We start from the raw sequence: 144,179 nt of genomic DNA, 5'->3' as shown, positions 1-144,179 counted from the left end.
TAGAGATTGGTCAGACAACAACAGCGGTATAACTCTTGCTAACCCCACAAGAGCACTAGTTCTTGTCATGGATGCCGAAACAGTGTCCTCAGCTACCTCCACCGTGTGTTTAAACCTGGAGGAGAGTCAGAATATCGGCATCTAACGATGACATGGAAACGGGTGGGCCATTGCAGCGCGACACGTCATCTTCAAGCACTGCTCCGGCTTGGAATGAAACCATGCCCCTTGAGGTCGAAACTGATCCCCTCACCCATCTGCATTTTCAATTTTATGCAGACCCAGATTTAGAAGGGAGCAATGGAATGATGACTCCCTTAAATTGGCAAAAAATGCAGTAGTTTCAATAGATGGCCAACGCACACTACATCCCAGGCCACAGGGTCCCCACTTTGTGTTAAATAATGACCTTTTGTATTGGGTGGCAAAACACAAGAGGGAGGTTTGGTTCCTCTTGTTTGTTACATGGCCTTACCGGTGACAAGTGAATTGGCTCATACCCACCTCCTGGGACCCCATTTGGGCCCAGAAAAAACACTAGAGCGGATTAAGCTCTAATTCTGGCCTGGGATTAATGAGGAGGTCTGCTGCTTTTGTATGTCCTGTCCAGAATGTCAAATGTGGCAGATTCCTAGGAAGGAATGCTCCTTTAGTCCCATTACCCTTAACTGACGTCCTCTTTGAGAGAATAGGGGTCAACCTGGTGGGACCCTTAGAGCCCTCTGCCAGGGGTCATATATATATATATATATATATATATATATATATATATATATATATATATATATATATATATATATATATATATATATATATATATAATGGTCCTGGTAGATTATTCTACCCGATATCCCGATGCTGTTCCCTTGCATTCAGTGACTTCAAAGGTTATCGCACGGTACTTGATAGGGGTCTTTGTGAGAGTCGGCATCCCTAAAGAAATCTTGACGGATCAAGGGACACCTTTTACCTTAGAGACGTTCAGGGAGACTGCTAAATTACTAAAAGTAAAACATTTAAAGACCTTGGTATATCATTCTCAAACCGATGGAATAGTCGAGAGGTTTAATCAAACCCTCAAACAGATGCTATGTAAGGCTTTCAATGAGAATGGAAGGAACTGGGATCAGCTCCTCCCCCTTGTCCTTTCTGCATATACGGAAGTCCCACAAGCCTCCACGGGGTTCTCACCCTTTGAGTTATTATATGGACGACAACCCCAAGATATACTGGATATATTAAAGGAGGGTTGGGAGGAAGAGACACTCCCCTCTACAAATATACTTGAATATATCACGCAATTACATGATAGATTTGCAAAAATTAGACCTATATTAAAGTCGCACATGGAGAAGGCACAAGCAGCCCAGAACTGTTGTTATAACCGTGGTATGTCCCTTTGGGAGTTCCACCGGGGGAACAAGTCATGGTATTAGTTCCTTACCTTGCACTCCAAACTACTGGCACATTGGCAAGGCCCATATGAAGTTAAGGAGAGGAAGGGGCTGGTCGATTATTTCGTTAAACAATAAACGTTATTATTTTCTAGATATTACTCACCATTACACTAACAAATTTCCCTGAAGAATTAAGCTTCTTTATCGCTGACAGATCAACACTAGTCACGAGGAAAATTATGTCAGGTAAAGAGGCATGCCTGGTGGGTTGTCGCTGTGTGCTGCGCACAGAATGTTTCCTGACTGTGTGGCATTGTGGATGTAGCACTGTGTATATAAAATAGCAAATTTCAAGGAAAGGCTGGTGGAAGATGTAATCCTACCAGGCGGGTGCCATAATGATGAAGGAAGGACTGAATGTGACATAATAGGCCATCTAATAATAATAATACATTTTATTTATATAGCGCCTTTCCCATGCTCAAGGCATTTATAAAATATAAGAAAGAACGGCAGGGTATACAGTATATAGCATTGTACAAACCAAATAAATAAATAAAGAAGATTAAGACAGTGAATTCAGAGAAAAAATACCTAACAGACAACATAATTTATGGTCTCATACACACACACACACACAGATTACATGAGCATCTTGACAGAGAGGTAAACTGAGAGAAGGGGAATAAAGTCAGGTAGAGCTAAAAGCCTTCCTGAACAGATGAGTTTTGAGTTGTTTTTAAAAAGAATTCATGGAGTCAGCTGACCTGATTAATTTCAACAGGTCATTCCAGAGTTTGGGCGCTATACAGCTGAAGACCCTGCTGTCACCCATGGAGTGTAGATTAGTGTGGGGCACAGCAGGATTACCAGAATCGGAGGACCTTAGTGGGTGGACAGGCACATAGTGATGGAGAAGGTCACTGATGTAGTTTGGCGCAAGGCCGTTTAAGGCTTTGTAGGTTATTAGTAGGATTTTATATTCGATTCTGTAAGACACAGGGAGCCAGTGAAGGTGAAGCAGGATGGGTGTTATGTGCATGCAGCTGCTGGTCCATGTTAGGACTCTTGCAGCCACGTTTTGAATCAACTGGAGCTGTGATATAAGATTAGAAGGGGCACCTGCCAATAGGGAATCACAATATCGATGCGGGATGTGATAAAAGCATGGGCAAGTTTCTCAGCGTTAGAAAAGGAGAGGAAGGAATGAACACGTGATATGTTACGGGGGTGAAAGTAAGAATGTTTCTTAATGTGATTTATGTGGGCGCAATAAGAAAGGGAGGATTCAAAAATGACACCAAGATTCTTTGCAGTAGAGGCAGGTCTGATGAGATCACTGCCAAGATGGACTGGGAAGGTGCTCATTTTATTAAGTTGCACTTTAGTCCCAATTTGCAGGAGTTCAGTTTTGTTGCAATTTAATTTTAAAGAGTTCTGCTCCATCCAGGTTTTAATTTCACTGAGGCAAGTTGTGAGCTGAGAAAGCTCTGATGAAGTTCCACTTTTAACATTGAAGTAGAGTTTAGTATCATCTGCATAAAAATGATATCCCAGTAACTATGAATAATATGGCCAAGGGGAAGCATATAAATACAAGAAAGTAGAGGGCCGAGGACAGAGTCCTGAGGAACTCCTTGTATGACTGGCGCTGTGCTGGACCTGCTGTTGCCAAGACTAACAAACTCTTGCCTATCAGTCAGATAGAACTTGAACCACTGGAGGGAAGTGCCAGAGATACCCAGCATGTTCTCCATTCTGGACAGTAGAATGTCATGTCTGACAGTGTCAAATGCTGCACTGAGGTCTAACAGAATTAATATGTTGGTTTGTCCAGAGTCTGCTGCCATAAGCAAATCATTGGTTACCCGTAGCAGAGAAGTTTCACAGCTATACTGTGCTCTGAAACCAGACTGAAAGGGTTCCATCAAATTATTAGAAGTAGTTGGTGAGTTAGGAAGCTACAACATGCTAAAGAACTTTTGACAGAAAAGGTAAGTGGGAAATAGGCAGAAAATTGTTAAGACTGTCAGCATCAAGACCAGACTTTTTTAACATTGGGGTTACAGAAGCGATTTTAAAAGTGAGTGGCACAAAGCCAGTGTCAAGGGATGAGTTTATTATTGTTGTAATAGTCGGGATTATGGCATGAAGGCAGGATTTAAGTAGTGTGCTGGGGATGGGGTCCAGTACACAAGTAGTCAGCCTCATCTTACAAAGCAGGTCATTAACAAAAGCAGATGTGACTGGTGAGAACACAGACAAGGATCTGGATGGAGTGGAAAAACAGGGAAAGAGAGAAAGAGTATTTATGTTAGTTGAATTATTTAGATCTTTAATTTTGTTACAGAAAAAGTGGAGGAATTTATCATAGACTTCAGTAGAAGAGGTAGTTGGGCCAGTTGCAGGTTGCAGTAGTTTATTAATTCTACAGAGAACAAAACCCTTGGGTTATCGTGGCAACTTTCTATTATTCTGCCATAATGGGCATTCTTAGCAGCAGTTAGTGCTTCACTGTAAGCTCTTTAGTTGTCAGAGAAAGCCTGGATGTGCACGGTGAGGCCAGACCTACATGACATTCTCTCAACGTGTCAGCCAGCTGCTTTCATAGATAGCAATTCTGAATTATGCCAAGGAGCTGAACGTGTTTTAAAGGAGCTGTTTTATCTAATGGTGAATGAAGGGCTGAGTTATTGTGGTCAACAAGACTATCTAGTGCTGATGGAATAGGTGTAGACAGTAAAAGATCAGAAATGGATCCAGAAAGGATAGAGGGACAGATATTTTTAAGGTTTCTGTAAGAAATTTGTCATTTACAGATGAGAGGAGGTAAAGGCAGTGAGACAGTGAAAAATACTGCTTTATGGTCAGAGAGTCCCAAATCAGTGCTGTAAATACTGGCAACAGATAGTCCAGAAGTGCAGATCAGATCCAGTATATGACCACCAGAGTGGGTGGGAAAATCGACATGTTGTGTCAGGTCAAAACAGTCCAGTAAGGATAGGAATTCATTTCTCATGAATGCAGTAGTAGATGCAGTAGTGTCAATATGGATGTTGAAATCACCGAGAAGGATAATTCTCTGAGAGTAAGAGCTTAGGTGGGTTAAAAGTTCAATCAGATCAGATAAGAAGGATGCATTGTATTTTGGGGGACGATAAAGAACAATGAGTGAGACAGGACCTGATTCCGTTATTAGTTTAAGAGCCAGGCACTCACAAGACAGCGGACAGTCAATTGGGATTCGTTTGCTATTTAAGTCTGCTCTGATAATTACCGCTAGCCCGCCTCCTTGTCTAGAGCTGCGAGGTTCTGTATGGAAAGTGAAACCAGGTGGAGTCGCCTCCATGAGAGGCATCAATTCGTTCGTTTTTTGCCAAGTAAATACAAGGCAGACGTGCAAAAAATATCGAATGTGCATCTTTTCATCATGTATGCTACCCACTCAAAAGAATATTATATTTGTGCTCCCTTTGCCGCTTTTGGTTAATGGCTCAGACGCTCTTACCTTTTTTATATTATAAAGTCAGTAATATGAGGACCTGTGAAACAAGGATAAGTATGGCAGATTTTAACAAAATCAGTTCACTCGGAGCCGAGTTGTTTCATGCAGACAAAGAGACAGCGAGACAGTGAGTACCTCCCTGATGTATGTGGATCAAAACCATAAAATACATAAAGGGAGTGGGACATGGGGCTTTTAGAGGCGCCTGATGCAGAAAGCTCTCCTTTCATTTACCTTTGTACCCGCATCATGTGACTGCTTAGTGTTAGACAGCATCAGCCAATCATAGGAGGCGTCACAACCAATATGCGATCAAAAGGAGTGTTCAATGGTCCTTCAACTTTTTAGATTGTAAACCTGAGGCACTTGTGGGTGTTTACTGTACAATTCAATATTAATATAAATGGTCAGATGCATTAAGAAGACACAAACGATGCTTCATTTTTAAAACATTGTTTTCCACAGACTGCTGACACACCCAACTTTTCACTTCACATCCGTGTGTTTTATTCTTCATATTTTCCTACACCGTATTGAAAACAAGTGCTTTCAAAAATGCATATGATGTGAAATGCAATAAATGTTGGGATTTTCTGTCCTCCAGTGGCCTCTTTGTGCGTAGCAGACAGTCTTTTAGAGAACACAAGTCAGAGCTCCTGCTGTACTTCATCTTCACAAAGGCTTGGCCAAGCTAAGAAGAAAAGGCAGGGCTCAGTGATGTATAATCACCGTCGAAAAACGAATCGAACCAAATAAAGTCAAAGTGATAAAGTGCTGGGCTGGACGGCGAGCCGTTAAGACAAAGCCTGGGAATGGTTTTCTGTCTGGGCTGATAATTTCTGCATTAACTGCTGCAAATGATGGCGGCCTCTCTAATAAAGTACAATTAAACATTACTCATTATTAACAGAGTATGCATAAATGAGAACTGTAAACGTTTACAGGGGCAAGAGCACCACTAGAATGGCACAACGCAGGTGTTTGGGCAGAATATTACTGATGAATTCATTAATTACAAAGGTTAAATTATTTATCAGCTTTCTGTTTATGTTTTAAGTTATCGCAAACACCGGTTTGTTTCCTGTTATCCATGAAATGATTACAACCATTTTGTTTTGTGTTTGAGATCCTCTGCCATCTTATTTATGGTTTCTCTTGTTTTGCACACGATCAGACATCATCATAACGTACATCATATATGGGCATCTCACAGTGTCCGAGTGTTTGGACGATAAAAAAGAATTGTTGATGGAACTTTGCTTTAAATGTGTTTAATTAAAAGACTTCTACTACATTAGGTCCTTCACTCTTTGTCACATTTTAAACTTAACTTCTTTGTTTCGTGTTTGCTTTATCACCAGTCAATTTGTCTTCCACCTTTGTTTTATACAACTCTCCATTCGGTTTGACTCTCATCTATTCATAATAGTAAGCTTTATTTAGATAGTGCCTTTCTCAAACCCATAGTTTTATTAAGATTATAAGAAGACACTGAACCAAAGATAAAGAATAATAAAAGAAAAAGAAAGATACTAAAATAGAGCCGACAACACAACTATCACGAATGTTGTATCAGGAACTAAGAGATAAGACAAGAACCATACTGACAAACAGAAGGATTTGAGTTCAGCTTTGAAGGACAGCAGGTACCCTGGTTCATCTGATCCTGGTGTGGTGGGTAAAGGCTTTGGACTTCAAGCCATGAAGTTGTGGGTTCAAATCCCACTGCTGACACTGGGTGACAATGTGGTCCAGTCACTTCACCTCTCTGTGCTCCAATTGGAAAAACAAAAGAAATGTACCCAACTGTATCAGACATGTTGCAAGTCACCTCGGATAAAGGCGTCAACCAAACTTGTATGAGTTTGTACATAGATGGTTCCCACCTTTGGGAGGCAAGAAGACAACCAAACAAAAGCCCTTGGGGTGGCACGGGCAGCAATGGAAGTCCCACATGCTCAGGCTGCCAGGATGGGTCACCCAAGACTACAGATAAGACTACTTGCACTCTGCCTCTGCTCTCATCTCTCCTAAAATGAATTAATAATTCAACAATACTTACAAAATGAATTTCACGTCAAAGGTAGGGCAAGTGGGAAAACTGCACTTAAGATCTCATTTGGCCTTTGTGGGTATGTGGACAATCCATTTGGGCTTGCCAGTTCTCCAGCTGTACTTATTTATATAATTATATATTATTTATAGTAGATTTAGAAAGTATTCAGACCCCTTCACTTTCTGCACACTTTATTATATTGTAGATTTAATTTCAAATGGATACATTTGTCATTTTGCCCATCAAAAACCCATAATGACAAAGTGAAAACATGTCTTCCAAAAGATCTGCAACTTTATTAAAAATCAAACCCCTCAATCTCTCATTCATAGAAACATTCAAAGCTTTTGCTGTGGCATACCAAATTATGGTCAGGTACCTCCTGTGAGCTTTAGTTACCCTTCCTCGAACTTGACTGGAGTCCTCCTGTGTCAAACTAAATTGATTATGCTTGTCAGATTTTGTTGAGGCATAGATCAGGGCAAGGGCATAACGCCATTTGTAAAGGTTTGAGTGAAGCCGGGAGCACAGCGGCCTCAAAAAGCTGCAAAGTGGAAGAAGTTTGTAGAGATGCCCATCCAGCCAAACTGAATTACTAGACAAAAAGGAACTTGATTAGAGAGGTGACAGAAAATCCAACAGTCACTCTAACAGGACTTCATGAAGACCCCTGCTGAGAAACTCAAAAGGACAACCATCTCAGCAGCACTTAAGGTACAGTAGCTAGATGGAAGCTATTCTTGAGTGAAAGGCAACATCAGGGAAGAGATTGTCAGCTCTGATGACAAAAAAAAAGGAAAAAACTCCACTTCAAGCGCTATGTCCCATGAAGACCAGGCACTGCTCATCACCTGCCTAATACTGTCCCTAAGGTGACACATGATGGTGGCAGCCCACAGACTCTTCCCATCCAATCAAATGGCCTGACAGGCTCTACCTTGAAAAAAGGGATCAACTGCACACATCCAGTAAGTGCACAAAGGTTGGAGAGACCTCCCCAAGGAGACTGCTGCCAAAGGGACTTCTACAAAGTACCGAATTAAGGGTCTAAATACTTCTATGAATGAGGGATTTTAGTTTTTTGATTTTTAATAAATTTGCACACCTTTCTGAAAACATGTTTTTTCTTTGTCATTATAGGTTATTGAGTGCAGATTAATGGGCAAAAATGGCAAACATATGCATTTGAAATTAAATCTACCACATGACGAAGTGAGCAGAAAGTGAAGGGGCTGAAGTACTGCTGAGTATCTGAATCAATTGTATTTCAAGATGTTCTCATCTAGCTTGTCTTGGTTTTTATCAATTATAAAACTGGTAATATTCCTGGGTACTTTCTCATTGAATCATTTATGTCATAATAGAGAATTGCATGCTCCACCAGTTCTCAGTTCTACTTTTATTTTGTTGTCCCTTACTAGGACTAAGTAAGGTCTCTAGCAAGATTCTGACTTGTCAACATTGGCCACTACTTAATTCTGAGAAGTGTAATGTTTGCTGGTTTTGCAAACATTGAATTTTAGCACCTTTATGCTGTATCACCAGTTATAAATGAAGCTAAAATAAAATTCTATGAAAAAAAGCAGCTGAAAACGTCTTCAGTTAACTGGAAGGTTTTTTTTCCCCTCATCAATTATTTATTGAAAAAGACAAAAACCCATAACCTCAAACCAGCCCTGCACAGTAACACAAAACAACAGCGCAAGTGTGGCGATAAGGGAGGCTCAGCAGTAAATAATCCCTGTCAAGGACTTTAAAAAAGACAAAGCAAATGATAAAGGTTAGGACTGCAGCAAAGACTAAGGGGCATCCATGCACAGACTAAATATATAAACTGGGACCAATTATTAATGGAAGTGACCAGAAGCTCCATTGACCCTCTCTAATTTTAATGAGCAGTGAGATGCCTTTCTTAGCACTGAATAAAATGGTGCGACTTGTTTATGACAGGAAGATAGTGACTTGATCTCCAAATTCACCAGATCTCATTCTAATCAGGCATCAGTGGGATGTGCTAGTCTGACCCATGGAGACACCACCTCACAACTTACAGGCCTTGAAGGAATTGCTGCTAACGTCTTGGTGCCAGATACCACAGGACACTGCCAGACCTCTTGTGGACTCCATACCTTGTTTAGACATCCATCCATTATCCAACCCACTGTATCCTAGCTACAGGGTCACAGGGGGTCTACTGGAGCCAATCCCAGCGAACACAGGGCGCAAGGCAGGAACCAAACCCCGGGAAAGGGTGCCAGCCCACCGCAGTACACCTTAGACAGGTTATTTTAATGCTATGGATGATCGGTGTATTCTCTGTCTTATACATGGGTTAATTATCATCTATATATGTAATTCACTAAGCCGCCAACAAGTGAGACACCTATGGCGCACACAGGAAGTAGCCACGCCCACCAACTCCAAGACCATTGGATACGACGACAACTCGCAGGGCCACGCCCACCAACTCGGACGCGATGACACAGAAAAAATGGCGTCATTTATGTTCGTCTGTCGTAGAGGCCACATGCAGTGCAGGTCAGGTTAATGCCATGTACCTCCGAGCTACGTTGACTGTTCATAGAGGCATGTTTCTCGTGGAGGCGAGTCGCCATATGCAGCGTGTGAAATGGTTTGCGAGGGGTATCCCATGGGATCCTTAAAACAATCCTTTAAAACTGAGGTTAAAGCACAATGAAGGAAGCAGTCTTTAAAAACCAATAAGCCCTGTGCCTCTGTTTCATTACCGTCTCACCTGCTTCACCAATGCAGGCCCTGCAACAGTCGAGACGCTCTGTCAGCAGCTGACCTTCTCTGTGCCTGACCGGTTCACACAGAGGCAGCACAAGAGACAGACAGAGGCACACACACAGGCAGCTGGTGGGCGGCTCTCCGTGAGTTTCTCTTGCGAGCGGACACATGAGCAGGCAGTGTGTATGCTTCGAGTGCGAGGGTGGACGCGACAGGACCATCTAGGAAAAATCATGTCGCGGATGTGATTCGCTGTTTGCAGTGTGTAAAACAGTTTGTTTGTCGCAGATGTGAATCGCTGTATGCGGCGTGTAGAACAGTTTGAGAGGGTGTCCCTGTGTCTTTCCAGAAGTGTTCAACCATCAATAAATAATTATGCAGCGTTTGTTATGCCGCGGGTTCACTATTGTGTTATATTTTGCTCTCTCCAGAGTTCCATCTTTTCATTCACTTACTGTTGTATTCTCACACTAACCTGTTTTAGACAACCGTGTCTTTCCAGAAGTGTTTACCATTCAATAAATAATTATGCATGAAATTGAGCGTGTGTCTACCCGGCGTGGGTAAGCCGTTGAACCCCATTCAGGCTGCAAACCGTGGAATTGCCACTAAGTGCGACTCATACGCTCCCACTGTTTTCGTCCCTACCCTTTGTGCACACCCCCCTCCCACACGTTGACTGTGAATTTCCCCTTGGGATTAATAAAGTATCTATCTATCTATCTATTTATCTATCTAATAGTCGCACTATCTAATAGACGCATGTTTCTCGTGGAGGTGAATCGCCATATGCAGCGTGTAAAACTGTTTGCGAGGGGTATCCCATGGGATCATTAAAACATTCCTTTACAACTGAGGTTAAAACACAATGAAGTGAGCAGTCTTTAAAAAACGAGTTTTCGGTTACGACGCACAACCGCGTGCAGCATAGCAAAGTGTTGTACACGCTACATACACAATTGCATCCGCGACAAACATGCGTCTTCTTAGATGCTCCTGCACTTTGTACACACCCCTCCCACCTCCTCGCCCGCACGGACGATTGTGTGTTGGTTCGTTCCGTGCATTGTTACAATGTTGCTTTTCTTGCTGATTTATTATATTGCAGATTTTGCAAATGTTACATTTTCTCCCTGTACTTAAAAATTATTAAAAAACCGGCCTGATTATGCGGCGTATGGTACACAGCGGGTTGGCTAGTCAATTATATTTTATGATTCCATATCATTTTTGTTATGTTTATTTATAATGTGATATTTGGGTTCTGTGCCTTTAAATGTGCAGTCATTGTGTTTTGCAAGAAAACACCCAAAAGCCAAGACCACCTCGGCCCATTAAAAGCAGGCTACGAGGTGAGTTTTTTGTGGTTCATTGAGTGACGTTTTTAAGATGACTGAGACTTTTGTTTTGTTTATTGGATTTACTGGTTTTGCTGACTTTTGGCTCAGTTTGTTGGATTCTTCTTCTGGGTTGTGTTTTGGGACTTATTTTACTTCGATTGCCTTTTAGGCAACTCATTTTTGGTAACTTTGAGCATTTTGTTACATTTGTTCATTTTTTTGAAAAAGTATTCTTTTTTATAAAGACTCTCATCTTCTATACAACCCTTAGTTTTTAAAGTTTCTGGGGGATTTTTGAGACTTTCTTTGTATTTTGACTTTTAGAAGCCTGTGTCCTGTTTTGGGGATCTGCTCAGGCTGCAAGACTCCTAGATGGCTAGGATCAGGTTTGCTTGGATGAGGCCTTTATTGGGACAGGCCAGTTGAGAGTTTTGGCCCTTTTGAAGGCCTCACCCATTTTTGATAGTTTCGACCATGAGCACTGCTACAAAACAATCAAGAACCTAGAAACAAACTATATTTGCCACGGCAGACATGATGACAATATGCAATACACATATATGATGAAGGTCACTCAAACAGTTGAAGAAATATTAGACTGTACTGTTGATTTCCAGAAAATTCTGATTGGATTATTCAAACACAGGTCATATTATACAGTGCATATCTCTCTCTATAAAATATACACACACATACACATAGATATAGATACACATCGTGCACGGCTGCCAGTGGCACTGGGACACTAGTGTTTATTGATGATGTGACACAGGACAGAAGCAGCCGAATGAATTCTGAGGTGTTCAGAGACATACTGTCTGCTCAGATCACCTGATCTTAACCCAATTGAGCAGGCATTTCACTTTTTGAAGACTAAACTTCGGACAGAAAGGCCCACAAACAAACAGCAACTGAAAGCCGCTGCAGTAAAGGCTTGGCAGAGCATTAAAAAGGAGGAAACCCAGCATCTGGTGATGTCCATGAGTTCAAGTCTTCAGGCTGTCATTGCCGGTAAAGGGTTTCAACCAAGTATTATAAATGAACATTTTATTTCCAGTTATTTAATTTGTCCAATTACTTTTGAGCCCCTGAAAGAAAAAGGAATTGTGTTAAAAAAATGCTTTAGTTGCCTCACATTTTATATTTTTGTTCAACCCACTGAATTAAAGCTGAAAGTCTGCACTTCAACTGCATCTGAGTTGTTTCATTTAAAATTCATTGTGGTAATGTACAGAACCAAAATTAGAAAAAAGTTGTCTCTGTCCAAATATTTATGGACCTAACTGTATATATAAACAATGAAACCCCTCTGAAGACTGAGTGCTTGGTGTTGTTGGTTAGCCTGTATGCCTCAGGGAGTGTTAGAGCCATGTTATCTGAAGATGGGTGCTCTTGATAGGGTTACCCACAAAGAACATTCCAGAATTTACCAATCCGAGTTTACTGATTAAAACCTTGTCTGGAACGTTGATACCAAGGCTGACCCTGAAGCCAGGACTGGGAGTGGAGCTCACTGGTGAGCACCTGGGGCCTCATGTATAAGGCCGTGCGTAGAACTCGCACTATAACATGGCGTAAGCACAAAAGCCGAAATGTGCTTACGCACAGAAAAATCCAGATGCAGGAATCTGTGCGTACTCCAAATTCCACGTTCTTCCGCTACATAAATCCCGATCAGCGTGAAAACTAACGCTCGTGCACGCGCATTATGTAACGCCCAAATCCTCCCAGAATTACGCCTCTTTGAATATGCAAATCAATATAAATCGCCCTTAAGCGCAGCCTTCTGTGAAAAGACAATGGGAAAAGCACGGGGAAAATATAAGAATTTCAGCGAATACCAAGTGGACGCAAAGGAAAAACATACTATTTGTTCAAATAAACCGTGGTATAATCAACAAATGGAAGTTGATCGAGTGACATAGCGTGTTGGAGAAACTTGAAAGCTCACATTCACAAAATCGCACAGTGCCGGAAATAAAAAGAAGTCACATATCAAAGTCGCGTGAAAAGCGAGTTGTAGCCCACTGTCGAGTGTCATATGAAAGTTTATTAGGGTACAGAGAAAAAAAGCCACACGGTGGGGAAAAAGCACGAAATGTCAACTTCAATCTCGACATTTCCACTTTAATCACGTAGTTTATTTTGTCATTAAAGTAGAACATTATAAACTTCATCTTAAAATTGTTGAATTAACCAGTTTCTCAAATCACATCGTCATTAAAGTAGCACGTTAAATGCTTTGGTTTGTATTTGATCTTCTATGTGCTCTATATGTGTGAATCACTACTTGCTTCTTAAACCGGCTCTCTTCCTCCAACTGGACACAGAATCCATTACATTCGTGATATTACAGCTCTCTGAATAACTAAAATACTGAGATGTATACGTGATGTCATTTTCATGATGACAGGAGTTAAAGCACGTTATTAAACATGTGTTTCACTTGATGAAATAATTTATTGCAGCAGTACTCAGGGGCGGCTCTAGGCTTGTGGTGGCACTGGGCAGAGGAAGAATCGGTGGCTCCTTCGCCCGCCGTCAGTAAGGTAGCTTATGCACAGTGGATGGCCACGTCCGTTGCACTGCATAGCCGCCTCGTGCTCATGACACAAGCATTTAACTTTTGCCGAAATTTGTGCTGTGTTTTTAGCTGTGTTGTTATTTTCTCTTTCTGTTTTATATTCAATATATATTGGCGTAGCCGCCACTGCAGTCAGTGCTTTTCTTTCCCCAAGTAACCGATCGCCACACAATCAGCTCTGTAATAGAAGTTAAGCCATCTGTAAGCTTAGCGCCGATTCTTCAAAACGTTTAAAGAACATTGAAATATCTTCGTAGTACATGTTTAATTATTCTATCCTTCACGACACTCCCAGTGAAGAATATAGATTATTTAAATGAAGTTAAAGTTTTATCTGTATAATTTAACAAACATATTTTGCTGCATTTCACCTTAAAAATGATATCGTCATCATATGTAAATACGCGCTTTATAAAGTGGCTCAGGTTGTGCAATATTATAACTATAGTGCAAGTTTACAGTGGGGTGATTGTACTTATAAGTACAAACCGTTCTACAAGAAGCACTTGATTGAGTGCCTTTATAGTTCTTGGGATTAAACTGTTTTGAACCGCGAGGTCTGTACAGGAAAGGCTTTAAAACGTTTTGCAGTGGCTGAGACAGCGTGTCCTTGAAGCTGTATATCGATAATTCTCTTTCCGATCAGCTGCTGCTGTGATTCACACTCAGATACAGTGATATAAATACTCTGAGTGGTGCAGTGAGAGTAATATGGAAAAAGATGATCCGCTGTGGCAACTCCTAACGGGAGGAGCTGAAAGAAGAAGAAGAAGAAGAGAGAGTAACAACGCTAAAGCAGTTTTGGCATTTGGAATACTATGGCTGTTCCCTCTACCATTATATTGTTACGAGTTAATTACAATCAGATGCATTACACTAATAAACTGTGTATTTATAAAGCCGCGTCATGAAAATAATGAGTAACCACACAAGAACAGTAGCACTGCTTTGACGCTGGGTGCTACCAGTTTGCAAAACCGAGCAGAGAACTTGCGTGCGACAAGACATGAGGTACCGTGGAAAAGTGCGTGGCTTTACGCCAAGTGTAGGTTTTATACATCGCGATTTGAACGTGGAAAAGTTCTTACGCAACATTTCTGTGCGTACGCACCGTTTATACATGAGGCCCCTGGTGGCCTGTTGACTTTTGTAAACTGGTGGGGCTCACCACTCTCAAGGCCAAGGGTGCTTTGCCAGTTTACTTTATCCCTGCCAGGCTCAATCAGCAGAGAGAAGAGAAAAAATTAGCATATACTGAGGGAACGAATTGAAAGCAATTAACAAAACCAAAAGAATAGATGGAAAGAAAACAATTAACTAACAAAAAGGAACAACTAAAAAAATAATTAACGAATATAAACAAGGGGATGGGCACCTGACACATGTAAATCAATTTATAAATATAAAAAATGCCTGAAAGATACAAAATGATGAAAAATGTACCAAGGGTAATGGTTTCAAAGGGTCATTACACTGTATTGTCAAATGTACAAAGTACAGTGAAATGTGAAAGTATCCAGCCCTGTTAGATTTTTCCATATTTTACTGTTACAGCGTGGAAACTTGTATTTACCATACGTACCGTATACGCACTTAGCAGTTCTAACTATGACATTTCCCTAATTACAGGCTATTGGAGCATTAATTAGGCGTTGTGGTATCATAGGTATGACTGTTTAGCAACCATAGGTAAAACAGGCTAGTCTGGAAAAAAATAAAGAAAAAGCAACCACCATTGCTCTTGTTCCTAAATGTTGTTCTCAGATGACAGTGGCTTCCTGTCTTGGGAGGTATTTAACTCTTTCAGGGCTGATGTCGACTTTTGTCAAAATTCAGGAGTAGAGGACGGTAATCAGATGTAAACTGCAACGAAACTCACCCTTACGTTTTAGTTCAACTCTCTTTGCTAGAAGGAAAATTACACAGCTTTGTTGATTGAACCTCAATTCCCTACACGTGCCTGAGTAGCGAAGAACAAACAACCTCTAAAATGGCGCCGACATCTGGCGAGAGATCAAAGCAAATGTGCAAAGCAAAATACTCCATGGATGTTTTACATAATTTCAGTGAACAAGACTCTGACTTGTCGGACTCCGAGTTTGATACAAGTGACCTGGGGCCTCATGTATAACGCCATGCGTAGAACTCGCACTATAACATGACGTAAGCACAAAAGCCGAAATGTGCTTATGCACAGAAAAATCCAGATGCAGGAATCTGTGCGGACTCAAACTTCCACGTCCTTCCGCTACATAAATCCCGATCAGCGTGAAAACTAACGCTCGTGCACGCGCTTTATGTAACGCCCCAACTCCTCCCAGAATTACGCCTCTTTGAATATGCAAATGAATATAAATCGCCCTTAAGCTCAGCCTTCTGTGAAAAGACAATTGGAAAAGCACGTGGAAAATATAAGAATTTCAGCGAATACCAAGTGGAGGCAAAGGAAAAACATACTATTTGTTCAAATAAACCGTGGTATAATCAACAAAAGGAAGTTGATCGAGTGACATAGCGTGTTGGAGAAACTTGAAAGCTCACATTCACAAAATCGCACAGTGCCGGAAATAAAAAAGAAGTCGCATATCAAAGTCGCCGTGAAAAGGCGAGTTGTAGCCCACTGTCTGAGTGTCATATGAAAGCTTATTAGGGTACAGAGAAAAAAGCCACACGGTGGGGAAAAAGCACGAAATGTCAACTTCAATCTCGACATTTCCACTTTAATCACGTAGTTTATTTTGTCATTAAAGTAGAACATCATAAACTTCATCTTAAAATCGTTTAATTAACCAGTTTCTCAAATCACATCGTAATTAAAGTAGCACGTTAAATGCTTTGTTTTGTATTTGATCTTCTACTGTATGTGATCTCTGTGTGTGAATCACTACTTGCTTCTTAAACCGGCTCTCTTCCTCCAACTGGACACAGAATCAATTACATTCGTGATATTACAGCTCTCTGAATAACTAAAATACTGAGATGTATACGTGATATCATTTTCATGATGATAGGAGTTAAAGCACGTTATTAAACATGAGTTTCACTTCGATGAAATAATTTATTGCAGCAGTACAATCAGGGGCGGCTCTAAGCTTGTGGTGGCACTGGGCAGAGGAAGAATCGGTGCCTCCTTCGCCCGCCAATGTCAGTATAGTAGCTTATGCACGGCGGATGGCCATGTCTGTTGCAGACACTGCATAGCCGCCTCGTGCTCATGACACAAGCATTTAACTTTTGCAGAAATTTGTCGCTGCGTTTTTAGCTGTGTTGTTATTTTCTCCTTCTGTTTTATATTCAACTAGCAAAATACCCGCGCTTCGCAGCGAAGAAGTAATGTGTTAAAGAAGCAATTAAAAGAAAAGGAAACATTTTGAAAATAACGTAACCTGATTGTCAATGTAATTGTTTTGTCACTGTTGTGAGTGATGAGTGTTGTTGTCATATATATATATATATATATATATATATATATATATTTACACACACACTCAAACATATATATATATATATACATATCTATACATATACACATATATACATACATATATATCTACATATATACATACATACACACACATATATACACACAAATACATATACATACATATCTACATATATACACACACAGCTATTTCGTATCAGTGCAATACGCTGTTTGTTAAAACGGTTGACTCCCGCTCTTACGTGCAATAACAAATCAAATCATTCAGTTGTCTTTGCTCATATGTCATTTTAGAGCTGGACGCCTGGCATCTTTTTGGCCACAAGTTCGTTTCTGTTTGGTGTGAGGTTCTGTGTTGTGGAGATTCTCAGGATGGATTGCAGGTGCTCATCAGTGAGGCGACTCCTGTGTGCTGTTTTGTTAGTCTTTATCACTGAGAAGAGCTTCTCACACAGATATGTGCTACCAAACATATACAAGGTTCGAGCCGCATGTAGACAGACTTTTTTTGTTCTTCAAAGTCACCAAAGCGCTGTGCAAACTCAGTGCGCAATAACTCTAGCTTCAGCGAAGCGCTGCATTATGGGATCTGTAGTTTATTGTGTTACCAGCGCTTCATATACCCGGCTTTAATAACAATAATACAGTATATAAAATGATCTCGGGCGGATATAATTACACGCCGGTCCGGATGTGGCCCTGCGGACCTTGAGTTTGAGACATATGGACTAAATAGAACTTGAAAAGATATATTTTTCAAATGTGATTACGCAATTCAGATAGAGTTGACGCGCACTACAGCCTGCATGCCTCAATAAGTCATCCTCCCCTCGCTCTTACTTTTTTACCGTTCATCTAATGAATACACTGAGTATGGCTTTACCAAAACAATCATTGATGGCGAATAAAGTATCCATTATTCGAGTATGTAGATCGGGTTATATATATACATATATATATACCCGCGTGATCAGCGAGAAGTAGTGTGTTAAAAAGCTAGAAAAGAAAAGGGAACATTTTAAAAATAACGTAACATGACTGTCAATATACAGTATTTGTTTTGTGAGTGTTACTGGGTGTTGCTGTCATCAAGGATTTGATTATCATTATTTCGTTCAATCAGGTTCATATTTGTAGGATGTGTTGTGTTCAAGTTACATTCCGTGTTTGTCAATCGTTGTAAAGATGACAGGTTTCATTCATCGATTCGTTTCTTACTGCATCAATAAACAGCTCGTCTTCTTCTTTATCTGAGACCTGACACACTGCATGCACGGGTTTTTTACACTGTCTTCCTTTAGCGGGACATTGACTTTTTCCACCGTGTGCTTTGTTTCCACAGTAGCTGCATTTATGAATATGCTTATCAGGCGCTTCATATTTTTGCTGCCTTTTCAATTGTGTAATTCGGTTTTGTTCAGCTCTTTGGAACTGTTGCTTTTATCTGTGCACCGCGCCAGTTCACGTGAGCCGCTCGGTGTACATGCATCGAAGGTTCCCAGCTGTGCTGGTGCCATCTCGTGCTATGTCCATAGCTTTATTTAATGTTACCTTAGTCCTGGCACTTAAAACTTTCTCTCGCAGTTTCGCTGAGTTTGTGTCAAACACCACCCTGACCATCTCATCTTCCTCTCCATAAGCACAGTCCTTCACCCGTGAATATTTACCCGTGGCAGTTTGCTATTGGATTGCCGCTGACGGATGGCCTTATATGGGCAGGGACTAAATTACAAACGCCAGCGGCAGCCTGTCTATGAACTTAATTTAAAGTGTAGGTTTACATCGTGCTTTGTTTCAGTAGCAGAACTCATGAATATGGTTGTATATGTCACTCGCTTCTTATTGTTTCGCTGCCTTCTCAATTATATAATGCATGTTTTCTTCAGTGCTTTTTGAGGTCTTCCTGGTTTTCTATGTACTGCGTGATTACGTGGGAGGCGTGATGATGTCACACGAAACTCCGCCCCCACGGCGTTGAAGCTCATCTCCATTACAGTAAATGGAGAAAAACTGCTTCCAGTTATGACCATTACGCGTAGAATTTCGATATAAAACCTGCCCAACTTTTGTAAGGAAGCTGTAAGGAATGAACCTGCCAAATTTCAGCCTTCCACCCACACGGGAAGTTGGAGAATTAGTGATGAGTCAGTGAGTGAGTGAGTCAGTGAGTGAGTGAGGGCTTTGCCTTTTATTAGTATAGATATATATTGGCGTAGCCGCCACTGCAGTCAGTGCTTTTCTTTCCCCAAATACCCAATCAGAATTGGGGAGCGACGATTCTTCAAAACGTTTAAGGAACATTGAAATGTCTTCGTAGTACATGTTTAATTATTCCATCCTTTACGACACTCCCAGTGAAGAATATAGATTATTTAAATGAAGTTAAAGTTTTATCTGTATAATATAATAAACATATTTTGCTGCATTTCATCTTAAAAATATCATCATCATATGTAAATACGTGCTTTATAAAGTGGCTCAGGTTGTGTGATATTATAACTGTAGTGCAAGTTTACAGTGAGGTGATCTATACTAATAAAAGGCAAAGCCCTCACTCACTCACTCATCACTAATTCTCCAACTTCCCGTGTAGGTAGAAGGCTGAAATTTGGCAGGCGTATTCCTTACAGCTTACTTCCAAAAGTTAAGCAGGTTTCATTTCGAAATTCTACACGTAACGGTCATAACGGTTGACAACGTCCACCATGTTGAACTTTCTTATTTATGGCCCCATCTTCACGAAATTTGGTAGGCGGCTTCCCTGAGCTAACCGAAACCGATGTACATACTTATTTCGATGGTATGACGGCACTGTCAGCCGCCATATTGAACTTTCCAGCGTCACTACTTTTCCAACTTCCCGTGTAGGTAGAAGGCTGACCACATCTTCACGAAATTTGGTAGGTGGCTTCCCTGCGCTAACCAAAACCGATGTACGTACTTATTTCGGTGGTATAATGCCACTGTTGGTTGCCATATTGAATTTTCCAACGTCACTAATTCTCCAACTTCCAGTGTAGGTAGAAGGCTGAAATTTGGCAGGCTCATTCCTTACAGCTTATTTACAAAAGTTAAGTAGGTTTCATTTCAAAATTCTATGCGTAACGGTCAACAACGTCCACCATGTTCAACTTTCTTATTCATGGCACCATCTTCACGAAATTTGTTAGGCGGCTTCCCTGCGCTAACCGAAACCAATGTACGTGCTTATTTCGGTGGTATGATGCCACTGCCATATTGAACTTTCCAACGGTCTTTGTTACTTATGGGCCCATCTTCAAGAAATTTGGTACGCGGGTTCCCAACGCTAACTGAATCCTACTTACGTACATATATACGCCCATAGCCTGCAGCTCGGTCACCGTGTGAGGCGGCATTGGGTCCCCCATCCCAACGCCTCCCACATTGTTGGCTGGCTGCCTGCCTATATAAGGCTGTCCATCGCTCCAGTCTCTACATTCCCTTCCTTGCTTCGCCACGGGATTCACGTCTTCCTGCTGATAACTACAGCCTTTTTATTTAATCCATGGCTTCTCCACTGTTTTATTGTTCATTTATTACAATTATAGTTATTGTGTAGGTATTTTAGACTTACTTTACATTGTTCAGGTACCCATTTCCTTTATCATTCCAACCGTACCCCATTAACATGTCTATCGAGGTGATCACCATTGATCAAAGAACTGTCACTTACCGAGTGGTTTCCATGCCCGGAGATGGCACCTGCCTTTTCCATTCTCTTTGTTACATATTGCACGGCCATATCAGGCTCACTCTTGATATCCGGAGGAACATTGTGTCTTATGTATTGAATGACTAGGACAGGTTCAAGGTGTGGACTGATGACGGTACAGGAGATAATTATACTACACAGGAGCACTAGAAGAGTGAAATGCTTAAGCTCTTCACCTATGCATCTGCATGTCAATTGTTGGCTGCCGCTGAATTGTTCGGTTGTCGCTTTCAAGTGTACCGAAATGGCCAAATATTTTACACCTTTCGACAACCGCCAATGCCTCTTAAACATCTTAGATTGACAGGTGATGATTTCAGTAGTGGACACTTTGATGTTTATGAATGTTTAAACTCTCAAAAGCTGTATGTGATTTTATCGATGAAACCGGTTATATACTTACAACGCTTGACAGATGCCGAATGTCTCTTCAACACAAGTCCTACAAATACTGTTATAATTGACAGAAACAATGAAACTCAAACTGATTATGACAGCAGCAATCCAAGCTGTGAGATTTGAGACAAGATTACTTTTCACATGGCCAACTGTACGTAGCATGCTTAAGAGTAAGCTCAGCGCACAGCTTGGTCATATTACAACCGGAGGGCCGAACTGACAATGTGGTATACAAAGAGATCCTTAACAAATAATTATTGGTATATTTTCCCTCAGTTTAAAAACGTTTAATTTTCTTCTTAATAAAAATTTTAAGGCAGTACTTCACCGCTGCGAATCGCGGGTATTTTGCTAGTTGTACTTATAAGTACAAACAGTTCTACAAGGAGCAATTGATTGAGTGCGTTTATAGTTCTTGGGATGAAACTGTTTCTGAACCGCGAGGTCCGTACAGGAAAGGCTTTAAAACATTTTGCAGTGGCTGAGACAGCGTGTCCTTGAAGCTGTATACCGATAATTCCCTTTCCGATCAGCTGCTGCTGTAATTCACACTCAGATACAGTGATATAAATACTCTGAGTGGTGCAGTGAGAGAAATATTGAAAAAGATGATCCGCTGTGGCAACTCCTAACAAGAGGAGCTGAAAGAAGAAGGTGCAGTGAGAGTAACAACGCTAAAGCAGTTATGGTATTTGATAAACTATGGCTGTTCCCTGGATCATTATATCGTTACAAGTTAATTACAATCAGATGCGTTACACTAATAAACAATATGCGGTTAGTTTCAGTGTATTTATAAAGCCGCATCAGGAAAATAATGAGTAACCACACAGGAACAGTAGCACTGCTTTGACGCTGGGTGCCGCCAGTCTGCAAAACCGAGCGGAGAACTTGCATATGACAAGGTATGAGGTACTGTGGAAAAGTGCGTGGCTTTATGCCAAGTGTAGGTTTTATACATCGCAATTTGAACATGGAAAAGTTCTTTGCAACATTTCTGTGCGTACGCACCGTTTATACATGAGGCCCCCGGAGATGGTTATCAAAAACGATAGTGAGGTACCAGCATCATCTGATCATGGTGCTGAACACTTTTGTGTAGCTGATGCGCCTACAAGAGCGTTTGCCTGGGAGGACCACCACTTATGATGACAACAGGTACAAACCAGATTGCGTCACACTGAGACCACCACCACCCATCTGCTGTGTGAAAGCCAGGCAGCTGGCCCACCGTGCATTCCTGCTGACCATCGAGGTGCCCCCACGCAGCCACTGCCACCAGAAATGCCGAACATGCGCCCACTGCACATAGAAACAGATGTTTTATGTTGGCTTATGTGTGAAACCATTGCTTTGTGTGCTTTTCAGAAAACTGAGTTTTTTTGGAAAAAATATTCAGCCCTCAAAGAGTTAAAGTGATGGAATGAAATAGGCAGGGCCAGAGGCAACACCACTGGTCTTCATCTTCGGCTCTGTGGGCAGAAGAAGAAAAGAACTGGACAAGTGGGCATGTTATATCTAAATCCTTCGCCCATGTACTGTTCAAATGAGGCCTTGAAAGAGATGTACTATAACCACTTACTTATATGACGCCAGATAATCTAATTTAGCAATAGAGAAGGTTCATCTTAGAATGGTGTCTTTAACTGCATTCACAGAAGGGGGCTCGGCTCTATCAATGACTTTTTAATATTACATAGACTCACCCAAGCAACCAAACGTGTATGCGTTTGGGATGTAGGAGGAAACCAAGTCACCCCGAGAAGCTCAACCTGCCAGGGAAAGGACTGTCAAATTTAAACACTCTCCGTACTATTTTTTTTTATACCGATGTCATAAATTGTATATTCAAGAGTAAAATGTAATCTCTCCATTCTTTTTATGTTGTTTTAAATGTGTACTACTGTGAGTATTAGTATAATCTGCACACATTCCATTTCATTCCAAGGACATTCGCCCAATAATGACGGCATTTCTTTTATTTAACCAGAATCAAATAAAGATAAAATTCTAAGTAACACATTTCATAGCTCACTCAATAATTCCATCTTTCCATCCATTCCATGTGAACTTGCTTATCCAAGGCAGGCACAGTCCCTGGACAGTGCGCCAGTCCATCACTGGGTGAACACACACACACACACACAGCCCACACACGTCAGGGCCAATTTAGCATTGCCAATCCAGCTAACTTACATGTTTTTGCAGTGGACTATGAGAGGTTAACGCACATTAATGGTAAAACAGTTCAAACAATTTTTAAACAAACGTCTAGTTCTTTTATTTCATATATATGTTTTTGTTATCCATTTTATACTGATTTTGAGACTAGAGTCTATTAAATGTTGGCCTGCTCTATGTTCCTAAACTAAGCAAGATGCAAACCGGAGGAGCAGCATTTTGTGTTGAAGTTCCTAAGGGCTGAACCATTTAATGAAGAGAGTGATGTGAACACAGAGCAAATTTTAGGCAGGTAGTGTGGTGCAGTGGTTAAGGCTTTGAACTTCAGCACCTGTAGTTGTGGGTTCAAACCCCACTACTGACATTGAGTGACCCTAAGCTAGTCACTTGACCTGCCTGTGCTCCAAAAACCAAAGGTATCATAAATAATGTGTTGCATTGGATAAAGATATCAAGCAAATGTAAGTTGTATACACTTTTTATTTAGGAATGTTGATCAATCCTATAAGTCGGTCACAACATGCAAGGGCCCCTGGTTCCTACTTTGCTTGTACAGCTTGCTGCTGAGATAGGCTTCAGTCCTGGCACCTGTGCAAATGGATGAATGTAAAATCTGTATGTAATGTGACGAATTAACCAGTCCACCTGACTAAATGGCCCTTCAGGTTTCCTTTTTCTTTAGTATTAAACGCTGGCGTTCACAGTCTTAAATGATCATCACTTAAGTTTCTCCCTGGCATCATGCCATTGTACTGCAACAAATACGGTGACGTAAAAGACAGGCGGACAGACGACACACAGCGAGACACCAGGCAGGTGTGAGCCTTCAGATAGTCGGGCACAGAACAAAAAACGGGCACATTGTTCAATTCTACAGTGCCAAAGTTCCCCGCTGTTAGGGACCACAGGGAACACCGCCGAAAAACAACAAATAGGGTGGTAAACACCAAGACAAGTCGCGCCTCACCTCGGGATGATCGTCAGCCGTTCTCCGGTCGTGCATCTGCCACTTCTTTAGGAGGCCTTTCTCCACACGTGAATCGTCAAGGCCCCCGACGCCTCGTCCGCCACAATTCAGGCCCCTCACTCTGACCACTCAACATCGTTAACTCCGAGCGCTTGACCCTTATTGGGTTCCTGTTTACGTACCTTATGCTACGGGGCTCCTGGCCCCTGGATAGCGCTCCGTATGAAGCCGATGAAGACACCACGGGGGGCTCCTAGAGAGTTTGCTGTCAGTCAGGCGGCTCCGCTTCGTGTCTGTGCTGTTCCCCCCACAGTAATAGTGCACGTACAGTACTTGACCCTGGGCGATTTGAAAGTGCTGCGTGCTACTGAACATTTCGCGCTTCTGCCACCTGGAAAAAAAATCTCACAAAGGTTATAAAAAACTTTGCCATTATGGATAGTAACATTTGCTCTTTAACAAAATTACTTTGCGAAACATGGTATCCAATTGGCCCAATGTGCCTACTTGGGCTGTGGTCCACTAAACGTCGACTTTTTCCAAGAACTTTGAAAACTTTCGAGTGCCTCTCCAGTGCCACATTTTAAATCGTAAGTTAGTTTAGCTAAATTTATTTCTGTGAGAAAATGTCAATGGAATTGTGTTTTTGTCATTTGCTTGCACCGAGTGCTCGAGTAAGTGAAGTGTTACCGTGCAAATATCAAGGCTGCTGGCTCATTCTGCTACCTCTCACTGCAAACCGTATAACCAGCTTGCGCCCCAGTTGTGAAAAATATAAATGATTACTCAAAAGCTAGCCCGGTAAGAAGGTGCTGCAAAAATGATCTGATGTGCGCATTAATTGTAATGGTTAAGAGGACCACATTTTTCAATTAATTCATTTTCCAGTTTTATTATTATTTTCCTTTTATTCGATTTGTTTACTTGTGTAAATTTATATTGGCCTGCCTTTACTGTATGAAATGTGACGCACTAAGGAATTCTTAATAAATAAAAAGAACATTTCAGCTGAGGGACCACCCTCAGGCGTGTCACAGTCGCCCCTACTTATCTGAAGTCCGTGGTGCGATCGAGAACTACAAGATCCATGATTCATTGCGACTCGGACCCTGTCGTTGATTGGCTCAACGTCCCAATACGACGTAATACGTAACGACAAGCAGGCAGCCTTGACTAGGTATCATCATTACCTCTAGAAATTCAGCACTGCGGGAGTTTTTCAGTTTATTGCACCTGCTCTTGGAACAAAACTAAGTTTGTGGCCGGATGAGTTTTTCCTTTTTGCTGTTTTATCAATACACAGACGGAGACTGTCCATGCGAAGTCTAACAGTGCTGCTGTGCCCGTGTCTTGTCGCGGTAGTGGTGCATTTCTGGATGGTGATAAACCGGACGGCTTCATTCTTGGATTTCCTTTACGCAGGTACGTTGTTCCCGCGCCGGCACTAGTTGTGGACTCTGCCTCACGGGAGTGTGGCGGACAGTTTGCCTCTCGTTCCTTTAAGATCTGGGCACTGTTGCCCGTCTTCACTTCGACCTTGAGCGCTCATGCCCGTATCGTATTACTTAAAGCCACAGTGACACCAGCGTCTTGAGTAGCGGCGCCTGCTTTCTGGTTTCTCTGGGCACCCGCATTTCATCTGCTCACTGGTTTGTAGAGAATCGGTTACGCTGTTGGAGGAGTTCCGTCCTGGTCTACTTTGACAGTCCTACCTCCCGAATTCGCAGTTCAGCCTTATATAAAGGTGGGAAACCTGAATGGGTTTGCGGGGTTCAGCTGTTAGTAACTTCAGTGACCAGGCAAAATCTAGTAAAACTTCCAAAATCGGTTAATAATATCGCATTCCACTCCCTAAAATAAAAAAAAAAATCAACTTACACTTGAATCATTGTAAATCTTCATTTAATTCATATCCATTAATAAAGTTGTTTTTACTGGTGTTCTTACATTTTGAATAACACATGGTCTGTGTTTACTTTTATTAACAGTAGTAGAATCGCATTTCAAATCTGTTCATTAGAAGCTCCTTCTTTGCACAGTGCAGGGCAGTGCCTAGAGCTAGCTACATGACGCCTTATTTCTAATTCTAAGTTATTTATTATATATTTGTATAATGTTAATATAATACTGTTATTTCACATTGATATTAATAGAGTTGGGTGTTTACTATTTATTTGTCTCTTTATATTCTTTTATTGTAGAGTCTTGAAGTTCAGCAGTTAAACATTTCAATATGTACTGTATTTGAACTTGTTTTATAAGAGAGCTGAGATAATCATCAAATCAAAATGTCACATAGTAACTGTATGTGACACATTAATTTGATAATTATGTCTGCTTTCTTATACAATAAGAGGCATGCATAGAACACAACTTTTTGTTCTAGTGAAGTTTCAAATTCTCCTTGTGTCCAAGAGGGTTTTCCACCACGTTTCATGCCACATCCCTAAGAATGTGCGTGTTATACTGGGCATACATTACAGCAGGGGACCTCAGTTATGATCCTGAATGGCCTTAGTTTTCTCTCCAACAAGTTTCCTAATTAGAAGATAGTCCTTGCTGATAATGAAACATTGTATTTAACTGTATGGTCTCTTAGTGCTTTTATTCATCCAAGACAAATTTTTATTACTCTGTAGAATACCCAAGTGGTTTGTGGGCCAGAACAGATTTTCACTTCATGGTTCTTCCCTTTTCTCTCATTTATTTTTAAACCTTTTATTATCACTGATACTTCATGATGCACATACAGACTATTAAGTGGAACCAATTTAACAGGAGAGTTGATGATTTCTTTTTTATTTGCATCTTGTTACTAACTGTTGGCTGGTTAAGAAAACCAGAAACAATTAAAATAAGATGAAGCAGCAAATAAATGAGTCCTAAGACAGGAATTGGTTGAAGTGAAACCTGCAGCCACTGTTGCTCTCCAGGACTGACTGTGACTGAGAACCCCGGCCTTACAAGGATAACTGGCCCAACTCGGCTCTCATTTGTAAATAAAACGTGCCCTGATTTCAGGCCGCTCTTAAAAGTTATCCTTTAATATGAGGTAACATAGAGATACATCTTAACCGCAGTGATTAAATGACAAGGCAGTAGGAGCCACCGACTTCAAATTGTAAATATTAAAAATCTTCAGTATTTATGACTCCAAGTCCTGTAGTAAGCAGAGAGGGGTTGGGCTCGGATTTAATTTTGTATGCAGTTTGTCTTGAAATTATATGTGAAAAGCTGATCACCATTAAGAGAGGAGCAGAAGACAGGCCTGTGAAGAGAGAGCCTATTTCTGCAGAGCAACATTAACGTTCGTCATTTCAGTTTTACAATACAAAATAACTTGCAAGCTATTGCAGCAAAGTGATCTTGACTGTTGTCTGCCATGTTTGTTTTGAGTGTGCATTTGTTCAGAATGAATTCCATGAGATTCCAGGTTTGAAGAGTTGTAACTGTCCTAATTATGAGTGTAAATCTGTTAATACAAGTTAAAAAAAAATCTACTCCATTCCTTGCTATTGTTGGTTAACTGGCGATTCCAGACTGGCCCTTTGTGAATGGCCGCGTACGCTTGTGAGCCCTTGGGCAGTACACCCTGTCCCACGTTCCTTCCGGCTTTGCCCGTGGTGCTGCAGTGATAGGCTTCTGTCCCACATGAACCCAGGTTATGTAGATTTGAGTATGCTTTACTCCACTGGAACAAGAAGTTCTTACAAACTTTGTTTTGGTTCCTCGTCCTTTCTAATTGTGTTACTTTAAAGCCACATTTCTACCCTTAATTTTGTAACCTATCTACTTCCATCATTCCAGGGCCTTTGTGTTTTCTGAAGCACTGATCATTTTATGAGCTTTTTTATATTTGTTATTCTTGCAAAATACAAGTGTCACTAGAGTTGTTTTTCCACTAGAAACCTCAACCAAAGTCTGGTTCCTGGTTTGCTTCCATTTGTTTTTTTTTTCTCTAAAAGGTTTTGAAACCATATGTGAAATGTCTTGGCACCGTTGATTCTTTTCTGTGTGTGGATCGAGTGCCACCCTGGTAATGTTTCAGCAAAGGAGTGGTCACTCATGGAGATTACAAGCCTGTATAAGCAGTTCACCTCATCGTAAGTTCAGGAAAATCACGGTTATGTTAGAGAATGTTGTCCAACTCCATGAAATGCATTGAAGTCAATGAACAAGAAGGAGCTGAACTAGTTTTGAGGGACTTGTGATAGTGTAATGGTATTTTAAGTGTCGCTGAGGGCTAGGGCAGTGTCTGCCAACTGTGCTGGAGTGATTATTGGGGCTTAAAAATGTAACCTGAACTGTGATGCAGCAATGTTAACCACTGCACCATCATGCAAAAAACAACAACAAAATATGTTGACAGAATTATAACCACAAACAAAATACAACAAATGGCCACAGACTAGCAATAAAAACTAGATTTATCATTGTGCTCACAAACTTGGGCCACACATTTTCTTTGAAGCCAGGGAATTTCCAAATTGACAAGGTTGATTTCTTTTTTCACTAATTTGTCCATCTGGACTTTTCTGTTCATTAACGTACTTTCATACTTTATTAGTTTGTGGATGTTAACAACGGGGACACTCTGTGGCCAAAATGAAAATTACAGGAACTGCAGAATAGTCATGTTGATTTCTCAATTTAAAATTGATGATGCCCTGACAATTGTATCTTTAATCGGCAATATGTATAGAGACAGTTGATCAAACATCTTCTGATCTCAAATCTGGATTGGCTTTGTACTCCAAGCATAAAATCACAAAACAGTTTAAAAATTCCCAAGTGGCTTTTTCTCTTATCATAAGCACATAATTATGTCATTTAATTTTTGTGATCCTGGAAAACGGGTTGTGCCATCATATACAGAAAATGTTTTATTAGTTGTGTTTTATAGTTTTTTGATAAGTATATTGATCACCAAAGCTGTCATGTATGTTGTAGAGCTGTTAGATTTTGCTAACTCCCAAAAGAAGCCACCAGAGTGATGTCCAGGTACAGTCTGGTACAGTACTGCTTTCTCTTTCCATTAATTTATATAAATGCATTGATATGTGAGTAAAAATAAAAAAAACTTTGTGACAGAAATATACCATAAAATCTGTCTTTGTAAGTGTAAATTTAAATTTACATGTAGTTTTGCAGGTGCTTTTAACCAAAGTGGCTGAAATTTGAAGTAATTAGTGTCATAAGCAGGAAGAGCACCATTATAAGTGAGCAGCAGTCAGGCATTGTGATAATTGCATAGAGAAGCAATTAAGTGGAGAAATGAACTCCTATTTAAAAAAAGAAAAAAAAAAGTCGACGTCATTATCTCTTCAACCACAACATGACAGTGGTGCAGATCAGCCAGGTGTCGGGCCTTGTTGCTGACTTGGTCCTCCCTCAGTACAGTCTGAAGTGGTGAACTCTTAAGAGTCTGAGTGACCGGCACCACCTGACCTAATACAAGCCTTGGAGTGTGACTGGCCGGCTCCTTAGCCTCTACGGTGTTTGTCAAGTCGTGGAGCTGTCAGAAAAGGACCCTGTTGCTCATGGTATGACATCCTGGTCTGCCAATGTCGGTTCTTCTCATGTTGCAGCTGGGTGAAGGCGTTCTACAAATTCTTTCCTAAAGTTCTAATCGTAATTGTCTCTCTGGTTACACCAGTATGATTATTTTTATCTATATCATTTGGTAGAGTATGATCCCTGTAATAATGACTATAATCATATTTTTTCTCTTCTAAATTATGATATGATGACTCCAGCATTATTTTCACAGGTTTAATAACACCACAATGGGTGTGAAAACTCTTGAGTATGCCTCATTGCAGTTATTTTTCTTTAATTTTTAAGCCATTTAAATTGTTGTTGGAGGTGTAGAAACTTTTGCTAGCTGTCTAAAGTGAGCTTGCTATATTAGATAGAAGCTGTAGATAAAAAAGATGTAATTTAAGCCAAAGGGTATAAAATGATGTGACAAGGCTAAAACTGTCTTTGTACGCCTCACAGGTCTCATGGGTGCTTCACAGTTTAATTCAAATTGTGGCTTAATATTTGTGCTATTTTTGTTTACAGTAATCCCTCCTCGATCGCGGGGGTTGCGTTCCAGACCCCCCCGCGATAGGTGAAAATCCGCGAAGTGGAAACCATATGTTTGTATGGTTATTTTTATATATTTTAAGCCCTTATAAACTCTCCCACACTGTTTATAAATATTCCCCGCAGAGTTATACAGCATAATCCCTTTGTATTCTCTTAGATATTAGGTAAGATTCATTGAAATTATGTATATAAACACACTGTTTATATACAGTAACCCCTAAATATTATTTTAAAGATATTGAGTGTCTCCGATATCACATGTTACATCCATTACGATAGACAGGCCACCAGCAATAAATACGTACACAATGCAACAAAAATAGTATACAGTAAATGTGTGTGTACAGTGACACTAAACGTACGTACATGTACTAAGTACTGTAAGTAGAAAATTAATTATGGTTACTCACCAACAATGACACGATGACTTGTCCGATAACAATGAGTTTTATTTTACTGCACAACAAAGGAGAGCATTACAGCCCTTAAAGGAGCCACTTCAGGCGATTGTGTAGCACTGCCGTTGTTCTTCTTCTGGCAGTCTTCAATGCAAATCCCTAAAGCAGATTCCATCCAGACTACTGCCTTATTACATCCACTTACAACTCGTTTTGCACCCTGGTTAAAAGGACACTGCGGCCGTAGATCTTATATTCCTTTCCTACTTTTTTAAATAAAAAGAATCGTAGCCTTCAACAAATCCAAAACGTTTACCTTTTCGGCAATCGTTAACATCTTCCGTTTGCACTTGGGCACGGCCCCTGAAGCAGTAGCAGATCGTTTTGGAGCCATAATGAAGGGCTTGACTATGCACAAAGATAAACACAAAAGAGCACAAAAGTTAACTCTTTACACAGCGAAACACGTTGATGCTGAATGAGCGAGACGAGACTTCCTGGTTAACACTGTATTCAGCAAGCAGGAACTTAACTGCGTGCTCTGATTGGTTAGCTTCTCAGTGAGGAGAACTTAACTGCGTGCTCTGATTGGTTAGCTTCTCAGTCATCCGCCAATAGTGTCCCTTGTATGAAATCAACTGGGCAAACCAACTGAGGAAGCATGTACAGGAAGTAAAAAGACACATTGTCCGCAGAACCCGCATAGCAGCGAAAAATCCGCGTTATATATTTAGTTATGCTTTCATATAAAATCCGCGATAGAGCGAAACCGTGAAAGTCGAAGCGCGATATAGCGATGGATTACTGTATTTGTTTAATAAAATTGACATTTTGTGATGAAACTGTTCTTGCTGTGCCATGATAAACAGGAATATAATAAAACTGCAGAACATCATTTTACATGATATAATAGAAAAAATTAAACTAGCTTACGTGATGTACTACTTACTCCTGTTTTTATAGTGCTTTCCTGAAACCTTGTGCAAAATTCCATGAGGAAAAGCTCCAGTATTAATACATTTGCATAAATATTTGCTAAAATCTACATTCTGTTCAATTCCATACAGTAAGGACTTTGCTCTGCTAATCCATGTAACTTGAGGATTTCTGCAAATTTAATAAACAGGTGCTACTCTTAAAATAACCTAATCCACCTTAATAAAAGGACGTGTCTGTGTGTATATCGCCGTTATATGCCATTTGGTATGGGATACGCCATCATTTGGATTAAAAAAAAAAAAAGTAATGCATTTCAGTAATACATATGTTACAAATATATTTCAATAGATATTACACTGAAAATGTTAAAGCTGAATATGCTGAGGTCTATGTTGATTACTTATAGATATTGCAGTGGGTAGTACAGCTAGTTTGAAAATAAATTCTCTTATCAAAGTAAAAATCAAGGGTGAGGTAAATTGTACTCCTTTATGTTTGCAAAATTAAACAAATGTGTTTAATTGTAGGTAGCCGATGTTCTTTGTGGTGATGCTAAGTTTAATAGTGGACATTTGAGTCTGTCAGAAAAGTGACAAACGATAAATAAGAGAAACTACAGTTCTGGAAGCGTGGGTGCATCAGTTTGCCCATCCATCATCAGTGCCCACTTGTTATAGCACAGGAATGAGCTACCCAGCCATTCTCTGACCCCATTTTCATAGTACAAGATCCAATTTTAGAGTGCTACATATTCAATTATATTGAACTAGCCAACCCGCGGCGTACCATACACTGCATAATCAGGCTGGTTTTTTAATGATTTTTAAGCACAGGGAGAAAATTAACATTTGAAAAATCGGAAATGTAATAAATCAGCAAGAAAAGTAACATTGTAACAATGCACGGAACGAACCAACACACAATCGTCTGGGCAGCGCTCAGGCGCGGAGGGTGGAACAGGAGGAGAGGAGAAGGACGTCCACTCCGCTGCCTCCGTCATGCTAGTCTGCTGTTTTCTCGTCCAGTATGCACTGCCTACTCATGTGCCCACCTCCAACTCGTCACTCGAGGAGTCGTCTGTGCACAATCCAGATGCAACTGTGACTCACATAGACTTTTCATTGCTCTGTGCGGTTTTGGCTGCCTTTCTATATATAATCAACCAAGACACCCGACCATGGTGGTAGCAAGGTGGGAGGGCGGTGTGTACAAAGTGCAGGAGCATCTAAGAAGACGCATGTTTGTCGCGGATGCGAATTGCTGTATGTAGCGTGTAAAACAGTTTGCTATGGTGCACGCGGTTGTGCGTTGTAACCGAAAACTCAGTTTTTAAAGACTGGTTACTTCATTGTGTATATGACTGTAGGTGAATGAAAAGATGTAACTCTGGAGAGGGCAACATACAATACAGCGTTTTACACGCTGCATACAGCGATTTACATCCGCGACAAATATGAATCTTCTTAGATGGTGCTGTCGCGTCCACCCACGCTCTCGAAGCACACACACTGCCTGGTCATGTGCCCGCTCGCAAGAGCAACTAACAGAGACTCGCCCACCAACTGTAAGACCATGGGATACCCCTCGCAAAGTGCTGTTGTACACGCCGCATACAGCGATTCACATCTGCGACAAACAAAACTGTTTTACACACAGCATACAGCGATTCACAGCCGCGACATGATTTTTCTTAGACGGTCCTGTCGCGTCCACCCTCGCACTCGAAGCATACACACTGCCTGGTCATGTGCCCGGTCGCAAGAGCAACTGACAGAGACCCGGCCATCGAGTCGAAGACCATGGGAAACCCCTTGGAAACTGTTTTACACGCTGCATACAATGATTCACATCCGTAACAAACAAACTGTTTTACACGCCGCATACAGCAATTTACATCCGTGACAAACATGCCTCCTCTTAGATAGTCCTGCCACGTCGTGTGGTGCCTCTGTGTGAACCGGTCAGGCACAGAGAAGGTCAGCTGCTGAGAGAGCGTCTCGACTGCTGCAGGGCCTGCATTGGTGAAGCAGGTGAGACGGTAATGAAACAGAGGCACAGGGCTTATTGGTTTTTAAAGACTGCTTCCTTCATTGTGTTTTATCCTCAGTTTTAAAGGATTGTTTTAAGGATCCCATGAGATACCCCTAACAAACTGTTTTACACACTGCATATAGCGATTCACTTCCACGAGAAACATGCCTCTATGAACAGTCAACGTGGCTCAGAGCTGCATGTGGACTCTACAACAAACGAACATAAATGATGTTGTTTTTCCTGTGTCGTCGCGTCCGAGTTGGTGGGCATGGTTCTGCGAGTTGTCGTCGTATCCAATGGTCTTAGAGTTGGTTTGACGTGGCTCCTTCCTGCATGCGCCATGGGTGTCTCACTTGTCGGCGGATTAGTGAATCCACGCCGGCTTTCCATGGTTGTCTTGCCTTAGTGAATTATATATATAGATTTCTCTTTTAGGTGACCCACACACGCAGCTCTATTGTGATTTCTATACTAATGAGTGCCTGTTTGTGGGGTATTGGTCTTAAAACAGTATATTTGAATGTACATTGTTTCAGTGCATCTGCAGCTCACTCTTTGGTAGTTTGACTGATCCTGAAAAGAGAATATCAACTGATAAACTGCTTGAGCTTGAAGCACTAAACCTCTTTATAAACAAATCTGTTTAACTTCATCCATTGTTAATGGCTAATAGTCCATTAAGCAGAGAAGGATAACCGCAATATAATTATGTGACTGACATCAGTTAGACAAGATTTGCAGGGTTAGGAAAAGAAAACCAAACGTGAAAAGCATTCCAGCTTATAGAGCAAAGTGGCTTTCAGTGAAGACACCGGGCAAGCATTTTGTATTTTTGGCTGATATGACTCCAGGGTGATGCATAAGATATTATTTATATTGATTTTCAGAAAGCTTTTGATAAGGTGCTTCATGAAGTTAAAAGCAGTGTCCTTTGGGGCTCAGTGCTGGGGCTGCTCCACTTTTTAGCATACGTATATAATCTTGATAACATTTTTAAAATGTGCACAGAAGGAAGAATAAAGGTTACAAATGGTTTTCTGAACATTCACAATAATAAATAAATAAATAAATAAATGTTGTAGTTGACAGTAGCAGTTTGGGATTTTAAAACTTGACTTGATGTCATTTGGGAATAATTAGACAAATAGGATTGACCGAGTGGCCTGTTGTTTTCAGTACTGTTCAGATGTTCTTTGTATGTAAATTGCTTTTGGTTTTTAAATTAATTTCTGTTATTTTTAATTAAAAATGAATAAAATTAATATAATTGGACCATTTAATTTGTGCCCTAATATTAATCTTGTGAACACTCTAAATTAGATTGTGTGTTGTCATGTGTGAATATAATGTTTAAAAAGCTGTTCTGGTTTTATTCCACCAGTTAAAGAACAAGAGTTGCACTCCTATGAAGTACTTGTGGGAATCCTCTCAGCTCGACATCATTATGAGCTCCGAGATGCAATAAGGAGCACATGGCTTGGACACCTGAGGCAGGATCCCCACTGGCAACATCGGTCTGTAATAAGTCTTTATTGATCACTTCTAGGCTGGTGAATGTATTGTGGTACTGCAAGTTTGTGGACATTTCAGTCCATTATAACTAGCAGCCAGGAATTTTGTTGAAGTCTAAGTCATTTGTAATAATGAAATGTTGCTTGAACAAGTAGTTTACTGACAACAAATGACTAATGTAAGATGACCCTTTTGCGTGATATGAAATGAATTTACATATTTAGTATAAATCTGAGAATTCAACCCATTCTTGAATGTTTTGTGATAAAATTGATTATTTTTATAGGAAAATTTCCAAAGGTTTCATTTAGTTTTTTCAGTATCTGTGTATTTATAGTTAAATACTCATGCTCATCATTCTTCAGTTTTTTTAAATATTCTAATAGTAGTCATGAAGCTATAAATAAGCATTCCTACTATAGTCCCGTGTCTGCTGGTTACTTAATACAGTGTGATTATAACAAATTTTCATTTCCTTTTTAATAATACTTCATCTTTGCTTCATTTCATGAAGCAGTAAGGGCATTCAGTAATGCAGTGATGGTAAAGCAATTAAGATAAATAATACCCAGAGTACAATATTTGTCACTTTAAAAGTAGCTGCAGAGAAGCAGTTGAATGTTGTCATGTGGTCCAGTAGTATGTGCGCCTTTGAGGCCAGAGCTGAATTTGGGTAATTAAGACAGCCCTCCCTGGCCACCTCACTTGACAGCAAATAAAATAAAGTAGTGCAGTGAACAGTGAAGGAAGCTGATCAAGTGTGACAGAAGAACACAAGCATTGTAAGGTATTCAAAGAGGTAAAACATCAGTTGCATGTGTATTTATTTGGATTGAGTCGTGTACCTAGTCAGGCTGTGAGGACCTCCATGTGTTGCCTCAATGGCAGTAATCAACATTTTGAAAAGGCTTATGCTATAAATATTATTTGCTGATCATAGCCCACTAAGTACTTCAGTATTAGGCTGACTCTGCAAGTGCTTTAAACTTGCAATTTTGTAATTTTTTTTAATGTTTACTTGTGATCCTTATACTATTATTATTAGTATTATTACTAGGCTGACTCCTTTGTCCTAGGCATGCTACTACATTAAGATACAATTGGTTGCATTTCTTTTTGTCTTTCCAGCTGAAACGCACGCAGATGAAGCGACTTAACCATAGTCACCTTATACACCATTAGTAGCAGGATTTGAAACCACAACTCATAGTTTTTGAAATCCATACTGCCTGCATATATCATTGACAGACTGCCCCATCATCTTCAAGAGAGTATGTAAAGACATCGGGGAGGCCGCAATGGTGTCGCTGTGTGTCTATGAGTTAATGTTCTACATTTTCTTGAGGAAAGGCCTTCTACACCCCTGACAGATGCATTTCAGGAGCTGTTACAAGTTACACAAAAGTAGCTGCTTCATATTTATTTGAACTTCTGCGCTTCAGTTCCTGTGGAGTCTGTGATGATATTCTAGATGTTCAGCATTTATGTGGTGGACTCTATTGACAGTTGAAATTCATTCTACCTGTGGACAACTAACAATGAAACACTAGCCAGAAATTATAGGGAAACGCATGCTTATGAGAAAAATACAATTATGCTTCTTCTGCATGTTTGTTGTTTTCTGGGAAAGAACAGTTGTCAATGTTTACCCATTTTGAAGAGGGTATAATTAAAAAATGGTATTAAGGAATGGCAACACTTTGAATGTTTTCTTATTGAAATGTTAAAGAAAACTGTGTGGCACACACCGAGTCACTGTAGTTAATGGAGTTAGCCACAGTAACATTTTCCAAACTACTGTAGTGAAATTGAGCTACTTGATATATAAACACGTGCCCTATTGGTAATTTTGCATAATATACATATTCTGGTCTTCATTTGCAGGGTGCTTGTAAAGTTTATTATTGGAATACATGGCTGTGATGTCCCTTTGGAGGACAGAGAAGACCCCTATTCATGCAAACTCCTTAATCTTACTGCTCCAGGTAACCATTTTGGGATATTGAGAGGGGCCATTAAAACTACTGTCCGCAATAATAGTGGTTTATTATTATTTTCTTAGATTTTTATTTATTTCAATTAGTGACAGATAACATACCATACAGTCAAGTCGAATTTAACGAATCAAAGCAAATTCAACTCCCACCCAAAAGAAAAAGAGAGGAGACAGCAACCAAAGTTACTCTATAAAAGGAGCAAGAAAAGAAAGGTATGCTTTTCCCCGAAATGGAAGCATATTCTAAAATGTTATTGATTATATCCTACCATATTTTAAAGTTTTGAACATATTCTCTAAGTGAGAATCTGATTTTTCCAATTTCAACTCGTATAGAACATCAGTTACCCACTGACTTAAGAGTGGTGGGATGGGATTCTTTTATTTGAGCAAGATAAGTCTGTGTCCTAGTTTGTTTCTCCTTCTCCACTTTAAGCCCAACTGGATGTACGCCAAACACGGCTGGTAATGGATTAGGAGGGATTGTGACACCAAGGCTGTCTGATAGGCATACAAAGATTTTTGTCCAAACAGTTGTTAATTTGGTGCACACCCAGAACAAGTGGCCCAATGAGGCTGGAGCTAGATTGCAACATATATAGGTTGACTCTTGCTCTGGAAACATTTTGGACAATGTTAAACAAGATAAATGCACTCTATTTTAAGTTTAATAACTGAATGCTTTGCACATATGGAGCTCAAGTGTATTCTGTGCATGGCTGCCCTCTACTTCTTTTCCCATTATACTCTACGGTCTTTGAAAGGAATAGTCTTTAAAATATTTTATAAATTGTAGAGATGCTATCTGAATCTTCAAGACTGATCAATACAAGGTGGAAGGTGAGGAAAATTGGGTAGGTTATGTTTAGCAAAGTCTCTAGCTTGAAGGTAGTGGAGGAATTGAGTTGATGAGAAGTTGTATTTCAAGTGTAATGGTTCATATGATGCAAAGATATTTTCTATGTACAAGTCTGTAAGTGTTTTAATACCAGACATTTACCAGTCATTGAATAGTGCATAATTTTTGAGAGGGGTGAAAATGGTGATTGAAATGTAGAGGTGCAGCAGATAAAAACTTTTCTGTCTTAAAGTGCTAACTACATTGGTTTCATTTTCTGAGAGAATGAAGGGTAATTGGATTATTAGTGTAATGACAGTAGTTTATATTAACTGGGGCATAGAGCAGGGACTATAAAGACATACTGCACAATTTTATTTCTATTGCAGACCAGTCTTGTGGATATTCACCAATTTGTATCAATGTCCAGGTCTTTATAGCTTGTATATTTCGAACCCAGTAATAAAAATGAAAATTGGGTAGTGCCATGCCCCCTTCTGCTTTAGGTCTTTGTAGAGTCGCACTTTGGATGCGGGGATGTTTCGAATTCCAAATAAATAAAGTTATGATTGAGTCTAATATCAAAAAAGTGATGAATAAGAACAGCTTGGGAAGGATGGTCATTTTAACAATGTTGATTCTCCCTGCTAATGCAAGGTGGAGGGTAGACCATCTAGTCACATCTTGTTTAATTTTTTCCATGCAGGCAGCAAAATTTTGTTGAAAAAGAGCTTTAAATTTACTTGTAATATATGCCCCATGATATTTAAACTGATTTGCTAAGATAAATGGGAAGGTGTCTAGTCTGATATTGCATGCTGGAGAATTACTGGAAAAAACATGTTTTATTCAAATTGATTTCAAGTCCAGATGTCTTTTAAAAATCTACTAATATTTTAGGACAGCTGGCACAGAATTTTGTAGATCCAGAATATACAGTAGCATATCCTTTGCATATAGTGATATTTTCTGTTGAAATCCTTTTCTGAAAATCCCCTTTATCTCTTAAGCGTTATGAAAGTGTACAGCCAATGGTTCAATGGTGGTTGTAAAGAGCAAAGGTGATAATGGAGCATCCTTTTCGAGTATCACGTTCTAGTTTAAAGTAACCTGAAATAATGTTGTTAATATGACTTGAGGCATCTGGACTAGTATAAAGTAGTTTGATCCAGGCACATATGTTTGGGCCAAACCTAAATTTGTGCTATATGGTGACTTGGTAGACCCATTCAACCATATCAAATGCTTTTTCTGCATCTAAAGATAATAGGTTCTCTGGGGTGTTAGATATAAATATAATGGGTGAATATACTAAACATCGAAAGTTAGAAGTTAAGTGTCTGACTTTAATAAATCCTGTTTGGTCTTGTGATATTACAGAAGGAGCACTTTTTCAGTCCTTCTGGCTAGAACTTTGAAGAGTATCTTAACATCATTACTCAGAAGAAAGACTTGTCTATATGATGCACATTGTAGTAGGTCCTTGTTCTTCTTAGGCAAGATGGTAATTAATGCTTGGTGAAAAGTTTGAGGTAGATTTTTTTTTGTCTTCTGTAAATGTTGCTAATAATAGTGAAGCTAACTTATTTGAGATTTTTTTTTATAAAATTCCACTGGGTAGCCATCAGGGCCAGCTGCTTTCCCACTTTGAAGTGAGTTTATAGCATCTAGTAATTCTGAAACTGTCAGAGGGTTTATCCAGTTCCACAGCACTGATAATCTAGCTATGGTATCTCTAATGAATCAAGAAACTCATTAGATTGTGTCTTTATCTTCTTTAAACTGAGAAGAGTATAAGGTCTTTATAGTACTCTCTAAATGTGTTAGTTATATTTTTATGGTCAATAAGTTTTTCTCTGTCTGTGTTGTTAATCACTGCCTTATCTGCAATAGTAGTGGTTTAGTTGTTTTTGGGAAAGTCAGTGTAGTAGGTTGTGTAACAATACATTTTATATTTATGGCCCTTCTAAATGTGTGTTTTTTTTCCCCCTTAACCCCTGCAAGTTAAAGGAAACCTAAATGTGATACTGAAATCATTCCTCTTTTTATCCATCCATCCATTCATCCTCTTCGGCTTATCCAAGGTCAGGTCGCAGGGGCAGCAGCTTGAGCAGAGAGGCCCAGACTTCCCTCTCCCAAGCTCTTCCGGGGGAATCCCGAAGCATTCCCAGGCCAGCCGAGAGACATAAGTCTCTCCAGCGTGTCCTGGGTCTTCCCTGGGGCCTCCTCCCGGTTGGACGTGCCCGGAACACCTCACCAGGGAGGTGTCCAGGAGGCATCCTGATCAGATGCTCGAGCCACCTCATTTGACTCCTCTCGATGCGGAGGAGCAGTGGCTCTACTCTGAGCTCCTCCCGGATGACTGAGCTTCTCACCTTATCTTTAAAGGAAAGCCCAGACACCCTGTGGAGGAAACTCATTTCAGCCGCTTGTATTCGCAATCTTGTGCTTTCGGTCACTACCCATAACTCATGACCATAGGTGAGGGTAGGAGCGTAGATCGACTGGTAAATTGAGAGCTTTGGCTTACTTCTCGGCTCCTTTTTCACCACGACAGACCGTTGCAGAGCCTGCATCACTGCGGACGCCGCACCGATCCACCTGTCGATCTCACGCTTCATTCTTCCCTCACTTGTGAACAAGACCCCAAGATACTTGAACTCCTCCACTTGGGGCAAGATCTCGCTCCTAACCCTGAGAGGGCACTCCACCCTTTTCCGGCTGAGGACCAGGTCTCGGATTTGGAGGTGCTGATTCCCATCCCAGCCACTTCACACTCAGCTGCGAACCGATTCAAAGAGAGCTGAAGATCACAGCCTGATTAAGCAAACAGGACAACATCATCTGCAAAAAGCAGTGACCCAATCCTAAGTCCACCAAACAGGGCCCCCTCAACACCCTGGCTGCGCCTAGAAATTCTGTCCATAAAACCCTGGCAGAGTCCAACTCTCACTGGAAACGGGCTCGACTTTCTGCCGGCAATGCGGACCAAGCTCTGACACTGGTTGTACAGGGACCGAACAGCTCTTATCAGGGGGTCCGGTACCCCATACTCCTGGAGCACCCCCCACAGGATTCCCAGAGGGATGCGGTCGAACGCCTTTTCCAAGTCCACAAAACACATGTAGACTGGTTGGGCAAACTCCCATGCACCCTCCAGGACCCTGCTAAGGGTGTAGAGCTGGTCCACTGTTCCGCGACCAGGACGAAAACCACACTGTTCCTCCTGAATCCGAGGTTCGACTATCCGACGGACCCTCCTCTCCAGCACCCCCGAATAGATTTTTCCAGGGAGGCTGAGGATTGTGATCCCTCTGTAGTTGGAACACACCCTCCGGTCCCCCTTCTTAAAGAGGGGGACCACCACCCCGGTCTGCCAATCCAGAGGCACTGTCCCTGATGTCAATGCGATGTTGCATAGATGTGTCAACCAATACAGTCCTACAACATCCAGAGCCTTGAGGAACTCCGGGCGTATCTCATCCATCCCTGGGGCCCTACCACCAAAGAGTTTTTTGACCACCTCGGTGACCTCCGCCCCAGAGATGGGGGAGCCCACCTCCGAGTCCCCAGGCTGTGCTTCCTCATTGGAAGGCATGTTAGTGGGATTGAAGAGGTCTTCAAAGTACTCCCCTCGACCCACACCATCCCAAGTCGAGGTCAGCAGCGCACCATCCCCAGCATATACGGTGTTGACACTGCACTGCTTCCCCCTCCTGAGACGCCGGACGGTGGACCAGAATCTCATTGAAGCCGTCTAAGTCGTTCTCCATGGCCTCTCCAAACTCCTCCCATGCCTGAGTTTTTGCCTCAGCAACCACCAAAGCCGTATTCCGCTTGGCCTATCGGTACCTATTAGCTGCCTCCAGAGTCCCACAGGACAAAAAGTCCTATAGGACTCCTTCTTCAGCTTGACGGCATCCCTCACCGCCGGTGTCCACCAATGGGTTCGGGGATTGCCGCCATGACAGGCACCGACCACCTTACGGCCACAGCTCCGGTCAGCCGCCTCAACAATAGAGGCACGGAACATGGCCCATTCACGCTTAATGTCCCCCACCTCCCTCAGGACGTGGTCGAAGTTCTGCCGGAGGTGAGAGTTGAAGCTACTTCTGACAGGGGACTCTGCCAGCCGTTCCCAGCAGACCCTCACAACACGTTTGAGCCTACCAGGTCTGACCGGCATCTTCCCCCCACCATCGAAGCCAACTCACCAGCAGGTGGTGATCAGTTGACCGCTCTGCCCCTCTCTTCACCCGAGTGTCCAAGACATGTGGCCGCAAGTCGATCATCGAACTGAGGCCTAGGTTTTGTCCTGGTGCCAAGTGCACATATGAACACCCCTATGCTTGAACATGGTGTTCATTATGGACAATCCATGACAAGCACAGAAGTCCAATAACAAAACACCGCTCGGGTTCAGATCGGGGGGGCCATTCCTCCCAATCACACCCTTCCAGGTTCACTGTCATTGCCCACGTGAGCATTGAAGTCTCCCAGCAAAGCGAGGGAGTCCTCAGAAGGTATGCCCTCTAGCACCCCCTCCAGGGACTCCAAAAAGGGTGGATACTCCAAACTGCTGTTTGGCGCATACGCACAAACAACAGTCAGGACCCCTTCCCCACCCGAAGGCGGAGGGAGGCTACCCTCTCGTCCACCGGGGTAAACCCCAATGTACAGGCTCCAAGTTGGGGGGCAATAAGTATGCCCACACCTGCTCGGCACCTCTCACTGGTGGCAACTCCAGAGTGGTAGAGATTCCAGGCCCTCTCAAGGAGATTGGTTCCAGAGTCCAAGCTGTGCGTTGAGGTGAGCCCGACTATATCTAGCTGGAACTTCTCGACCTCGCGCACTAGCTCAGGCTCCTTACTCTTCAGAGAGGTGACATTCCACGTCCCAAGAGCCAGCTTCTGTAGCCGAGGATCGGACCACCAAGGTCCCCGCCTTAGCCACCACCCAACTCACACTGCACCCGACCTCCTTGGCCCCTCCCATAGGTGGAGTGCCCATGGGAAGGGGGACCCACGTTGCCTCTTCGGGCTGTGCCCGGCTGAGCTCCATGGGTGCAGGCCCGGCCACCAGGCGCCCGCCATCGAGCCCCACTTCCAGGCCTGGCTCCAGAGGGGAGCCCCGATGACCCACGTCCAGGTGAGGGAAAACGGCGTCAAAAATTTTTCATTCATCATAGAAGGTCCTCTTTTTAGGTGTATTGTATTTATTTTTTATATTTTAGGTCTTTAGTTGTACAGTGTTAAGAACTACATAATGTAAATGCATGAATGTACTAGAAGGAGATGTTTTATTTTGGTGTCAGCAGAAATATGTAATTCTGTGGTTGACGTATTGAATTTTACTGTCCCAAAATATGTTTGAAAGGCTTATAGGTTCTGATTGCATTAACTAAATGGCCCATTTGGATAGGATGTTTACTTAAATTGGTTAGTGGCTTCTTTTTCAAAATAAGCAGACAATTGATATATATGAACATACTGAATATATGTTATATAGTATATAAATTTTTATAGGTCCAAATCGCAGTCTGATTATTTGGATGGTTACCTACCAGGTGACGTTTGTGGTTGGTAGGACAGTTGTCAAACACCTATCACGTCCTCTCAGTTGTGAGAAGCAGATCATAGATACACGATAGCTAATACCGTCCCTACGGTGAAGCATGGGCATAATCCACAGTCAATATGTAGATAACTAAATGTTATTTACTCCAGTAGGATTTGTGCATAGTTAACCTGCTAGTGTCAAGAGTTACAGATAATAGTGTGGTCCTTAGGGATTAAAAGAAAATTTCTGAGTTTGCCTTGAAGTGGGCCATGTCGTCATCTTTAGTTTTGTTGCAAAAAGGTGGGTGGTAAATGCATAGGTAGCTTTTTCCAGTATGTAATAACTGCCAGACAGAGAATAGAAAGGAAACACCTTTCCTGCATATGAACAGTTGTTGATCCAATGGATGGATCAAGGCTCACATTTCAGGAGTTGCTAACTGTTTGATGCCAAGTGCAAAGGTTCTTGCTTTTTCCCATTCCCTCTTTGATTAAGTAATTGGCCTTGAGTGATCAACCGGTAAGTGAACCTTCTCTATAATCTGTAATTCATAAAATGCACCTGAATTATTCCTGAACCAGAGTTTATTCCGAGATTTTTTTTTCTTTTCTTAATGTGGTTCATTTGCCTTTTTTCCTGTGGGGTTTCTTAATTGCAGTAACTGTGAAAAAGAATGTGTATAAAAAGAATGGCAGTTTACTGTTATTCTCAGAATAGAAAGCATTCAAGATAATGACAAATATGACACATTGTATAAGCAACTAATACAGTGCCAGTAATTACTAGTGCAGTACATGACTGGCATGTTGGCAAATTTCCTATAATATGTTTCAAGTCAAATAATGAAATATTTATACAATAACTGTACACATGATTTAAGAAATAATGTGGTGTCCTTTAAATTTGTTTTCTTTTATTTTACTGCAAAAGTTTGTATTTCTCTATAATTAAAGAATTCAACTATAATAGAATGGTGTGATGTGAAGTGTTTAATAATCCTTATCATAATGTTTCATATCACAAAATTACCTGTGTGTTTGCTCAGTGACAAAATGGTAAAGATTATATCTTTGTCTCAAGAGATCCATGCTGTTCAATTGATTAGTTACATTTAAAGATAAATTGCAAATAAAGGATCCACCTCACACATTTCAAGTCACGTACAGTGGGTATAGAAAAGTATCACCCCCTTCGAAATATTCCCCTTTTTTTTTTGCTTTACAGCCTTAAATGAAAACACACAAATATTTTTTCCAGTTTTACTTACTCAATGCAATCTACAACATCCAAGTGAAAGATATCACAGCTACAGTTCAGAAGAATTTTTAAAAATCAAAAACAAGAACTAGTGAGATGAATAAAGGATCACCCGCCTCCTAAACTCACTCAGGTGTAAGTAAGCACCACTTCCATTGCACAGCATGGTTACTGGCGTCCGTCCACCTGTGATCAACTGTAATCCGTGTGATTAGTGAAGCTGCTCCTGGAGCATTCATTCCACTGCTTGGTAGAGCAACTGACAGCAAACAACTGACAATGGGTGGCAAACCACTTTCAAAAGATCTCAGGGATAGAGTTGTGGACAGACATGAGGCAGGAGATACAAAAAATCTCAAAGGCTTTCTCAATCCCAAGGACCCCAGTAAAGTACATCATAAAGAAGTGGCAAGTGTTTGGTACTACTAGGACCCTCCCTGGATCCGGCCGTCCCTCCAAACTGGATGGAAGAGCAAGGAGGAAACTGATAAGAGAGGCTACCGAGAGGCCAATGGCCACTTTGAAGGAGTTACAGGACTTTATGACAAAGAGTGGTCATGGTGTGCATGTGACAACAATTTCACAAGGGCTCCACAATTGTGGCTTGTTCAGGAGGGTTGCAAGGATAAAGCCTCTTCTCAAGAAAGGCCACATTAAGGCTCATTTGAGCTTTGGCAGAATGCACCTTGAAGATTCTGATGCCAACTGGACAAAAGTCTTATGGTCAAATGAGACCAAAATTGAACTATTTGGTCTCAATACCGACTGGTACACCTGGTGGAAATCCAATGCAGCTCATCATCCACAACACACCATACCTACAGTAAAGCATGGAGGTTGCAGCATCCTGTTGTGGGGGTGTTTCTCTGCTGCAGGGCCTGGGATTCTCGTTAGAGAAGAAAGAAAAATGGATGAGGCAAAATACCATCAAATTCTTGAGGAATACCTGCCACCCTCTGCCAGAAAGTTGAAGATGGGCAGAATGTTCACCTTTCAACACGACAACGACCTGAAACACACAGCAAAATTAACCACACGGTGGCTGAAGGAGGAAAAAGTGAATGTCCTCGTGTGGCCCAGTCAGAGCCCAGACCGAAATCCCATTGAAAATCTGTGGAAAGATTTGAAGATAGCAGACCACCAACGCTCACCATCCAGTTTGACCGAACTTGAACAGTCCTCTAAAGAAGAGTGCGCAAATATTGCTCAATGTAGATGTGCAAAGCTGATAGAGAAGAATCCCAACAGACTCAAGGCTGTCATTAAAGCAAAAGGTGGTGCAACAAAATATTGACATGGGGGTCCTTTATTAATCTCAGTGTGTCTTGTTTTTGATTTTTTTTTTTTTTTTTTATAATTTTGCTGAACTGTAGCTGTGATATCTTTCACTTGGATGTTATAGGTTGCATTGAGTAAGTAAAGCTGGGAAAAATATTAGTGTGTTTTCATTTAAGGCTGTAAAGCAAAAAAAAATGGGAATATTTCAAAGGGGGCGATTCTTTTCTATACCCCTGTATGTGAGCGTATGTTGGATTACGTGTGCAGCAGACCTAAAGGGCTCGGGGAGTTTTAAATGTGTTCAGCTAATTCTTTAGAAAAAGCAGTTTGATCTTAGTTTTGATTTGTGGTCATAAATTATCTTTAGTGTGCATCTTTTGGTTCTTTTTTAAGCATGTTTAAAATGATTTTACTAATATAACAAACTGACTTCCTTCCAGCTTTTTATGTCACTGGTATGTTGACTTTTAAGGACCATTTGCAATGCGTCAGGTTGAATTTCTTCAAGTGGATTTCTTCTCTTTTATAGTGGTTGGACAGGAGATTGAGGCCATAGCTGTGTCGGATACTACCAGCTATTCCCTTTTGGGGGCTCCTCTAGTGAGTGTTGACTTTAAGATCCTTCATGCCATAGTTGTCACCCGACTGGGTGTTTTTCCAGATGGCCATGGTTTGGAGTACCGGGGAAATGTTACAGTCAAGCTTTATCAGCTGGAGCAGGAGGTATGTATGTTGTGAGCCATGTGAATTCTTCTTTTAAATTATGGATTAATTATCCTGTCACTTAAATATTAATAGTATATTAAGTTTGTGACTGGTTTGGTTAAGTGGCTTCCCAGTCACTTTGTGTTATACCCCTCAGTTCTACCTGTGCTCTATGGATTCAAAAAGCTAGTTGGGAATGGGTGGCTATCTGGCTGTTTTACATTTTTGTTTGTTCTGTTAAAAAATTAAGTTGATTCATTATGATCTTTTGTTCAAATTACCATTTTATTATAAAACATTAAAGACTAATGAAAGATTTGGATGTGAATTATAAAAAAGCACTGTAATAACATCTGATGCACATGGAGTTACTGACGTGATATTTTAAAAACCATTTTCAACTGCGATCTTTCAGGAGCCCATTATAACAGCTCGCTTCAGCCCCATCAGCTTTGGAGTCGGCATTAATGGTGTGTGGTACAAACCAGTGGAACAATTTATTTTACCAAAGGTTGGTGCAAAATACATGCATTTATTTATTTATTTTAAAAAAAATGCACAGTAATTTTAATAAGAAAGTGTGCCTTTGATCTCCTTCACTTAAAGTAGTGTAGTATGGCCATTTCTGTTTAGAATTTGGGCATACCAAATTCATATTTGCTAGCATAGTGATCCATGGGTAGGCCTGTTGTCTCACAGACTCTGTGTCACAGGTTCAAATCTTGCACCTCATTGATGTCCTTTTGGGGTTTGCACATTCTCCTTGAGTCTGCATAACCCCAAAGACCTACATTGGCTCTGTGTGGGTGTGTGTGTGTGTGTGAGTGAGTGAGATGGACTGGTGCCTTGTACCCAGAGCTGCTGGGATAGACTCAGTGCCACTGTGACCCTGAGTTGGATTAAGATGGTTTGTGAATGTTCTACAGTATATTCTCCATTTGTCCTACTTACTCATCTATAATAAATGAGCAAATTATTAGGAATGCCTGTACACCTGCTTATCCATACAATTATTTAATTGGCCAATCATGTGACTGTAGCGCAATACATAAAATCATGCAGATACAGGTCAGGAGCTTCAGTTAATGTGCAGTAATTTCAATTGTGGTATGACTGTTGCAAGGCTGGCTGGTTTGAGCTGACAACTTGAGGACCAACTGGGGGAGCAGAAAAGCATCTTGGACTGCGCACGTTTAACCTTGAGGCAGATGGGCTACCACAGCAGAAGACCATGTAGCGTTCCACTCCTGCCAGCCAAGAACAGAAAGATGAGGCTGCAGTGGGCATAGGCTGACCACCAAAAGTGGACAGCTAAAGACTAGAAAATGTAGCCTGGTGAGATCAATCTCTCCCTCTCTCTCTCTCAATAATAATAATAAAATGTAATATTATGCAATTTTTTATAAAAAGGCAAAGAACAAGTAATCCTAAATTAACACGGTAAGACTAGTTGATAAAGAAATGGGTTGTTTTGCTGAAATGTAATTTCACATCTGCTGTTGTAGGAGGCAGGAGCAGAATTTTTTTGGTAGAAGTAAAACTTTCCTTGGAAGTGACTTAAAGTGTATCTTAAGAACTTTTACTAAAATACTTTATTACTTTTTAATGCTAAAACAGCCTGCTATGTTATCAGCAAAATGTACTTTATTTATATTTGCTTTTGTGTTCAGATATTTGATAATGAGTCTAAGTGAACAGTATTGAAGACTTTGCAGAATTTAAGTCCAGAGTTTTAGGAGTGTTGCCGTGTTACTTGGCTGCAAGCTGATAAGACACGAGAACCGGTTCAAATCCAATACATCTACCACAAAACACGGCTCATGGTTTTACAAGGGCTCTTATCTACAAACTTAATGCCACCATAACCCAAACCATTCCCCACCCAAAATCCGCAAATTTCAGTTGTCTAATTTTTGCTCATTAAGATTGAGACCCCGTTTAACCTCGTTTACTCTGCATTTCTGTTAGTCCTTCTTGAATGTGAAAATTGAGTAACTGGGGGAACTGCCATTCCTGATTTTGAAAAAGAACATGGACACTGTAACATGTATGACCACCAGGGGGCGCGGCCACCACCCAAACTTGACACGGACAGACAGACAGACGCTAGCACAAGTTCCAGCACAACACACGTTTATTTTGTAGTGGGAAACACTTCCCAATCATTCCCATCTTCACAGCACAGTGTAACAATAAGCACAGCACAACAAAACTGCACTTTCTATGTCATTTTTCTTTTTGTCTCAATCCTTTCACCTCCACTCTTCCTCCCGACTCTGGCTCCCTGAGTGACGGCAGGCGGCTGCTTTTATGCTGCACCTGGAAGTACTCAGGTGGTCTGGAATCACTCCCAGGTATGGTGGGAGTCCAACAAATTGGGCTCTGCAGCTCGCCCTGGTGGCTCCCATGGAATACCCAACAGCACTGTGCCAGACTCCCAATCCTCATGGAGTCCTGTGGTGATCCGAGGTGCTGCTGTAACACAGGGTAGCTGCCATCTAGCGCTCTGGGGAAGGGAGTGCCATGTATACATCTGCTCCCCTGGTCCTTCTGGTATGGCCCGATGTCAGTCGCACAGTGATTTGAGGACTGCTAGATTGAAAATCACTTAGATATGTCTGTCTGTAACCATTTTAAAAATGATCAGGCCTTACACTGTACATGAAGGATGAATGTGTTAAGTAACACCATCAAAGCTTCATGGTTAGAGAAGTAAGAAATTGCGATATCATGAAAGCCACTTGATGTGTATGCAATCGGAGTCTGCCAATTTATGAAATGAAGCCTTCAAATATTTTAAGATGAATATTTTTTAACATCCAGCTCATCTTACTAAACCTTTTTTTTGTCAGCGCAGCAGTTTTTCCAGGTGAAATATGCTCAATGAAATCTTCAGAGGTGAACAGTCTCCTTTTTATAACACATGAACCGACTAATAAATTCCCAGAAAACCTTCTCTTTGATCATCTAAGGCCTCAGTCCTTATTTTCCTTGTTTAAAAGCTGCTGATGTACACTGAAGATCTTTCATTCAAAGCCTGTAGGAATGGCTTCTGCCCTCCCAGCAGTCCGTGCATTGCTGCAGTAACCTGGTCCCTAGTTGGATTATGGATATGTAGCTTATTGAGTGAGCTTGTCTTTAATCAGGGCGCTATAATTGTGATGTTTTATATCTGCAAGTGGCTGATTTTTTTGTGCATCACGTTAGCTGTTGGTCAGACTCTTTTATATGAGGGCGAAAGCTAGGAAAATGAATGAAATGTGGCTTATTTTGGAAATCTGAATCTAAATCCTTGAACGTTTTATTAGAATATTTTATGGTGTGTGATTTATTCAGCACCTTATCTGCCAACCACGTCTTTTATCTTGGTAAAAAAAGAATGTCTTAAATACTACAGGATATGTAAATTATGATACATAAGGCAGGAAAGCAGACTGAAATGCTGCATTTTTCAGTTATGTAAGCTGATTGTTTTGCATTAATACTTGTTTACCTAAATGTATTGGAGTTTGTCAGTGTTTTGAGCTAAGAGCTCTGAAAATGCATTGTCTTCAAACACTAAGACAGGAGTTGTTTAGAACCTGCAGTTTTCTCCTTATTGGGACTTTGTGTAGGTGTGTGTGAGGACTTGCTGAAAAAAAAGAGCTCTGCTTGAGTAAAATAATGAATGTTGCTATCCTGAGACTTTGATTTCCTTCATAAGGAGTTGGTTTCAAACGTGTTCTTGTAGCTTATAGCCCTGCTAAATTCATAAGCCGTTAGAGTCCTGGGGCCTTACGTATAATACCTTGCTTAGATTCCATGGTAAAATTTTGCTTACACTAAAAAGACAAAACCAGTATACTGTACACATTAAAAAAATCTGATTTTATAAAACCCAATGTACGGCAGTCCAACCCAAAGTTATTCTGTACATCCCAGCTCTACTTAAAAATATGTGCTTATGTTCCTGGTTTTCGCCGCTCCCTGTCACCCTCCGACAGTAACCTTGTATGCCCTTTTTGATGTTCATAACCTAAGCACCATATACATTTGGCCATGCTCCTGAGTGACATGTCTACTTTCCAAATTATGAGAGAAGACATAAGACAATACTTCAGTGAATGTAAGTTTGAGCTATTACTAACACTTGGCAGTGTGTAAGGAATGGCTAGAGGTCATGCTGCCCGCTCCTCAACAAATGTTACTAAAATAATCGCAAATGAAGGATATTTTTTCTCAGTGTTGTAGAAAACAATTAATTTAAAATTTGTCATTCAACAACTTAGGCCCATGGTGACACAGCGTTAGTGCTGCTGCCACATAGTAAAGAGTCTGGGGGTTGAATCCTGGGTACTCCCTGCATGGGGTTTGCATGTTGGTCCCCATTGCTTGCTCCAGTTTCCTCATGCAGTCCAAAGACCAGTGGGTTAGGTGAAATGGCAGTGCTGAATTGTCCCCTCGGGTGTGTGTTTGTGTTTTCACCCTGTGATGAGCTGGTGCTTAGTCCAGGGGTTGTTCCTGCCACGCTAGGATTGGCTGCCCCCTACCCTGGATGAGTGGGGCTAGAGAATGGATGGATCAATGAATGTCCTATCCTGTGCAACTCACTTTTACACATCACCAGTCCTTAAATGAGAGAGAAATACAATGTGCAACTTTAAATTAAGGCTGGTTCACTGCGTCAGATTTGGTATGAGAGAGGCCATTCCAGCTTCAGTATGTTGTATTCAGTATTTTCCTCTTACATGCCAGAAAGACACTGTCAGCAAAACAGATTGTCAGTAGTTAGCAAGAGGGGTTAAACGGTATTACACGTGACTTCAGCCTAAGCCCACCTGTGCAATCGGCATATGGCGGTCTGAGCAAATCTAAATCATGTCGCTTTGTGACAAAATATTTAAAAAAACAAAAATATGATATCTGTCCCTTTGCTGACGCAAATAAATAACAGGAAATGCTCCAACTTTTAAATTGATTAACAAGTCGCACCTGAGTGTTGCACTATGTGTTTATTTTCTAACTTCTTAAAATAAGAGTGCTTATTTTGCCTTAATTATAATACATAGATTATCAAACTAAAAACAGTGTTTTCTTTCATCGAAATATCGTTCTTGATATTTGTTGTCCCTCTTGGAGCCTGCATTACACCGACCATCACACACAAATCAAGTGAGACCCATTCTGTTACAAGTTTAGAACATCTGGGTTTACAGAATGGATGGACATAAGAATGTGACTGAAATGTGCACTGAGCAAGATTTTCTGTTCACTTCATTGTCCTGCCTCCAGAGCTGCTAATACCAAAAAAGTCCTGAAACTAACGCTAAGCCACATAGACACACTGACACTTTTATTAAGGTGGATTAAAAATCACAAAACATTGGAGCTTCATTGGTCAGTTCATTAAGACGTGAATCGCAATGAAAAGCAGAATCCATGTTAAGGTGTCAGGACAAGGACTAAAGAATAGGCTTGCACTTTGTAAATCATTTATTTTTTTTTACAATTTTAGCATTACTTTATTTTGCCTGGAAATTTCTATTGTTAAGTAAAGCATAATTTAGAAAATTGATAAAAGTTTTCAGTGGCAGTCTATGGAATACCAAAATGCATTTGGAACAATCCATGTGAAAAAAGTGACTTGCAAAAATACTCCAATTATCCTTTAACGTTCTCCTGAATTTTGTAGGGTTGTAGACAGTTTAATCCGATTATAAACTACAGAGAGGAGAATCATTGTTTCATTTTGTCTCTTTATATACTTCAGGGGTTTGAAGGCACACTTGTGTGGGAGACCTTAGACTCAGAGGGCCTTATTACAGCAAATGTCACCAGTCTTGCATTTAATTCTGGAGGTGGCATACTGAGAATAAATGCGGTAAGTTGCTCCTTGTTAATACACTTGCATTTGACACTAACAAGTGCTCTGGTCTGTGATGAAAGTAAACGGGCAGGCAGTTGTCAGTGAGTTGTCAGACTAACATTTATCATTTTCTTAGTTTCTTCATTGATGGAGCAGATTTATTAGTATCCGTTATCTTTTTGCTGGTTAGTAAAAATTAAAGCATTATTTCAAATCGTACCAGCATTTGGTAATTTACACTGTAAAACATAGTATAACTTCATTTTATAGCTTTGTCATATATAATATATATATATATATATATATATATATATATATATATATATATATATATATATATATAAAATACCAGCGCTTAGCGGAGATGTAGTGTGTTAAAAGAAGCAATGAAAAGAAAAGGAAACATTTAAAAAATAATGTAACATGATTCTCACATGTAATTGTTTTTTCACTGTTGTGAGTGATGAGTGTTGTTGTCATATATATATATATATATATATATATATATATATATATATATATATATATATATACATATACACACACACACACACACATACATATATATATATATATATATATATACATATACACACACATAAACATATATATATACATATCTATACATATACACATATATACATACATATACATACAGTGGTGTGAAAAACTATTTGCCCCCTTCCTGAATTCTTATTCTTTTGCATGTTTGTCACACAAAATGTTTCTGATCATCAAACACATTTAACCATTAGTCAAATATAACACAAGTAAACACAAAATGCAGTTTTTAAATGATGGTTTTTATTACTTAGGGAGAAAAAAAATCCAAACCTACATGGCCCTGTGTGAAAAGTAATTGCCCCTGAACCTAATAACTGGTTGGGACACTCTTAGCAGCAATAACTGCAATCAAGCGTTTGCGATAACTTGCAATGAGTCTTTTACGGCGCTCTGGAGGAATTTTGGCTCACTCATCTTTGCAGAATTGTTGTAATTCAGCTTTATTTGAGGGATTTCTAGCATGAACCGCCTTTTTAAGGTCATGCCATAGCATCTCAATTGGATTCAGGTCAGGACTTTGACTAGGCCACTCCAAAGTCTTCATTTTGTTTTCTTCAGCCATTCAGAGGTGGATTTGCTGGTGTGTTTTAGGTCATTGTCCTGTTGCAGCACCCAAGATCACTTCAGCTTGAGTTGACGAACAGATGGCGGACATTCTCCTTCAGGATTTTTGATAGACAGTAGAATTCATGGTTCCATCTATCACAGCAAGCCTTCCAGGTCCTGAAGCAGCAAAACAACCCCAGACCATCACACTGCCACCACCATATTTTACTGTTGGTATGATGTTCTTTTTCTGAAATGCTGTGTTCCTTTTACGCCAGATGTAACGGGACATTTGCCTTCCAAAAAGTTCAACTTTTGTCTCATCAGTCCACAAGATATTTTCCCAAAACTCTTGGCAATCATTGAGATGTTTCTTAGCAAAATTGAGATGAGCCCTAATGTTCTTTTTGCTTAACAGTGGTTTGCGTCTTGGAAATCTGCCATGCAGGCCGTTTTTGCCCAGTCTCTTTCTTATGGTGGAGTCGTGAACACTGACCTTAATTGAGGCAAGTGAGGCCTGCAGTTCTTTAGACGTTGTCCTGGGGTCTTTTGTGACCTCTCGGATGAGTCGTCTCTGTGCTCTTGGGGTAATTTTGGTGTGTTGGCCACTCCTGGGAAGGTTCACCACTGTTCCATGTTTTTGCCATTTGTGGATAATGGCTCTCACTGTGGTTCGCTGGAGTCCCAAAGCTTTAGAAATGGCTTTATAACCTTTACCAGACTGATAGATCTCAATTACTTCTGTTCTCATTTGTTCCTGAATTTCTTTGGATCTTGGCATGATGTCTAGCTTTTGAGGTGCTTTTGGTCTACTTCTCTGTGTCAGGCAGCTCCTATTTAAGTGATTTCTTGACTGAAACAGGTGTGGCAGAAATCAGGCCTAGGGGTGGCTACGGAAATTGAACTCAGGTGTGATACACCACAGTTAGGTTATTTTTTAACAAGGGGACAATTACTTTTCACACAGGGCCATGTAAGTTTGGATTTTTTTTCTCCCTAAATAATAAAACCATCATTTAAAAACTGCATTTTGTGTTTACTTGTGTTATATTTGACTAATGGTTAAATGTGTTTGATGATCAGAAACATTTTGTGTGACAAACATGCAAAAGAATAAGAAATCAGGAAGGGGGCAAATAGTTTTTCACACCACTGTACATACACACACATATATACACACAAATATATATATATATATATATATATATATATATATATATATATATATATATATATATACATACATACATACATATATATATATATATATACATATATATATATATACATATATATATATACATATACATACATACACACACATATATAAACATATATATACATATACATACATATCTACATATATACACACACAGCTATTTCGTATCAGTGCAATATGCTGTTTGTTAAAACGGTTGACTCCCGCTCTTACGTGCAATTAGAAATCAAATCATTCAGTTGTCTTTGCTCATATGTCATTTTAGAGCTGGACGCCTGGCATCTTTTTTTGGCCACAAGTTCATTTCTGTTTGGTGTGAGGTTCTGTGTTGTGGAGATTCTCAGGATGGATTGCAGGTGCTCATCAGTGAGGCGACTCCTGTGTGCTGTTTTGTTAGTCTTTATCACTGAGAAGAGCTTCTCACACAGATACAGTGGTGTGAAAAACTATTTGCCCCCTTCCTGATTTCTTATTCTTTTGCATGTTTGTCACACAAAATGTTTCTGATCATCAAACACATTTAACCATTAGTCAAATATAACACAAGTAAATACAAAATGCAGTTTTTAAATGATGGTTTTTATTATTTAGGGAGAAATAAAATCCAAACCTACATGACCCTGTGTGAAAAAGTAATTGTCCCCTTGTTAAAAAATAACCTAACTGTGGTGTATCACACCTGAGTTCAATTTCCGTAGCCACCCCCAGGCCTGATTACTGCCACACCTGTTTCAATCAAGAAATCACTTAAATAGGAGCTTCCTGACACAGAGAAGTAGACCAAAAGCACCTCAAAAGCTAGACATCATGCCAAGATCCAAAGAAATTCAGGAACAAATGAGAACAGAAGTAATTGAGATCTATCAGTTTGGTAAAGGTTATAAAGCCATTTCTAAAGCTTTGGGACTCCAGCGAACCACAGTGAGAGCCATTATCCACAAATGGCAAAAACATGAAACAGTGGTGAACCTTCCCAGGAGTGGCCGGCCGACCAAAATTACCCCAAGAGCGCAGAGACGACTCATCCGAGAGGTCACAAAAGACCACAGGACAACGTCTAAAGAACTGCAGGCCTCACTTGCCTCAATTAAGGTCAGTGTTCACGACTCCACCATAAGAAAGAGACTGGGCAAAAATGGCCTGCATGGCAGATTTCCAAGAGCGCAAACCACTGTTAAGCAAAAAGAACATTAGGGCTTGTCTCAATTTTGCTAAGAAACATCTCAATGATTGCCAAGACTTTTGGGAAAATACCTTGTGGACTGATGAGACAAAAGTTGAACTTTTTGGAAGGCAAATGTCCCATTACATCTGGCGTAAAAGGAACACAGCATTTCAGAAAAAGAACATCATACCAACAGTAAAATATGGTGGTGGTAGTGTGATGGTCTGGGGTTGTTTTGCTGCTTCAGGACATGGAAGACTTGCTGTGATAGATGGAACCATGAATTCTACTGTCTACCAAAAAATCCTGAAGGAGAATGTCCGGCCATCTGTTCGTCAACTCAAGCTGAAGCGATCTTGGGTGCTGCAACAGGACAATGACCCAAAACACACCAGCAAATCCACCTCTGAATGGCTGAAGAAAAACAAAATGAAGACTTTGGAGTGGCCTAGTTAAAGTCCTGACCTGAATCCAATTGAGATGCTATGGCATGACCTTAAAAAGGCGGTTCATGCTAGAAAACCCTCAAAAAAAGCTGAATTACAATTCTGCAAAGATGAGTGGGCCAAAATTCCTCCAAAGTGCTGTAAAAGACTCATTGCAAGTTATCATAAGCGCTTGATTGCAGTTATTGCTGCTAAGGGTGGCCCAACCAGTTATTAAAACCATCATTTAAAAACTGCATTTTGTGTTTACTTGTGTTATATTTGACTAATGGTTAAATGTGTTTGATGATCAAAAAAATATTTTGTGTGACAAAAATGCAAAAGAATAAGAAATCAGGAAGGGGGCAAATAGTTTTTCACACGACTGATATGTGCTACCAAACATGCACAAGGTTCGAGCCGCATGTAGGCGGACTTTTTGTTTTTCAAAGTCACCAAAGTGCGGTGCAAACTCAGTTCGCAATAACTTGCAGCATCCATCATAAGGTAGACTTGATTAACGCATTAAGTGTTCGGCAAGGCAGCTGAAGCGCTGCATTATGGGATCTGTAGTTTATTGTGTTACCAGCGCTTCATATACCCGGGCTTTAATAACAATAATACAGTATATAAAATGATCTCGCGGGCGGATATAATTACGCCGGGCGGATGTGGCCCGCTGACCCTTGAGTTTGACACATATGGACTAAATAGAACTTGAAAAGATATATTTTTCAAATGTGATCGCGCAATTCAGATAGAGTTGGCGCACTACAGCCTGCATGCCTCAATGAGTCATCCTCCCTCGCTCTTACTTTTTACCGTTCATCTAATGAATACACTGAGTATGGCTTTACCAAAACAATCATTGATGGCGAATAAAGTATCCATTATTCGAGTATGTAGGCGGGATATATATATACATATATATATACCCGCGTATCGCAGGAGAAGTGTGTTAAAAAGCTAGAAAAGAAAAGGGAACATTTTAAAAATAACGTAACATGACTGTCAATATACAGTATTTGTTTTGTGAGTGTTACTGAGTGTTGCTGTCATCAAGGATTTGATTATCATTATTTCTTTCAATCAGGTTCGTATTTGTAGGATGTGTTGTGTTCAAGTTACATTCCGTGTTTGTCAATCGTTGTAAAGATGACAGGTTTCATTCATCGATTCGTTTCTTACTGCATCAATAAACAGCTCGTCTTCTTCTTTATCTGAGACCTGACACACTGCATGCACGGGTTTTTACACTGTCTTCCTTTAGCGGGACATTGACTTTTCCACCGTGTGCTTTGTTTCCACAGTAGCTGCATTTATGAATATGCTTATCAGGCGCTTCATATTTTTGCTGCCTTTTCAATTGTGTAATTCGGTTTTGTTCAGCTCTTTGGAACTGTTGCTTTTATCTGTGCACTGCGTCAGTTCACGTGAGCCACTCGGTGTACATGCATCGAAGGTTCCCAGCTGTGCTGGTGCCATCTCGTGCTATGTCCATAGCTTTATTTAATGTTACCTTAGTCCTGGCACTTAAAACTTTCTCTCGCAGTTTCGCTGAGTTTGTGTCAAACACCACCCTGACCATCTCATCTTCCTCTCCATAAGCACACAGTCCTTCACCCGTGAATATTTACCCGTGGCAGTTTGCTATTGGATTGCCGCTGACGGACGGCCTTATATGGGCAGGCACTAAATTACAAACGCCATCGGCAGCCTGTCTATGAACTTAATTTAAAGTGTAGGTTTACATCGTGCTTTGTTTCCGAAGTAGCAGAACTCATGAATATGGTTGTATATGTCACTCGCTCGCTTCTTATTGTTTTGCTGCCTTCTCAATTATATAATGCATGTTTTCTTGAGCGCTTTTTTGAGGTCTTCCTGGTTTTCTATGTACTGCGTGATTACGTGGGAGGCGTGATGATGTCACACGAAACTCCGCCCACGGCGTTGAAGCTCATCTCCATTACAGTAAATGGAGAAAAACTGCTTCCAGTTATGACCATTAAGCGTAGAATTTCGATATAAAACCTGCCCAACTTTTGTAAGGAAGCTGTAAGGAATGAACCTGCCAAATTTCAGCCTTCCACCCACACGGGAAGTTGGAGAATTAGTGATGAGTCAGTGAGTGAGTGAGTCAGTGAGTGAGTCAGTGAGGGCTTTGCCTTTTATTAGTGAAAATCCGCGAAGTAGAAACCATATGTTTCTATGGTTATTTTTATATATTTTAAGCCCTTATAAACCCTCCCACACTGTTTATAAATATTCCCCGCAGAGTTATACAGCATAATCCCTTTGTATTCTCTTAGGTATTAGGTAAGATTCATTGAAATTATGTATGTAAACACACTGTTTATATACAGTAAAACCTAAATATTATTTTAAAGATATTGAGTGTCTCCGATATCACGTTACAGCCATTACGATAGATACGATTGCCACCAGCAATAAATACGTACAATGCAACAAAAATAGTATAAAGTAAATGTGTGTGTACAGTGACACTAAACGTACGTACATGTACTAAGTACTGTAAGTAGAAAATTAATTATGGTTACTCACCAACAATGACACGATGACTTGTCCGATAACAATGAGTTTTATTTTACTGCACAACAAAGGAGAGCGTTACAGCCCTTAAAGGAACCACTTCAGGCGATTGTGTAGCACTGCCGTTGTTCTTCTTTAATCCAAATCCCTAAAGCAGATTCCATCCAGACTACTGCCTTATTACATCCACTTACAACTCGTTTTGCACCCTGGTTAAAAGGACACTGCGGCCGTAGATCTTATATTCCTTTCCTACTTTTTAAATAAAAAGAATCGTAGCCTTCAACAAATCCAAAACGTTTACCTTTTCTGCAATCGTTAACATCTTCCGTTTGCGCTTGGGCACGGCCCCTGAAGCAGTAGCAGATCGTTTTGGAGCCATAATGAAGGGCTTGATTATGCACAAAGATAAACACAAAAGAGCACAACTCTTTACACAGCGAAACACGTTGATGCTGAATGAGCGAGACGAGACTTCCTGGTTAACACTGCATTCAGCAAGCAGGAACTTAACTGCGTGCTCTGATTGGTTAGCTTCTCAGTCAGGATAACTTAACTGCGTGCTCTGATTGGTTAGACAATATGTCTTTTTACTTCCTGTACATGCTTCCTCAGTTGGTTTGCCCAGTTGATTTCATACAAGGGGACACTATTGGCAGATGGCTGAGAAGCTACCCAATCAGAGCACGTATTACATATTAAATAAAACTCCTTAATGATATATGATATGCTTCCCATGCGGTGCTTTGCATACTTGAAAGCCCAAACAGCACGTATTGATTTTTGATTGTTTGCTTTTCTCTCTCTCTCTCTCTCTCTCTGACATTCTCTGCTCCTGATGTGCACTCCTTTGAAGGGGAAGATATGTTTGCATTCTTTTAATTGTGAGACGGAACTGTCATCTGTCTTGTCATGTGGCACAGTTTAAACTTTTGACTAAAGGGTGTTATTTCATGTCTAGAGGGCTCTAATAATGTTAGAAAATGTATTTAGAAGGTCGTAAACAGGTTTTCTATGCTCTAACTGCAAAAATATTACATTTATAAATAAAGAATCCTACTTCACGGAAATTCATTTATCGCGGCAGAGCCTGGAACAGTTAAACGAGGGTTGACTATATATGTATATGTGTGTGTGTTTGTGTTGTATATATATATATATATATATATATATGCTAATAAAAGGCAAAGTCCTCACTGACTGACTCATCACTAATTCTCCAACTTCCCGTATTGGTAGAAGGCTGAAATTTGGCAGGCTCATTCCTTACAGCTTCCTTACAAAAGTTGGACAGGTTTCATTTCAAAATTCATGGTCATAACTGGAAGCTATTTTTCTGCATATACTGTAATAATGGAGTTGAACTCGAAAGCCGTGGAGGGGCGGAGTTTCGTGTGACATCATCACGCCCCCCACGTAATCACGCAGTACGTAGAAAACCAGGAAGAGCTCCAAAAACCGATGAAGAAAACATACATTATATAATTAAGAAGGCAGCGAAACAATTAGAAGCGAGCGAGTGACATATAAAACCATATTCAGCGGCTCACGTGAACTGGACGAAAAGCGCAGACAAAACCAACAGTTCCAAAGAGTGCTGAACAAAAACCGAATTACACTGCTACGCTCAAATAGACAAACCACACGCTGTGGCGCAATAGTAGAGCCTTCGCCTCTAGCGGCGGCGTCCGAAGTTCGATTCCCAAGAGGGGATGTACTGAGTATGTACGTGTGCTTCCCGATTCATTTTAGCCTCACATCCCCTTGGTTTGAGACGTATGAAAAAATATGCGGTTAACGCAGAAAGTTTGAATTGCGCGATCACATTTGAAAAAATATATCTTTTCAACTTCTATTTAGTCAACACTTAGCATATTCATATGTAAGGCTGCTGCGCAACTCACCACGCCTCCCATGTAATTGACTGGCTTCCCATATAAGGCCATTCTTCGCTGCGGTGTCTTTATTCGTTTTCCTTGTTTCAACAAGAAAACGGCTTTCTCACAGCTTCTGCGCAGTTTTATAACCGAACGACATATAAGAAAGTCGTTTTTCTTTGCTTCACCAACGAGGCAACCTTTTTATTTAATCCACGGGTTCTGCGCTGTTTTATTGTTCATTTGTTACAATTATTATACTTATTGTGTACGTATTTTACACTTAGTTTACTTTTCAACTACCCATTTCCTTTATTTAATCCGCGGCTTTTCTGCTGTTGTTTTGTTCATTTATTACAATTATACTTATTTCATTCACTTTCTTTGCCTGACTGCCTGCCCATATTAGGCGCTCCGCAGTTTTTTGGTGACGCAGCTTTCTCACAGCTTCTGCCCTGTTTTATAAACGAACGACATATAAGAAAGTCGTTTTTCTTTGCTTCGCCAACGAGGCAACCTTTTTATTTAATCCACGGGTTCTGCGCTGTTTTATTGTTCATTTGTTACGATTATTATACTTATTGTGTACGTATTTTTACACTTAGTTTACTGTTCAAGTACCCATTTCCTTTATTTAATCCGCGCCTTTTCTGCTGTTGTTTTGTTCGTTTATTACAATTATACTTATTTCATTCACTTTCTTTCAGGCAGTTATTTTTAAAATTTTTCCTTTTCTTTTTCATAACTTCTTTAACACACTACTTCTCGCCAAAGCACGGTATTCTACTATGTATATATATATATATATATATATATATATATATATATATATATATATATATATATATATATATATATATATATATATATATATATATATATATATATATATATATATATATATATATAATATATATAACACACACACACACACAGGGTGGCCCATATTTATGTATATGATGTTCCACAGGCTGTAGCATTTAAACTACTGAGTGAAAAGTATCGTCAATGGCATCACTGCGTTGCCTGAGAATGGAAGTAATGATGTGCTGGACCGGGCAACCCCTGCTGTGTTCGAATACAGAATGGCAGTGAATCGATTCTCACTAGAGCAGCGTGTGCGTTTATACTCCGCAACATACAACTATGTGGTCGTGAAACGGAGGATGGCAGTTGAGTTTGGAGGCAGTCGCCCCAGTAAGCTTACCATCACAAGAATAAACACAAAATTCAACATCAGTGGCACTGTTTTGCAAGCGAAGGGAGCAGGTAGGCCCAGGAATGAGAGTAGCGATGCCAACAAAGCTCTTGTGGTGAATGCCTTTCAAAGTTGGGTTCATCTTCAGGTGTGTATCAATCAGGACAGCGCATTGGTGGACTATGCCATGCAGAACAGGGGATGAAAAGACATTTAAGGTTCTTAATGTTCGTATTCCATTATGTTACTTGATGATAGCATTGGTAGTTTCCTGACAATAACACCTTCTCAATCATACACACATATATATATATATATACACACACACATATATATATACAGTATAAAAAACATGGGCCACCCTGTGTGTGTGTGTATAGGGCTGCAACTAATGATTACTTTGGTAGTCGATTTGGTAATCGTTCAATTTATTTTTCGATTAGTCACGATTACTTCATGCCAGACTATTTTGATGCCTGCGACCTGTGGTTGCACATCCTGTTCTCCGCTCCAGTGCATGTCTTACCTCATCTGCTCATGTCCGTAAACCTGTGAATGTCACCCTGATATGTCTGCATTAACACGATCAAAATTAATAATCAAATTAAAATAGCAACCAGTGAAACATATGCATTTGAAAATAATCAGATGTTCGTGTGACCATCACAATAAAAAAGAAATACATTAAACAATACAAACTAAAGTGCATTTAACTTAACCAAAAAATACATCATTAAAACTAAAATGTTTTTCATATTTTAGTAAAAAATGACAAACTGTAGACATAAACTATATAAATGTGTAAAACCTGAAGTTCAAAGATCAAATAAACACTTTCATAAAAGGTTCAAGGACGATACAATAGCTTCCGTGGTGCAGCAGTAGGAATTGCTGACTTATAATCAAGAGCTCCCCGGTTCGAACCTGACTGCCTCGTATATTTACCGTTTTGAGTAGTGAGTTGCTCTTATTGTTAATATTATACAGTAAATACATACACATATATTTGATTTGTGTCTGTAACAGCCACTGTAAATTTATAGTACTTGTAAAAGTTGCCTTTTCTTTTTTTTTCATTTTTATTCTCTCAGTCATGATCACGATACATACTACCGCCCCCAGGGATCTGACGCTTTAACTTTTTATCCTCAATTGGGAATAACTGTAGATATGAGTGGTGTTTTGAGACAATCGAACTGGAAATTCTCTGATCTGGATGGATAAAAGCTGACACACAAACGCTGGCAAATCTGCCTTATTCGTATCTCATTGTCACTTGATATTTTTTTATTCAATATTATTGAGTGTTACTGCTTACGCTGAATGCGCCTTATGGCCTGTGATGTCAAAGCCGCACTGACAAAAAAACAGGGATATAGGTATATATGATATTTGGAATTATTCATTTTTTTGACCTTATAGTACATTTTGGAAAACATTGTGGCACGGATGCAACATTACTCATATTCATTCGCGTACCTTCTTGCGGTTGTAATCAGTGACCACGTTTCCCACACCATCCAACCCCCACAATCTTGCTATGTCTGCACAGGACTCCAGGACAAGCAGAAGGAAGAATGTTCCTCTGCAAGGTGAGCGATGAATGCTCTTCTTTTCTCATTGGACCCCGTACATGCTGTAACGGTTGTCACATATTATGTTTTTTGTGTACTTTTTAACTGGATCCGCCTCTTGCTTCTTTCAGAGGGGTCCTAGAAAATAACTTACTGGGGATATCTCTTTAAGGGGAGTTGGGGGGCCAAAATGCGCCTGTGGGTCCTTGCCATACGGTACGTTGATGTGACGTAAAGATTAACTTTAAAAAGGCAAGGAGGCGAGTATAAAAAAAAAATAAATAAAAATAAAAAAGCAGAAGGTGAATAAGAGAAAAGGAGATGGGAAGGCGTATAACAAGGAGCTGCAAGCAGTAAAGCAATCAAGACAGACTCTGGAATAAGGACTGTTGGGTGCACGGATAGGTTTTCCTTTCAACCTAAAAGGACCTTCGGAGTTCACGTCTTGTCTTGACTGTAATGAAGCGGGCGTCGGCCATGGACGAACGCTAGCGCGGAGACTCCTGGGTGTGACGGATTTTCATCCCTCCTCAAAAAGAACTGACACTAAGCCGGTTAGATCTCTTCTTGTTATCCGTAAGTTCAGTAAAAAGTATCCGCGGCATCACCTCAGGATTGGTCGCTAGTTCTACTGCAGTTTTCCCTGGCCGAGTGAAGATAAACTTTTAAACAAAGTTAATATAAAAGGGACTAGGGTACATTGCGGGGATTATATGTATGCATCTGTTGGTTATTTATATATAAGTGTAATGTAGATCTATGTAATTGTGAAGATATGTGGTTTGTTTAGAAATAGTATGTTTGTTTTTTCATTTTTTTTCCTTCTTTCCTACTGGCTTTTTTGCTTTCTTTGCTGCTGCGCCGAATTCTGGTTATATATAAGAGTGTTCAAGGGGTTTGTATAGGTATACTGGTTATAGGAATTGTTTATAGGGGTTAATTGTTGTTTAAGATATAATATATATATATTTTTGTGATTGATAAAAAGATTGATTGGGTGATTATTTCCTTAGCATAAATTCACAAAAGTACATTTCATCTGGGAACTCCAAATTGAGGCTTAGGTTCTGTTGGTTGCCGTTCCTTATAAAATTATTTTTTTTTTCCTAAGAGTAGGAGATATTTTGTGTGTGAGGGCTCCTCCTCCAACAAAAAGGGGAGTTCGCTACAATGCCTTGCACAGTACATGTGATTTAATTGCTGCCAGTTCAAGCTTATTATAGCACAAGCAAACGGCCACCTGCATGCTCCTGCTAGCACAGAATAAGCTCACGCCTTCTGGTGTCAGCGCGCAGCACCGGGGAAAAAAAAGAAAGACAAATATATGTGACATTTTGAAGAAATCATTGTATGACCTGAATAGTACCAATCAGAAAACATCATCGCACTAATGCAATATTATTTGAAAACAAACAGATTGGATGTAAATTTGTTACTTGTAAAAGTTAGCTTTTTTCTCTTTTATTTTCAGTCTCGTTCATGCACTCCCTTCCCCCCTGATCTGATCCTAACTAACTAACTAACAGCGCCAGCATAAATTCTTAAGAGTCGCCGCCATCACAGCTCCAGGATGCTTGCGTTTCAGATGCTCATGCATCGCGGTGGTGCTGCCGTGAAAAGAAAGCTCCGCTTTGCATAATCTGCATTCAACTTTTTTTTTTTTCTTCCCCCCCGAGTGTTCCCACACTTTAGAAAATTTCTGTCTCAATTTTTTTCAATCTCCTTCCCCCTCCTCTATCCGACTCGCCATCGTAACCACATTTATTTTCCTCTACATTCTTCTTCTCCTCAGATGTTCTTCTTTGTTGGTAGGACTGTGTGCAGTCTTGACAAACAATAACAAATGATACTGCCCCCAGCCGTTCATGTAGTACACTGCAGTTACAAAAACCAATGTGGTTCTTTGTGACTGGTGCCTCTATTGAAGGTTCTGTTTATGACATGTCGACAATAAAAAATCTATGTCGATGATTTTTTGTAGTCGACTAATTGTTGCAGCCCTAGTGTGTGTGTGTGTATATAATATATATATATGTGTATATATATATATGTGTATATATATATGTGTATATGTATATATATATATATGTGTATATGTATTTATATGTATACATGTGTATATATATTGTCGAGGATGCCAGGGGCCATGACCCGGCCGGGACGCCTTGGAGGACCGGAGGTGGGCGTGTGCCCATCTGGGATCACATGGGGGCCGCCTTCCTGGTTGCTTTGGGGGCCATGGGTTCAGGGCATGAAAGCCTCAGCCTGTAAGGGCCTGTGGTCACCGCCAGGAGGCACCCCAATGCCTTGGGGACCCTGGACCTCAGCACTTCCACCACACCAGGAAGTGCTGGGGGGAAGAGAAGCAGGGACACCCGGAGAGCTTCCGAGGATGCAGCTGGCACTTCCACCACACTAGGGTGTGTCAGCGGGAGATTGCCGGGGAGCACCTGGAGCTCATCTGGGTGCGGATAAAAGGGGCCACCTCCCTTCATTCAGGGCGAGAGTCGGGAGCGGAGAGGACTGAGCTTGCTGGAGGAGGCAAGGAGGTGGCCTGAAGGTGAAGAAGGCATTGTGTGGCCAGGACTTTTGGGGTTTTGTGGTGCACTTGTGTGACTTTATTAGTGTAAATAAACGTGTTGTGGGTGAAATGAACATGTCCGCCTGTCTGTAACTTAACCATATATATATATATAATGTTACCAGGGCAATGGAGTTGGTGTCAAGGAGTCGGAGACAATTTTGGGTACCTGGTGTCGGGGTTGGAATCGGCAAAAATGTATCGACTCAACTTCTAATAAATTAAAATTGTAATGGAAAAAAGAACTACAGCAATTCAAATGTCACGTTTCACAAGCAGTAGTCATAATTAAGTATTTCTCTAATGTAAGAATAAAGCCCAGTACATACTGTAGTTGTGTTACTACTAGTGTGAAGTTCAGCTGAGCTATTATACAACCTGAACTTCACATATTGTAATCTGGATTATGGTACATTACAAAAAGTGTTCATTTTATTTCAGATATCATGTGTTTTAGCAAGTTAAGTTGAGTGTAAACAAGTGTAATGATGTAGGTGGACGTGTGTGGTATGGCCTGATGTGTGTTCAGGGGTTCTTGTCTTTTGTTTAAACTGGCCAATAGGGTAGAGTCTCCTCTTCCTAGCCGGTAGTTCTGTGGTTAAATGACATGTATGTTGCCTTCCTTCAACCAACATGGAAAGTACATTAGCATATTAAATACAGAGGAGTCGGAGTCAGAAGTACCAGAAACTAAGGAGTCAGAGTCGAAGAATTTATCTACCGACTCCGCAGCTCTGTATGTTAAACTATTTAATTTACAATAGTGTCCGAGAAAAATGTTTAATGTTGTGTTTTCAAGCAGAACAGAGAAAACGTTTGACAAAACGCAACTCAATGGTCACCAGTTCTGTTCAAATGCAAATAATGTCCAAAATGTCCTTGGGGGGGGGGAAAAACAAAACCAATCTCCATTTTAATTGTGTCACATAAAACACATGTGAGTTATCCAGTAGCATGCTCAAAAGTGCAAAATGAACGCTTTTCTTTGCTAACATATTTTTAAATAGTTATTTCTGAAATAATCTGTGCATGTCATAAACTGGAAAGCTAAAGTTTCATGGGAGTCACTTTTTGAGTTGAAGTCCCACCTCAATCAGTGATCAAGAGTCCTGATGTTTTTCTTGTGGTTTGTCGTTGTACAGCATTGGTCACTTTTGGCTTCCGTCATGAAAAACATTTTCTCTCTCGCTATTCTGCATGAAAACGTGAGATAAAAATGTTTCTCTGCAGCCACTACAAGCTACATAGGACTGGTAACATAGCATTCCTTTAATCTGACTCTGGGTCCTATCCCTTCTGCACTGGAAATGTCACTTAATGTAACAGACATCACTACAAGGCCTAGAACATTGAGGCTTCAGCCAGACAATGACCAGGCCTGATGTTGGATTTGTGAGACCGCAGCACCCTAACTCGTGCACCACCATGTCAGCCTTGCTCATGTGTTCAGTAGAAGGCAGTTTAGTAATGCAAAGGCTACTGGGTCTCAGATATTTTTACTGAATAACACCAGTATCTATGATATGCATGCAGAAACGCACTGATTTGAACATGGAAATATTCAGAGGTCTTTACTGTTAAAGTTTTCAGCACATTGGAAGGCAGTTACTCCATTCGCTCCTTTTATATAGAACGGCATGAAAAAGTATTTGGCCATGTCTGCTTTTCTACATTGTGCTATTATTGGAAGTGCAGGTTGAGCAGAACTCTTGTCGGTTGGTTTTATTATATCAAGAGAAGGTGACATTAACCATATTTACAGAATGTGCTGAAGTGTCTACAGATTACTAAGATTGATAACCCCTCCTGCCTTAGAAAGACAAACACTTTTGGCGTCCTGGACGGACTCTTCTCTTTATAAAATGGGACCATTCGTGCTCGCTCCACTAGATTTGGGGACCTTTTTTATCCTCTGGATGTAAGGCTACTCAGTGTTTCTTGTGTGTACGATCTGACGTTATTTCTAATGTATGTTGCTGTATTCATTGTCTTGTTGGTAGTGGACGCCTTTTTACAGCAGCACATAGTTTTTCTGGAAGCATGCTGGATTTCCAGTGTTGGGCCATTTTTTAGACTGAAAAAATATTTACTGCCCATTATACCACTTTCTTAAAGGAACAACCACAAAAAAAGTGGCAACATGGCTTTTTGTTTTGGACACATTTTAATAAATTGTGTAGAAGTTTTCCCACAGTTAAATGTAACAAAAGTAGTAAAAACACATTTGTCACAAAGTGAATTGAATGTCATGGGATCGACTTGGATGTGGTCCTTAATTGAGAATATGTCGACTGAAGGACAGAACAGTCCAGCCCTGGTGCAGACACCTTGAAAACAAGTGCACTAAAGGATAGGAACGCAGACCGTTGTTAATTGAGTGGGATTATTCAGGTAATGTTTTTTAAATGTACAAATGCAATTGTAATGTGTCAATGGCAAATGCCAAATACTGTAGCTGACAGACTTGATTTAAAAGCTGTGTTATTACAAAAGCAGCTGTTTCCTTGCCTTTTAATTTGCCATAAATGCTCTGATGTAGGAGAAAGTGTTTGTTAGTATTTTTTGGAGAACAAGCATAGAGAGGCCTGTTTACAATTTAACTTACAAATTATGTCTTCATCCAGTGTCACCTGAAACCTTTTCTTAATCCAGTTAAAAGAATGAACTACATGGTTTATAATTACACTGTAAATTGTTTAATAATTTGAAAGTAAGACAATCATTTAAAAATGTTGGAGTTGTGCTAAATCAAAGTATTCTGAATAATCCTACTGGCTCAAGGGTTTGATATGTGGGTTCTGATTTTTAGCATTGGTTTTTTACACAGACTGAAAAGAAAATATCAATGAATAGATTAAGTACTACATGTGCACTTGTCAGTGCAATTCTCATACTTTATGATCTTGTATCATTCACAATCCCCCCGTGTCTATAGAGTTGTCCCCACTTAGTGTTTCACTGGGAAAACACTTCAGTCAAAGTGAGCCTCAGACCCTGCGGAGTATCCAGTTGCAGCAGTGACTTGCTTCTCATGTTGTACATCTGAGGATGTGTGTATGAACTCGAAGCAAGCATAACATTCACTATTTTGATCCTGTGTTTCTTTTTTGGTTCTTCAGTGGGTAAGGTACGCATGTGTCAGGTGCTACTTATTGAACTTCCCCTTGAGGATTAGTAAAGTATCTGTCGATCTCTCTCTCTCTCTCTCTCTCTCTCTCTCTCTCTATCTGTATATGTTTGGCCCATTAGAATAAAAACAACTTTTGTTGTAATTGTACTAATTAGAATTTCAAATCAAATGTGATTAAACAGTTTAATCAAATGTAACTCTTGATTCCTCTCTGCCAGCTAGAAGAAGGCATTTTACCCCACAGAAGTACACAGGGTGTCCCTGGTCTGGCTGGCGGGTTCACTTACACCATCTATGGTAAGTGGGCAACTCCGGCTCTGTACTGCAAGATACCGTTTTAATGTTAAATGGTTGAGATGACTGCATTTATCATCTGTGGCAGAGGTGTCAAGTGCTATTCAACTTTTTATTTCCTCAAAGTTAAGAATAATCCTTTATGCCAGAGTATGAAATCTGAAGACCATAAAATGCCATTTGTTTAACTAATGCATCGTGTTCAAACACTGTAGGGAGGGGTGTGCTGCCAGGCCATTTATCTTATTCAAATATGTAACAAAAGAGTAAACCGTTAGAATGGTGGTGTGTATTTGAAGGTCCTGTTTTTTGGACTACCAGGAATAACCTGCTGAATATTTATGTGTACATTTAACCAAACACTCCACATCAAACCTCTGAGGCAACAAGGTGTAACACAAAAGTGCAATGGGCCATCCAAAGGTGAGGGATGGAGGTTCTGTGCACATTTTGTCTCCGTTTTGGCTTGAACGGCGATCTCTCTGGAGCTCTCACTAAGGTGGGGTTCCCTTGCCTGTTTCCAGCCATCCAGGGAGATTTCTCTTTGGGACTGGTGCAGATACAGCTGTTGCGCCTTCATCATCTCCCTCTTACTATGTTTAGCTAAGGTCGCTAACCAGGAAGTGTCTTCACCCCCCACCCCTCTAAGGTAGTTTGACTAAAAACGTTGCAACTGGAACAGAGGGCAGCAACTGTCTGATCATCTCATGGAAGAACGTTCTTGACACTGATTTTCAGAGCTTTGGAGGTTGGCAGAATGAGGATACAGCTTCTTAAGTCCTGACTGGCCCATTCAGATAATGGAGAAAATGAGGGCTTGTTTAGAATTGCAGTTCTTGTTACACCATTACTTTATACACCCTAGCTTTATATTTAACATTTTTATAGTTGTTGCTTCATTACATTTTACCAATGTATGGTGCTGTGATTCATGGGGCAGATTTTGCCATTTTTAGTCTGATTTTTACATGAATAAGAGCCGGGTCACCATTGTGAGTCAGTTAAGCGTCTGCAGGTAAAAATGTGGACATATTTGGACTGATGTCATTTTTGGCAAAAGAAACCAAAATGACACTTAGGACTTTGTTCTGGTAGTGCTGATTGTGAGTGTTGGCTGCACATTGAAACCCATGAAAGTTGTATTATACTGTAAAAAGCTTAATGCATTTGAACTGAACTATAAATGAGTTTTGTATTCCGTGTGTAACTGTGAGGTCTCGACTGGCATTGTCTCCACATCTTGCTGCCTTCCTGCACTGTGTACCTGTGGCATTGCTGCTTTGTAGACTGCGCTCACCAGAGGCCTGGCAGTTCCTTTTCCCTGTACACAGTAAGACTGTCACTTTGATGAGCAGGAATGTTTTCATGTATTGTTATATTTTGGCAGGTTAAATCGCTTGCTCAGGGCTGAGGCAGAGGTGGGAACTGAAGTAGCAGTCATGTAGTTTGAAGCCCAGTATTGTCAGCCACTGCAGCGTTAGATTCAAGTTAACAGGCATCCAGTCATTAAACAAAAATTATATTAAAATACAGAAAAGGGTTAGTTAGCGAGGAAAATCCTCTTTGACATCTGGCCATTTCTACTAACTTGCAAGTTCTAGGATACATGGTAGACGGACAGGCCTGGGCCTCAGAAAAAGCTTCGCTGCTGTAGCTCCTGTCTGAGTTAGGCTGTCAGGAGCTTCATGCAAACCCACAACTTACTGATATTTATTCTGACAGATTAATTTTGGATTGTACATTTTTTTAATAAAAAACAATTAATGGACATGATATTAATTTTTGCTCTGTAGGTGCATCATTCTTTTAATTTGCAAAAGGAGCAATGCAGTGGCTGAACGGATTTTCGTTATCTTGGGGCACTAGATAGAATTTTACTTGTCCCCTGGGGGCAATCTGGCTTTTTACAGAAGCTTTTTAAATAAATGCATACATAAATATATAGATAAATCAGTAATCATATGCACTACTCCATATCCAATTCAACATCACCCTCCAGTGCCTTGATTAGTGGGCTTAGTTACCTTGCCACAAAATAGTTTTTCTCCCCTGAAAAAAATCTCAGAAACATATAAATAGACAAATATAGTCTGTCGTTGAAAATTGTTTTAATTATGGAGAAATGTAAAATCCATCAGAAAAAGGTTCAAATGATAAAGTACCAAAAAAGTACCGGTACAAGTGATGTAGCCTCTCCTCCAGGGGCTTGTCTTACTAACAGCAGAGGGTCTTCCCATTGCTGGCTGCAGGATGACATTGATGTGTCCTGGAATGTGGGAAAAACTGAAAAGTAGCCTGGTCAATGTCCGTCTCTAATTTGTTTTGAGTTTGTTTCAATTTGCACTTTTATCATTAAACGTTTAGCATATCATCATCATCATCACATCTCATCTCATTGTCTGTAGCCCTTTTCATTGCAGATCATTTGCCTGCATTTTCTAAATTAATCCAGAGAGAAGCAAATCAAGTTTGAAATATTTTTCAGAAGCTGAATCCCTGGTCCAGATGCTGGCTGGACGTCCAGACAGACTAAAGAGACATTCTGCTGCACAGAGAGAAGCGGACACCCTGCTCATGGAGGAGAGCCAAGCTCACCAGGACATTGTGTTTGTTGATGTGGTGGACACCTACAGAAATGTGCCTTCAAAGCTGCTGCACTTTTACGAGTGGTATTGTATCTCTTTTTATGTATCTTAGTTTTGTCACAAAGTTGTTCAAAAACCTTATTTGTTTCCTCTTTGCCTTTCTTTTTTTCTCCCCATAATAAAGTTCTGTGCCCTGTCCTCTGTGTGCCTCTTTTGCCAGCAGGTAATCATCTTTCTGTCCAGCTGCTTCCTGGTTTTTGGTGCACACCTTTACCCACATGCGCAATTTGCCAGATCAAGATGCATTGACCTTTGTGTTTTTTTTTTATATAAATTTTGACCTAAAATGGGTTACTAAATCTAAAATGCCACAAAGGCACAGTCTCATGAAGTAACAGGCGAGCCCTTCTCCATCTTTCTAACTGGCGGTAGATTCTAATTCTTTGTTCTTGAGTTCACTCATGGAGTTTCTCTAAATGTGGCTTTCTCTGTCCATTAAAGGTCTGTTGAAAATGCAGATTTTGAGCTGCTTCTGAAGACAGACGACGATTGTTATGTAGATATGGATGCAATGTTTGAGAAGATAAGGCGCAAACGTTTGAAGAGGCGAAACTTTTGGTGGGGAAAGTGAGTTCACTTTTTTGTCAACCCAACACTTTTATGTAAAAACCTTTAAACTTTGGGCTTTCTGTCAGAAAGATGTACGCCCTGGTAGCTACTTCATCCAAAAATGACTGCAAAAGTCAAATTTAAAATTGGCAACCAAGACTCGTCCTCCTTAGCCAGTGGTAATTTTGGAGCAGTTGCTTCTACTGTTGACCTGGTAGGTGTCTTTTTTAATCAGTCTTTTGTTTTGGTTTTGTTTTTAGTTTTCGTCAGAGTTGGGCAGTTGATCGTACAGGAAAATGGCAGGAGCTGGAATATGCAAGTCCTGCCTACCCAGCATTCGCATGTGGCTCTGGTTACGTTGCTTCTAAGGACGTCGTTCAGTGGTTAGCAGACAACGCCAAGCGGCTGAAAGCGTACCAGGTATCACAGAGGACCCATTGCATGCAGTGTGTGTACGTTAGTGAGGTGGAATTACTTTTAGTTTGCCTTGAAAAGTCAGAAATGGAGCCTAATAGCTGTGTCAACAGGAAATGTGTACAACTGACCACCATGCTTTAAGTCTGTTTTCAGTGGGAGCAGCCCCCCTTATAATACTGGTAAATGTTCTTCAAAGTAATGTGCAGGGTGGTCTTGGTTACTCTGGCCTTAATCACATTTGTTTTTTAAACGTAGGGAGAAGATGTCAGTATGGGCATATGGCTGGCAGCCGTTGGACCACAAAAATTTCAGGTTGAACTTGAATTTGTTTTTTTTGTCTTGAAGTTTAAGAAGTGTGTGAGTATTCACAGCAATGGTTTATTAATAAATGTAGTATGCAAGATTAAACCAAAAAAAGTTAATTCTATAATTTAGTGTTTGCTGTAGCTGTTCTGGTAGTTGCCTGAAGGTTTAATAGTCAGTCATCGTCCTACACGTTCCCATTCTGATTTTGCTTCCCTTCTCCCCTCTCTCTTTAGGACAGTGGCTGGCTCTGTGAAAAAGAGTGTCGAGCAGACATTCTGTCTTCCCCACAGTATTCAGCCAAGGAGCTGGTGGAGCTGTGGAATCGCAGGGTGTCCTGTGGAAACCCTTGTGGCTGCAAAGATGATCTAGAAGACTGATCCTGTGCTAGCTCAGCAGTGTAGAAAGAGAACCCAAACCTCAAATGGTCTTCAAGGGCGGATTTCTCCATGGAATTCATGAACTTGACAATATTCCTTTCTTAGGGAGGGCCTACGTCAGAGAGTTCAAACTGCATGACTGCACTGATGGTTGGCCGGGTGGTAAGTAGGCAAAGCTCACCATTTAAGGCCGAGAATGCTCTTGTTCTAGACCATTAAAAGACATCCTCAACGGAGAGTAAATATTTAATATCCAAATCAACAAATGCTGGGTTACAAAGATGTTCAAGTGGTGTGGGTCTGAGGCTGTGCTTTTCTCTTTGTTTTTAATAACTTGATTTCTTAAGGGATGCTTTGTGGAGTGCAGACTTTTTTAGGATTTGTCTTCAGCTGGGGAGTCCTGAGTCCTATGACACACCTCAGATACTCCTGATCAGATCACACATGGCTGATGTATGCAGCGTTGTGTTTATGATCTCCCTCCAATGAAAAATGACTTCAATGCTGAGAGCCCTTTGTTTGGCAATTTTTAACATGGTGGTCTGTACAAGATCAGTCACTTTGATGTACAACATTAGTTCCTTGTGCAGTCCAATTGAAAATTTCCATTTACAGTATAAATAAGATTTCCGTCCTTTACTAGGACTTTTTAACTTTTATACCTCACTCAATGTTGAAACAACATGCAGGTTGCTTGTGCCATTTCTGACAATTACACTGCTAAGTCCACGTGTCTCTGAAAGGACAAGTTATTAGAAATTAAACAGGGTGCCTGTATTACTCTACAAAAAACCTGGCAAACCAAAGATATTTAAATACTGCGGGGTGCTGAGAAGAAAGTGTTAAAGGCCCAGAAATTAGAAACCTCGCGTTCCAGATCACTCTTCTGTTTTGTACAGAGCCAAGAAAGCACAAAGAAAAATGCAATAAATACTAAATAGCTAAGTGGTGTGCTGTACTTCTGGGAAATAAGCGATTCAAAAGAACACCTTTTTTAATAAGCCGCGTTGGGGGTCTTATTTGATCCTGGGGCACCAACCCAGCCCCACAAACCCCAAAAGAATCTTTAAAGCCTTTGTCTTCAACACCAAACTGTTACAATTTGTTGTACATTTCACTTGAAAATAAATTTTGCACAAATTTAGACCCCTCCAGTGTGCTAAATATTGACTCACAGGTTTAGTTTTCTGCATGTCAAAGTCTCTGCTGTTTAGTTTTATACGCAATTACTGGAGTCAGTTGAAGCATTTTGAGCTCACCCTGCAGTGATGAACTTCAAATAAGGAGGCTTAGCCATTTCTATCAAAGTTAATGAATGAATGCACTTTTGAGTATTTTGAAAATTTCTACAGTTACCACAAGTTTTATTAAACTGTAAATATTGGGAATTCATTTGATTGCATTTTCTCCACTAAAACAAAAAACGTTTGGGACGAATAACAGGAATTGCTCTATAAGTCAGCTACGTGAGTCTGTTGTGTGTTTTGTAAAAGCCCAGGATATTTTGCCGAGTTGACACTTTTCAGGGTACAAAGGGAAGTGAATTGTCTCTTGCACTTTATTTCTTTCTCTAGTATTGCTAAAAAGACAAATATGCAGTGTAGTGTTTGAAGGACCCCAGGCCACCCCACACTTACACAATCACGGTGGGCACCCAACTCCTGTAGCCTGAATATTCTGACAAACGTGTGGTGGGGGGACGGTAAACCTTACCTATTTATTTGGATACAAATGGCAGTGTGCTGAATGAATGTAGACGTTCGTGAACAGATGACTTTGTGTAAATGTGATATTATCCTTTTGTACAAAAACCAGCACTGTTTTTATTAAACTAAAAACTGTTGCTAATGTGCACAGGTAAACGCTCGTCAGTTTCAATGCACCATCCCAATTATATATGTATAATTTTGTATTCTTTGTGTTGTAGGTGACTGCAGATTTTAAATGGCTGTTCAGGTTTCTATTGAGCATACCATGTAATGTTTTTTATGTACAGCAAGTAGCATATATTTTTGGTTAAATTCAGCCAGCGTGCTCAGTAAGCTTTACATAAGAGGCAAGTGACTGTGTGTGTTTGTAATGAAGCTTTCAAAAAAAGCAAATCCAAGTCTGTCCAAACTGAGCTTCCTCCGTAGACACTGCCCTCTCAATGCAGTCCGACTGCAATTCAGACAAATGAAATCAACGGTGCCTTACATTGTGACTTTGTAAAACAGTGCAAATAAAATCAATCAATCAATCCAGACGTGTTTGCTCTGTGTGCATAGTGCTATCTATCACAACATATATCATCGTAATTATTCTAATATTCTGATGCTACATCTATATTTTTAGAAGATTTTTTGTAATTGTAATGAAATTCTGTAATTTAGTAACACTTATTTCACCAGTACTGTGCTGTATTTCCCTTCTCGCTGGTCCTGTGGTAATGTAGTGCTGGAGTTTGTATGGTGCAGTTGAACAGCCAGCAGGCTCTGCCTAGAAATGCACTTCTGCTGTAGGAGGTCACATTCTCCATCTTCTTTACTAGCCAATCGCTGAGAGGTTAGCGCAGCTCTTTGCATAGACTTTACCTTTTTTTTTTTTAATTATTCCCTAGCTACGGTTTACTTATTTACAATACTTTTCCAAAAATGAGTCACATGTTCACATTAAACTACAAAATGGCTACATTGCTGTAGGAATGTGCAGTTTTAAAACAACTGAGCATATGTTGTCAAAGCCCTGACCGTTTTGAAGGAGTACATAAAGGTAAAGTAAGCTCAGTGGTGACCCTTACAGCTCCACACTGCCTAACATTCCAAAGACTACCAGATGACTTGGCCTGGAATCCATGATATGTTAAGGTGAGTTCACTAAATAAAAAAGGACTGTGCTTTGAATATTCATAAGTAAAACTATCTGAATCACAAACTGATGTTAATTATATTTGTCCATGAATACTTATTAAATAATTCCAAAAAGTCTGTCCACTTCCTTTCATAGCTTTTCCGATGGTTGTGCTGCTTCCAAGTATGTATTTTCGTATTAAAGCATTTAACCAATCACATTTCAGCCATCATTTGTTGCCAGGCAGACAGGCTTTCACAATCCGTTGTGTAGGCACTCGAACACAATAAATGTCGATTAACCTGTTGCTTCAACCAATCAGATTTTGAGTTGGTGTCAGTAGGGCCCTCTAGCAGGCGTACGGCAACGTCACCGTATTCAGACCCATTGATTGGACAGAAGCCGATATGAGGAACTCTACGAGGCCAATGAACGCACCGCAAACGCTCCGAGCAAAAGATCCTCGCGTGCACTATGGCCAACTCCATGGCAGGATTCTGGACAATATTATTTGCCAGACACAGACCAGATTTCAAGACCACTAAAACCTGATGTTTGTCACGCTCCTCGAGCCCCAGAAGTTTCGAGAATACAAGAAAAATTTCACGCATGCAGCCTTCTCTAGTTTAACACAAGAGCCACGGAGCGTTTTTTGATCTGTCTCGGCTAAAAACAGAACTAACTGTAATGTATGCCATGGATGATTTTGCAGGAAAATCTCCCACTGATCTCCTTGACTTCCTTCATCAGAAAAATCTGAATGAGAGCATGGGGCGGCTGTTCACATTGGTATATTTGGCGGTGAGCATTCCCATGTACACTGCTTCTGTCGAGCGGACATTTTTAGCCCTAAAGCGAATTCAAACTTATGCCAAAAATACGACAGGGCAGGTTCGACTTTCAGCATTCGCTTCGATGGCGCTAGAAAGGGACATTTTGAGGGAACTGAAGCGCACGGATAATCCGTACGACAGAGTAATTGAACTGTTTTTGAGGAAAGAGAGGAGGATGGATTTTGTTTACAAATCAAAATTTTTGGTGAGTAAAATGTTGCGATTTTACTAAATATTGCAAGTTTATGAGTTATTATTGATGTTTGTGTGTCGTGGCTGTGGCTGCAGTAGAAAGGAACTTGACAAGAAATAAATGTCACCATATTTATAAAAATTCCATTAAAACACAAAGTGAATTGTTTGCGGTGAGCTGTTGAACTTGCACTGTAGCCATAATGATGGAAATCTTGCATGTTAATGGGTTAAATTTTACTTTACATTTTTTTAATTCAAGAATTTCCAGTACATATTCATGCAAATTAATATATCCACTGTAATATTTATGTCTTACACAATGAAGCCACTACTAGTGTCACTGATTTTTGCTGCATAAACCTGGTGTACAATACTGAATCATCGGGGACTTGTATAAAAACAGTTGCTCATGTGAGACAGTGCAGACAGACTGGGGCCCACCCTGCTGATGCCTCAAGAGACAGCTTCATATTCACCGTCGCAGGCACACAGACGTCAGGAGTCAGGTCCACCGCACAAGCACAGTGTCACCGTCTTCAATGGAGAAGAACTTCAGGGATCTCAAATCATTATCCAAGTCTACCTCCTTGTCTTCTATCTAAGGAAGGTAAAAATGAAGACACCTTGGTCAAGTGATTAAAGGTGCAGTGTTTACCTTCACAAACAGAATGAACCATGGAGTGAGGGACGTTCAGCATTGTTGCATCTTGTGTGTAACATCTGGCACCTGGCTTTGGAAGAGATGCATGCTGTAGCAAATTATTACTATTTTTCTTTTAGCCTACAACTACTAAAATTCAAAACCCAAAAGCCAAAGTTGCTCCACCCATACAATACATGAATCTGCTTGGTTCATTTAAGAGTCGTGGGGACACAAGGGCTGCGCCATTAAACAAATTAACCCAGAGTATCATAATCCCAAATAGTGGTGACTACTCCTTCACCTTTAGTGCTCCTGCTCTTGACTTGACAGAGCTTTCCCAGTTACAAACAGCAAATCAGGGTTGTATCCAATCCTAGACACAAGACGTTGGTGAACAATTGGTACTTGCATCCTTTTCCAGAGTTTGATCCATAACATCTTTTAAAAAGGGTTTATCTCTTGCTCTTGAGTTTTCAGCAGCCACCACAAAAAATAACTATATGTAATGTTGAATCTAAATCCCTGCCAAATTCTAAATGTCTTGCCATCAATGTGGTATGATGTTGTTGTCAATACAGATGACGTTGATCAATAAAAGCACACTGCACTTCTACATTTATAGAGACAGACAGCTACCTTAAACTCGAGCACACATTCCAGTATGTGAATGCAAGCAGCACCAATTCCCAGTACATTTAGGTCCACAATCCAGATAATAGCCTTAAACATTCACATCTGGTGTAATAGCAAGGGCAGAGGAAGGGGCTCATACCAGAACTGTTCCAGAACTAGAGACTGACTTAAGAACTAGCAAATAAAATCTTTAGGAATGTGTCAGGCTAAAGACCAAGAGGACTCTACCTAAATATACGCAGACATCCTTCAGATTTTTGTTGGCAACAAACAAAATAACAGGTCGGGAGAAAAAGGGCCTCACTAGACACAAAGTTAGCAAACGAGCCTAATGATGTTAAACTACTGGTAATCACTTAGTCAGCAGAGAATTCACGCTTCTACTTTTTGGAGACAATGAAGTGCAACTGTTGTTACTGTCAAGATGCAGGACCCATGGCTCATCTTCACCTCACTGTATTTATAACGTCTAGGCTGTTTACAGATTAACAAAACAACATCTTGTCTCTTGGAATGGTCGGGCTCTTTGTCCCAGATAGTCAACAGTGCTGTGAGAATGCAGGGCTTACCTTTGCCCTTGTGTAAGTCAGGTTTAGCTCAGTAGCAGGAACCTTTAACAGACGAGAAAGCAGCCCCTTCACTTTCTGAACAGTCATGGAATCTTAAACGCAAGAACAATAAACATTAAAAGATACTTTTGTAACCTCATATGTGTAAAGTGGGCAAATTACTTAGAAGTACATCACAACTAGGATGGTCCAAAAACAGATTCAGGTTCTCCACAACACTAGTGTTATTCCTTTATCATGTTTAAAACATTACATTTGAATAAACATAACATTACTCCATTTGGCAGTTTTAATGTCATCCGAACTAACGGCAGCCATCTGTTCCACACTTGCACACCTACAACATTAGTGCTGTCATTGATGAAGCTGGCAGAATCTGCAGTGGTTCTGAACCAGTCATTGTCCTCGGTCAGTCTGTCACTGTACTCTGACGTCGTTTTGCAGTTCATTTTCAAACCTGTTTAGGCTTTTTTTTTTGAGCATTTCTCAGGCAGTTGTCATGTTTTTTTCAAGCATTTTTATAGTTTTCAAAGAAGCATTTTTGCAGGGAAAATACGATTGGCATCATTTCTGCTTTGTAGGTTGTGAGGTGCTGTCGTGTTGAAGTGATGGTTTTCTTCTGTGACTTTAGTGCTTGTACATCAGCGTCATGAGTGCAGCCTGTCCTGTGTTAAAGGTAGTCAAGAGGACAATTCTGGATTCTCTGTGAAGCAGGAAACATCCGATGGACAGTAAGTGATATGTGGGGGAAAATGAGGCATCCTATTATTTCACCCAAAACAAAACGCCTGAACTGGTCACCTAGTAACAGCAGGTGAGGAAGGGGTTAACGTGACAAGACATGAACACCCAGCATTTGTTGTATTCCTTTACTTTTAATCCTGTGTGTGTTGAGTGAGGGTTCATTTAATCTGCCCAGTTCAGAGCCAGTGGTTATCACAGCAGTAGTGGGTGGAAGGCAAGAAGCACACATGGTGGACGGTACGGGATTCATAGCCAAGCAGAAAAGAGTGTGCTGCGCACAACTTGGTAACAGAAGCATATTAATAAAGGGTCTGTTTAGTTTTCATCCAGTTACAGTGTTAGCTAAATATATTTTGAAACAGTTTAATCCGGTAGCACAGTGGGCAGTGTTCACCCAGGGGCTCAGATTGTTATTTACTTCACAAAAGATTAATTGTCTTTATGACGTTTCACTGACACATTTTAGTATTATTACTAAGTGTTAACATGTGAGAATTCTCAGTTCAACACCCTTAATATCGCCATTCAATCCAGGAATGCACAGGCACATGCAAATCCCGTATGGCGCTGCGAGGTAGAGCTCTGTGCTAGCACTCTGCCTATTTGTTAAAACATCTGTACAAACTTTAACCAGATTAAAACTTAACATATACGTAGTAACTTTTGTGAATTCTTAGCACTTGCTTGCAAGCCAATCACCATAATTAGCTATCACTAGAAGTGTGTGTGACAACATTGTTGTTTCAATGGCTGCTTGAGCCAGGCAGAGGCAGTCAAAAGCCTCCAAAACACGCCAATGTCTTTCACCAGAGTTTTATGAGCATCACCATGGACTTTAATGGAACAAGCATTTGGCAGAAAATGCTCTCAAACTGCTGAATGAATAAGTTTTGAAAACACTTGTTGAGAATATTGTCATTGCAAATAACAGTGAAGAGCTTTTTGTGTTAGAAAAACCCTGAGGTGGGAAGCGGCCCTTGTTCCTCCTCCAGCTGTGTTGTTCATTGGCATCACGCACACCAACAGTTCACAACAATTGTTGAAGATTGGATCTTTTGTCCACTATTATCATCATTATTAGTTCCTCAAGAAAAAACAGAGACCCTTCTTTGTCGTTCTTTTGTTACTAGGCCCTCCTTCTTCAGCTGTAGAGATTCCTTTGTTAGCTGAAGACGAAGAGGAATGTCTGGTAACATTGGCTGATTGAGGCTTCTTTTACTCCGTGTTCAAAATGGGCTAAACTAAAATGGGCTAAAACTCCTACTTATTATCTGAATGATCTGTTTCTTTATTTGTTTACTTATCACTTAACCAGTTATGAACCCCCACACAAGAGGATACCTGTGTAGTAACAATACAAATAAAATGTTCAGAATGGAGCAACTTGTAAATGTCTCATATTCAGTTTCAAAGGTAAGCAAACGGGCTCAAATGGACAAAAACAAGCCTTGCGAAGAAATGATTCTACAACTATGTGGACCACCCTAGTGCTACGCAGACCCAATTAACTTCTAGACATGAAGAATGCACACAAAAACACAAGTGTTCAGTAAAGGGCTAGGCCTTCCATCTTTGCTGCAGTTAATAGCTAACATTGTCAATCTTTTTCTTTCTAATTTCCTGTTAAATTACTGAGGTCTACTACTGTATAAAGCCCTGTAGTGCAGCTCTGGATTTGGTTGTGAACATTTGTCACCGATGTGTTGAAAGCCCAATGAGAGCTGTGCTCCATGACACTGAGGGGAGCTGCTCCTAGGCAAGAGAAGCCTGAATAATCTGAAAAAAGACTGCTGCTAATGTGACCTGGCAGTGACTTTTCTACATGGTGCCACCTGCTGACTTTATTCAACGTTATTTTGTATACATACTTGGTAGCTTCTTCTCAATAGGTGCATCTGGCCGTCCTGGAAACCTGAAAGTAAGAGCTGGTGGAGGAAGAGAAGACAAAAGTGCATCATAATCTTTCATTCTGAATGTGTAGCATTAATAAAGACGGGTGAACTATGGGAGTCAATGGAAAAAGAGCTTCAAGCACATTTAACCACATTTATAATAAACATTAAGTACAAGTGCCTTTATCTAAGTTAGCAAATAAAATATTAAAATCATACACAATTGATAGTATTCTTGCATCACATGTCCAAGATTTGGGGGCCTTCTTAATAAAATAATGTTTAATGGAAGTGGGAATAGATGTCTGTTGAGACAGAAACCCATGTGTGTCCCTGTGTGAAAGTTCAACAGTGAACTAACAGGCAGACATTGCTGGGCTCCATTTATGCTAACAAATCACTTTGATTCCTGTCTGTTGAAACAAATCAGCACCTTGTACCCATTATGTACCATTTGTAAAATATTATGTCATTTGTAAAAAATTAGTACTTCTACATTACCGAGAAAATACCACAGTGCTCTGTGCCTACACTCAATGAAGGGCTCTACAGAAAAATAAACTGAACCGAATTGAATTATTAGGACAATCAAAGAGGAGCAAATGAAGAACTGTTTAACATAATCACTCAAAGGGCTCATCAAAATTTGAAGTTTTTTGATAGGCCTCGCGATGAAGCGTTCTGTGAAGTAAATGATACGAGGTCCGAGTTCAGTAAAATCAGACTAGTCCAATAGAACCACCCATCCAACTGTAAAAAGATTTCTTTTTAATTAGTCTACCCCTCTGGCCTAACAGCACCTGTGGTTTGGAGGGGGCTTATGTGCAAATTGAAGGGGGGTGCTCTCAGAATATGCAATCTGGGACCCCCCAACGGTTTCACCTTTACAGTCAATGCTATCATCTTAGCTTTATCAGACAGTGTTTTTACACCTGAGAATTAAGAGGTTGAGAAATGACCGAGCATTTAAAAATCTGAGCTCATCACAGCTGCTTCGCAAATGTGCGGGTGACGACAGCAGCAGCAGCAGCTCCAAATGGAAGAGTTGAAGTACCTCTGGCCTGAATTCAGACGTGAGAACAGAAGCATGGCTGAAAGTGAACAGTGGATAAGAGTTGCCAAATGACAACACTTACTCAGAAGTTGATTCTTCAGTGCAAATGGTTGTTGCTGTTTAAGCTCACCTTCTTCAGGTGGACCAAACTCTGGGGAAAAAGGAAAAAAATAAATAAATAAATAAATTGGCGCTGAAAGGGCAAAGGTCCCAGAACTCCGTATGTGGAAGGTGTTTTTTTTTTTTTGAAACATTAATTGTTTTTCTTGATTCTACACAACACAGCCAAAAAGAATACGGCCCATAGAACATCAACCATGGTGATACATGCAATGAGCTTTAATGTACCTGCCATTACCATCTCACATATATTAGGGTGTCCTGAAGACAAAGTGCTGTTATTTCTGTATGGTGGGATCGAAACGTTTGCAAATACCCTTAAAAGAAAGTCTGCAATGTGCATTTATATACTTACATGTGCACTCATTTTAAACTGTAGAGCAGAGGGTTAAATCAAGGAAAATAAATGGGCCTGTGACCCAAACATTATGGAGGCCACCATATAGGCAAATCTGAATTGTGTGTCACTTAACATGCTTGTCTGTTAAGACACTTGATTTGAATCTGGAAAATACCGTAGAATTCATTAATATTGATTTCAGTGACAAAAAAGGTTGACTTTGTACCCAGTGTTATTAGTCTCTCTTTTTTATACCCCCTCCCCTTTCATGGTGAATGCCATCCAGATGAAGGTGATGACCTGCTCAATCAGCATCGTCCAATTGAAACTCTCAGCTGGTAGGCTGCACTGACTACATGGCTTAAAATATTAAATGAGAAAAGAAAAGACAGACTTGAACTAAAAAGCCCTAAGCTAAGAAGTAAAAAAAGAGTAAAGGCCTATTGGGAACACTCACTTTTAATGAGAAATTGGAATCGGGGATGCTGCGCAATGAAAGACTCATTGGGGTGATTCTTGTCCTCATCCCAGTGACCTCCAGCTTCTAGCCACTCCTTGCCAAACAATTTACGATAATCCAGCTCTGCACCTTTTCTCTCATCTGGCAAAACCTATGATGTGAACAGTTTAGGAGAATAAGCAAATCAAAAATGTCAGGACTCCAATGACTGTGACTGTTCTGATACATAGCTCTGGAGAAATGCATGGACTATGACATTGCAATTTCTTTCACCAAGACACATGATTTTTATATCTCTTAGTAGTATAAAGTGGCATATGATGACAACATGTCCCCCACCATTCATTACTGAAACTTCCAATTCATGAAATCAGGCAAACCCTGGTACCTCGGATTTGTTTAAAAACAGTAGTTGGCCTATTTTTGCGATGATAAGCTGCCTGATGGTCTCGGTGCTCTTCTCACTCGTCATCAGGGGATTGTATAAGCATGACAGCTGCTGCAAGCTCTGTAACTTTTCCAGTTCATTCACAAATGACCACTGAGAATTGATAAGACACAGAAATTACTAACATCTTTATAGCATCTGTTCCAGTACAGCCGTGCATGGTAACAAAATGAACAAGTGTACCTGGGAAATGTGATTTTTATCAACAGCTAAAAACTTCAGAGATGTAAACATTGCAGATTTGCAGCCTGAAAAGGAAAAAAGTTATAATTTTCTATTTCACTCTGAACATGTATAGATCTTTTCTTTAAATATTGTGATTCACTAATAATTATTCCCTAATATTATCATGGAGACATTAAAACACAGATACAAAATACCAACATGGCATTGTTACTAAATACCAATTCATGACCACTCAAGGCCATGACCGTGCGTTCTTTACAATAAGGAAAAAGAAGTGGAGTTCTGCTGTGGTTCTCACCTGGCTGGGCATCACTAAAACACACACTGGAGAGCTGGTTGTTTGACAGTATTAGTTTTTCCAATCTGAAATCAGACAGACAAGTGTTAAGACCGTACTGCTAATAATTTCAATATCCCAACACAGACCTACTTGGAGTGCAGGTCACAAGGTATAAAGGAGATTAGCTCGTCCTTTATGAGCGTCCACTGGCGTCTCCTCCACTCCATCATGCTCTGTGACTCACTGTGATTAAGTAAATGTCCACTTCACTCCTGTCCTTTTTCCTGCTCCTTTACATCTAAGCAAGTGACTTTAAAGGTGTAATTGGCCCTCAGATTCCACACTTCTCCTGCGGCAGCAGTCATTAGGTGAACGCTTCCCTGCTCGTGTGCTAGTGGTGACAGAATGCTGTTATTTTAAATGATTATGTTGTTCTGTATACTTAGTGAGAATTTCCTTCAAAGCCTTTTATGAATGGAGAGCTGAATTAGAGCAAAGACTGCAACAAACCGTTTATGATTTTCTTTACAACGTATCATCATTGTAATCTGAGGAAAACCAACTGGATAACCAAAGTAATTGCATGAGCAAACGAACTACTCGCAACAGAACCTTTTGAGAACAAAGAAAAAAAGGATTACGCAGGATTTGTAAAATCTCAGTGTTTGTACTCTGAAATCATTTTACAGGAAGTAGTTAGGTGTTATAAAAGATGCCTCCTGTCTTGGTTTCTGCTAAATGTCTTAGCTGTATTTAATTGTGCTGCTTTTTACTTTAGAGTAGAAATCAAGGGCTGTAATGAAGGGCGTCCCATGATATGTACGGTGCCTGCTCTTACTGTATGAGTTTACTTTCCCACGTACCACTGTAACGTGATGGCTTAGTGCTGTCACACCAATAGCTTTTCATTTGATTTGCTGCGAATCATTTGGTCAGTTACCACTCCTTGTATATAAAAGAGACTGTGCGTCTGTGGCAGTGACAGTGACAGCTCGCCAACAAAAACATTTATTTGAAATTTTGAGTGTTTCCTCGAGATCAAGTATGAGCAGAATGGGCAGATCTGAACAGAACTAAAGAAGAGTCATCGACAGGTGTACAATGTTCTTCACAGTTGTTTGTTAGCATGTGATGGTCGCACAAAGGTTTACACATTTCAATGACAAACAAAACTATTTAGTTTTTATATGTATTTGAGAAGCAATGAATATTTCTAACACAATTTAAAAGGACAAACAATGAAGAAATGCTCCAGTTTTAATCTTTGAAAAACTTCTTTACTGCTTCAGCAGGTATGTTTGGGGTTGCTGTAGGGTTGTCCAACAAGTTTGGAAACATTTGCTTCAACTCGAGCTGATGTGATGCTTCTGTGGACTTTACAACTTATTTTCCTACTGCCAACAACAGCCGCAACATCAATGAAGAGAAGTGTGCCAGGAAAGCAGCCATACAGGCCCTAGTGGCTGCAATGCCCCTGGGTTGGTCTGGGTGTGGGCCTGGTGGCTTAGGGTATGGGGGCGGCCGTCCCCGGATGGGGATATGGGTGGGGCCTTGGGGATTGGGTCCTGGCATGTACGCTGCCGGGAAGAGGGCCGGAACGTGCGGCAGTTCATGTTTCTGTTCATAAAGTCGTCTTCTGCCGATAGTCGTCTCTGACACACACACACATCGGCCCCCTGAAGACTGTGTATGATCTGTCAGACTGGCGTTTGGGACTTTTTCTTGACCATAGCGTGGATTCTTCATCCATCAGCAGTGGAGGTCTCAGTCCCTTTGTGATTCCTGAGCTCACCAGTGTGTTCTCTCTTCTTAATAATGTTCCGCACAGATGATTTTTGGTAATCCTAAAGTCTGGCTGATATCCCTTACTTATTGTTTCATTCTTGTTCTGCATCATAATGGCTTCTTTTACTTTTATTGGCAAAACTCTGGTTCTCATGTTGAAAATTAGCAACAACAGATTCCAAAGGTGATCAAATGTTTACATACAAGACAAGATGCCAAAAGCTCTCTTATTCCTGCACAAATGAAGGATTAAAGTCTCCAGAGCAATCCCAAAAATCCCTGACTAAATGTCAATAAAAGGTGCTCTAAATCTGAGAATATGCGCTTTACTCACACTTGTGGATTACAAATGTAAAACCATGGAGTGTAAGGACACATCAAGAAAAATGTCTTTGTCCCAATAATGATGGAGTGTGCTGTAATTTAGACAGCATTTAACTAAGTCTTTCAAATCATATCTGTTTAATATGGTAGTGGTATTTGTGTGAAACTAAAAGGGGGTGAGACATCTACAAGAAGTAGAGGTAATTCTTAAATTTGAATGGGAAGAATTAAACCCCAAAGACAGCAGTAAATTAAAACTCTCAAAGCACTACAACCCCATGAGCACTATTCCAAAAATCTGTTGGTGTTTGACAGCCTTTTATCAGCTAACATTCTCCTCCTGGCCTCGGCGCCACTTGGGGTCGGACTGCTTTATGCTACACTTTCTTGTCCGGTGGAGATGACAGAAATGAAATACAACAGTTGAACAGAGCAGTCAGAATATTACTGTATCCACATCAGTGACATGCAGTGCGTGTGCTCCACTGGTATTCTGAGACAGCCACATTTCAAATCAAAACAGGGTGTGGCAGTAACCAGGGCAGAAAGGACCACGTACGTGGTGGGCAAGACTAAAAGCAAGCCAGCTCTGGACAGGGTAATGGTCCAACGCAAGGCAGGTTCACTTACAAAGGGCCCACTTGGAATCAGTAAATAACGTGACACACACACGGAGGGAGTGGAAATGAAACACAGAAACGGCATGGACTTCGAGTCTCGATGCTGGATCCATCAGGTGGCAGCAACACAAACCACTGTGCCACCAACTGCTGCCCCCATCATATACTGTATTACTGGCACATTGGTTTCTTTGTAATGATACACCATAATAATTCATCGAGACACTTATGATAATTAAAGCTGCTTGTATTCCAGACTTTTCATTAAATTTTAAAATGCTGCGAAACCTAACTAAAAGAAGAACGCTTATGTTCCAGATTTGAAAACAAATATACTTTATACAGTATATTTTATGCCCAAATCAACAACTAATAAATATAGATTGCAAACAAGTTAAACAATTTATCTTAATTTTATAACTTACTATGGTATTAGTTACACATTTTGCTACATCTTATTATTCACTCCTTGCTGCTAACAGAAATCATACATTTTTAAATGCATGCAGGAATCTGCTGCTGTGCACGCCATGTCACAAGACTATCAATGGCAAGTTTTTATTATAATACCTTGTGATGATAGTCGGAGGCTAATAACTTTAATCTGGAGGTTTCTTAAGGTTTAGTCTAATGATAACATTATCCATCCATATAATTTCAAAAGTGCGTATTTTTTAACCGCAATGTGTGCCTTTAAGAAAATAGGTCACTGAGATAAGAGTCGAAATGGCTTTAGAATTTCAACATACAGGGGACACAAAGGAACGGGCAGAGCTTGGTTTGGGATAGCTTGCTGCATTTAAAAGGATTTCATGTCACCTCCTGTGGCCGGGATTATCATCATCTGAAACTATTCGCTTGCAGTCTGAGCCTGTGAATAGAAGAGAGGCTCACCTCCAACTTTTCGGGTAATTCGGACCAGTGGTGAAAGAAGATGACGGCTCCTGGTACGAATACTTCAGCAGTGTACTGGAATGTGGCCTTCAGAATAAGCACTGTAATTTACTGGAGCTTCTCTTTAAAATGGATTATGCTGACATGTGAAATGAACGGGAGAAGTTACTAGCTGCAGTCGTGGTGGAACTGCCATTTCCTTATTAGGAGTATTGATTGTTTTTTGCTTATGTGTGTGTGTGTGTCTTGTCATTTATACGAGAGAATAGCTCTGCATCATTTTTGTAGTACATTAAGAATACTTTACAATAAAACTGAAAATTCCAGCTCTGGCTTGGTTGTATGTATATATGACAGATGGGAGGGGATTAAGGTTGGTTGATCAGGCTCATGACCTGTGTTTCGTGTGCAATAGTATTCAGTTAACGCTTGATCTGCGACAGGCTTAAATCATGTAGCCAGTAAGCATGTTAAAATTGTACTGTAAAAAAATTTAAAATACATGAAAATTCAGATACAGATTTGGACAGTGTATAAACTCTGCAGACCTCCAAATTACAACCAGATTGGTTTCATTCGGTGAGGGTAGGTGGAGTCGGTCTTTATACTCAAACCTGCAAATTTTAAAATAACTGCAAGTATTCTGGACCCTCTAACAAACACAACTAGGATGGAAGATGGCTTGCATGGATTTCTTTCAAACTAGAAGTATGATTTGTTGCAAGGCTGGTTTTGTATGTGGAAATTTTATTTTATTTTCATGCTACATATAAATCATACAAGCACAGAACAAAATTTGACCCAACAATGCTACAAATGATGTATGATCGTAACGTAGCTTTCATGTAGTCTTGGCAGATGTGTGAATGAAACTGGACACTGACAAAGCCAGAACCTGAAGTGGTCAATTAGCTGTCCTCAGGGAATGTGAGAAGTGACCGCACCGTCATCTCAATGAACAGACACGGCATGCATTAGTGAGGAGAGGAGCAACACAAAATCCATGAGAGGCCACTTTATAAAACATTTGCCCTTGCATGTGATAAGATTTTGTCATGTATATTAATAAAAGAATATTGATGCTCAGTTAAATATTGCTTTTCCTGTAGAAATAACTCTGTATAATTACCACTGGAGTCCGTTTATAAAAAAAAAAAGACATTGGCAGTGCCCTTTTTGTATCACCTTAATGCAGTGTGTAGAACTGCTGCAAATGCCCAGTCACACAAGGCTGTTGCACAGAAACAAATACTAAGTTACTATATAGTAATGTTTTGTTCAGCTTCCCCAAACAGTAAATCAATAGTTTTACATGAGGAGTGTGCGCGGTAAAAAAAAGTCAGCCTGAACAATCTAAATAGGGTTATTCATGCAACTGAACATCTTCAAAACACTGGTGTGATGCTATAACAATATTTAAAGATATCAGCTAATTAACAGCCCACAGCATACCACAGTTATAGAATTAATACATCTCGCATTTTCTTACTGCAGCTTTCAAATCCATTACAAAAGTGACATTTCAAAGAAAATATGACATCATTTGAGTAAAATATATGGACATTACCATGGTCATACTAAAAGTGGAATATTTGCTCACTAATGACATCGTCTTGCTATTGCAGGTAAGTTACTGTGAACTAAACACAATACGCATTCACACTTTACAGGCCGACAGGTAGTGGAACTGCAGACAATTTATTGTGAAATAGCACTGAGCCTCCCAGCAGAAATTATCTGTAATCTAACACCCCAGTGTCTTTTCACACATAACACAACTGTAACCAGACCAATTTCCTCTTAAAATGTCAAGTTTATACATAAGCAGGGAAAAGAAAAAAAATCACATAATGGAGAGCTCAAAGTATCAAAGAAAAATAGAGAAGAAAAATCAGTAATGCCCACCTACTATTCTCTAGTTTTTTCTTAACACTCCCGATCAGTCTTCACCTCTGTCCCTCCACTAGACTAGTGAAGGTAGTTTTAAAGTGCATTTTACAGTCTCCTTTGGACACTAAGACCCTCGGCTAGGAATCCTGCTGCACCTGGAGCCCAACTTAGCCACTCAAAGAGGGGTTTCTTTGGGCTACTGGTCTTAAATAAGCAACCCAAGCCCAGTCAAAATCTGTGTGCCTTGATTTTGTGGGCCTTTTGTAAAGTGCTGGCCTCCTTCCCAAATGTTGGACGTTTTCTGAGATGCTGTTAACCTTAAGCCACTCTTGTCCTCTGGTGTTATACATGCAGTTTTTCCATTCTCTGGCAGCATCTACCTTCCCACACACCAGTGTGTAAAAATTCACTTCTGTTGCCCAGGAAAGGTTTCTCTTCCTCTTTAACCCACTTTGAGTTATTACATTGTTATGTGCCACCTGCACCGGTGGCAATCCTTTAACAAGCAATGACGGGAAAAAAGAAAAAAAACAAAAGGATCTCCCATTTTATTTTTCTGCCAAATATCAGCCATCAGTGTTTTTCATTTTCATACTTATAATTCAAGGATGTCAGAAGGCAAAAAAATACAACAAAAAAAAATTGCAAAAGCACTTCCAATTCGTGGCTCCTGAACAGACAGACATGAACAAAGTGTGAATGGTGAAGAATAAAAAAAAAGAAGTGTGGGGGGCTCAGTGGAGAAGATACCTCTGTCAAGTGAATGGTTTGGCATTTGGGTGGATTTACTATTCAACAAGCAAGTGAAAATATATCAAAAGACTTTGTCACCAGTGAATTTCAAATTCACAGTTGGTAAAACTGCTACCTCGCAGTTAGGAGACCTGGGTTTACTTCCCGGGTCCTCCTTGCGTGAAGTTTGCATGTTCTCCCCGTGTCTGTGTGGGTTTCCTCCGGCTGCTCCTGTTTCCTCCCACAGTCCAAAGACATGCATTGGCGATTCTAAATTGTCCCTAGTGTGTGCTTGGTGGGTGTGTGTGTGCCCTGCGGTGGGCTGGCGCCGTGCCTGGGGTTTGTTTACTGCCTTGGGCCTGTGTTGGCTGGGATTGGCTCCAGCAGAACACCATGACCCTGTAGTTAGGATATAGCGGAATGGATGAATAGATGAATTTCAATCCACAGGTGATGCCCATGTAATCCATGCTTCTAAAAAGACATCTAACTAAAACAAAAACGACATACCCTGAATATAACAACATCATACCTGGGAAGAAATGCAATTTCCAAAAGGTCACCCCCATCTGACAAGCGGTTGTTACCGAGATCAAGCAGCTTCAGGGACTGCAAAACATTTATGGGTCTATAAGAAAAGACATAACATCTCTTTGAATTGCACAAAGTGATACAAAAAAAAAAACCCCAAAATAAGCAAAAAGAGCAATGTTAATGTGAATAATGCAAAGGAAAATGTCGAATTTCATTTCAGTGTTTTTCTGTCAGTCTACTTCTATATCTTTTGAACTTACTTTTGTAAAGTACAGATTTCATTATCCGAAAGATACAACTCTTCAAGGACAGGCCACATGGGTGCGCACTGTAAAACCTGCGGAGATCAGAAACAGGATTAGTGCCCCTAAGACCTGGGGCTTCATGTATAATGCCGTGCGTAAAACTCACACTATAACATGATGTAAGCACAAAAGTGGTGCATATGCACAGAAAAATCCAAATGCAGGAATCTGTGCGTACGTAAACTTCCACGTTCTTCCGCTACATAAATCCCGATCAGTGTGAAAATTAACGCAAGTGCACGCACCTGCTACCCCGCCCCAACTCCTCCCAGAATTACATCTCTTTAAATATGTAAATCAATATAAATAGCACTTAAGCTCAGCAATCTGTGAAAAGACAATGGCAAAACCAAGAGGAAACCATTATATAGGTTACAAGTTAATTACAACCAGATGCATTAAACTAATAAACAATATGTGGTTAATTTCAGTGTATTCATAAAGCACCGTCAGTAATGTGGATCTGAAAAAGAAAGATAAATCACACAGGAACAGTAACATTGCTTTGACGCTGGGTGCCGCCAGTCTGCAAAACCGAGTGGAGAACTTGCGTACGACAGGGTGTGAGCTACTGTGGAAATGTGCGTGGCTTTACGCCAAGTTTAGGTTTTATACATCGCAATTTGAACATGGAAATGTTCGTACGCAACAGTTCTGTGTGTACGCACCGTTTATACATGAGGCCCCTGCTCACTAGAACTTCATTTAAAACATCATTTAATAAATTCACCACCACATAAAAAGGCAGGTTTTACAAGTTTTGTTCTTTGGGGCAGCTTATAGTGTACAAAACATAATAAAAAGTTTCAAGACATTACCAGCACCCAGCTTTAAACATTTAAGTATTATTAAAAATCACATTTAACTTTATTCACAAGAAGAGTGTAATCATTTAATATGTTTCTTACATTGGACCAAGTAATTGAAGCTTTGTTAAGTGCCATTTCTCTCAGACTGGCAAAAGCTTGAGCAAGTGAAGAAGGATTCTCAGGAATGGCCAGTTTGTTCTGACTGAAAAAGAGAAGAAGAATGACACACACCAAATATTGGCCAAATGTATTGCCTTTTGAGGCAACAAATTTAATTTATTTGCATTCCTTCTGTTTATATTTCCTGTCAAGAATGCATATGATACAAAAGGAAAGGAAATCAGATGTATATGAAGTTAAAGAAATATGCTTATAAAGGATACTGGGGAAAATGACATTAACAACTATAAAATACTAAATATAAATACCAGTACAATTAATATTGCATTCATTAAATCATTGTTGTATTAAGTAAAACATATATTAATACAAATAGTTATTTCACCCAATTTACCCTATATACCCTTACGCATTTCAATTTTCTTCTTTTTAGACTCTGTTATTTTATGTCATACCCAGTAACAGCCTGGCACACAGCTGCATTCTATTGGCTTGTATGATGTTGAGTGACTGTTTCCAATCATAATTGACTAAACATTAGCTGCATGTCTACAATGAATAGCTGATTTTAATTTATCTCCAGTTTCTTGTCTTACCAGTGGTTATCAACCATTGCTTTTTCACACATTAAACAATATCCCTCTATATATCCAAACATGATGTTTGAAGCGGTCTCCTTTTGTTCAGCCAGGCACACTGTTGATAGTTCTACTGTCAGACCTGCTGGGTGATGGGGTTGTATTTCCATCACCTGCACATCTTCCTCACATTGCTATGGATTTTCTCCAGATTACTCCCACATTCTAAAGTTATGTATGTTAGTGAGTGTTCTTGTATTTGAAAAGGCTAATCTTCAAAACTGACAAGTAGAATTAAAGAGAAATATGAATTTAGACCAATACTGTCATGTATTAATCAAATTAAAGTAATATTCAAATACATATTTTGTGTCTTATACCTGCTAAAGAAGGTTTTAGCCATGACACATTACACTGTTTTTCCTGCGATTTTCAGTACAGTCTTCATTTATATACGTTTACAAAGTCACTGCATGCATCCATGAATCCTTCCATCATGTAATGTGACATCCTCAGCAACTCAATAAATGCAGGAGCCTGACCCGAGGACATAATCAAATCTAATTTTGTCTTAAGTCACAGGAATGGACAGCCAGTGGGTGCTCTGCTGCATGTACAATGCATAAAATGCAGCCACAATGAAAGGAAAATAGTTGTTTTGAACTATACAAATTGAAGAAAGTATTGTCTGTGCAGTTCTCATGTTTGTCATACCATGACAGAATGGAAACAGGTGGGCTACAACTGTGGCTGAACTCTCCATATGTGCAAAATATTCATACATCTTCTGGCACTGTCAGGCAACATGTTAACCAACTTTCAAAATGGACTGAGCTTGCAATACTTTAGAAATTAGAAGCACGCTGAAAGGTCATGAGAGAGTTGTGTAATCGGTCATATCTTAATATTTTTAGTTGTGTAATCTGACATTACAAGGCAAAACAACACTAACTGGCACACCAACGGGGAAGGTGTCCACGTGGATGGTTGGTGCGAACATATACAACGCCCCTATTGCAAGTGTAGTAGCTGTACCCAGGACAGTTCATCCATAAAGCAGCAGTGTTACCACCGCACTGCCTAATAATAAAGATATTTAAACTATTCTGTTTTGGGATTATTTAAGCAGCACAGTACAGTATGATCAAGTATGAGCTGTAATTGTCAGATATTTTGCAGATGGATTGCTCCTGCCTGGGAGCTGACACTAAATGATTAATCCTTAGTGATTAAAAAAAAAGTATCATTTTAAGAAATACATGCAAAGCAGTATGTGAATTTGATTTGGTAGACAAAACCTGAAACAGGTGATTCTGTTCATTCCATATATATACATTCTGCACTAATTGTGCAAAGGTGCAGAGTTAGTGTGTATTCAAGTCTATGCAAGAAAACAGATGATGAGGTTCTGGTCAAGTGTTATGTAGTGCAGATATTTATTTTGACTGTTGTATACATTGAACAATTATAAACAAGTTTGGGATTGAAAACAATCTGAAAAACTAAGCCAGAAGATGATAAAAGATTACCTGAGAATAAGCACTTTCAATTTTTTGAGCCGACATACTATGTCGGCAACATTTCTCCACGAAGCCAACAAATTTTCAGACAAATCCAGCAATATTACATCTGTAATTACAATGTAAGGCAATAATGGACAACAAACCTGAGAAATTCACCACAATAAAGAAAACTGACATCTGCACAGAGAAGGAGAAAAAAAGACAAGAAAAATCAGGAAGGATACTTGGTACCGTCTGCTGTATATCATCGTCTTTCCCACCACTGCTTACTTCACACCCTCTCAATGAAACTTCTGTAAGATTGTACAACTGTCTGTAGAAAGAACAATTTTAAAAGTATTTTAGAAACAAGAGAAAACATTACAGAGGTTAATGAAGGAATATAACAATGAAATATTAATATACAGTGCAAACGGAAAATATTCACAGCGCATCACTTTTTCCACATTTTGTTATGTTACAGCCTTATTCCAAAATGGATAAAATTAATTTTTTTCCTCAGAATTCTACACACAACACCCCATAACGACAACGCAAAAAAAAGTTTACTTGAGGTTTTTGCAAATTTATTAAAAATAAAAAAACTGAGAAATCACATGTACAATAAAGTATTCACAGCCTTTGCTCAATACTTTGTCGATGCACCAAGTCTTTTTGAATATGATGCCACAAGCTTGGCACACCTATCCTTGGCCAGTTTCGTCCATTCCTCTTTGCAGCACCTCTCAAGCTCCATCAGGTTAGATGGGAAGTGTCGGTGCACAGCCATTTTAAGATCTCTCCAGAGATGTTCAATCGGATTTAAGTCTGGGCTCTGGCTGGGCCACTCAAGGACATTCACAGAGTTGTCCTGAAGCCACTCCTTTGATATCTTGGCTGTGTGCTTAGGGTCGTTGTCCTGCTGAAAGATGAACCGTCGCCCCACTCTGAGGTCAAGAGCGCTCTGGAGCAGGTTTTCATCCAGGATGTCTCTGTACATTGCTGCAGTCATCTTTCCCTTTATCCTGACTAGTCTCTCAGTTCCTGCCACTGAAAAACATCCCCACAGCATGATGCTGCCACCACCATGCTTCACTGTAGGGATGGTATTGGCCTGGTGATGAGCGGTGCCTGTTTTCTTCCAAATGTGATGCCTGGCATTCACACCAAAGAGTTCAATCTTTGTCTCATCAGACCAGAGAATTTTGTTTCTCATGGTCTGAGAGTCCTTCAGGTGCCTTATGGCAAACTCCAGGCAGGCTGCCATGTGCCTTTTACTAAGGAGTGGCTTCCGTCTGGTCACTCTACCATACAGGCCTGATTGGTGGATTGCTGCAGAGATGGTTGTCCTTCTGGAAGGTTCTCCTCTCTCCACAGAGGACCTCTGAAGCTCTGACAGAGAGACCATCGGGTTCTTGGTCACCTCCCTGACAAAGGCCCTTCTTCCCCCAATCGCTCAGTTTAGATGGCTGGCCAGCTCTAGGAAGCGTCCTGGTGGTGTCGAACTTCTTCCACTTACGGATGATGGAGGCCACTGTACTCACTGGGACCTTCAAAGCAGCAGAAATTTTTCTGTAACCTTCCCCAGATTTGTGCCTCGAGACAATCCTGTCTTGGAGGTCTACAGACAATTCCTTTGACTTCATGCTTGGTTTGTGCTCTGACATGAACTGTCAACTGTGGGACCTTTTATAGACAGGTGTGTCATGTCCAATAGGTGTGTGCCTTTCCAAATCATGTCCAATCAACTGAATTTACCACAGGTCGACTCCAATTAAGCTGCAGAAACATCTCAAGGATGATCAGGGGAAACAGGATGCACCTGAGCTTAGTTTTGAGCTTCATGGCAAAGGCTGTATATACTTATGTACAAGTTTTACACCAAATATGTTGCATTCACTTTGTCGCTGAATATTTACCTAGAAAAGTCGCTGTGTGGTATTCATTGGAAAACATTGCTTTCCCAGCGCCCCATGATGGTTTGAAAGGCAAGTGTGACATCAAAGAACTGTATGAGCCATGCACTGAACTTTACTGACTGACCATAATAATAATAATATGAGGTATCAATCAACTTGCATACAGGTTATGTTCTGGCACTGGAAACACAAGTCAATATGGGCATACCACAATTATAGGGAGGAGGTCAAATATGATGTATAGCAGGGGTGCCCATACTTTTTCGGCTTGCGAGCTACTTTTAAAATGACCAGGTCGAAATGATCTACCTACATTAAAAATGTTCTATCTTGGAGTTTGCTAAAAGACCCCATGAAGGACTCTGAGATGGTGAGAAATAAGATTCTCTGGTCCGATGAGACCAAGATAGAACTTTTTGGCCTTAATTCTAAGCGGTATGTGTGGAGACAACAAGGCAGTGGTCATCACCTGTCCAATACAGTCCCCACAGTGAAGCATGGCGGTGGCAGCATCATGCTGTTTTTTGAGGGTGTTTTCAGCTGCAGGGACAGGACGACTGGTTGCAATCGAGGGAAAGATGAATGCGGCTAAGTACAGGGATATCGTGGACAAAAACCTTATCCAGAGTGCTAAAGACCTCAAACTGGGCCGAAGGTTTACCTTACAATAAGACAATGACCCTAAGCACACAGCTAAAATAACGAAGGAGTGGCTTCACAACAACTCTGTGACTGTTCTTGAATGGCCCAGCCAGAGCCCTGACTTAAACCCAATTGAGCATCTTTGGAGAGACCAAAAAATGGCTGTCCACCAACGTTTATCATCCAACCTGACAGAACTGGAGAGGATCTGCAAGGAGAAATGGCAGAGGATCCCTAAATCCAGGTGTGAAAAACTTGTTGCATCTTTCCCAAAACGACTCATGGCTGTATTAGCTCAAAAGGGTGCTTCTACTAAATACTGAGCAAAGGGTCTGAATACTTAGGACCATGTGATATTTCAGTTTTTCTTTTTTAATAAATCTGCAACAATTTCAAAAATTCTTTTTTTTGTCTGTCAATATGGGGTGCTGTGTGTACATTAATGAGGGAAAAAATTAATTTAAATGATTTTAGCAAATGGCTGCAATATAACAAAGAGTGAAAAATTGAAGGGGGTCTGAATATTTTCCATACCCACTGTATATATACACACACACACCCTTTGGGGTGCGAGCAGCTGTTGCTGGGCGTGCCAGTATACATCGAGGAAGAAAACAGAAAAACATTATTTGTACAAATTCTTAATTTATCTATCCATTCCTAAATAATTAAATGGGCAGGCTATTTCGTATCAGTGCAATATGCTGCTTGTTAAAATGGATGACTTCCGCTCTTACGTGCACGTAGTGTTGCGTGGGCATTATGAACTATCGTATCTGTTCAAGTTCTATTTAAATTTTAAATATAAGTAATTTTTATTTAGTTGACAGAAATATCTTTGGTAGGAATGCAAGTTAAATTTAGTCATCACTGCATAAATACATTCCTATCAAAGATATTTCTGTCGACTAAATAGAACCTACTTATATCCAAATAGAACTTGAAAAGATATATTTTTTCGAATCTGAGTGCACATTTTAGATCGACTTACGACTACATCGAGCCCCGTGCTATTGTGCTCTGGCCTGCCTGCCTCAATAAGTCACCATCGCTTCGCTCTTACTTTTTTACCGTTCATTTAATCATGGGGCTCTCTACAGTTTTTTTTATTTTCGGGTTGTAATGTTCATTAAATTTCAAATCATCTGGTCCATTGGCGGAACCGTGCATCTCACACCTAGGCCTTCAGTACTGCTCCGTCTGAATCGAACCGCCCCTCAAAAACTAATTTATGGTTATAAAAACCATCTTAATATGCAGAAATACAGTATAAAGAGCCACTGCATCGCAGATAGAATTGCTACATTTTACTCACCAAAAATCTGGATTATTTGTAAACAAAATCCACCCTCCTCCCTTTCCTCAAAAACAGTTCAATCACTCTGTCGTACAGATTATCCGTGCGCCCCAGTTCCACCAAAAAGTCCCTTTCTATCACCATCGAAGCTAATGCTGAAAATCGAACCTGCGGCTTCTATCCAATCAATGGGTCTGAATACGGTGATGTCGGGATACGCCTACTACAGGGCTGTACTGACACCAACTCAAAATCTGATTGGTTGAAGCAACAGGTTAATCGACATTTATTCTGTGTTAAGAGTGCCTGTACAACGGATTGTAAAGTCCTCTCTGCCTGGCAACAAATGATGGCTGAAATGTGATTGGTTAAATGCTTTAATACGAAAATACATGCCTGGAAGCAGCACAACCATCGGAAAAGCTATGAAAGGAAGCGGACAGACTATTTGGAATTATTTAATAAGTATTCATGGACAAAATATAATTAACATCAGTTTGTGATTCAGATATTTTTACTTTTGAATATGCTAAGCACAGTCTTTCACCCGCAAATATTTACCTTATATGGGCAGGCACTCAATTACGTGATGATGCGACACGCAACTCCGCCTCCCATGGCCATCGAGATGCAGTCTATTACAGTATATGGACGAAAAAATAAGCTCCAGTTTATGACCATTACGCGTAGAATTTCGAAATGAAACCTGCCCAACTTTTGTAAGTAAGCTGTAAGGATTGAGCCTGCCAAATTTCAGCCTTCTACCTACACGGGAAGTTGGAGAATTAGTGATGAGTCAGTGAGTGAGTGAGGGCTTTGCCTTTTATTAGTATAGATTGAGGATTTGTTCTGTTCTATGTATTGTACTGTATTGTATTGACCCCCCTTCTTTTTGACACCCAACGCACGCCCAACCTACTTGGAAGGGGGTCTCTCTTTGAATTGCCTTTCCCAAGGTTTCGTCCATTTTTTCCCTACATGGGTTTTTTTGGGAGTTTTTATTTTGTCTTCTTAGAGAGTCAAGGCTGGGGGGCTGTCAAGAGGCAGGGCCTGTTAAAGCCCATTGCGGCACTTTCTGTGTGATTTTGGGCTATACAAAAAATAAACTGTATTGTATTGTACTTTGATATTTATTATTGCTGTTTTCCAACGTTTGTTGTTCCAAGGATACATTACACTGTTCTGTTTACCGTTTTTCTCCAAATTGCACCTTTATTGAAATGTTTTGTTCTGTGGATATTTCCAGCTAAACCATAAGCTCATATAAAAGGTCTGATTACAGAGTTTTCATGCATTGATGGCAAATGCCAATAGTTGAAAACACAAGTATCCTCACTGTTATATTCTACAGCAGGCTGTGTGGCACAGTTTCTCTGTTCATTAATCATACTGTAGAATTTCTAGCACTTGTTCCAAGGCTGAAATTATAACAAAAAACAGACTTATGGTCTAAAGCACTTAAGTGCCAAATGTCAAATCTGTGGCTTGAAAATGAAAGCTGTACATAAAGAACAACCAACCAAACAGAAAAAACATGCTTTAAAGATATAGAGATTAAAATAAAAAGGTCTTCGTCCTAATTCAAGTAACCAGTTTCCTCTAAGGCCTTTTCAGCAACAGCAGCTGGTAATCACCAAAGCCCTCGCATCTGACAGACAAGGAGAACCAAGAGAAGAAATATATTTTTTCTTATCTTTTATACCTAATGCTCGCAAAGTAAATTTAATGTTAGTGGATGCTGTTAGCAAGATACAATTGGGACAGAGGTTCTTTGTGTTTCTTCTCTCATACTATACTCAAAATAACAGGATGCCTCTACTGTAATGCACTAAGCATACAAAGATTTAATTTCTCATGCCACCTTTGATATAGGAAATGCTTTTTGCCCACCAAATGTAAAAAGATTCTTTATACCTGGTCAAAGAAGAAAAGTGCTTTTGGCAAAATATTTATTTGAATGTCTTATTTTTCTCTAGCCAACTCTGTTTACACAATCAATCTCAGTCATTTGTTGGGGATTAAGAGTTGTTTTTGACTTTTAGCATATAATACACTTTATTTATATAGCGCCTTTCCCATGCTCAAGGCGCTTAATATACATACAATAAAAAGTAAGTGAACAAGTGCAAAAAGTTTTAAGTTTAACGCAAATTTTAACGAAAAGTGTTGATAACAGGGAAGAGTGGCAACAATATGCGTGCGCCAGCATCCCCTCCTCTGCAAGATAATTCATATTTTTCTATAAACTGTAGTCCAATTAAAAATTCCTGTTCGCAGTGGCAATGCTTAAGATGTCACATCTCGACTCAACACCCCGTACCAACAGCTAATGGCCCAAATGTTCATTATCCTACCTCAAGACCTTAATGGGCCAACAACTCAAGTGGCCACTTTATCCTTGTAAAGGAGAGATAAAAACAATTAAGTAGACAGATGAACCGTTTACATTGTATCAGTCAGAAAGTGTCCAAGACAGGTAATCCAGAATATGTAATTTTATTTTTTGTCAATAGATGAGGAGGTCCATATTTTTGCAATATAGAGTAGTAGTTTTGAGAAAGTAATTAAGCACATAATCATAGCAAAACATTCAAAATGATTAATCTTAAGTTTTAAAAAATTTTTGATAAGGTACCTAATGGTATAGTAGGCTTCAAACTAAAAGAAAGAGCAACTGGGGTCACTGGAAGCAGAAGGATAAGAGCTGAATGAAGCATATAACACTGTGTTATGGTATAAAGAATATTTCAGTATTAGTCAAGTGTAAAAGTTGTGCTCTGAGAAGTCAGTTTTGGGTATTCCCCACTTTCAATTCAAATATTGAGATTAAAAATGTTACATTTGCAGAAGGCTGATTAGTAGGCACCTTATGCTCTATAAAATTTGGGAAAAGTATAGAAAGCAGGAGCCAAGGAAAAAACCTGTAACGGCCGACCCCTTATTCCCAGCCGGCAGCTACACCTCCAAGACCTGTGGCCTGGATAATTAACTGAGAACCTTTCCTGCCAAGCCGTACTCTTACACAGATAAACTTTCCCCCCAATCGACGGTTTGAAATGCAAAGACAATAAGCAGAATGTAAAATTAAACAAGAATAAATGTATTAAATGACACAAGACACGCCACAAGACAAATGTACACCCAAATATTCCTCCACCCCAACAATCCCAAAGCAACACTGACAATATATATATACAAATCCCCTCCCTTGTCCACGTAACATATAACACACACCACACAAACGACAAATGGCTAGCAAACAGAATGATTGTGAACTTGAGTCCGATACGTGAATAAATGTCCTGAATACGGTACTGATTAGTGGCGATTGTAATGTTTGTATTTCCGGCGTTTGGAACAACCTCACCGTGATTCCTCGGCGTGTGGCGAATGATGATTCGACCCCGGGGTCTTCAGCGGCAAGCAGGTTGAAAGGCAGTCCGGATGAATGAAAAACAAACTGGATGAAAGCGCAATGGAATGATTCGGCAGGCAAGTTGTGATCGTGAATGCGATATTGTTCTCCTCTTTTTCTCTCTCTCTCTCTCGTGCTAGTTTCTCCTTCGTCTCCTCCTCTTCTCCTTAAATAGTCCGTGACAGTAGTAATTGATTAATTGATATACACAGGTGCTTTCCAGATTAGTGGTTGTGAACTCCTCCCATCATCCATCCTCCTTTACGGGGACAACATTAACTGATACACATACACGCAGTCAATGGGACAATGAAACGAGACACACACACAGCACTGACATTTAAACACTATGTGGCACCGCTACAAACCTAAGTGTTGTGTTATAACTTATGTGAAGACTGTACACATTTTGGTCTCCACATTACAAGCTTGGCTTGACAGTTATACAGAGCTATTAAGTGAATTCCAGAAATGTGTTGTACAAACAATAAGAAAAGACTGCAGGAGCTAAATCTATTAATCTCAAGCAAGCACATATTCAGAAATGGCATGACAGAAGTGCTTAAAATTAAGAAGGAAGTATATGGATGCCAGGTGTTACATTATAACTGTTGTTTTAACAAAAATGTGTTAAGAAGTGGAATATTTTACTATTTAACAATTAACTACTGCTATTTCTAAGTCGTCCTGCGGTGGGTTGGCACCCTGCCCAGGATTGGTTCCTGCCTTGTGCCCTGTGTTGGCTGGGATTAGCTCCAGCAGACCTCCGTGACCCTGTGTTCGGATTCAGCGGGTTGGAAAATGGATGGATGCATATTTCTAAGTTGTGAAATATTAAACCGCACATTTTAATTTCACTTTCTAAAAATGCTCTGGTAGTGTGGTTACATACAATTTAACTGTGTAAATCAATTATAAACAGTATTCAAGTATACCAGCTCAACTCATTTTTCAGAAGCAGCACAACTGTTTTGGAAATTTCTGTCTTTAACACTAGAATCCCTGAAGCCTACGAAAAAAGTCGTAATGCCAGACCACCTTAAATTCCTTCGCACCTCTCCATCAGCGTCTTTGTTTTGCAAATATGTCAAACAGCACAAGCAGCAAGCCTGCCATTCCAACCGCCATCGTCGCAGCTGAAGCAACATGCAAAATTCACAGAGCTCAAGTCTGTTTATCTGGGTGTTAAGAGCCTGGAGTTGCATAGGGTAAATAATACATTATTTCATGTGTCTTCCATTTTTACAATAATCTGGATAAATGTAGCATGACAGGAAATACGAGGTAAGAAAAGTTGAACACATAACTAAAACAAACTTTTTCACGTTATAGTAATATAGTAATATAGTAGTAATGATAAAATGCTGACATGAAATGTATGTGTTAAGACTAAAGTTCAAATATCAAATAAATACTTTCACAAAAGGTATAACAAAACAAGTGCACCTTTATTTGAGAATATCACCAAAGAAAAATAAATTATTCAATTAACATGTTGCTGTCCCTGCATTTTTCATTTTGAGTAGTGAGCTGTTATTATTATTACTATCATATACTGTAATAAAAACAAACATTTGATTTAAGCCTGAAACAGCTGTTGTAAATTTTTGTTATTTGTAAAAGTTAGTGTTTTTTTTTTTTATTTTTATTCTGTTTTATTCTCTCGGTCACCTTCACTTGGTATAGCAAACTTGCCTCTCCCTCTCTGAATTGATGGCATTTATCTCCATTCTTTTCACAAATGCAGCGATGACCACAGTTGGTCTTGTGGTTGATGCCTGGTCAGAACTATTTGTTGTAGCGGCAATCGAAGATAGTGACCACTATCAGACTAATTCGGCATTTGCACTTTGACAACAAAAAGACTCCTGCAGAACGTATGAAAAACAACAGATTTGCATGTACATGTGCAATGCCACTCCTTATTTAGCAAAAGATCCCAGTCGTCCCATGGGAAAAAGATTTTTCAAGACTGTGGTCATAAAGCTGTTTCTGTACAATGGCAGAACCATAACAAACAACTTCTTCAAGTCACTTTCGCTGGTAAATAAACTGCTGCACTGCAACACAACTCTGCTTGGCACCATAAAGTGAGATCGGAACTTCCACCTGCAGCTAAAGTCACTTCAGTATGTGTGCAATTCTCTACGCTAGTATGTAGATCTGGCAGTGCCACACTGATGGTGTATGTGCCCAAAAAGAAGTAGTCTGCCTGCGTTCCCAGTACCATGCACCATAATGCTGAGATGGGGCAAGATTTGGAGGGGGGGTGATGTTCAAATGACATTGCGTTTTCAGACATGGATGTGTCTGTGCGTGCATTAGAGTGGCAGAGACAGATCTGATATCATTCAAGTGGTTACTACAATATAAAATAAACACTTTTGCAAAGGTATAACGCAACAAGTGTACTTTTATCTATACTAATAAAAGGCAAAGCCCTCACTGACTGACTGACTGACTGACTCATCACTAATTCTCCAACTTCCCGTGTAGGTAGAAGGCTGAAATTTGGGAGGCTCATTCCTGACAGCTTACTTACAAAAGTTAAGCAGGTTTCATTTCGAAATTCTAAGCATAACGGTCATAACTGAATCCTACTTACCTACATATATACGGTCATAGCCTGCAGCTCGGTCGCAGTGTGAGGCGGAGTTGCGTCACCCATCACCATGAATCCCAGCAAAAGTGAGAGAGAAACTTAAGTGCCGGGTCTGAGCTAACATTAAATAAAGCCGTGGACATCGCAAGATCGCACGAGATACAAGTTTAATGAGAAGAAGCAGGGTATAAATGAGACTTTTCATCACTTTGTAACAGAGTTAAAATTGCTGGTGAAGGACTGTGCTTATGCAAACGAGGAGGAGATGGTCAGGGACAGAATAGTGTTTGGCACAAACGCAGTGAAAGTGCAACAGAAACTTTTAAGTGCCAGGTCTGAGCTAACATTAAATAAAGCCGTGGACATTGCAAAATCGCACGAAATAGCACAACCACAGCTGAGAACCTTCGATGCATGTATTCCGAGCAGCTCACGTGAACTGACTCTGAACGCAGTACGCAGACAACAAGCGAGAGCTCCAAAGAGAGCTGAACAAAAAACGCATTACACAATTGAGAAGGCTGCAAAAGAATATGAAGCGAGTGACTCATACAAGCATATTCAGAAGTGCAACTACTGCGGAAACAAAGCACACGGTGGAAAAAGTCAATGTCCAGCTAAAGGAAGACAGTGTATAAAATGTAAATTGAACCACTTCGCTAAAGTTTGCAGGACTGGGAAAGGTAAACCCATGCATGCAGTGTGTGATGTCTCAGATAAAGAGGAAGACGAGCTGTTTATTGATGCAGTAAGAAAGGAACAACCCTCTGAAGCTGAACAAGCCTTTGTAGACATATCAATAGGAAAGCAAGGTGTAAAGCTTAAGATTAAATTAAGTTCATAGACACGCTACCGCTAAATATTTGCAGGCAAATCCACAGCTTAATATTGGGAATGCCTGTTAAACATCACGGGTACCAATTTGGGTAGTGAACACTTCGATGAATGAAACCTGTTATCTTTACAACGGTTGACAAACACGGAATGTAACTTGAACACAACACATCCTCCAAATACGAACCTGATTCAAATAAATAATGACAATCAAATCCTTGATGACAGCAACACTCATAACAGTCACAAAACAATTACATTGACAATCATGTTACGTTATTTTTAAAATGTTTCCTTTTCTTTTTCATTATTTCTTTAACACACTACTTGTCCACTGCGAAGCGCAGGTATTTTGCTAGTTCAAGAATAAAACTGAGTAAGAAAAAAATTCAAGATACCAACATGATTCACCAGCATTTGTGTATCTCCTTATATCCCTTCAGCGATATATTTTACAAGTAGCAAAATTTTACATGGGCTATTACAGACTCAAAGCAAATGTATGTTTTTATTATATAATCGTAATAACAGCTGCTCACTACTCATAACGGTAAATGCGGGGAAGACCAGGGATCGAACCCGCAACCTCTTGATTTAGATGCGCCTCTTCTTACCTCTACACCAGCCATTCAATTGATATTTGGATTTACATATTGACAGTAACATGTAAATTGAATACATTTCTTTTCCTTCAGTTATATTCATGAATAAAGGCACACTTTTTGTCATTATTATAACAAGAAATAAATTCTGTTTTAGTTATGTATTCAACATTTCTTGCCTCGCTTTTCCTGTCATCCTACATTAACCCAGATCATTCTACACATGAAACACACATGAAATGTTGTAGCAATACTACTAGTAGTTAGAACTGCATCTCCCAGCAATCCTTGCATGGACTGTTGGGATCAAAGGTGGCCAGAGGGGTTTAAAAGGAGGGCAGGTGTCAGGAAGGAAGAAAAGTTATTTTTGTTGTTGTACGTTGTGTGTTACATTTATCTGTTGCATTTAACTTTGGACTGCCTGCTGTTAATTCAGCCATAATTTATCATGGTGTCCTGGATTGTATTCATTTGTTGGAGTCTGGATCGTCTTTCTACCTGTATACTGAGGACTGTGTTTGGATTCATTGGCTTTCACACAAGAAAAGGAGCGCTCCTGAACCATCCGTCTTCATTATTTTCCCTTCCCTTTCAACATACAGATCGCTGGACTTAATTTCGTCACCTCTCACTTCATCCAGTTTGGTTTGCCCATGGACTTTGCTGTGTGGTGTTTGTGTTCGTATGTTAAATGTAATATCGCCGAAGGGGTCAGGGGTGGTATTATTGTTTGCATTTAGTTAATTTAATTTCATTATATTCTTTATTGTTTAATGTCCCTAGCGTGCTTTAGTTGGTCTCTGTAGTAGTGTGTGTATGTGTGTGTGTTGTTCCAAGGCTGGGGTTGTCCCTGGTATATCGTCCACTAAAATAAATAAATCACCGTCACTTTGATGGTGTGAATCTTAGCGGTACTTGACCGCTACAGATTTTGGCGAGCTGGGTAGGAGCCAGGGTTATTTATGTCCCCTTCTAGTGTGACTTCACTTATGCCCTTACAGGAGCATGTCTGTTGAAAGCGCGGTGCAGGGCAAGAAGTGAGCTGCTGGTTGATATGCGTCTGCTGCCTAGGCCACGTCACGTAACAGTCAGAGCCCCTCTCGAGGAGGAGTTGAGCCTGCTGGATTCCCTGTGTGTCTCCAGTCCGGAGCAGCCCAAGACCAGCGAGGGACGGCTTCTGCAAGACCTGACGCCGCGCCTAGAACAGCTAGAGACACAGGTTGACAACATCTCCCTCAGTTTTCTCAATCGAGACAAAACTGTCCATGACCTCATCGATGCCACGGCCACCTGAGTTTCTGGCGAGGCGGGTGTGAGGGTGCAGCATCTGGAACAGTCCTTCGTGAAGTGTGTGCAGCGCCTGGAACCCAATATGAGAGAGGAGATCGGGAGGCAGGTGCAGGAAAGCTGGCGTGCCGTCACGCAGCCACTGGAGCAGTCGACTCCTGTAACGGGAGTGAGGAACGACTGGGGACAGTCGTCCTTGTCCGTTGCGGTGCTGCGGATGTAGTTTCCTAAGCTGGCTCCTCAGTGTGCACCCATGGGCATTGTCGACTTTGTAGAAGAGGTTGACATGTTCGTGGAGCTGCATCCTCTGAGTGGAGCTAAGCTACAGGAATTCCTGAACACGGTACTCAGTGGACCGGCACGCTCTTGGTGGTTAGCTGAGCGGCACAAATGTAATACCTGGGCGGTGTTTCGCGCTGCCTTCCTGAATGCGTTCCTCTCTGATGAATACCAGGAGCTGTTGGAAGAAAAGCTCCGGACCTTTGTACAAAAACCATCGCAGAGCCTCCGGGACTTTGTCTTTGAATTCCGCGCATTGTGCCTAAAGTGGCGATCTGACATGCATGAGGAAGAGATATTGCAACGTGTCCTTGATACATGTGGCCCTTGGGTGGCAGCTACTCTGATGGGGGTCGCGAAATTGGTTGATGAGTTGGTGAAGGTGGGGTCCCGAGTGGAAAAGGATTGGGCGGCTATCAGGCTTAGTGGGTCTCGAAAGGGTCCCACGTCTCGAGATGTCCCCTGTCCGAAACCACAAGGAAAAGCCCCATTGGATCCCCAGGCCAATCTCACCCTGGTGCAAGCCACTTTGCCCCTCTTAGTGGGGCCCGTACAAGTACGAGGAGTCACTGGAGAGGTGGTCGTAGATACAGGGAGCACTTATACCATTATGAAATACAGCTTGTGGGAAAAGCTTAAAGTGCCTCATGAGCAGTTAAGGGAAAGTGCAAAGGTAAAATTCTTTCCTGCGGATGTAAGGGAGCACGGGGCAAAGGGCAGGGTTCCTATGAGGTTCTGCTTACATGAGACACACTGGGAGATAAAAGTTTACATCCTGGAAGATGACCACCTGTCAATGCCCTTGTTACTTGAAATGGACTCTCTTGTGTTGGTAGGTCTTACCATCCACCTGTCGCGGCTGGAGTACAAGTTGCCGAGGGGGTGAAGTCCATCGGTTTGGGACGAAGGCTCAAAGTAATCTGGTTTGGCCTAACTTGTGTTATTACCTCGCGCAGTTGGTGAACGAGCCCAGCCCAGAGTAGAGAAGGCTATTTTTGAACAGCCGTAGCTCGTTCAGCCACTGCTTAGGAGGTGGCACTCTGTGTGGATGGACAAATTGGGTCGGACTGAAGTGGTGTGTCACCACATTCACGCGGTCGACCCTGTCCTGGTTCGGCACAGAGCCTACAGAGTGTCACCTCTGAAAAGAGGAATAATCAAGGAATGGGTTGACCAGATACTGGTGGATGGGGTCACTGAGTCTTCCACCTCGCTGTGGGCTAGCCCTGTAGTGCTCGTTCAAAAGGCCGACGGGACCTACCGATTCTGTGTGGACTATCGGGAGCTGAACAAGAAGACCTTGAATGATGCTTACTCCATGCCCCTCATTCATGACATCTTGGAGTGGAGGCGTGACCACGGGGGGGCTGGGGTGGGCGCTCCCTCCCCCAGAGACAAGCCGTGCCCACCCTACGAAATGCTCTGTCTGTCCAATGAAAACTCTGGAGAAGAATAACATTTTATTTTCAAAGTTCTCTTTGCAGCACGTTTTGAACCTGTTGACCACATTCCTTAATTAAAACAGCATATACGTTCCATTCTTCTTTTATTTTCTGGTTGGTAACACCAAAGTCTATGCATAGGTGGCTTATTTAAAAGCAGACATCTTCAACCTTTGTCCCTCCGCAAGCTGCTGGCTCCACTGTTGAGCCCAGCACCGCTGCTACCAACAAGAGCACAGCGCACCACGTCGGGAACTGAAACTCCAAAAGATGTAGAGAAGCCTACACAATCCTCCAGCTCTGCGCCCACGTCGGGTACTCCAAACCTCTGCCTTCAACAAAACATACAGTCTGGTCTGCCTGACTTAAATATGGATAGCCCATCCCAGCCCATTTTAATTAATTATCCCAAGCGCGCATTCGGAAAGACACTCATATGTTTTAGTGCAAGCTGGTATCAGTCTCGACCATGGCTTGAATATTCTGTTGTTTGTGATGCCAGCTTTTGCTTTGCCTGCTGCAAATTTAGTATTTCCAATTCAGACCGCGAGGATATATTCACCAAGCTCTAGAAACACGCGTCTAGTATCCCGCACGTCAGAGCCATGTCTGCATAGCAAGAGTATCGGCGGCGGGTGAAAGCATAGTTCATCTTCTGGGTCCAACCCAGATAGAAAAGAATAGATATTATGTGAAAAGCATTGGGGAGGCCATTCAGTTCCTTGCAGTCAATGAACTGGCTCTGTGTGGTCACAATCACGAAGGTGGGGAGGAGGGACTTTTCCAATTACACAATCAAAAAAGATGCCAAACTTGCAGAAATTGTAAATTACATTCCAGACAATGCAAAATACACATCCAATGTAATTCAAAATGAAATAATGGAGGCTCTTGCCAAAATGGCGGTAAGAGATATCAGGACCAAATATGAAAAAGCTGACTCTCCTGGACTTTGTATTAAAAGTGATGGTACCAGGGATTACTGTAACATTGAGAATGTGTTTGTAGTGATTAGATTTGTCCAGATCTCCATCCCTGAAGAACACCTGATTGGCTTAATTGAACTGAATCAGCTTGATGCTGAATATATTTGTAACCAAATTCAGTCACTTCTCTCTGAGCTAGGTTACAGCCCAGACAATTTAGTGTATCAGTGTTTTGATGTCATGCCTGGGGCAAGGCGTGGTGTCCAGGCTTTGTTACAAAACAAAGTTGGTAAGTACATTCCATATGTGCACTGCTACAACCACCACCTCCATTTACCAGTGATACATGCAATGGAATCAGAACCTCTGGCTAAGAAGTTCTTTGACTGGTCAAATTCATTGAACACATTTTGTCACACATTATGTTTCACACACATACAATGCACCCACACTGAAAAGACTTCTAGAAATACAATGGACCAGTCATTATGATGTCACAAAGTCCATTGTCAACAATGAGGAAGCTATAAGGGGGCTTCTCTCAGAGGTAGCATAGGCTGACACTGCCCCTTTTGACATTTGCATAGAGGCATGTGGTCTTTTGACCCATTGAAAAAAGCAGAATTTCTTCAATACAGGAAAATTCCTCCTTCATGTGCTTGGTGTGCTGAAACCAGCCAATGCAATTCTACAGGCACATGCAGTAGATTTGTGCACTGCTGAGGAGGTGGTGACCACTTCACTGGCCACACTGAAGGAGATGAGATGCGACTCATTCTGGGAGGAGCATTTCTCTCAGTGTGATAGTAGGCCTACCAATTCGCTCAAAAGGAAATGGAAAGTTAACTCACAGCTTGATGATAGTATTGTTGTGTCTACGCTTGGGCATGGTGACTCTGATGAACAAATTGCTCCTAATCACTTTTAAAAGAGCTATGTTCAGCATTCTTGATAGAGCTATTGTGGAAATGGAGACAAGATTCTCTCAGAGAAATGTTGAATTATTGCGGGCCACTTGCAGGGACAGAGCAAAACAGCATGACCTTGCAAAATGAAATGGCTGTGGCAAAAGCAATGTTGATCAATAAACTCCAGCTGATGCTTAACTCTCCGAGACATGCAAACGCATTCAGCAGTACAAAGAGGCCTTCCCTATGTTGCGTTCGCTATGTGTCACAGCACTCATCATTGATGTGTCTTCAGCTGCATGCAAAAGCTCTTTCTCTACTTTGAACCGCATTCTCATTCCACTCCGCCGAACAATGCTGCATTCAAGGAAGAGAAATTTTGTCATTCTGGCACATGAGAAAAACATCACAGAACATCTAGACATGAATGAATTTATTTCAGAATTTGCCAAGAGTAACTGCAGACTGGTCCTGTAGATAATATCCAGGTTAAACACTGGAAACTGATATCCTATAGCCTTCCTAATGACTACAATGAGCCACGTTTCTGTTCTTGCTCTCATATGTTGTATACATTTGCCTTTATTGATATTTACCTTGTAGATGTAGTTCTATATTTGTTCACAAAAAATAATACAAGTTCTATTGCCTCTGTTAATTTTATTGAACAATAGGTTATGATTTATGCTACAATTTTTGCTTTTATATGTTATATAAAACTATGTTGTTATTATTATTTGACCCCCCCTACAAAAATGGGGATGGATGGATGGATATTTTTTGCCCCCCCAGACAAGCCAAATGCCCACCCACACATGATGTTCTGGTCACACCTCTGTCTTGGAGCCTTTGCATGGGGCAGTGGTGTTCAGCTCCCTAGATTTGAAGTCTGGGTATTGGCAGGTGAGGATGGGTAAGAGTAGCATGGAGAAGACTGCCGTCATCACCCCGGAGGGGTTGTTCCAGTTTCAGGTGATGCCTTTTGGGCTTAAAAACGCTGAGGCATCATTCCAGTGGCTAATGGAGCAGATCCTCCGGGGGCTTATTGGGAAGACCTGCTTTGTTTACATAGATGACATCATTGTCATCCCCCTGGGAGTGGTCACCAACGTGCCAGGACTCCTCTGAAAGACTCAAACAGGCACTGATATCACCTCCAGTCCTGGCACAGCCTGATCCTTCATTAACCTTTCTGGTCCACACAGACGCAAGTGACCTCGGGCTTGGCGCCGTTCTCTCGCAATCAAGTCAAGGAGAAGAGAGAGCGATGGCCTGTCCATCACGGTCACTAAAGGGTGCCGAGTATAATTATTCCACCACCAAGAAGGAATGCCTCGCTGTCATGTGGGCCGTGAAAAAGTGGCTTCCTGGAGGGAACTTCATTTTAAGTCTACACTGACCATAGGGCACTGACCTGGGCATTCAATTGCGCGAAGGGTACTGCGCCTCCAACAGTTCTCATTCAAGGTGTGCTATCGGAAGGGCTGTGCTAATGTTGTGCCCAATGCTTTATCACGGGTTCACGAGTCCGCACCAGTGGTATGTGCGGTATCGGTCTCTAACCATTGGCCTGATCTTCCCCTGAACGTGCAGGAAATTGTTCAGTCTCAAGCAGCCAGTCCTGTATGTCAGGGGTTGAGAGAGGGTCCAGGGGGGAGGACTGACCGCATACATTATAGGGAACTTCAAGGGGCACTCTATCGCTGTGTTCCAACAAAAGATCGGGGTTACCATTATCAGTTGGTAGTGCCCGAGACAGATGTGCCCAAGTTCCTACAGTATTACCATAATAGCCCGATCGGTGGTCACCTCGGACGTATTAAGATGGTGTTTAAAATCTTGGAGGTGGCATGGTGGCTGACGATATGCAAAGACGTCTGGTCCCATATCCAGACTTGTACCACCTGTCAGCAATACAAAACCCCACCTGGTCTCCCCTCGGGACAGCTTCAACCAGTAACCATCACTACCCCGGGGGAAAGCCTAGGCGTGGACCTAATGGGACCATTTCCTACTAGTAAGGACCGGAAGTCCTACCTGATGGTGGTTGTGGATTATTATACCCGTGTGGTGGAGCTATTCCCTTTGGCTAATGCCACCGCCAAGAAGATGCATTCCACCCTGAAGGATGAGATTTTTACCCGATGTGGGGTGTCGAAGAACATCATCACAGACCGGGGCCCAAAGTTTACTGGCTCAGAGGCCGAAGAATTGTGGAAGCAATGGGGGGGATGTTCATCTGAAAACAACAGCATATCATCCCCAATCTAATCGCACTGAGCGGGTGAACCGGACCCTGAAGACAATGATAGCATCCTTCATCGGTGACCACCATCAGGATTGGACAAAGTGGCTGCCTGAGCCGCGGTTCGCATTGTTAGCTTTAGGCAGGCAGATAAATGGCCCACTAGAAAGGATGACTGAGCACAACCCACCTAAACCAGACTCATCACTACATAATCACTTGCAGAGTATACAACTAATCACACAACGGGTAAAGCAGAGGATGGTGAGGTCCCAGTCCAGACAATCTCAATCTTACAACCAGAGACATAAGCCTGTGCAATTCTCGGCTGGAGAGACAGTCTGGATCAGGACTCATCCCCTCTCCAAAGCCTCTGAGAAATTCATGGCTAAACTGGCTCCGAAGTGGTTCGGCCCGGCAACTGTTGTCCAAAAGAAGGGACCAGTGACCTTTGCAGTGGAGTGGGGATTGCCGGGGACTAAGAAAGTAGACACTGTGAACATCGCAAACCTCAAGCCTTGGTTCAGCTGTACACCACGGCCTGGGGATGGGGATTGTAGCAATGCTACTAGTACTTAGAACTACATCTCCCAACAGTCCTTGCATGGGCTGTTGGGGTCAAAGGTGTACAGAGGGGTTTAAAAGGAGGGCAGGTGTCAGGAAGGAAAAGTTGTTTTTGTTGTTGTACGTTGTGTGTTGCATTTATCTGCATTTATCTTAGGACTGCCTGCCGTTAATTGTGCCATAATTCATCATTGTGTCCTGGATTGCATTCGATTGTTGGGGTCTGGATCATCCGTCTACCTGTATACTGAGGACTGTGTTTGGATTCATTGGCTTTCCCACAAGAAAAGGAGCGCTCCTGAACCATCCATCCGTCTTCATCATTTCGGCAACTACCGGTAGGACTGTGTTTTCCCTTCCCTTTCAACATACAGATCGCTGGACTTAATCTTGTCACCTCTCATTTCATCCGGTTTGATTTTCCCATGGACTTTGCTGTGTGGTGTTTGTGTTCATATGTTAAATGTAATATCGCCAAAGGGGTCAGGGGTGGTATTATTGTTTGCATTTAGTTAATTTAATTTCATTATATTCTTTATTGTTTAACATTCCCAGCATGCTTTATTTGGTTTCTGTAGTAGTGTGTGTGTGTCGTTCCAATGCTGTGGTTGTCCCTGGTATATCCTCCACTAAAATAAATAAATCACCGTCAATCTTAGCTGCACTTGACCACTACAATGTGTTCCAAATAATGATATATTATTTACCCTATACAATTCCAGGCACCTCACACCCATATAAGCAGACTTGAGCTGGGAGAACTTCAGCTTCGTCAGTGGGGGAAATGGGATAGCGGCCTGATTGTGTTGATTGACACATTTGCAAAACAAAGACGCTGATGAAGAGTTGTGAAGGTATATATGGTGGCCCAGCATTACGACTTTTTTCATAGGCTCCAGTGATTCTAGTGTTAATCTTCAACAACTAACTTTTTTAAGACTGTAAAACAAACGATTCAGTTCAGACTCAAACTGTTACCATTAAGCCTTAATCAAGAATAGCATTTCTAGAATTCATAAGTAGCCATTAACAGTTAAAACCATAATTGGTGAGAGAACCACACAAAGCATTATTCACTTCCTTAACCATGTATTACAATACTGAACATGTAGCACTGAATTTCAGTATTTCTGGACAATATGTGGAAGAAGTGGAATATGCAAGAAGTACTGGTACCCAACTAGACATTACACTGTAATAACCCATGTTAAACAAGGCTGAAAACACACACAAAAACACCTTTTAGTGCCAATGATTTAAAAAAAAAATTAAAAAGTTACCTTTCAGCTCCATTCACAAGCTCCACAAAGGTATTGCTAATCTTCATTTCTTCAGTAATTTCAGAAGCCTCTTGAATTTCATAGCGCTTTTTCACAGCTGTTAGGAAATCAACTCCAAAGCTGGCTTTTTTGGGTCGAATAAAAGAAGCACCTGTTGGATGACTTAAAAAGTTTAAGGAGAAAATTAATAGTATATCTCAGTCAATTGCTTGCTTTGCATACTAGGAATGTTGGATATGTTCAAAAATCCACATTACAGCATAAATGAAACTTACCAATACCAATATAATGTAATTTTTATATACTTTTCAGAAGGAAACTTTTTTTTCCCTTTTTTTTAACAAGTGTACTACGGATTAATTGTGCATATAGGTGTTCCTCATCTGCCAAAATGCTTCTTAATGCTCCGCTACTCAAACAGATTCAACAGCAGGTAATCACCTCTCCTGAAACAATAAAATGTTACAACCAGCAAAAAATAGCACATGAGGCAAATACTTCCTCTCCTACCCTTCTGTTTTCATAAATTAATTAGTTTCAACCATGTATCACTGTGGGCAATATTTTTAAAGAGATGGACTCACTGTATTACACACAGTGAACATATATGTTCATCACAAAGCCACTACCCTTCTTCTTCTGGCTGCTCCAATTGGGGTCGCCACAGTGGATCATCTTGTCCACATACTGATTTGGTCAAATTTTACACAGGATGCCCTTACTGACGTAACCCTCCCCATTTATCCGGGCTTGGGACTGGCACGAAGAAACACACTGGTTTTTGCATCCCCTGTGGCTGGGTTTCAAAGCCTGTACCCTTAAGACACAAAATCTCTTTCCCATTTCCTTATACATGCACTCTTGCTTCATTTTTTCATTTGTAGGATTCTGAAAAGCTCTAGAAATGAATATGCAACTCATTAAATTTTGCTAACTGAAATTAATGGTTATAGAATACAATAAATAGGGAAAGCACCATATAAATGTAATGAATTAAAGTTAACAAATCACTGGGACTCACCCAGGGGTATAGACAAAGAATTGTTAATAATCTGCACTTCATGAAGAATATATTTTTGCTATCATTAACTTGTGTAGGTTTGCTTACCTCTAGTGTTTTATTTTGTCAATTTGTTTAATTCAACCACTTATTCAATTAAAATGTATAAATATAATATGTGATTCAATGCATAACAATGCAATGTTACATGTACATCTGCTCCCTGCAGAAGCTGTACTAACTTCTTTTAATATAGAAATTCATTAAAAAAAAAAAAACAAAACAATCTGACTTATTATTTAACAAAAACATCCATCCTTATAACATTTTGTATGGTGATAGAGAAAAACTATACTGAAGATTGTTCAAACAACCTATCTGAACTGAATCAAACTGCAATAAAAATGAAGACTCATTAACTAACATGGAGCAAGTTTAGGTATTGACATCTTCAATTACTTTGCGTTTTGTTTTTAACAGATAGTAGGTCAAACTATTAAACTTTGATTTAATCGTTTGAGTCTTTATTGATATGAAATTTCCTTTTTTTACTTTAGATTTCCAGACTGGTAGATAACAATTATAATTTCTTTGTATTTCCTTGTAATTTCTATCCAAAAACAACCTTATGAATTAGCCTGGGTAAGATTAAAATTGAGTCTGGCGCCTTAGACCAAGTTCGCTTCCCGGGTCCTCCCTGTGTGGAGTTTGCATGTTCTCCCCGTGTCTGCGTGGGTTTCCTCCGGGCGCTCCGGTTTCCTCCCACAATCCAAAGACATGCAGGTTAGGTGGATTGGCGATTCTAAATTGGCCCGTGGGTGTGCTTGGTGTGTGGGTGTGTTTGTGTGTGATATGTGGTGGGTTGGCACCCTGCCCAGGATTGGTTCCTGCCTTGTATTCGGATTCTGCGGGTTAGAAAATGGAAGATTAAAATTGTGATCAGCCTGGGAAAAGAATACAATTTTGTAATGTAAACATGACAATGTTTTAGACATTATTAATTGTTAAGTTCACATGGAGACAGTCCTTTAAGCTTTGGATGCATACTGCACAGAAAGAGAAAATCTCCACGCTCACCCAGATGAAACATCTATAGTCCCACAGTAATTGGCAAGATTGAAAAACCTCTATGGGGCAAAGAATCTACAGAAGGGCAGGGCAATAATTCATTACAGAGAATACTTTCTCTGAATTGGGTCAAGTTAAAATCAACATCCAACCTAATCTGCAAGTCATTGAGATGTAGTAGAAAAAACAGAATATTAGGATAAAAACCGTCTTTAACAAATGGAGAACGTGCACTCTACTTTAAAGCAGTGACAGGGCTGGTATTTACTTCTGGTTATTTTTCACTGTTCACATGGTCTCCTTATAAGTTCCACTTCTATTTTTTGCCTGCTGACAAATTAGTTTCTGCACAAAAGAACATTATGACAATTCATAACAGCAAAATGAAAAATTGTTAAATATCTTAAGTTAACTGAAACCTGACATATAAAAAACAACAAGTTAATACCTGTGAAAAACTACTATTTGACATATTTAATGCAGATTGAATGAATGTAAACCTTTAAAGTGTCATTATACTTAAAGCAGGCACTTGTGTTATTCATTCACTTTTATATTTATTTATTAAATAGGAGGAGTTAATTTAAAACTTGATAAGTAATACATTTAAAGGTGTATGGAGCAAACGAAACTGACCAGTTAACAGACCATGATTGCCATCGTTCCTCCAATATATAGACAATGAAAACAAAGGAAAAAGTTATCTTGAATTATTAACATTATAAATCTACTTCTTTGAAAAAAATAAAAATGGAATTTAAATGTAAAATAAATGCACAGTAAACTGACATATATTATCTATTCTATACTAATAAAAGGCAAAGCCCTCACTGACTAACTGACTCACTCACTCACTCACACATTAATCTCTAATTCTCCAACTTCCCGTGTAGGTAGAAGGCTGAAATTTGGCAGGCTCATTCCTTACAGCTTACTTACAAAAGTTAAGGAGGTTTCATTTCGAAATTCTACGCATAACGGTCGACAACGTCCACCATGTTGAATTTTCTTATTTATGGCCCCATCTTCACAAAATTTGGTAGGTGGCGCCCCTGCGCTAACCGAAACCGATGTACGTACTTATTTCGGTGGTAAGATGCCACTGTCGGCCGCCATGTTGAACTTTCCAACGGTCTTTGTTACTTATGGGCCCATCTTCAATAAATTTGGTATGCAGGTTCCCAGCGCTAACTGAATCCTACTTACGTACATATATACGTCCATAGCCAGCACCTCGGTCACTGTGTGAGGCGGCGTTGGGTCCCCCATCCCAACGCCTCCCTCTTTGTTGGCTGGCTGCCTGCCTGCCTGCCTTTATAAGGCCGTCCGTCACTCCGGTCTCTACATTCCCTGCCTTGTTTCACCACGGGATTCACATCTCCCTGCCGATAACTGCAGCTTCTCCGCTGTTTTATTGTTTCTTTATTACGATTATAGTTATTGTGTAGGTATTTTAGACTTACTTTACATTGTTCAGGTACCCATTTCCTTTTATCGTTCCAACCGTACCCCCATTAACATGTCGAGGTGATCACCATCGATCAAAGAACTGTCACTTACCGAGTGGTTTCCATGCCCAGAGATGGCAACTGCCTTTTCCATTCTCTTTGTTACATATTGCACGGCCATATCAGGCTCACTCTTGATATCCAGAGGAACATTGTGTCTTATGTATTGAATGACTGGGACAGGTTCAAGGTGTGGACTGATGACGGTACAGGAGATAATTATACTACACAGGAGCACTATAAGAGTGGAATGCTTAAGCCCTTCACCTATGCTTCTTCATGTGAGTTGATGGCTGCCGCTGAATTGTTCGGTTGTCACTTTCAAGTGTACCGAAATGGCCAAATATTTTACACCTTTCAACAACCGCCAATGCCTCTTAAACATCTTAGATTCACAGGTGACGATTTCAGTAGTGGACACTTTGATGTTTATGAATGTTTAAACTCTCAAAAGCTGGATGTGAAGGTATCGATGAAACCGGTTGTAGGCTTACAACCCTTGAGAAATGCCGAATGTCACTTCAACACAAGTCCTGCAAATACTGTAATTGAAACAAACCATGAAACTCAAATCGATTATGACAGCAGCAATCCAAGCTAAGAGATTTGAAACAAGATTACTTTTCACATAGCCAACTGTACGTTGCATGCTCAAGAGTAAGCTCGGCGCACAGCTTGGTCATATTACAACCGGAGGGCCGAACTGACAATGTTGTATACAAAGAGATCCTTAACAAATACTCCTTGGTATATTTTCACTCAGTTTAAAAAGGTTTAATTTTCTTCTTAATAAAAATTTTAAGGCAGTACTTCGCAGCTGCGAAGCGCAGGTATTTTGCTAGTCCATTATATATATTAACTCTTTTAGGGCTAATTTTTTTTTTGTTTCTTATCTCCCATGGCTGAATATTTTTACAAAAACTAACATTTTTTAAAAAAGAACACAAAGCAATTGTTTAACATATCAAAGCAACAAAAAATATTTACTTTTGACAAATATTACTGTCTTGCATGTTGTATGAGCCTGCATACTCTATGATTTCACATACATATCACATACATTTTACACAGCAAAGTCCTGCAAAGTCTGATCTCGCTCAAAGCAGCCAATTTCAGTCATTGCCACATTGCACTGCTTACAATACGTGTTGCTTTGGTGCCTACTTTTCAATTGTCTGTTGCTGCACTTTCTCACATATATTGTTAGTGTGTACTGTAGAGAGACAAGTCACCCTTTTGCCATTGTGCCATTCCACTGCCACCAAGTTTTCTGCCCGCATGAAAACCGTATTGTCACCTCTTTTCATCTTCTGAAACTTTATGAACTTTATGCATGGCATTATAGCCTGGCTAACCCCATGGGATTTGCTTCTGTTTATTACAGAAGTGAATAAAACTTTGCAGCAGCACGTACCTATCACCATGCTGCATAACCTGTCCAAAGCCACCAGGGGACAAAGCACGTTTGGACCAATGCTCCCTGAAGTTATATCACCAGTTCTGTCCCATCTCTATTTGTAATACCACAGCACGCTTCATCTTGTCTTTTGTTGTGGGTTTACACTTTGAAAAACGAGAATGCGATGCAAACGCAGCCCGCGATTCAAAAAATTTCTCTGCCTACCTGTTTGTCTCGTCTGACGGTAGCTGAAAAGCAGCATCAGGAGAGAGCATCCTGAAGTACAGCAGCTGGTGATCTGTCGTGTCCAACAGCAAGCCATGCCGTCTTGTGAAATCCAGTAGCCAAATCGTCTCTCAACGGATCAATGTCTGTGTATTTATCCCACGCGAACCTTGCCGTAGATGCATCAGCTGCGCGAAGGTGCTCAACTGGCAGCAGATGCACTGGCGTGGCATCAGCTGGTGTTTGATCAGCTGATGCCGGCTTCTCACTCTCTTGCTCGATCTCCTGATCACTGTCAATAAAATCCGATTCTGAAAAATCAGAGTCCGACTCCGCGATAATGCGCAAAACATTGCCTGCCGAGTGTTTTCTTTTCTGCACTCGCTTCGCTCCCTTGTCACATGTCGATGCCATCTTACCATTGTTTACATTTCGCAACTCACGCACACGCTAGGATTAGTTGCCGAGTCAACGAGTCTAGCATTCCTCCAAGCACAGAGGGAATGCCTGTGACGTGACAGTGAGATTTGTCGCCATTAACAGCTGATTATCGCCCTCTATCCCTGGATGTCGACTTTAGTCGACATGCGCCCTCAACCCCTCCTGTCGACAAAAGTCGACATCCGCCCTAAAAGAGTTAAAGAACTACAGAAATGCATAACCACAAAAATCCTAAGCGAACAAAACAGTAGAGCATGTGTACACAGTAAACGCTGATGACACACTGACAATAGTTTTGGGACGGCAGTTGGGAAGGGGTGTGCGAGTCTCACCCACATTCCCATAGTCATCAGCTCCTCAACCGCTCGCTTGGTACAGTCAAGGTTAAAGATATAGTACACACTTAGTACAGTATTCACAGCAACACTTTTATGAACTGTTAGAACAGCATACTACATTTCCAGGTTTGCCTCGGAAAATGTGGAACCTTGGTTAATTGGGGCTCTACTAACTACATATACATACATATTTATAAATCGTATAAACTGTCGCATTGAACAACGTTTTCTTTACTGTCAAGAATTTTGATAGATTTTAATTATCCCTTTTCCTTGATCACGCTGAAGCCCATTTCATTTTTATTTTAGCATCGCTTAATTTTACTGTTCAAATCATGTCTTGCTTTTGACTTTCCATTTTTTTTAACTTCAGGAAATTCTGAGAGTAATGACTTCATGTCATCATCAAGACCAAGTAGCATAAATACGTTTCTACCTATCTGTATCAAGCTTTTTTACAAGGTGCATGGCTTAATTGGAATTTCTAATTAATATAAAATAAATATAAAAACATAATTGTCTAGTAGCTATAAATTACTACTCCTTGCAGAAGTATCACATATCTTAATATACCATGACAGTTGAACACCTTATGTCTTAACAACAAACAGCACCGAACTTCTAGCTCAAAAGACTGAGCATAAAAATAAATCTGTTAAATACTTTGATAATTATTAGCTAAAGTAATATTAAAAGGGTTGTATTTTTAAGAAATATCTTTCTTTATACAGTATGTTCAACATAATGAGAAGCAAAAAGCTCCATATAATGAAGTTTACATATGAAATAAGGAGAAACAATCACTCTGTGAGTAAGTAAATTCCACTCTATCAGTCATCATAATGTAATGCAAAGTGGTTTTAAAATGCATACAAAAGACTTTTTTTAGGTAATATTTAGGCTATTATATTGTTTTTGCTTGTTTAAACAAAAGCATCCAATTAATAAAGTAAAATACAATAAGTAAACATATTTGGGAACATACAGATAGACAATAATAAGGGATCCAAAACAGATACCTGTAGCATACCATACATGACATCACAGATATCTGACCTAGTAACACCACAACTGACAAAGAATTTCATCCAGTTATACGGAAGAAAAAAAAAAACACTCAAGACACTTCCAATTAAGGCCCATCCACTGTCTATGGCAGTTAATAAGAATGATTGATAGACAGATAGATACTTTATTAATCCCAAGGGGAAATTCACATAATCCATCAGCAGCATACTGATACAAAAAACAATATTAAAGAGTAATAAAAATGCAGGTAAAAACGGACAATAACTTTGAATAATATTAACGTTTACGTTAACGGTGGAATTGAAGAGTCGCACACTGTGGGGGAGGAACGATCTCCTTTGGACAACACCATTAGGAGGAATTCATTTGGAAGGCATGTTGCATAGTGATGATGGATTTATTGTTTTTGAAGAACAACGAAAGCATGGTGCGCACTAGACAACAGATGCTGCAGAGTGAAAACTACATGGGATCGCCTATCAAAGGACCCCCACCCCAACCCACTCGGCTGCCTCTACTTCATGTAATGACCTTGAGAAATGTGGTACTTCATTTTGGCTCACCCTGTATATATCAATATATTATGAGATTGTTGAGACCCACTGAGACCCTCCCCAACTGTGCTGTATGCTGAAACATAGTTGACGCATCTGTTGAGGATAACTTGTTCATCGCTGAGGCAACTGCAACTTCACAGCCTTCCTGTGTAACGTGTCTGTCACCCCATGGTTGATGCAGGCTGCAGTGACTGTAGGTTCTCTTTCCAACTGAATTACCTAATTTAATCTGCAATGTATATCGTAGATTTTCTTCCCTTCCAAGGAAATTATCCAAATTATATGAAGCCTAAAATGGATAATTTTCAGTGTGTCACATTTTTCTCTTAAGTGTTTTATTAAACCACATAGTGCACGATGAATCTATGCAGGTGTGAACGGAAACAAGTTAGATGGAGAACTGCTGCTCCTTTGCCATTTACATCTTATTGCTATTAAGGAACCATTAAAAACATTGAATGCAGCTGTTTAAGACTGAAATAAGCAATTAAGGGTGGGGAAACTTAACAAGCGAGACCGATAAAGTGAAGCAAAAAAATGTCACTTCCGCAGTAAGTGCGTCATTAGCAATAATTGAACTGTCATATAGAAACTGGGTTGGAACAAAAACCTGCAGCCACTGCGGCACTCCAGGACCAACATTGCCTACCCCCTTACTAAACTATCCTTTAGAATTCTGGACAAGCAAGACTGTCTTAACATACTTTTTTTAAAGTAGAATACTATATTGTACAGTATTTGTTAACCTGTACCTTTAGTATTTCATACTGGATTGAATTTAGACTTTCTCCATTAAGTGTATATTTAGCATAATGTCACAATCTTTTCTGTTTACCGGTTGCTTGAATTTTTCATAGCATTGCAGCTGTAGCTGATTTCTTACCAAATTTATTGGGGCTACTATGTTGATCAATGCCCACTGTATCCTAAAATTAAAGCTTTGTCTCTTTACAGCGGATGTAATTGTCAAATTTCACTTTTTTTTCATGTTTGGACTGATAGTCCCACATACCCCATTTTATACTGAAATAACAAACACTGAATATTTTGACATTTCCTGTGTCAAACTAATGTATACCATGATTGTGACAAAATAACTACCACTTAAAATATTCCAAAGACATATGCACAAAGCATTAGAATTATTCAAAATTATATATCGAGTGCATCTCTCTCGTTTAAAATTGTCCAATATGTTTCTATGGCAAGATCCAACCTGCGAATGCTGCAATCAAGTTCCGGCCTCACTGGGCCACATGTTTTGGGCTTGCACCAAATTAACATCATTTTGGACCAAACACTTAATGCCTTTCAGACAGCCTTGGTGTCACAATCCCTCCTAATCCACTAACAGCTGTGTTTGGTGTACTTTGGTGATGGGCCTAAAGTGGAGAAGGACAAACAAACTGCAGTTGCCTTTACCTCACTATTGGCACGTAGACTTATCTTGCTCAACTGGAAGAATCCTAACATCCTATTCTGAGTCAGTGGGTAACTGATGTTAAATATTATTTGATACTGGAAAAAATTAAATTTGCACTTGGAGGATCTGTACAAAACTTTTTCAAAACCTGGCAGGATCTAATCAATAACATTTAAGAATATCCATTTAGGAATTGAGGAAGCAGGTTCTCTCCCCTCTTTTACTCCATATATCTTTATTAATTTATTAATTTATCTATTTACTTATTATTACTAGCAAAATGTTTTACACTGCTGGCCTAGCTCTCTGTCTCAGGGATGGGGGTTGATTTGCTTCAAACCTTTTTTTTTTCTGTAAAACTTGAGTTACTTGTGTGGAATGTTATTTGATTTTAATAAAATCAATAAAATAAAAAAATAAATAAATAAAATATTCCAAAAACAACAGCTACTAACCTGCAGTTAAAATAGCGAATGCCTTCATGACTCCCATCATGCTTGCCTCGTTCTGGATTATCCCACTCTACACCAAGCCAAAGTCCTAAAAAGAAACAGATTACACAATGTTGTTTTTTTATTTTAATTTTTTTAATCTTGAAAGGGTCCCAGGGTGACCCTATTCTTTCTGTCACAGACACTTTATTACATAGACCTGCAAAGTGTGTCCCAAATCAAAACCTTTAGGAGAGGAGGTTTACACTTTTATTCATGCATTTTATATTAATAGTGCTAGAGGAACATTAAAAGTAAACAGTGTGACAAATAATATCAAAATATAGCATGGATAAAAAAACAGCTCATCTTGTTAGATGGCTGGTCACTTGACTAGGCATGGTCTATGGTTGGATTGAATGATAAGTAGACTGAGACCCCGAGTTTCTGTATTAGCCTGAATTTATGTCTGTGTGGTGTAACTCTTTCAACAATGGAATGTCAAAATGACTTTTTAGATCTCAAATGACTTGTCTAGATCACAGAGGAATCATTCATTCTCTGTAGTACAGATTACAAATACAATATACTATTTATTCCTTCTCCATTGACAAATACCCTAAAATAACTAGTAACATCATTTAAAGATAAAACCCCTCTGAAGACAGGAAAAAACTTAACCATTCCAAAATCAGGCAAAAGGTATTTCTCCAAGTTAAGTCACATAAATTAAAATCACATGTATTAATAAGTTTACCATAAAGCTAGCGACTAAACAGCAGGACAGACTAAGAATTAAAACCAAGGGAGGAAGACTCACTGCAGAAGAAACAATTATCAAAAAAAAAACAACTTGACATGGCAGTTATAGCAAACTATTAAAAAGCAACTTGTTGTGACTTGTTCCCAATGTTACTGTGGCAATAATCTATATATATAATTCACTAAGGGCACGCAAGACAGAGCCCTGCCCGCCAACACTAAGACCATGGGATACACTTGACAGAGCCCCGCCCACCAACTCTAACCCTCCTACTGCATCATGGGAGAAGCACGACAGCTGTAACTGTCCTTCCCAGTCCAGCGTCGCTCTCGAGGAACGCAACAACTCATAAAACACAGCCTCAGTCGCTTTCATCTGTGCAAAAGTCCATATTCACCTCTGAGCCACGTTGACTTTACACCGCACGCAAGACAGAGAGCCACGATCGAGAACTAACAGAGGTAGTTTAAATGGCACTTTTATCACTCACAATAGGGCGGACGCGCTGACTTATCGTGTCGACTGGGCAACACAGTGAATGCGGCGTCTATCTATATACAGGGTGGGCCATTTATATGGATACACCTTAATAAAATGGGAATGGTTGGTGATATTAACTTCCTGTTTGTGGCACATTAGTATATGTGAGGGGGGAAACTTTTCAAGATGGGTGGTGACCATGGTGGCCATTTGGAAGTCGGCCATTTTGGATCCAACTTTTGTTTTTTCAATAGGAAGAGGGTCATGTGACACATCAAACTTATTGGGAATTTCACAAGAAAAACAATGGTGTGCTTGGTTTTAACGTAACTGTATTCTTTCATGAGTTATTTACAAGTTTCTGACCACTTATAAAATGTGTTCAATGTGCTGCCCATTGTGTTGGATTGTCAATGCAACCCTCTTCTCCCACTCTTCACACACTGATAGTAACACCGCAGGAGAAATGCTAGCACAGGCTTCCAGTATCTGTAGTTTCAGGTGCTGCACATCTCGTATCTTCACAGCATAGACAATTGCCTTCAGATGACCCCAAAGATAAAAGTCTAAGGGGGTCAGATCGGGAGACCTTGGGGGCCATTCAACTGGCCCACGACGACCAATCCACTTTCCAGGAAACTGTTCATCTAGGAATGCTCGGACCTGACACCCATAATGTGGTGGTGCACCATCTTGCTGGAAAAACTCAGGGAACGTGCCAGCTTCAGTGCATAAAGAGGGAAACACATCATCATGTAGCAATTTCACATATCCAGTGGCCTTGAGGTTTCCATTGATGAAGAATGGCCCCACTATCTTTGTACCCCATATACCACACCATACCATCAATTTTTTGTTCCAACAGTCTTGGAGGGATCTATCCAATGTGGGTTAGTGTCAGACCAATAGCGGTGGTTTTGTTTGTTAACTTCACCATTCACATAAAAGTTTGCCTCATCACTGAACAAAATCTTCGCGTAAACTGAGGGTCCTGTTCCAATTTTTGTTTTGCCCATTCTGCAAATTCAGTGCGCCGATCTGGGTCATCCTCGTTGAGATGCTGCAGTAGCTGGAGTTTGTAAGGGTGCCATTTGTGAGTAGCTAATATCCGCCGAAGGGATGTTCGACTAATGCCACTCTCCAGTGACATGCGGCGAGTGCTACGCTGTGGGCTCTTGCTGAATGAAGCTAGGACAGCCACTGATGTTTCTTCATTAGTGACAGTTTTCATGCGTCCACATTTTGGCAAATCCAACACTGAACCAGTTTCACGAAACTTAGCAAGCAGTTTGCTAACTGTAGCATGGGAGATGGGTGGTCTCGTAGGGTGTCTTGCATTGAAATCTGCTGCAATGACCCGGTTACTGCGTTCACCAGACATCAACACAATTTCTATCCGCTCCTCACGTGTTAACCTCTGCGTCAATGGCTGTAAACAAAGAGAAACTTGTAAGTAACTCATGAAAGAATAAAGTTACGTTAAAACCAAGCACACCATTGTTTTTCTTGTGAAATTCCCAATAAGTTTGATGTGTCACATGACCCTCTTCCTATTGAAAAAAACAAAAGTTGGATCCAAAATGGCCGGCTTCCAAATGGCCACCATGGTCACCACCCATCTTGAAAAGTTTCCCCCCTCACATATACTAATGTGCCACAAACAGGAAGTTAATATCACCAACCATTCCCATTTTATTAAGGTGTATCCATATAAATGGCCCACCCTGTACAGTACGTCCATGTTTTCCGTAGCCTGCTACAGGAAGGTACTCTCTCGACCATTGGCATTGGTTTCGCTCCTTACTATTTTCGTTATACTGCGACGGTGGTTTCCTAAGCCTTTGCTAGACTGAATTCCTTTCTCACCATTTTGCATTCCTATTCTTACACCGCCGTATGCTATGGCGGGCTTCAGCTGGTTTTTTAAATAACTATAAACTGTGATGTTACACATTTAAATTTATTTGCATCATCAATTGCCATTTCATAGTTTGTATATAATTTGACAGATATTAAGCCTTTTGTCTATTACCAAAAACTTTACATGCTTTGCTGCGGGGATATCATAACTTGTAAATAAGGCCCAGAAAACCTCAAGAGCATCTTTATAGATGCAGAATTATCATTATCGGTACAACACAAATAATGTTTTTTTTTTTTACTTCTTAAAACAAGACATAAGAGTAGAGTAAGAGCCACATAACCCTTTCATTAAGAAATCTGAATTAGGATTGAGGTAGTTTTATTTTCTTCCACGAGACAGTGCTGCAAAAACTGAAAAACAAGGTGTTTATTAGCCAAAAATATGGTTTCAGCAAAGACACAAAAGGCTGACATATAGAAATTATACCATTAGCCTGTTGTGAATTTCAAATAATCATATATATGCATACAAAAGCTGTAAAATGATCTGAAAGTTATTAAAAGAAATGCTTCTCACCTGATGCTGGAGGTACATAACCAACAAAGCGAACTGTTCCCCTCTCCCCAGCACATAAAATCCTTCTTCCCACTGTATCACATGGTACTTCATCACTCATTTTACATAAATCAGAAGTAGAAATGATCATCTAGAAATCTGGGAATAAAGAAACCATGGTATGAGGAGTACAGTTCACTAAAAATGACATTTTTCATGAATTATTATTATTGTTGTTAGAAGACTTTTACCCAAAGTAGTTTACATAACCAGGTTACATTACTATATTTTATATATATATATATATATATATATATATACACACACATACACAGTATATATAGTATCAAACTGACATAATACAATTTAGGGAGGACAGAGTGCCAGTCTATCAAAGGACGCACTAGTTTACATTTCTACCCTTACTCAAAGGCAATTGACCTACTATACACATTTCTGGAATAGGTGAGGAAAACAGTAGTACCCCGAGAAAAACCTATGGGGTAAACGAGCAAACTACATATAGACAATGATCAGAACCTCTAAGAAAGCGGTGCTAACGATGGCTTCATAATGCTATCCTTCCATTTAGATACATATATTTTTGACAGGTAGAACACAGAGAGACTAAATGTCTTGGGTCAGTTTCATACAGTGGGTTAGAAGCGAGAACCAAACCAGTAACCTGTTGGATTAAAAGTTCAATACCATATCCACCCAAGTCGAACTACAAGTTTCAAAACAAAATAAGAGGTTTACTGTTTTTAAGTATTCAACATTTGACAGACACCTTATTGAAGGCAAATTAGAAAATCGAAGACATTACTATTAAAACCCAGGCAGAAGGAATGCACTCATTACCCACAGAATGTATTCATTCTGATCAGTTTTGGCAGTGGGACTTGCTGAGTAAAAGACAGGACATCTTGTAAAGTGAAAATAGTTATCATTGACAAGGTAAAAAAAAAAATGTCAGTATGTGGTAAAAAGAAATTCCCCGCTTTATAGAAATCTTTTGGAAAGAAATGGCTTGACTCAAACCAGAAAACACTAAAACAGTAGTGCTGTCAAGTACTGCTTGAACATTTGTAGAAATACAGAAACTGTTATTTATAATTTCCCTTTACATTACCTGGAATAAAAGACTGCAGCCCTAAAGATCTCATTTTGCTGACTCATAAATGATTGTCTTTTTGTAAACAAAGGTACACACTTTTTATTTCAAATATATTTTGTTCTCAAAAGGGAAGATAATGCAGTATTGTGAACTCTGTATCCTGGACTATTGGCCCTGTCACTGTTTGATTTTTGCATGTTCTCTCTGTCCACAAATGTTTATCTTAGGCTGACTGATCAATTGGACCTGTATAATTAATTGCATGTGTGTGTACACAGATGTTGTGTCCGCTTGTGGTCTGATATCTAAACTTGGTTGCCTGTGAGTTACAATAATACTCCGTATGTTACAATCTATGTACTTAATTACTCTTATGTTTAATGTTCTCTACCTGATATCACTGGGGTTGGCATGGTGGCGCAGAGATAGTGCTGCTGCCATACAGCAAGGAAACCAGGGTTCGCTTCCCGGGTCCTCCCTGCATGGAGTTTGTATGTTCTCCCCATGTCTGCGTTGGTTTACTCCAGGTGCTCTGGTTTCCTCCCACAGTCCAAAGACATGCAGGTTAGGTGCATTGGCGATCCTAAATTGTCACTAGTGTGTGCTGGTGTGTGTGCCCTGCAGTGGGCTGGTTCCTGCCTTGTGCCCAGTGTTGGCTGGGATTGGCTCCAGCAGACCCCTGTGACACTGTGTTAGGATAGAGTGGGTTGGACACTAACTGACTGACTGACTGTTTGCAGACTTTAAATCACATTCTTGGTATGGGGACATTAACTACAGTAAATTTTAAATATTTTTCTCCATCATGTAGTTTTTTTCCACAAAGAAAATACGTGTTAATTATCATTTGTTTTCCCATTATAATATCAATATTTTATTTGTTCAAAGACAGATAATTTATTCAATAATAAGGTCAGCATATAGCTGGAACTGAAAACAGTGCCAAGTCTCAGTAGCAGGGAGTAGCACATGAAGCCGTCAGAAGCTCATGTTTTCTCTGTGATTGGGTGAGAACACCCAATAATTTACATTTGGTTTAGACATGATGGTCCACTGGGGGGAAAAAAAGCTACAGCTTTCTCTATCCAGATAAAGTGCTGCTTCCACCACCTTCCCATTAAGCTTGGTCTAATGCAGCATTTTCTCAAAGTCCAATCAAAAGATGGAACCTTAGGGAAGTGCCACGACCAGGAAAACGTGCTAAACAGTTAAACTCTTCAATTCATTAAGTCACCAAGAGACTTGTGGAGGGGTCTTAATCAGTTGGTCTATATAAAGGGGACCTGAAAGTCCTGTCTATCTTACTGGGTCAGCTGCCAGGGCATACAAATTCACATGTTTGTGGGGCAGCAGATTCAAGAAATGACGTTGGATTCAGAAAGAATGCCTAGCTAAAAAAAAAAAGCAACAGCATAGTGCTAACATCACCAGACCTCACTTGGTGGATCCAGATAAACTGCTACCATCACTTCACATTAAAGTTTGTTTAATGAAGCAGTTTTTCAAAAGATGGAGCCTCTTTTGTGTATGTGTACCAAACGTTTCCATATTTGTCTAGGACTGAATTGAACGAGGGTATTATTAGAAAACCAAATTCTGATACAGAATTTGTGGGTGTGATGAACACTCTGGAATGTGAGTCTTAGTTTTTAGGTAGCAATAAAGATCCAAACTATAAAGAAATTATGAAAAGTGTATTAATTTCAAGGAAATGGTTTGCAACATGAATGGCAAAAGTTTAGTTTTTTTTTATTCGCATTTGGAATTTTCCCCAGAAATCTTCGAGCAGTGAGTGAAGCGCAGGTAATACGGCTGTTAAGATGTCAGTATGATTGCAGATTACCGTGTGGTGATTTATAGGGACGCACCAGAAAAACTGGACAAATGACAAGCGACCTAACGAAAAACCTAAATGACAACAACTAGAGAAGTTATATGAAAAGAAAAATAGCATATATTCATTAACTCATATCTATGTTTAAACATATTAGGTTGACTAAATATTTTCATGCTAAATGGATTTTGAACAATACTGTATACATGAATAAACTGTATAATTCGTTAAATTTTCTTTTCAGTTCTGCACTTAAATCGGACATGATGGAAACATTCTAAATACGTGTTTTCAGTTGTGTTTATGATAGCAAATGAAAAACATAATATTACCAACTAAGACAATTTTCTTACGAGTTTAATTTCGCATAACTGTGCTATCATAGTGCATCTTCTTGCCCGTTTCTAAAGCAGCACCTTCAGTAGGAAGGGAGATACACTGAAATAAATGACGACTGCCCACTCTGTTAAACGTGCGCGTTTTATATTGTGTTTTTTTAAAAGAAGTGCGCAAATTCAAAGTAGGTAGTGCACACACTGCATGCTGGCCAGCATACGGCGGCTTTAGAATCACAGAATTCCACCGGCCAAGCCTACCAAAAATATTGTATTATTCATTATAAGTAAATACAAAAACAACCACAAAATGCACGTTTTAATGATACTGTGAAAACCGGTTTTACCTTTTCCGTATGATTCATTGAGCAGTTTAGTGAAGTTAAGATACGCTTGAGAACACTGACAGCTAAAAGAAACACATTACTCGTACGACTTCCGCACTAGAGAACGCGTCGTTCTGTAAAGGATCCCGGAAACGACGTCAGTGGGCGTGGTTCAAAAATGCGGTGACGCCATCTTAATTGTTGCCATAATCAATTTTTAGTACTAAGAGGCTCGGCTCGCATCACAGTCTGCATCACAAAAGAAAAAGTGCTGTCGTTAAAGCTGCATTTCAGCAACATGGTATTAAATCTTCTCCATAAGTGAATAATAATATTTAACAGCGTGGCTTATTGGAAATGCAGTATTCTGTTATGTTTGTCCTTTAAACGTCTTAATTTATGCAGGTGTTCTGAACACCGGCAAATAACCGTGGTTGGAAGGCATTTAAGTGGAATTTTAATCCCGAAGGAAACTGGATGGTTAGAGCAGACAACAAAGGCACAAACAACAAGAATTATAATGATCTTAAGTATACTAACAATGTACAAGTACACATAAGTAAATGTAAAAAATTGTAGGCATTTACCAAGTGTAAAGTGATTTGATTTGCACATATCCATTACAATTTTACCGTATAGACCATTCAGCACATGGGGAACAAGACCACCTCGGACGAAGGGTGGCTCATTATCGAGCCTAATGGCTGAAGGTAGAAATTACCTCACATTGCTTTTCTTGGAGCAACACAGTTGTCTCAATCTAGCTGAATGGGCTCCTCACTTTAGTGAGGATAATAATGTCCAGGATATTACAGTTTCTCAAGGAGTGAAGACTGAACCATCCTTTTTTTAACCTTTTTTCTGTTGGCATGACCTGAACTAATGAAATATCCCCTGTGCACTACCACAAAGAAAATGACTATAAACTGGTAGAGAAAACACAAGAATGACCTGCGTAGACCACACAAACTCAACCTCCTCAGGCAATCAAAGTGACTCTGACCCTTCACGTATACAGATGACCTTTGTGTTGGTACTTCACTCCAGCCTGACCAAATAAGATTTATTTACAAAAAAATACAGAGTCCATGATTTTGCGGAGGATGAGCAGGTTTAGAAAATGCGTGGGTGGATGGATGGGAAAACAGCCAGTTCATTTAAAGTGTTAAATCAGTTTAACACCCAATGGTGTTTACTGTAATATCTTTATGGGCCTTCTCCCTGTTGATTCCTTACTTGTAGCTTTATGAGCTGTGGTGTTCATTGCATGCTTCTTCAGTGTCCCTATATCCCCTTTGGAAAAGCACAGCTATGCGTGACAGTTGCCCTGTGTCCTTAAAGTGGATTTGAGGGTGTTATACCATGTACTATTGGCGTGAAATCATGTGGCAGGGTCTTCAATGACCTCTGTTCCATTCCAGCACAAACCTCAATCTGTGCAGTCTATAGTGTTTATGGAGGTTCCCTGCTAAATTCCAAAAATATGCATTCAGTATTTGGAAATAAGCTGGCTTGGCATGAGCAAGTTTGGTAGCTACAGTACCTTCTCACAGGTCCTACACAGAAGGTGATGACACATAAACAGAATGGATGTAACTATGACGACATCCACTCCTAGTGATCAGATAAAGTAACAGCATAGAGTTTTCTCCCATTGCTAAAAAACAGGATAAGAGTCTATATATGAGAGTACTAAAAATCACTGCTTAAAAATTCTCTGAATCACAGTTGTACCGCATGAACCAGTTGTCTCAACTGTAATAGAAATAAAGAATCTCATTTAGTGCTTTCATATTCAGTACAGAAAACACAAGACTTCATGGACTCCACACACATATGCTATTTAATACTTCTACACTTCACTATACAGTTTTTTTTTTTTAGGCAATTCTGCAAGTTCTGTGACTGCCAGACTCGCACCTTTCCCAGGTTTGGTTTCTGCCTCTTGCTCAGTTATTGGGCTTAGTTGCGGCTTCATCCAACCCTGAATTGGAATAAGTGAGATGCAGTATATGTGTATGTACCTATGGAAAAATAAGCTGCTATCAGCTTTGCTAGTGGGCTTCCACCTTCATTACACCATCTCTCCGAAGCAGCTTCTAATCCCATCAATGAAATTTTTCTTTCACATTTATTTTATATTGTCAATTTTCAAAGGATGCTTTAATTGCCATTGTGGCATTTTATTTTCAAATTCTGCTTACACTGTGACTATCAGCATGTCACTTCCCCTTCCTATGCACTAATTGGTAAAACCGTATTTCAAGTGCAAGAAGACTCTCTTGCTAGAGGCATCATTGTAAGCAGGGGCATGTAAAAATATTCCGTCCTCTTGACAGTTGTCCTGTTGTTCTGCAAGACAAAATATTTGTACATATTTTTTCCTTCATTATTTTTAATGTGAAATCTCATGTTGTAACAACACATTTCCAAAGTCCAAATAAACCATCTCCTGTAGATATTTAACTGAAGAAAAAACTCCAAAGTTAGTGTTGGCATAAGTAAACTCCTATGCTTTGGAAGCTCTAGATTTACACAATTAAAGTAATCACAAATAACACAAAAGTGAGAGTCATTTGACAGTCTTAATTAGGTTATACTTGTAAGCCTTGTATATTGATCTGGATATAAAAAGCACCATTTGTAAGAGCCATAGTCTATGCTGGACAGTCACTGCAAAAAGACAAAGAAGCATTCTGCTCATGTGAGAAATAAAGTCATTGAAATGTTCAAGATAGGGAATGTCTACAAAAAAATAAAAGTTTAAATGTCCTGCTAAGCACTGTTGGAGCCATCATCAGAAAGTGGTAGGTTCATCACGCAACCAGACTCTTACTAGAACAGGTCATCCCTCAAAACTGAACATCAGAGCATGACATCCACTTGTCAGAGAGGCGACTAAAAATCTAACAGTCACTCGCAGAAGTCTGCAATGCTCTTTGGCTGAAACTGGAGTGAAGGTGCAGGGGTCCACAATTTCAAGAGGTCTCCATAAAATGGACCTCTATAGGAGAATAGTAAGAAAGAAGCCATTCCTTAAGAAGGTCTACATAAAAATCACATATGCCATTTACTACAAAGCAGGAGAAAGACTCAGTTAAGATGTGGGAGAAGGTTTAATGGTCTGGTAAGACCAAAACATAAAACTTTTTGGCCATACTTCAAAAAACCTGTGTGTTTCATAAAACTAACACTGCCCATGTTTCAGGAAACACCACACCTATGGTAAAATATGGTTGTGGCATCATCATTGGACTGGGAATCTTGTCAGAGTTGAAGGGACATTAGATGAACACAAATACTGCACAATACTACAGGAGAACTTCTTCCAGTCTGTTATGAACCTATGGCTAGGGAGAAGATTCATCTTTCAACATAACAAATGACCCTAAACATAAGGCAAAACTGACACTGGAATGGCTCAAAAAAGGTGAATGTTTTGGAAAGGCCAAGTCAAAGCTCCAATCTTAACCCTTTTGAGAATCTGTGACACTATATAAAAACTGCTGTATAGAGGTGCCATTACACTAACCTAACGGATCTCTATTAATTCTGACAAGAATAATGGGGAGGAACCTCTCCTGAACAAAGTGGAAAAATAGTACATACATAACAGCCTTCATTCTTTTGGGTTATGGTCGCAAAATGGTTAATGACACAGTATGAATATATACAGTAGAGCTCAAATACTTAAACACCAGCTTTGGAGTTTTTCTTCTTCAGTTCAATCTCTACAGAAAATGGTTCATTCTGAATTTTGAAATCATAACAGTTCAAATTAAAATACTGAAGGGATAAATGTGTACAAAGCTTTTAACGTGCAGAAAATTAGGATGTCTTTCAAGAGAATTGAATAATTTTGCATGGTGTCTATCCATTGTTACATCCTGCTTTTCAACTAATGCGGTTAGGATAGGCTTAGGCTCCTAGAATTCACGACTGGATTAAGTGGTTTTGAGAACATAAAAGAGTCTGAGATAGGTCAATGCCTAAAGCTGTTAAACCCATGCAACAAGCAACAGCTTTTTAATCTCTTCCTCCCAGATTGGTAAACTACTATCCTTAAGAGTGGGAACTCAATGGGGTATGAAATCACTTAAGTGTCAAAAGTGGGCTGGCTGATACTGGCCCTTCCAAGTCAACTCCACTGTATCCTGCCACAGATGGATGTAAACTGAATGCAATTCTTCATTCTGAATAGCTCATGCCATCTCATTGTACTGATGCTTGTGATCTGGTGCATACATCTGGTTAAACAGTTTGTTTTCAGATGCCCTGGAAGCACTCCATGATTTTCCTAGATTTGTGGTCTCAATAGGATCCGTCATCACTTGCTCACCTATTCGCAACCGGAATAGTCTGGTTTTACACCTAAGAGGTCTACAATCGACTGCATCATGGCACCAAGGGTTCTCATCAAGTGAAAACCCAAATATTGTCAGAGTTTCGTTGCAGCCTTTGTTGATTTTCATGAAGCGTTTGACTCGGTTTATTGAGGTGCCTGTGGAGAGTTTGTGGGATTCCCCTGTAGTTGTTGAATATCATAGCCAGCCTGTACACTGGTACTGTGAGAGATGTGCAAAGTGGAGGAAGAACCTTGGTACACAGTGGCAAAAAAAGCTCAAAATGTCAAATTTAATCTTAAAATTTCCACTTTAATCACATAATTTACTTTGTCATTAAAGTAGATCATAAACTTCATCTTAAAATCGTTTAATTTACTAGTTTCTCAAATACCATTGTAACTAAGGTAGCACGTTAAATGCTTTGTATTGTAAGTGTTCTTCTATGTGCTCTTTGTGCGTGAATCACTGCATGCTTCTTAAACTGGCTTTCTTTTCCTCCGACAGGACACAGAATCCATTACATTCCTGATATTACAGCTCTCTGAATAAATTAAATACTGAGATGTATACTTGATATTTTCAGGATGATAAGAATTAAAGCATGTTATTAAACATGGGAGCATGATGGCACAGTGGTAGTGACGAGCTGGCCCTCCGTCCAGAGATTGTTCCAGTCTCAGCATCGAGCACACACTGCCTCAGCCATGCGCTATTTGAACTGCTTCTATTCGGCAAATGCTTCAAAGCCTTTCCTGTAGGGACCTCTCAGTTCAGAAACAGTTTCATCCCAAGAGCTCTAAACGCACTCAATCAGTCCATCAAGTGCTCCTTGTAGAACTGTTTGTACTTATTAGTATAATCACCTCACTGTAAACTTGCAATAGTTATAATATTGCACAACCTGAGCCACTTTTTACATATGATGACGATATTCTTAAGATGAAATGCAGCAAAATGCTTTTTACATCATACAGATAAAATTTTAACATTCAGATCATCTATTGTTAATAATTAAACATGTGAGGACACGGTTTTGAAGTGCCAGCGACAACCTGGTGCTGTATTCTTGCTGGGATTGCCGTGACACTGGATGGATGGAATAATTAAACATATACTATGAAGATATTTCAATGTTCCTTAAAAGTTTTAAAGAATTGGTGTTCTAAGCTTACAGATGGCTTAACGTCTATTACAGAGCTGATTGTGTGGCGATTGGGTACTTGGAGAAAGAAAAGGAAGGACAGGAATTGGGAGTTAGTACATTTTGAAAGAGACAGTACTGCTGCAATAAATTATTTAATTGAAGGTCACGCAGAGCACAGCCAGCATCTTGCATGAGACTGGAACAATCTCTGGACGGGGTGCCATCTCGTCACTACCACTGTGCCACCGTGTTGCCATGTTTAATAACATGCTTTAATTCTTATCATCATGAAAATATCAAGTATACATCTCAGTATTTCATTTATTCAGAGAGCTGTAATATCATGAATGCAATGGATTCTGTGTCCTGTTGGAGGAAAAGAAACCCAGTTTAAGAAGCATGCAGTGATTCACATACGAAGAACACATACAATACAAAGCATTTAAACATGCTACTTTAGTTATGATGGTATTTGAGAAACTAGTAAATTAACTGATTTTAAGATGAAGTTTATGATCTACTTTAATGACAAAATAAAACTATGTGATTAAAGTGGAAATTTCGAGATTGAATTTGACATTGAGCTTTTTTTGTCACTGTGTACCAAGGTTCTTCCTCCACTTGGCACATCTCTCACAGTACCAGTGTACAGGCTGACCATGATATTCAGCAGCTTCAGGGGAACCCCACAAACTCTCCACAGGCAACTTGATAAACTGAGTCAAACGCTTCATGAAAATCAACAAAAGCTGCAACAAAATTGACAATATTTTGTTTTTCACTTGATGAGAACCCTCGGTGCCATGATGCAGTCGATGGTAGACCCCTTAGGTATATACAGCCCCTCAAGCTTGGACTCCAAGATGAAAAAAAAAAAAAGATCAAAAACAAATATTCTCTTCATTAATGAAAGTAAAATAGATATGCTAACGGATGTAATGGTAATGTCACAATAATAGCTAAGAGACTGGTCAAGTGTATCCTTCATCACCTTTTGACCTACTAAAGGTCTGATACAGTATACTGTATACACTGTTAGCATCTGGTGGAATAGCACTTTAAATTGCTCGACTTGAATCAAGCACTTGTGGTTGCCTTCCACAAGCTTCTCAAAAAGACATGGCAGGAATCTTTGCTCATCCCTTCCAACTATACTGCTACAAGTCAGTAAGGTTTCTAGGCTTTCTTGCTTGGACATGATTTTTCAGTTCAACCCACTACTTTTCTATGAGATTCAGATCAGGGCTTTTGTGTAAACTTGGAAAAAACATGAATAAGGGCTAAAAAAAAAAAAAAAAAAAAAAAAAACAAAAATTAATCTGTCTCTTAGCTGTTAATGTGACATTATCAGTTATAGAAATGAAAGTATATAACTTAATTGACTTAACACAGGGAATGTTTGGTAATTTAACATGATATACATGAATTTGGGAAACATTCGATTGGAAATGTCTTTAGCCTAGGGGATGGAAACATTTGGCCTCAATTCTAAGTTGCTCCAATCTCCATTCAGATACAAGTTGTCAAGATTTCATTTTTAAGTGCATAACATTTATTCTGCAGTCTCAGGTGTCTTTAATGACCAAAGTTATCCTTCAAAAATGTGACTTTTTTTTTTTAATTAAAAAGTTCTTAAGGATCAAATTTATTGGTGCAGCCATACCACATGCACAGGTCATCCACCTGAAGCTAACCAGGTTTGAGCCCAGCCAGTACTTGGATGGGAGACCATCAAAAAGAAAGATTAAGTTGCTACTGGAAGAGGTGTTGGTGAGGCCACTAGGGGGGCACTTGCTCTGTGGACTAAGTGTGGATCCCAATACTCCAATGCAGTGATTGGGAACACTATGTCGTTTTTATATATAAAAAAAAAAAATTAAAAAAAAAAATAAAAATAAAAAAGCACTGTCCTTCAGATGAGACAAACAGAGAGGTCTTGACCCTCTGTGGTCATAAAACATCCCTGGGCATCCTTTTGTAAATAGTAGTGTGTATCAAACGTCCAGGCCAAACTGCCTACCATGGCCTTGTCATTCTGGCCCCCTAATCCCGTCTCTGTCTCCCCCTCTCTCACACCACCTAACAGCTTGTGTGAGGGGGAGTACTGGTGCAAAACTGGCTGCTGTCACATAATCCAGGTGGATGCTAAACATTACGGTGGTGGAAGTGACTCCTCATTCACAATGTAAAGCACTTTGAGTAATGATAAAAGCGCTATATAAAGTATTATTAAATTCTGAAGATTCTGGATAAGGTCTCCATGCAGCCTTAGCTGTCCTTCAGTCCAGGAATGCAACTGAATTTTGTTCCAAGTATGGAGTCATGTCACAGTGTTACTCAAAGAAAGAAAAAACACACGCAAAGCTCAATACAAGATACTAAACACACACAAAAAAAAAAAACAAATAAAAAAAAAACTCACAAACATGTGCCAAGGATGTCCTTGGAGAAACAACTCATTCAAGAACTATTTTTCACATAAAATATTTCCCAAAAAAAAATTTTACATCTGGCTGAGAACTTTATCCAAAGTCAGGATATGGTTCATTTGTTTGCATACATTTTGATCTTTTAGATTAGATTCAACTTTATTCTCATTACACATGTACAAGTTCAAGGCAACGAAATGCAGTTTAGGTCTGACCAGAAGTGCAATTAGCAGAAAGTGCAGGATAAAGGTATAAGCTCTAAGTACACCTAAAAGGGATACAGTATGTGCCAGGAGAGGCTATGGGTAACTATTACAGAATGATATTATGTGAGCATAATATACAGATTGTAAATTTATAAGTATAGTTACTAGCAATGGATGAACAGTATATACAAGTTGCTATTGACTGTAGTCAGGAATTTGCAAATAGATATGAACATAATGTACAGGATATTATGTGAGCATAATATACAGATTGCTTAATCCTAAACCATAGGAAAAATGGATATGACAATACACCAAGTAATGTGTTTTTTAAAAAAAAAAAAAAAAAATGAACACTCAAGAAAATGAAGTTTATGTCAGAAGCCTTAGGACACGAAGGGTAACAAATTAACAGAGCCTTTTCCCATCTCAAGGAGTGAGAAAGACTGAATTACTAGAACTTTAAATAAATCTGGCAATGTGGAGGGGACGCTGGCGCACACATGTTGCTGTTGCTTTTCCCGGTCATCAACACTTTTCGCTAAAATTTGCGTTAAACCAAAACCTTTTTGCAATTGTACACTTTTTATTGTATGTATATAGTTCACAGATGCAATTGACTCATAATTTGTTGATTTGGATTTACTTTTATGGACGTTGCCTTGACTGGGTTTGCAGCCTCAGGGACAACCGAATCTCTGTGGCACACTGGATGAGCCCTATGGACACTTCTTTGCGCCGTGACGATCTTCAAGCCGGGAATGGTCTGTCTTCTTGATTATATTTTATACACTGGATTGCTCTCACTTCCTTCTATACATACTTAATGACTAAGAAATGATCTGAGGTTTACACCCAGCAATTATATGTGGCTGTATGTTGGAACTTCTGAATTTTGGTATCTTCATGTGCATTTTGTAATATCTCCTACTATGCTTTTTCTGCTGCTTGCCACTCATCTGCACCACCCCATCCTCCCGTCTCACCTTCTCCACTGTGCTGCTTCTCTGCAATGATCAGATAAGTATTGCTCTCTACTATGATAAAATACTCTCGTTGACAAACTGTTAAACAGTTTGGCCAGAGCAAATGGTCAGACTAATGTCCTAGAAGTCAATGGTATTGTGCAGCGCCTGAAATACTTACATTGCGGCTCTGGTCATCGCCACTGCCAAAATCTACAATATGTTAAACTCTGGTCATGGATCTGCGCAAAACAAACCCACATTGGCGCATATTGCAGTTTAACTCAAGATCTGTTAATGGCAAAGCACTGGTGCTATCAGAAGTCATGACCGACTCAAACCTTGACTTGCTCTGCTTAACAGAAATTTGGCAAAAACCAAATGATTTTACATCTGTCACAGAGGTGACCCCACCTGGATATATTCACTTCTTAGAGCCTCACAGCTCAAGACAAGAAATCGCAGTACTTGCTAGATCGAAGTTAAAAATCAAAACAATCCCCATTGATGGTCCATTGTCTTTCGAGCGTCTGGCTCTAAAGCTAATAAGAAAATCCGGTCCGGTCTCACTTGTTGTCTATTGTCCTCCGAAATACAATGTGTCTTTTTAATCTGATTGCACTTAAGTTCACTTTCCCAGAGAGTCATTCTTCTTGGCAATTTCAACATCCATATAAACATTACTACATGTAAACTGAGAAATGAATTCCTATCCTTACAGGACTGTATTTTGGACTTGGTGCAGCATGTTGATTTTCCCCACCCACTCTGGTGGTCATATACTGCTCCAGATATACACATCTGGATTATCGGTCAGCCACACTTACAGCAGTGATTTGGGACTCTGACCATAAAGCAGGACTTTTCACTGTCTCATTACCTCTCCCTTCTCTTACCTGTAAATGTCAAGTTTCATTCCAAAACCTTAAAAATGTCTCTGTTCTTGCTTGATCCATTTCTGATCTTCATCGGTCTTCCCCTATTCCATCAACACTAGATAGTCTTGTTGACCACTATAACTCAGCCCTTCATTCAGCACTAGATAAAACAGCTCCTTTAAAACAAGGTTTCCTTTAACCATTCAGCTCCATGGTATAATTCAGAGCTACGATCGATAAAAGCAACTGCCCGATGCCTGAAGAGAATGTCTGGCCTCACTGTTCACATACAGGCTTTCTCCGACCATCAAAGGGCTTACAGGGATGCACTAACTGCAACCAACAGCACACATTAAGGCAGAATAGAAAGTGGCCATGATAAACTAAGGGTATTGTTCTCTGCAAGTAATAAATTACTTCAACCTGCATCTGGGCCATTACCTCCTCTACTGAAGTCTGTGAAAAATTCCCCCACTTTTTCCACAATAAAATTAAAGATCTAAATAATTCAACATACATAAATCCATCATCCATTTATATCCTTCCCTGTCTTCCGACTCCATCCAGCTCCTTTTCTAAATTTTCACCAGTCACATCAGCATTTGTTAATGATTTGCTTTGTAAGAGGAGGCCAACTACTTCTGTACTGAACCCCCATCCCCACTACACTTAAATCCTGCCTTCATGCCATAATGCCCAACTGTTACAACAATCAATACTTACCTTGACACTGGGTTTGTGCCAGCCACTTTTAAAATTGCTTCTGTAACCCCCATGGTTAAAAAAAAAAAAAAGTTTGGTCTTAATGGTGACAATCTTAACAATTTTCGGCCCATTTCCCACTTACCTGTTCTGTCAAGAATTCTTGAGCATGTTGTAGCCTCCCAGCTCACCAATTACTTAACCTCTAATAATTTGATGGAACCCTTTCAGTCTGGTTTCAGGACGCAGCACAGCTGTGAAACTGCTCTTCTTCAGGTAACCAATGATTTGCTTATGGCAGCAGACACTGGACAAACCAGCATATTAATTGTTAGACCTCCGTGCAGCATTTGACATGGTCAGACATGACATTTTACTGTACACAATGGAGAACATGCTGGGTATCTCTGGCACTGCCCTCCAGTTGTTCAAGACCTGACCGATAGGCAAGTTTGTTAGTCTTGGCAACAGCAGATCCAGCTCAGTGCCAGTCATACAAGGAGTTCCTCAGGGCTCTGTCCTCAGCTCTCTTCTCTTATTTGCTTTTCCTTGGCCATATTTGTAGCTATGGCCTGGGTTATCTTTATTCAGAGGACACTCCATTCACTTTCAATATCAAAAGTGCAACTTCAGATATTTCTTAGTTCACAACTTGCCTCAGTGAAATTAAAACCTGGATGGAGCAGAACACTTTAAAATTAAATTGCAACAAAACTAAATTCCTGCAAATTGGCACTAAAGCATTACTTAAGAAAATGAGCTCCTTTTCAGTCACTTGCCAGTGAGCTCAGACCTCCTGATGCAAGGAATCAGAGTCCGCCCGCATAAACCACATTAAGAAACTTTTACTTTCACCTCCGTAACATATTCATGTTTGCTCATTCATCTCCTTTTCTAATGCGGAGAAACTTGTCCATGCTTTTATAACATCCTGCATGGATTGTTGTAATGCCCTACTGGCAGGTGTCAATTCTAATCTTCTATCACAGCTCCAGTTGATTCAAAACTCTGCTGCAAGAGTCCTTACTC

At 40.2% G+C, this 144,179-nt stretch overlaps 2 protein-coding genes across 2 annotated transcripts; one reads left to right on the top strand and one right to left on the bottom strand.

Moving 5' to 3' along the window:
- Positions 1 to 25,480: 25,480 nt before the first annotated feature.
- b3galnt2 (beta-1,3-N-acetylgalactosaminyltransferase 2) lies at positions 25,481 to 76,466 on the top strand. The gene is made up of 12 exons (XM_039737867.1): positions 25,481 to 25,777; positions 35,201 to 35,333; positions 37,216 to 37,316; positions 46,789 to 46,982; positions 47,380 to 47,475; positions 52,714 to 52,824; positions 69,857 to 69,935; positions 72,418 to 72,601; positions 73,019 to 73,144; positions 73,387 to 73,546; positions 73,799 to 73,855; positions 74,083 to 76,466. Exons 1-12 carry the CDS (start codon positions 25,672 to 25,674, stop codon positions 74,224 to 74,226), a joined length of 1,491 nt encoding a protein of 496 aa, XP_039593801.1. The 5' UTR covers positions 25,481 to 25,671; the 3' UTR covers positions 74,227 to 76,466.
- Positions 76,467 to 78,198: 1,732 nt separating this feature from the next.
- On the bottom strand, positions 78,199 to 132,606 carry tbce (tubulin folding cofactor E). Its single transcript, XM_039738117.1, has 17 exons — positions 132,502 to 132,606; positions 128,890 to 129,027; positions 125,231 to 125,315; positions 115,788 to 115,949; positions 95,791 to 95,879; positions 95,573 to 95,672; positions 93,445 to 93,547; positions 92,492 to 92,568; positions 92,230 to 92,325; positions 85,471 to 85,535; positions 85,170 to 85,234; positions 84,927 to 85,079; positions 84,536 to 84,689; positions 83,701 to 83,769; positions 82,541 to 82,597; positions 79,929 to 80,020; positions 78,199 to 78,681 (listed from the first exon to the last, which is right to left on the bottom strand). The coding sequence occupies exons 2-17, from the start codon at positions 129,017 to 129,019 to the stop codon at positions 78,586 to 78,588; spliced, it is 1,593 nt and encodes a 530-aa protein (XP_039594051.1). The 5' UTR covers positions 129,020 to 129,027; positions 132,502 to 132,606; the 3' UTR covers positions 78,199 to 78,585.
- Between the last annotated feature and the right edge of the window lie 11,573 nt (positions 132,607 to 144,179).

This window comes from Polypterus senegalus, chromosome 16 (genome assembly GCF_016835505.1).
Source record: "Polypterus senegalus isolate Bchr_013 chromosome 16, ASM1683550v1, whole genome shotgun sequence".
Lineage (NCBI taxonomy): Eukaryota > Metazoa > Chordata > Cladistia > Polypteriformes > Polypteridae > Polypterus > Polypterus senegalus.
Note: the sequence above shows the minus strand (reverse complement) of the source record. Positions and strands in the feature narration are given on the sequence as shown.

Excerpts from the sequence above, each read along its gene's own strand:
- tbce (XM_039738117.1), bottom strand. The coding sequence starts at position 129,019 with ATGATCATTTCTACTTCTGATTTATGTAAAATGAGTGATGAAGTACCA. Across the intron at positions 93,548-95,572 it reads TTGAAAGTGCTTATTCTCAG|TCAGAACAAACTGGCCATTC; the intron begins GTAATCTTTTAT and ends TCTCTTTTTCAG. Across the intron at positions 85,536-92,229 it reads GAAATTGCATTTCTTCCCAG|ATTGGAAAAACTAATACTGT; the intron begins GTATGATGTTGT and ends GTCTGATTTCAG.
- b3galnt2 (XM_039737867.1), top strand. The coding sequence starts at position 25,672 with ATGCGAAGTCTAACAGTGCTGCTGTGCCCGTGTCTTGTCGCGGTAGTG. Across the intron at positions 37,317-46,788 it reads CCTTAATCTTACTGCTCCAG|TGGTTGGACAGGAGATTGAG; the intron begins GTAACCATTTTG and ends TCTCTTTTATAG. Across the intron at positions 69,936-72,417 it reads GTTCACTTACACCATCTATG|AAGCTGAATCCCTGGTCCAG; the intron begins GTAAGTGGGCAA and ends AATATTTTTCAG.